Source organism: Myotis myotis, unplaced genomic scaffold (assembly GCF_014108235.1).
Source record: "Myotis myotis isolate mMyoMyo1 unplaced genomic scaffold, mMyoMyo1.p scaffold_m19_p_1, whole genome shotgun sequence".
NCBI lineage: Eukaryota > Metazoa > Chordata > Mammalia > Chiroptera > Vespertilionidae > Myotis > Myotis myotis.
The window spans coordinates 28,037,179-28,181,357 of record NW_023416313.1 but is presented as its reverse complement, the minus strand read 5'-3'; the positions used below and the strand labels follow the sequence as shown (position 1 = coordinate 28,181,357).

At 38.9% G+C, this 144,179-nt stretch overlaps 3 protein-coding genes across 24 annotated transcripts; 2 read left to right on the top strand and 1 right to left on the bottom strand.

The window, feature by feature from the left end:
- The first annotated feature begins 25,703 nt into the window (after positions 1 to 25,703).
- GNPDA2 (glucosamine-6-phosphate deaminase 2) lies at positions 25,704 to 51,355 on the top strand. 10 transcript variants are annotated; one of them, XM_036332832.1, is made up of 9 exons: positions 25,738 to 25,849; positions 26,731 to 26,798; positions 27,417 to 27,470; positions 29,411 to 29,569; positions 32,961 to 33,062; positions 34,533 to 34,715; positions 42,189 to 42,373; positions 43,687 to 43,861; positions 50,922 to 51,355. In XM_036332832.1, the coding sequence occupies exons 4-9, from the start codon at positions 29,446 to 29,448 to the stop codon at positions 51,011 to 51,013; spliced, it is 861 nt and encodes a 286-aa protein (XP_036188725.1). In that variant the 5' UTR covers positions 25,738 to 25,849; positions 26,731 to 26,798; positions 27,417 to 27,470; positions 29,411 to 29,445; the 3' UTR covers positions 51,014 to 51,355. The 10 variants fall into 10 exon arrangements, with proteins under 10 accessions (XP_036188665.1, XP_036188656.1, XP_036188725.1 ...); XM_036332802.1 differs by having other exon boundaries at positions 25,763 to 25,861; XM_036332782.1 differs by lacking the exons at positions 26,731 to 26,798; positions 50,922 to 51,355 and adding an exon at positions 50,474 to 50,815 and having other exon boundaries at positions 25,746 to 25,861.
- A 4,226-nt stretch (positions 51,356 to 55,581) lies between these two features.
- Positions 55,582 to 77,752, bottom strand: GUF1 (GUF1 homolog, GTPase). 6 transcript variants are annotated; one of them, XM_036332634.1, is made up of 17 exons: positions 77,537 to 77,752; positions 74,797 to 74,908; positions 74,500 to 74,648; positions 74,153 to 74,233; positions 72,705 to 72,782; positions 72,408 to 72,491; positions 69,091 to 69,155; positions 66,881 to 67,084; positions 65,168 to 65,307; positions 63,935 to 64,058; positions 63,043 to 63,175; positions 62,056 to 62,199; positions 60,819 to 60,952; positions 59,630 to 59,731; positions 58,655 to 58,774; positions 56,574 to 56,610; positions 55,584 to 55,758 (listed from the first exon to the last, which is right to left on the bottom strand). In XM_036332634.1, exons 1-17 carry the CDS (start codon positions 77,720 to 77,722, stop codon positions 55,621 to 55,623), a joined length of 2,031 nt encoding a protein of 676 aa, XP_036188527.1. In that variant the 5' UTR covers positions 77,723 to 77,752; the 3' UTR covers positions 55,584 to 55,620. The 6 variants fall into 6 exon arrangements, 4 of the variants coding, with proteins under 4 accessions (XP_036188543.1, XP_036188527.1, XP_036188547.1 ...); XM_036332654.1 differs by lacking the exon at positions 77,537 to 77,752 and adding an exon at positions 76,835 to 77,362; XR_004971578.1 differs by having other exon boundaries at positions 55,657 to 55,758; positions 58,655 to 58,802.
- Positions 77,753 to 77,847: 95 nt separating this feature from the next.
- Positions 77,848 to 109,445, top strand: YIPF7 (Yip1 domain family member 7). Of its 8 annotated transcripts, none has more exons than XM_036332719.1 (6): positions 77,848 to 77,978; positions 87,176 to 87,292; positions 95,049 to 95,209; positions 100,701 to 100,927; positions 106,251 to 106,432; positions 108,964 to 109,445. In XM_036332719.1, the coding sequence occupies exons 2-6, from the start codon at positions 87,177 to 87,179 to the stop codon at positions 109,124 to 109,126; spliced, it is 849 nt and encodes a 282-aa protein (XP_036188612.1). In that variant the 5' UTR covers positions 77,848 to 77,978; position 87,176; the 3' UTR covers positions 109,127 to 109,445. The 8 variants fall into 8 exon arrangements, with proteins under 8 accessions (XP_036188612.1, XP_036188588.1, XP_036188569.1 ...); XM_036332676.1 differs by having other exon boundaries at positions 77,956 to 78,307; XM_036332708.1 differs by having other exon boundaries at positions 77,958 to 78,192.
- The last annotated feature ends 34,734 nt before the right edge of the window (positions 109,446 to 144,179 follow it).

Sequence of the window (144,179 nt, the reverse complement as noted above, 5' to 3'; positions counted from 1 at the left end):
GGCCGGATCCGGCCCGTTTGAAATGAATAACACTAAAAAAAAAAAAAAAGACCGTACCCTTTTATGTAATGATGTTTACTTTGAATTTATATTAGTTCACACAAACACTCCATCCATGCTTTTGTTCCGGCCCTCCGGTCCAGTTTAAGAGCCCATTGTGGCCCTCGGGTCAAAAAGTTTGCCCACCCCTGGCATGTACCTGGGTTGCGGGCACATCCCTAGTGGGGGGTGTGCAGGAGGCAGTTGATCGGTGTTTTTCTCTCATCGATGTTTCTAAATCTCTATCCCTCTCCCTTCCTCTCTGTGAAAAATTAATAAAATATTTTTAAAAAGAAAAGAAATTTAAAATACTGTTGCTAAAGACAGAAACAGCAACAATCTTAAAAATGAAGGGTAAAAGGTTCATTTGAGAATGAATTATTTTTGGCCAAAAAGTTGGGGGGAAAATCCAACAACTCCTGAATAAGGATTCCTCTATCTTTTGGATCAATCAGCACAAATTAAATATTTTTTTAAATTGGCATTGATAAAATATGAATTCACTAAGCAAAAGTGACCAAAGGCATGCTAACCTTCCCTAAATCATTATAAACTTTCTGGATGTCAGTTCCCCCATTGTGCTTCATATCACCACAAAAGAAAGATTTCTATACCCTAGACCAGTGATGGCGAACCTTTAGAGCTCGGCGTGTCAGCATTTTGAAAATCCCTAACTTAACTCGTGTCACATATAGGAATTTTTTGTTATTTGCAACCATAGTAAAACAAAGACATATTTTTGATATTTATTTTATATATTTAAATGCCATTTAACAAAGAAAAATCAACCAAAAAAATGAGTTCGCGTGTCACCTCTGACACACGTGTCATAGGTTCGCCATCACTGCCCTAGCCAGTTTGGCTCAGTGGATAGAGTGTCAGCCTGTAGGCTGGAGTGTCTTGGGTTCGATTCCGGTCAAGGGCACATGCCCGGATTGCAGGCTCAATTCCCAGTAAGGGTTGTGCAAGAGGCAGCCAATCAGTGATTCTCTCTCATCACTGATGTTTCTATCTCTCTTTCCCTCTCCCTTCCTCTATGAAATCAATACAATTATATTTTTAAAAAAGAAAGACTTCTATTATAGCCATTTCATTCTGCTGTCATAAAATGTTAGGTACAACAACAACAAATAGTTCTTCTGTTGTTGTTGTCTTGTTATTTGTCTACCATCGCAATGAAAGAGTAAAAATGATTTCATCATCTGTAAACATTAAAATCTGACAGATACTGACAAGCAACCTTAGAAAGGACCAGAGGAACTACTGAAATCATGGAGTCTTCCCCCTACATTTTACAAAAAGAAAAGCTGGGAGGAAGAACCTGGATTAGTCCCCAGGCAGTGAATGAGAGGGGCAGAGTGGAACCTTGAGCTCCTTCCTGAGTTCGGGGTGAGCCTCAGCCATTTCCCTGCAGGCCCATCTTTCTCTGGGCCTTGCAATGCAGCCAGCCCATAACTGCCTCAAATTGGCAAAGCATTTGCTAAGTCTCCAAAAATAAATACATGGCTATTTTGGACATAATTACTATTTCGTTATCTCTGAATAAATTTCTAGAAAAATCATTGGCTCTGTGGAATCATTTCATTTTCCAAGGATGGTATTTCCGTCACTAGGAACCCCTGTCTAAATTTAGACTTTTTCTGCATCAGTGTTTCTTTAAACTGTAAGCCACGCACAGCAAATTATCTGGTTACATCACCTCACCTTTAAGTTACTGCTTTTTCAAAATATAGATAAATCCTGACCCCTAGTGGCCAAGCATGTTAGTATCTGCAAACTGAATAATTGAAATAAAGATGCTGGTCAGGACAGTGTTTTGACAAATAGTAGAATGTTTGTGTCCAGTAGACACACCTTTACTAAAATAAAAACAAAAGAGACTGAAAGGTTTTCTCCTGCATATCCACGAACTATGTCTAATGAAAAGTGGAAAGTTACTGTCTAATGTTGTTCTAGTAAATACTGTTGTTTACATAGGCTGAAGCTATATATACTCAGAATTCTTAAATATGATAACACGTGTAATTTCCTTCTCAGTGAATCATAACTAAATATAAAAATTTAGTGTCTTTTCACACTCTGATTGATGTTATAAAACAGCTCTATTTTTAAAACTTATAGAGCTACAAAAATTAGTTCTCCCTAGAGCACTCACTAAAATAATTTCATGATTCATATTTTCACATTTCTGTATAAAACATATGGTGGACTTGCTTATGACATACAGCCAAGCCACCGCTAAATTGGACTGCATGATCTTAATTTAGCCCAAGCTTCTGTCTTCTAAGAAGTCATTTTGTAAGAGTTCTTACTGTCTCATTATTTCTATCACAGCAATAAAACTTCATTTCCTTTTCAGATCCCTTTTCAACAGAATATATATCCATTCAATCTGTGTGTGTGTGTGTGTGTGTGTGTGTGTGTGCATGCATCCAAGTGCATAATTTACAAATAAGTAGGATCTTCTGTATTCTATGAAAATTTATTTGATCATTGCTAAGATTTAAAATATACATTTAAAAATACACATTAACACATAGTCTACCAGAAAATCACATTGTGCATGTGGTCAACAAGTATAAACTCTCATTAGAGGGACTGAGGTACCAAAATACTCTGGAATGGAAATCTTGGTAATATAAACATAAACTAATTTAGAGAAAAGCAAAGAGGAAGCTACGGTATCAATTAAAGCTGAATAATTAAAATTATTGCTGTGATGTGGTTAAGACACAGGAAAACTAATTCTGACTTTGACAGTAGTTCGTTTACTCTGTTTAGTTCAACTCGTCAACTGTCCAAATTATTTTGTTAACATGGAAGGGACAGTTTATGTGCACATAAAGATATATTTACTAATTAATAATAATTCCATTTTGTAAAATCTGTCAATGTGCTACTTGGGGGTTTTACTTGGATTCCTGTTTCTGATTAAATGGCTTATTCATTGAACTAATCATCATCAGGGTCACTTAGTTTCCCTGGGAAGTTAGCGTAACAAAAGGGTGGATAAAATACATTAACAGATGATTTAATATATTCAGAATAAATTATCCTACTTTTGGTGCTGTAATTCCCCTACAGGACCAATCCGCAATAAACAAGCCATTGAATTTTATAATTGGAAAATAGAACCAGAATATACAAATATATTGCCCTTTCATTTAATCTGAGATCATAAACTCTTATAAACTATACAACTATATATGTACTATACCACTCCATACTTTTGAAGTATATACATTAAATGCTTGTTAAGGTGACATTATATTGACTATAACTTTTATTTAGGAACATTCTATGCTCAGCAATAACTAGAATCCATATTAACTAAACTGGAGGCCATAAAACATTTTTCCACATGATCAGTGAAGGAATAATGATCATGTTTATATAATTCCTATTAAGTAGGCAACAAAACATGAATAGCATGAATAGCAAAGATGATAATAGTAGCAACAGCAGCTTACATTCATTGAGCACTGCCTGTGTGCTAGCCATTGTTCTAACGTCTTTATATTAATTATCTTGGTTAATACAATCCTATGTGGTAAATATGAAAAAAATATGCTTAGCAAGATTAAGGTATTAGGTGATAAACATTATAAATTGAATGTTTCAAAGATGTGATATGGTAGAGTTCATGAGTCCAAGGCACATAGATGGTAAGTGACAGAAATTATGTGCCCCAAATCAGATAGGTAATAAATGATAAAGGTTAGTTATTCCAGGTTCGATGAATGGTAAGTAGTGGGGATTACGTATTCAAAGTTACCTCAGTGGCCACTGGTAAAGGTTAGGCATTCAAGGTCAGATGGGTGATGGGTGGTAGAGACTGTAAATACAAGACCACAAAGCTGATAACTGATAGTGTCTCTCTGTTCTCCATCCTCTCATTAGTACACTGGGTGCTCTGGTTTGGGTGATTGTGAAGAACACTGCTAATTACCTAAAATCGATTTCTCTTTTGATGCATAGTAACAGTGATAAATGACATGACTGCCTGACAGGGATTTTATCTCCCAGTGCCCTGTGGACAGGTGTGGCTTGGTGACTGAGTTCTCACCAATGGAATGTCATCAGAAGTGACACTACCTTCAGCCCTGGCCTATAAACCCTTGTATTAAACTCCTATATTCAAGTTCTCTTCTCACAAATCAGGATCAGGACATGCCTGAACCTGGCTTCTCTCAACTGGCCCTAGGGAATCACCCGGAATCAAAGTGGAAGGACACTGGTTTCTAAAGGAGTGCCTGGAACAGAGATGTATGCCAGCCTGGAATGCTCACCTCAGGCTGTAACATAAGAAAAAAATAAACTTTATTTTCTTTAAACCATTAAACTATTATAAGTTCTCACTGTTACAGCAATCAAGCCTTTAATTAAAGCAGTAAACATTCAGATGTCTTAAATTCTGAAATTCTAAATTTCAGTTGTAAAAATGAAAAGATTATAAGTTTATGCCCAGAAATTTAAAGTCAAAGAGAAGAATTATGGTTTAATAAAACTAGCATCTCTAGAGCCAGACTTCTTGCACTAATATGATTATAATGTACATCATTACTGATATTTACTTCCCTGAATTCTAATTGCTTTGTCTTTCTTTATATCGTGGCATTACTAAATATAACCTTTATATCCCCTATCATATTTCCTTAGACTTTTAATCCATACCATGTTAAGTGAAGACTGTAATAAAGAGATCATGCTATTTTGTTAAGGATAAGAAATTGTGGCAGATCAATTCTCTAGCATTTGAAAAACTTCATGCTCAGAAGCCGAGACTAAACTGAAAGATATTTTTTTCCTGTAACACCAATCACCTGAATTTTAATGACTATAAAAGAGGGCAAAACATTGTGAGAATAAATCAATTCATTCTTCACCAGAATAACAGCTTCCAGTAACTATAATAAGGAATGTACATTATGAGAAAATATGTATGATGTTTTCTTGTTGAAATAGTTGTGTGGAAATTATTTAGTTTTGGCAAGACAGAAGCAAATCTCCCAGCATGTTCCACATTATATAATAGTAGTCATTCCATGCCGGGAGCCGGTCCATGCTTGCTGTTTCAAGGGACCTGGCATATATGGCATACTGTTCTTAATATGTTTGCTCACCTTCTTGGCACTATGTGTTTTAACCAAGCTCTCTGAGAAAGGTTGTTTCCCCAGGTAGGGATTTTACCCTGAAGTTAGGGAGGGAATAAAACCCCTCAACTAAGTGCCAGGTGGGTAATTAATCACTTTAACTATGAACAATCATGCTTAAGCTACATAATCTTTACTCCCTGGAATGGAGATAAGAAACGCCCTAACCTTTGTAATAGAGATTGATAGGATTGAATCAACTGGTATAAATACAGATGTAACAAGACAGCAAGACACAGAACTTAGAACACAGAACTTAGAAGAGAGAACGAAGAAGACAGAACCAGGAGGCACAGAACCTCCACAGAACGTTCTCTAGAGACAGAAGAACTTCGCTGGAGAGAACATGGCAAAAGATCCTGGACAGAACCTGGCTGGAGAACCTAGAGACAGAACCTGGCTACAGAACCTGGATAGAACATGGCAAGAGAACCTGACTAGAACCTGGTGACTGAACCTGACTGGAGAACCTAGCGAGAGAACATGGACACAGAACCTGGCTGGAGATCCTAAGCAGAACCTCTCTGGAGATCCAGACCAGAACTTGGCTGGAGATCCTGGCTAGGCTGCTGATCAACTGAACACTGTCTCCGTGTCCTTCCTTCTTCGCCGACTCCGTCTACGCCTTTGGGAACCCCTGGACCTGCTGGGGTTGGACCCCGGCAATTCCATCATCAAATCTACAAGTGTTTTAAAGAATCCATTAAGTGCTCCTGTGGGTCCGAGTGTCACAAAATATGTAAGGCACATAGAACAAAGCTGGAGGACTCACACTTCCTGTTTACAAAACGTAATACAATGCTACTGTCATGAAAACAATGTGGTGCTGGCTGTAAAGACAGACATGGCGGCCAATGAAACAAATAAGAGCCCAGAGACAAAGCCTTTCAAATGTAGTCAAGTGATTTTCAACAAGGGGGCCAAGACCATTCAATGTGGAAAGGGTAGTCTTCACAACAAATGTTCTGGGGAAAATGGATATCCACATGCAAAATAATAAGGCGGAACCCTTACTTTTACTTAACACCATATAAAAAAATTAACTCAAGATGGACCTAAGCATAAGACCTCAAAATATAAAACTCTTATAAGAAAATATCGGGCAAAGATTTATCGCATTAGATTTGGCAATGATTTCTCAGAAATAACCCCAAAGGCACGGGCAACAAAAGAAAAAGATAGACAAATTGGACTTCATAACATATTTAAATTTTGTGTACATCAAAAGACATTATCATCAACAGAGTAAAAAAGAATCCCACAAAATAGGAGAAAGTATTTGTAAATCAGATATCCAATAAGGGATTGATATTCAGAATAGATAGAGATCTAAAACTCAACCATAAAAAAACCAACAATATGTTTCGAAAATGGACAATGAACTTCAAAAGATGCTTCTCTAATGATATACAAAAGGCCAATAAGCACAAAAAAATATGCTCACTATCACTAAACACTAGGTAAATGCAAATCAAAATTACAATGCAATTGCACCTCATACATAACACAATAAGATACCACTTCATATCCATTAGAATAGCTACTATAAAAGAAAGAAACCCAGAAAATGACAAGTGTTGGTGAGAATGGAAAAATTAGAACTCTTGTGCACTACTGGTGGGAATGTAAAATGGTATAGCCATTGTGGAAAACAGTATGGCAGTCTCAAAAAAATGTTAAAAATATAATTATTATATAATCCAGCAATTCTACTTCTGGGTTTCTAAACAAGAGAATTGAAAGCAGAGTCTCAATAGATAGTTGTATAGTCATGTTCATAGCAGCATTATTCACAATAGCTAAAACATGTAAGCAACCCAAGTGTCCACTGACAGGTGAATGGATAAGCAAAATGTATTATATGCATAAAATGGAATCTGATTGAGCCTTGAAAAGAAATTATGACATATGCTACAACATGGATGAACCATGAAGACATTAAGCTAAGTCAAATAAGCCAACCAAAAAAAGATAAATTTGGTATGATTCCATTTACATTAGGTACTTATAGTGTCAAAATCATAGACAGCAAAGAGAATGATGGTTCCCAGGTGCTGGTAAAGTAACTATGGGAGTTAGTATATGATTGATGTAGAGTTCCATCTTTCTTCATTGAAGTCTTATATGATGTTCAGTTTCAAACAATGATTCTACTGAAGTATTTTTTATAATCATTGGAGATCTCAATCTTAAGTCAATAAATGTATAAAGAATCTACTTCATGTAGTATTTCTCATTCCAACATTCCTGGAACTATGTCCTGTAGCATATATGATCATACACATTCCAGTCCTCCATCAAGTACTAAGAACATTAAGCTTCTGAGAAGAGAAATATTAACAATCCTATATAATAAAAGCTTAAAATGCTAAGTGTCTGGTCATCCAGTCAGCTGTTCAACCAATCAAAGCGTAATATGCTAATGACATGCTAAGGCCACTCAACCACTTGCTAGACATGCACTGGCCACCAGGGGGCAGACAGTCGACTGGTTGACCAGTCGCTATGATGGGCACTGACCACCAGGGGGCAGACGCTCCTATCAGTAGGTTAGCTTGTTGCTGGTGTCCAACCTATCAGGGCTGAGCGAGATGGGCCAGACACACCCTGGAGCCCTCCCGCAGTCCTTCTCTGGTTGATCAACCTCCCGCATCCCTCCCTGGCCTCAATTGTGCACTGGCCTGGCCTGGCCTGCACCCTCTCACTCTGGGACCCCTTAGGGGATGTGAGAGAGCCAGTTTCAGCCCAACGGCGGATCAACCCATCACTATGACGCACTGACCACCAGTACTGACACCAACATGCACTGACACCAACACAGGAGCTGCCTCCTGGTGGTCAGTGCACTCCCACCGGGGGGAACACCACTCAGCCTGAAGCCGGCTCATGGCTGGCGAGCACATCAGTGGTGGAGGAAGCCTCTCCCACCTCCACGGCAGCGCAAAGGATGTCCAATGGGGGGGAGGGGGCCTAAGCCATCAGTTGGACATCCCCCGAGGGATCCCAGACTGCGAGAGGGTGCAGGCCGGGCTGAGAGACAACTCCCCCCATCCCAAGTGCATGAATTTTGTGCAGTGGGCCCCTAGTAATATATAACATAAAGTCAAAGCACAGTATATGTGATTTAAAATTTACCACACTGTCAAAAATCCCAATTTTTAAATTGTCCTTGTGTTCATTCATAGTAAATAAGAGTTGGGAACCCTTCTATTCTGTCCAAATTAGGCAATTTCTAAATGTCTTTAGAAAGGTCATGCTCCTGGACTTCAACTTCTTACTAGGGTTTTAATTATATACCACTTTTCAAGATTTTCAAGGTCTATAGTGTTTCCCATTTATGCCCCACTCCCACCCGCTTGCCTGCATTCAGCCCCATCCATGGGCTCCTTGACTGCAATTATCTACATCACTTGTGGCTTAGCAAGTGGGAGAAGCACTCTTCTTCTCAAGTACTTCCTCTGCATCTTTATAATGTCCTAGGTTCATAGTCAACATTTATGATATAATGTACAGCATGGCAACTATAATTAAATACTATGTTATATATTTGAAAGTTATTAAGAGATAAATTTAAAAAGTTCTCACCCCCCCCAAAAAAAACAATTTTTAACAATGTGAGGTGATAGATATGTTAACTAGCTTTAATATGGCAATCATTTTGCTATATATATACATATAATAAATCGGTATAGCCTATACCTTAAACTTGTATAATGTTATATATCAATTTAAGTCAATAAAGCTGGGGAAAATTTTTAAATAAAAACTGAAAGTTTTTGTCTTATCCTCTATTTCCTAAGGACACATGAATTCATTGTTGTTGTTTTTCAAAATGGAGTTGCCAAGAATAAGAAATGGGGAATGAGATTAGAGCTCCCCTCTGCTTCATGTAATGGGCTATAGACTTCCACGGAATGTATCATTTGAAGAAAAAGTTCTGTAAATTTTTAAAAGGTTGAAAATTACTGTTTACTTATTTTTGTATTCCCTGCTGTTCCAAACACAATCCCTCTTCACTGGTGGTGGGTAGTAACATATATATGAGCTAAAATTAGTATGATGAATAAAATTGTCCTCTACCTGCCAGGAGGTAACAATAAAGGGTTATCAAGAAGCATATATTCAATCAGTTGGCACATATTATTATTTTTTAATTGTTGACACTATTACAGATGTCTCCCACTTCTCCCCCCTTTTCCTACCTCTTCACAACCCCCAATCTCCATTCCCCTGGCCTTCACCACACTGTTGTCTGTGTCCCGGGGCTATGCATACATGTCCTTTGGCTAATCTCTTTGCCATATTATAATAATAGCAAAATCATTTGCTAAAAAATTAAAAGTACAAGTCACTTTTTATAAAAGGTAATTGGTAGCAATAGATTCAACCTAGATAAAATAGCCACACAACAGCATGATTAGAACTTCCTAAAATGATCAGAATGTCTTAAGTAGCAAACTGAGATGTGAGCAATATTAAATTATAGTGTACATTCGCCCCCGCACTCCTCATCTAAGCAAACATCCATAGCTATTCCATCTTAGACCTCTATCTTTGCTTTCCCCACTATGCTAGGCAAAATAACATACCCCTCAGGACTGTGCAACGTCATATTACATGACAAGAGTTACAGTTGCAGACTGAATGAGGGTTATTAATGAGTTGAAATTGATATAAGAAAATTATCCTGGATTATTGTGATGGGCTCAATGTAAACATAGTGTCCCTTGAATGTAGAAGAGGAAAACAGAAGAGTCAGAACTAGAGAGATGGCATCATGAGAAAGCCGGTTTTGAAGACTGAAGGGGCCATGAGCTAAGGAATCCAGAAATTTTCTAGAATCTGGAAAAGGCAAGAAAAAGGATTCTCCTCAGAACCTCCAGCAAGGAATGCAGCCCTGCCAACACCTTGATTTTGGCCCAATGTGACCCATTTCAGACTTCTGACTCCAAATGTAAAATAATGAAGTTGTGTTGTTTTAAACTATTTAGTTTGCGGTAATTTTTTTTACAGCAGCAATAGGAAACTAAATTGTTCCAACCTTCCTCAGATGCCCAGAAACTGTTCCTTATCAACTATCTTTCCCATCTCAGTCACCTGTCATTACTCCCAAACTATCTGTATTTGTAAGATGATAATTATAATTTGATAAGATAGTGATGTTTTCTATAAATTGCTTTGTCAAAACAATTACTAGGAAAGATATTACCAAAGACTTAATGAATATTTAAGTCATGATTATACAGCTATTTTAATTAATGTCATTCAGACACCAATTTAGAAGCAAAATATATTTTTAAATCCTCAAATAGCACATCATTATTTTTATGAGGTTTTTGAGAAGACAAAGTTGCTGTTTATGTTGAGTTGATCTCTTCTTTAAAAACAGACTATTTAAGAAAAGTCGGCATTGTCTGTTTGATCTTCCAATGTATGTTAAGTGAAACAGAGAATGTGGAGAGTAAAGGTGATCCTCACTTCTAACACAATTTCACCAACATATTAAGTGTGTTGAAATGCCTCCAAAGGTCAAACACAAGTGGGACTTAAGAACTCAAATTAATATACACAGGTAGATAGTTTCTGTTTCAAAAATACTTTCATTTCAGTACCTGATAGAAAATGTGAGACTTTTATCTAAACAACAAAAACAGAAATCATCACCAGATAAGATATGGCAATGTATTGTGAATCCCTCTAACTCTTGTTTTTTTGTTTTGTTTTGTTTTGCTTTGTTTTGTTGTATGATTTTATGAACATACTCCCTATGTGGGTTAGTTCTGAGGGTAAAATGAAATAAGGCATTTAAAGCAACTTTTAACCAGCCAAATCACTTTTTTTCTCAGTTCCTATAGGCCAAACAGCAACTTAGGCACACAAACAGGAATTAGAAAACAACTCACAATTAAGTACAATATAAGACACAGAATGCTGTGAGAATCCATGGCTGGCACAAACTGGAAGGGGTGTGGAGAGGTATCTCAGTCCCTAAGGAATCAGAATGCCTACTGTGTGCAAGCACTACTACATACTAAGCGATTAACACAGGTTATATCATTTAACCCTCACAATCATCTGGTGAGGTAGTGCTGTTATTTTTCTCTCTTTATTGATGAAAAAGACAAGGCTTAGGTTAACGAACTTTTCTAAGGCTTGAGGAAATTAAAGCATAAAGCCAAAATTCATTCACTTTCTCATCCATGTAATAAATCATTATTTAGCACCAACTGTGTATGAGACAGATCCAGATGCTGGAGTGACAGTACTGAAGACAGCAGATAAAAATACCTACCTTCATGAAACTTATTTTCTGGAGAGGAAACAGAAAATAAATAAGATTTAAAAGTTTAGATCTGGCTGGTGTGGCTCAGTTGGTTGGAGCATCATCTCCTGCACCAAAGGTTGTGGGTATTCCCGGCTTAGGGCATATACCTAGCTTGGGGCTTCCATTCCAACCAATTAATGTTTCTCTCTTGCATTGGTCTCTCTCTCTCTCTCTTCCCCCTCTCTAAATCAAATGAAGCATATCCTTGGGTGAGGATTCTTTAAAAATCCATTAAAAGTTTTTATTTGTTTGTTTGTTTGTTTGTTTGTTTGTTTGTTTGTTTTATATGGAGATAGTGATGGGTGCCCACAAAAATAAACAAACATGTTGGGATTTGAAACCAAGATGGCGACATAGGTAAGCACCGGAGATTTCTGCCTCGCTCAACCACTTCAAAAATACAACTAAAAGACAGAACGGACATCACCCAGAACCACAGGAAGGCTGGCTGAGTGGAAATTCTACAACTAAAAGGAAAGAGAAAAGCATACCGAGACTCAGAGGAGGTGCCCTGTGGAAGTAAAATACTAAGGTGCGGAAGTGCATGCGGAGAGGGCTGGCGGCTGAGGTCAGGATTGTCTTTTTCAATCAGGAGGAAGTCTCAGGCTCTGAGCTCCAGTTCCGGGCGAGTCTCTGGGGACCCAGACTCATACGGGAGAAACGGGACTGTCTGGCATCAGTCAGAACTTGAGGGCAGCTTTCTCTCATAGGCACACTCAGCGATTGCAGGGGGCAGGAGCCTCTGAGGACAGGACTGAGAGCAGCCATACTGCTCGCTCTGCCCACCCTGTTGATCCCCTTGGGCTCCACCCTGCCCAAGCCTTGCACGGAGGCTTTTGCATATGAAAGGCCTGGCCCTTTGTAATCTGAAAATTACTTAACAAACTGCAGCTGCCCCAAGGCCCCAGGGCAACTTGCATTGCTTTACAGCTGGCTTCTGCTGGGTAGCCTCAGGCAGAGGCTAGATTAGCACCTCCTTAGAGATCCAAGAGCCAGTATACCTAGTGGTCAGAGTGGGACCATCCAATTACAACTCCGCAGATCCATAAGGGACACACTCAGGGGGCAGACTCAGTGAGCACCAAAGCCCCACTGAAGCAAGTCTTGCCCCATAAGGGTTTCTTCAGCACAGAAGTTCTCCCACCGTAAACACAGCTGATTCTCACAGCCAATTGGCCTGGAAGTCAAATCCTCCCAGTGTTACCTACAACAATCAAGGCTTAACTACAACAAGACTGTGCACAAAGCCCACAAGGGGGTGCACCAAGAGTGTCTACCTCAGATAATTGGGGAGGCTGAGCCACTGGGCCCTATAGGACACCTAGCACACAAAGCCACTCTATCAACACAGCGAAGCATAGAAAAATGCTGAGACAAAGAAACAGGACACAAATGACAGAAATGGAGGAAAGCAAACTACTGGGTATAGAGTTCAAAACCACAGTTTTGAGGTTTTTCAAGAACTTTCTAGAAACCGCCAATAAACTTAATGAGACCCTCAAGAAATCTAGTGAGACCCTTGATGTTATGATAAAGGACCAACTAGAAATTAAGCATACACTGACTGAAATAAAGAATATTATACAGACTCCCAACAGCAGACCAGAGGATTGCAAGAATCAAGTCAAAGATTTGAAACATGAAAAGCAAAAAACACCCAACCGGAAAAGCAAAATGAAAAAAGAATCCGAAAATACGAAGATAGTGTAAGGAGCCTCTGGGACAGCTTCAAGTGTACCAACATTCGAATTATAGGGGTGCCAGAAGAAGAGAGAGAGCAAGATATTGAAAACCTATTTGAAGAAATAATGACAGAAAACTTCCCCTACCTGGTGAAAGAAATAGACTTACAAGTCCAGGAAGCGCAGAGAACCCCAAACAAAAGGAATCCAAAGAGGACCACACCAAGACACGTCATAATTAAAATGCCAAGAGCAAAAGACAAAGAGAGAATCTTAAAAGCAGCAAGAGAAAGAAACTCAGTTACCTACAAGGGAGTACCCATACAACTGTCAGCTGATTTCTCAACAGAAACTTTGCAGGCCAGAAGGGAGTGGCAAGAAATATTCAAAGTGATGAATGCCAAGAACCTACAACCAAGATTACTTTATCCAGCAAAGCTATCATTCAGAATTGAAGGTCAGATAAAGAGCTTCACAGATAAGGAAAAGCTAAAGGAGTTCATCACCCCACCCCCAAACCAGTATTACATGAAATGCTGAAAGGTATCCTTTAAGAAGAGGAAGAAGAAGAAAAAGGTAAAGATACAAATTATGAACAACAAATACGCATCTATCAACAAGTGAATCTAAAAATCAAGTGAATAAATAATCTGATGAACAGAATGAAGTGATTATAATAGAATCAGGGACACAGAAAGGAAATGGACTGACTGTTCTTGGGGGGGGAAAGGTGTGTGGGGGATGTGGGAAGAGACTGGACAATAATCGTGCACCTATGGATGAGGACAGTGGATGGGAAGTGAAGGCGGAGGGGAGGTGGGAACTGGGAGGAGGGGAGTTATGGGGGGAAAAAAGAGGAACAAATGTAATAATCTGAACAATAAAGATTTAATTAAAAAAAAAACAAAAAAAAAATAAACAAACATGTAAAACATGACAGGAAAATAAAAAGGGGGGTGGGGAGGGAAAGGGGCGGAGATTGAAATTTTAAATAAGGTGGTCAGGGAAGTCCTCATGTGGACCATGTTATGTTTGACATCCAAGTCTATTTGTCCACTAGGCAGTGAGTATATGAGAGAAGGTAACATTTGAGTAATTGCGTAAAGGGAGTGAGGGAGTTTTGATGTGTAGATATTAATGGAGAAAGCACTGAAGAGAGAATACATAGCGAGTAGAAAGATCCTGAGATGGGAGGTTGGTATGGCGAAAGCAAAGTGAAAGAAGGAAAGAAGAAGATACATCTGGATAGCAACAATGGAAGGGAAAATTCTTTTTTTTTTTTTTTTTTTTAATATATTTTATTGATTTTTTACAGAGAGGAAGAGAGAGAGATAGAGAGTCAGAAACATCGATGAGAGAGAAACATCGATCAGCTGCCCCCCACACATCCCCCACTGGGGAAGTGCCCACAACCCAGGTACATGCCCTTGACCGGAATCGAACCCGGGACCCCTCAGTCCGCAAGCCGACGCTCCATCCACTGAGCCAAACCGGTTTCGGCAAGGAAGGGAAAATTCTTATGGGACTTTGTAGATCACAGTCAGGTCTTTGGCATTTGCTTCTGAAAAGAAAATGGGTTTTTGATCCTAGGAGGACATGTTTAAACATAATCACTTTGGCTGATGCGCTGAGAACAATCTAAAAAGAGGTAGGTAGCTTGGAGAGTGGTTAGCCCTGGCCAGTGTTCCCAGTGGTTAGAGCAACCACCTGCACACTGAGGGGTCCGGGTTCAATTCCTGGTCAAGGGCATGTACCTGGGTTCCAGGTTTGATCCCCAGACCCAGTCTAGGTATGTGTGGGAGGCAGCTGATCGGTGAGTCTCTCACAACCTACGTTTCTCTCTCTTTCCCACTCCCTCCCTTCCACTCTCTCTAAAAATAAATAAATAAATGGAGGGAGGGAGGAAGCCCTCTTGTGAGGATTCACAAAAGAAAAAGGAGAGAGAAAATGGTTAGAACACGTCTCCAATAACCCAAGCGGAAGAAGGTAGCGCCTTGTTCAAGTGTGGTAACAGTGGAGGAGAGGCAATTTGTCAGATTGTCAATATATTTAAAAGTAGAGCAATAGGATTTGCAGATGCAATGAATGTGTTGCATAAGAGGAAGAGAGCCCTCAAAATGACAACAAGTTTTGTAGCCTGAGCAACCAGAATGGCAAACTACCATTCATCTTTGGGAAGAAGAGATTTGGACATGATAAATTTGGTATTCTCGTTAGACATTTAAGTGTACTGTCACATAGAAAGCTGGATATATTAGATTGGAGGCTAGGAGAAAGAGCCTGGACTGGAGATATGGATCTAGAAAACATTAACACATAAATTTAATTCCAGATCTGTTTTATTTCCAAACCCAGCTCCTATTAGGAGCAATTCTCCATTGTATTTCTACATGTCTTAGATGAGCTTTTCAGATATGTAAACATTCTTGGAAAGCACAGTGCTTCCATCCAGGTTGAAGGGCAGATGTGTTTCCTGACCAAGATCTTAAAGGTAAGGTCTCCCCTAGCTTGCAGCACACAGCCCCTTTAGTGGGATTAGTTTCCTTAGCTCAGTGAGGCTCAGCTGTGACACAAACCAGGCGTGTGCAATGCTCACCAGGACTCATCCCCATTAGATGAGGAGAGAGCCAGGGGAAGCACTGCAACGATGAAGTTTATGCTGCCGGATGTCCCATGAGCAATAACTCATCTAAATCCATTCATGCTCATTGTTTCCTTACTGACCAAAGTCATGGCAATGTGAAAAGTCCATCTAGCAGTTGAAGGAGTAGCTGCTGCATAGGGACTGTTTGACCACTTGAGAATAAGCACTATGTAAGAGAAACCACTGACAATTTTGTAGCATGGAAAGAGGCATGATCTAACTTGAAGTTTGAAACTAAAACTTCTCTAGTACCAGAGAGAACATTGGACTGAAGAAGTGGGAGGAGAAGCAGATAAACCAGTTAGGCTGTTGTTGAAATAACCCACGCAAGAAAAGCCTAGCCAAGGGTATTAACTAGGGGACTGAAAGAAGGGGACCTATTCAAGAGACGCTAAAATCAATCGGCCTTCAAGTATCTTTACCACTGTATGTGAGAGTCGTTTCAACAGTAAGTAAGAGAATAAATTGGGGTCATTTTCTTACATAAGAAGAATGGAGTTTGGCATAGTTGCTGCATCCCTGCCAGAACTCTGTGTTGACTTCCCCATGCACTTGTTCTCTTTTTCATGGTCCCCGGCAGCTGCCTTGAGTATCATATCTGCAAGCAGCAAAGCCCAAAGAGGAAGGAAAGGAAAAAAGCCCATTGCACAGGCATCTCTTCCTTTTTAATCAGAGCAGAAGATCTTTCCCAGAACCCTTTAAATACGTTCCCCTCGGGCCCCATCAACCAGAATTGCCCGTGTCTCAAATGCAAGGAAACTGAGAAAATGAAATCTGGCCCTTTCAGCCTCTATCATGGGAAATAAGTTCCAAAAGTGGTGAAGAAAGGTTGGGGTTGGCTGTTGGAAGAGACTAACCAAATTCTGATTAGATGTGGAGGCTGGGAAAGAAGAAAAAGTCAAAATAACTACTTAGACACCCAGCTTAGGCCATTGACAGGATAGTAATGCCATTCACTGAACTAAGTGAGAGGAACAGGTTTGGGTTAGAGAATGATAAAATATAATTTTTAATCCTCACCTGAGGATATGTTTATTAATTTGAGAGAGAGAGAGAAACATCAATCGGTTGCCTTCCATACAATACCCCGACCGGGGATTGAACCCACAATCTTTTGGTGTACTGAAGGACACTTCAACCAACTGAGTCACCAGGCAAGAGCAATGATAAAATCCTTTAAAATATATTTAAGCCCTAGCTAGTTTGGCTCAGTGGATAGAGCGTAGGCCTGTGGACTGAGGGGTCTCGGGTTTGATTCTGGTCAAGGGCACATGCCCGGGTTGTGGGCTCAATCCCCAGTGAGGGGGAGCGTGCCCTCTTATCATTGATATTTCTCTCTCTCTCTTTCTCTTCCTCTCTGAAATCAATAAAAATATACTTTAATATATATATATAAAGTATATATGTTTGTGTGTGTGTGTATATATATATATATATTTCTAGTTGGAAAGCCCAGAGCTCAGTTTTATTGGTGTCTACAGCTTAAGATTGAGAGCTAAACTAAAATTGTAAGTTTGGGACAATATAACTAAATTCACACAGTAAAACAGTTTGTCCAGAGACTATTTGTAAAGTTATTAGAGAAGAGCCAAAAAGGAAATCTTGGGAAGAGAAGCCCATTGAGAAAATAAAAAGGAAAGTCCATAAAAGTGGCAAAGAAAGCAGGAGAGAGCAATAGTTTAAGGTAGAAGAGAGATCAATGGTACTAAGTGCTTCCCAGAGACCAGTTAAGGAGAAGATTTAGAAGGGAATTGCCTATCAGTTTTAGCAACAAATATATCATGGTGACCATTGCCCAGGGAGAAACATACTATATACAGAGGTAGTTATAGAGAAATAAAAATTTTTGGTTATTTGTTATTATTTTTTAATGAGCAATCTGAGACCATGGGAGAGAGTTGGAAGACAGGGACATAAGAATGATCTGTAACAGCTACACAATTGTAATATCCAATTGTCAGGAAATGTGTATGCCTTGGATCTTTGTAGAATCGCCTATCAAGAGTCTAGGATGGTCAACAGAGCTCCCTCCTCCAATTCCAACCCTTGCTTATTCTTGCTATTTTATAGTCTGAAGACACATTTTCTTTATCAAGGCTAATTTTCTTATACTAATTTGCTACAGTTCACCACTCAAAAATGGAGAAGAAAGAGATTTAAGAAATGTTATCCAAGTAAAAGCACAATTCCCACAGCAGTGACCTGAGACAGAGTGCCAGTTCCTGTGGGAAATTTTCAATTAAGGAAAAAAAAAATCCCAAAATTGTACATCACTCTATTTTGTGTTTTACTTTTAAAATTCTATGATAAATCCTTTAAAAAGTACAAATAAAAGTAAATGCTAAGTTTTATATTATAGGAAGTTTCAGTTTAATGGTTTTTTTAATGATCTTTACTGTCTGTTACTGCTAAACTCTAGTCTAGAAGGTCAGTCAGAGTAACCTGCTATCCATAAAGAACAATTGGTACAAACAAAACCTAGTTTATAAGAAAAAGCAGTACGAGCATCACAGCCTGTCCTAAATCAGGCTCAACCATGCCCTCTAGTGTATAAGTGTAGTGTAGCAGGTTCCATTTTATATTGAAACAAATGGAACACTGAACACCCAGCATGTGCCAGGCTCTATGCCCGGAGCTGAGGATACAACTGTAGACAAAACCTAAAAGGTCCCCATGTCCATTATTTAGAACCTACTTTAATTATTATTTATAGAAATAAACTTCTATTTCAAAACCTCTGTACTGTTTAACTATCTGCCCCAGTTTCCCTATTCCACTTGTCCTGGCTGACTTACTAGCCTGTCTCAAAACTATCAAAATCAGCATTTTTAGAATTCTAGAGTTTGAGTAAAGACTTTCAGAAACCTGGGGTGGGGGGAGATTCATGAAAGTTGACTGACTATCATTAAGAATAGTCAGTCAGTCAGTTTTGTATTTTAATTTGGCCTAGTCTATTCTCTGCTCCCAGATCAAAAGTAGCCCCGTCTGGGGTATGGGAAACAAAACCAGGCTGGGAGCACCTTCAAACCCTCCTTCCCAGATCATAGCCATTACTTAACCTCTCCACTTAAGACAAAAGAAAGAACCTCTGGCGAAGCCTTTGAAAGGCTTGTCTTTATTTTGTTCCCCTCAGAACTCGCACATAGTGCTAAAGCCACACCCAGGGGGAAATGGCATTTGTCAAAAACTTGACAAGCAGATATTTCGTTGCTTCTGGCTGAAAGACCATGACCATGAGCAAGAAAAACCTTACCTGTTGGAGGTGCAGGAAGGGAACGGCACCAAGTGTTAGTCTGGTGGGGTCAGCCTGGACTTGGGTTTGTTGTAGGCAGGTGGACAGACAGGAGCAGAGGAAGGGCGATGGGCCATGTACAGAAGGTGGCCAGGGTGGAATACCCCAACACCTGGTAATGAGAAAGAACTGGTAGAGCAGATATTGGAGGTATTCAATTCAAGACCTTGCCCCTAGGACCTCTCTCCACCCTAGAATGCCCCAGGTCATGGGGGTGGGATGCTCCTGACCTTTTCTCCTCTGGCATGTGGTTAGTCATGTGGCAGACCCCCGCCTGTAGAGAACGAGGAGGGAGGAGGGGGACTGGAGGAAAGCCCATCTAACTGGCTTGCAAGAACAGAAGCCGACAGGACAGGCCCTGATAGGTCAGTTTCAAGAAGAAAGTGGTTAACTCCCCTCCAAGGGTTAAAAGGAATCCTAGCCCACTCCCCAGGGCAGCTCTTTGAGCCACCCACTTGAAATTTCTGGAGTGTACTTTCTCTTTGCTTGCTCAAATAAATTTTCTTTAGTGAGTTTGAGTAATTGCTCTGAATTCTTTCCTTAGCCAGAACCCAAGTACCAAGGTTGCTGAACCCAGGTTTGGTCTGACCCCACCAGTCAGACAGACACCTGGTGCAATTCCTACCACCTACAACAGGTTTAGCAACCTCAGTACTTTCATTCTAGCTAGGAAAGAATTCAGCCAATACTCAAACTATAAGAGAACAATTATTTATAAAATCACAGAGGTAGAAGAAGTAATTCCTAGAAGAAATGGGCTTAGGAAACAAGTTATAGAGGTAAAGGAAGGGCCCTTGGAGCTTGTGAGTTAGGAATATAATGGTAAAGTGCCTTGGGGCGGGGGGGGGGGAGGATGGCGGGGAAGGCAGATAGAGAGGGGGAAGGGAAAGGCTCAGGCATATGCCCAGGAGGGAGAGCTTGCTGGGTACCTCTTTCCTCAGGCCTTTAAGTGTGGAGATCTTAGGGGGAGGTCCCATGGGGAGATCTCAATAGAATATTCAGCAACTTTCTTTGTGTGTCCTTTCAGGGTTAGGTCTCCACTAATTGATTGAATGATTGGATGGGCCTGGAGCTGAAATACAACTGAGTTCTAAATGTTAAGCCCAGAGAGGAAAGGTCAGGGGGTCCAAACCACATGGCCAGTAATCTTCTAGGGGAGGAAAGGTCACCCTGGGAGCAAGGTCCTACCCTACAATTGTCCTTTGCAAGGTTGTGACCTGCTGTAACTGGCCCATCTTCCTTGCTCTGCTCATATCTAACTGCCTACCACATACCAAATCAGGTTTATCTCAGCAATTCAAGTGTCGAGGTAAGAAACATCCAAACTTGTAAGGATTTTTATGAGTTTATTTGAGCCAAACGGACAACGGTTTCCAGGAAGCAAAATCTCAAGGTATTGAGAAAATGCTCCAGAAAATGGTAGTTACCTTTTATTTTATACATCAGAATCAAAGGGGAAGAGGTAAGGTAAGGGGGTGACATGAAATCCATTGGTGATAGATTAGGGAGATGGGGGAAAGAAAAAGCAGAGTGTGGAAAATCTTTGAGATTGGATACAAATAAAATGAATAGACACATACCTCTTTTACACTGGTGGGTATAGGACAGTTAACAATTAACATTTAGGTCACAGAGATGGTATGGGGAAGAACAAGATAACAATGAGGGGTTCTGTAGTCCCTGCTCGAATGCAGTGGTTGTGTCCTGAGGGATCTGGAAAAGGAGATACTCTGACATTGCAAATAGATCTCAATAGAATATTTAGAAGCTTTTCATGTTCTCTTAGATGCAAAAAGACAACAGACGGGGCCAGTTAAGGTAAAAATGGACCTTTCTTCAGGAAGACACTGACCTAGGACATGACTACTCACCATGACTCCCTTTTAGTTAGGAAGTTTTCATTCAAGACTGTGGTAGGCAGTTAGAGAGACATGAGCAGAACAAGGACAATGGGCCTGAGTCATCAGCGGGGAAAGTATTACCCGGAAACCCCAATGGCTCGGGCTGCCTGTCCCTGTGTCCAATAAGGCAGGATTGAATGATATAAGGTGTTTACTGAGGAGGCCAGCCAAGCAAGAAGACAGGGCGCTTACAAGCATTCAAATCTGGTCTTACAGCAAGGTACAGGGGACAGGATTATAAAGGGAAATGGGTTAGGGTGAGGCTGGAAATGGAATGCAGCTAGATGCAGCCCCCGGAGGTGTGCAGAATTCAGCTGTTGTTCTTGGTCTTCAGGTGATGAGATGTCTTGTCGCATGGTGGGGACAGCCTGACCATGCTTAACAGTTCTGCTTGCTTTCTGGGTACATTGTATATTGTCTGCAGCTGAGTCACCTCCTCAATCACTTCGTTTGGGATCCAAGGGAGTGCAGGTGCACCAGCCTAAGAAATGAAACTCAGAAAAACTTAACCCTCTGTTCACATAAGCATATGTATTCTAGGATTTAAAATTAATATGATTATTTTTCAGATTAAGTCAGGTGCTCCATCTATCAGATTATAAACCCCACTCCCTCCATCAAAAGCGCTGGGTGTCTAGCAAAAGACTCTTGTAGACTGAGATCTCCCCCTCTGCCCCACCCCCCCATGATCTTTCTCCCCTAGCATAGTACTGGTCATATGGTTTAGACCCCCCAGATCTTCCCTCCCTAGAGATAATATTTGGCCTCCGTTGCATTTCAGCTCCAGGCCCAGAAAAGCAGCAAAATCAGACAAAGGACACCAAGGCTGCCCTCAGAATCAGCTGCATTGACTAATGACCCGCTGTTCTCACGCTGACCAATCAATCAGTGGAGACCCAGACCCTGAAAGGACAGACCAGGAAAGCTGCTAAATATTCTATTGAGATCTTCCCATGGGACATCCCCTAAAACCTCCCCCCTTAAAACCCTTAGGACAGAGGACCCAGTGCTCTCTCCCCCCTGGGAGCATGCCAGAGCCATTCCCTTCCCTCCCCATCCCCTCCCTGATCCCTGTCTCCCCTTCCTATCTTATCCCCCCTTCTTAACTCCCCCCACCTCCCAGGCACATTACCATTACTTTCATCACTCACAAAGCTCCTAGGGCCATTCCATTGCCTCTATAACTTGTTTCCTCAGCCCATTTCCTCTACAAATTACTTCTTCCACCTCTGTGATTTTATAAATAAATATTCCCTTATAGTTTGAGTCTTGGCTCTGAATTCTTTTCTAGCCAGAACTCAAGTACCAAGGTTGCTATACCCAGGTCCAGAATGACCCCACCAGCCTACCACAGGGTGTCATTCCTACTGCCTACAACAAAATCCTATGTGGTTACTTTAGGTCTCTGAGTTTGTAAGGCCTGCTGTGCATGCCTCCCCTGAGCTTGTCAGGTTTAGCCCCTTTTTTGTCCACACAAGATATATTTTACATTCGAAAATCAACCACTAATTCACCAACTGGCTGAAATGGAAAACTAAACCAAACTATCCTTTCTCTAGAATGATGCAGAGCAAGAAAAGTGTTTGATAAGTAACATCCATTCTTGATTTTTTTAAAAATACCAAAACTAAAATACATACATACATACATACATAAAAACAAAAATTAAAAAACACCAAAACTATCAGCCATTACTGCATGCCTGCTACCAGGGTGGGGGCAGGGAAAATACAAAATGAGACTACCCATTCTATCTCCTACTTTCTAGTCTCTTATGGAATTCATATAGCATAAGGAGCTGCCTATTGCCTGCAATATAAAGTTTAACTTCTATGCATAGCCTACAGTCTACTTCATTTCATCTTGATCTCTCTTGCCAAATTCAACTTCTGCTAGTTTTTGAAATACATCCTAGTCTTAGTCACATGAGAGTAATTCAAAATTCCACCTGTATAACTTTTGTTTGCCTGCTTACCTTTGGCAAGCTATTTCCTGGGCTTAGAGGGTTCTCTATATTCTATTGTTGGCAAAATCCAGCTTACCCTGATCTCTTCCTCATCTAACTTCAGTCTGTTCTTTATAGGGACACCGGGTGATTTTTGTTTAGCATATGAATCTGGTCATGAAATATCCTGCTAAAACATTTCCTGGCGTACAGAAATTTCATGGGCCATAAATCCCAATGTGCCATTTCTTGTTTTCCTGTAATATGTCTATATAATATACACCTTTGACATAACTTTTTTCCACATATTTTTATTGATTTCAGAAAGGAAGGAACGGGGAGAGATAGAAACATCAACGATGAGAGAAAATCATTAATTGGCTGTCTCCTGAACACCCCTGCCTGGGGACGGAGCCTGAAATCCAGGCATGCGCCTTGACTGGGTATCAAACCATGACCTCCTGGTTCATAGATCGATGCCCAACCACGGAGCAACACCGGCTGGGCAATCTTTGACATAACTTTTACTGAAATCTTTCCCTCAAGTCCCATACTTGTGTTTACTTAATGGTGTAAAGTTTTCTTAGTCATTAAATTCTGTCATTTCTGGGTATCCTGCTCCCCACCTTCAACTCAGGATGGCACCTAAGATGGGGTGGCTACTGGTGTCTATGTTAACAACAACATCTGTTCTGGGGTCATTGTCTTCTTTGACATCGCTGCAATGCATAACTATCTCTTCTTGTGGCTTATGGTCTTAAGCATATATATACCCCCATTGGGATCTGCTAAAGCGTCCTTTGTCCATTGGCTTCCATTTGCATAAGATGTGCCTGAAACACTATTTCAGGCTCTCCTGTCAGTCAACTGCAGCTCTATGTCAACTACTTAGGATCACAGGGTTTGACTGTGACCTGTAGTAAACTACAGGCTTTCATCAGGCATGTTTTCCTGTCACCTACATGGCCACCTCTACTCTATTGCTCCTATGCCACTGTAGGTCTATCCTTGAGTGCTAGCTTGTTAAAACTTCTCTACAAAACCCTTATCTAAAACCTTTGTTCAGGGACCTTTCTATTAGTCATGTCATTCCTTGGTGCTTTATTTGGAGCACATGACACAGGTCCTTCCTATGCTGGGTAATCCCCAAACATAAAGGAACAGCTCAAGTAGAATCTCATGATTGAGACTACTTTGCCATATTAGGATTTACTGGGTGATGTCTTTATCCCCACAAGACTGTTAGCTCACTGTGGGCAAGGGTTGTGTGTCTGTTTAACTCATGTTGATGTCTGGTGAATAATAGGGTCTCAGTAGATATTTATTAAATGGACAAATGAATGACTCAGCTTACATGCCCTTGCCCTTCTCAAAAACAATGTTTCTATTTAATATTAAATATTTTACTCTTGATGGCAGTAACTACTGGCTTTAATCTTGGTACAAACAGAATGATATTTGGGTTGCAAGAGGTGAGAAACACCAACTTAGAGAAAAGGCAGACAGAACATGACATAGCGTAGTCACCGCAGAATTAATAATAGTACTTACAGCAGGGGCAGAACTTTTCTGGTGTCAGAAACTCATGAAGAAGAAATAAACCCAATGAGAAAAAAAATGCATTTCTTAAATATCCCACTATGTTCCAACAATATTCCATGCAAAGCTCTTTTTATTACTTGCAGGACCCCAGAAGATGCCCAATAGATTTCTGTAAGATGACACATTATAGAACTGGGAAGGTTCAAAACTGCTTTTGTAAGGCAACTCAATGCTGTAGTGCTAAGAAATCTTGTCCTCTAATGTCAGTTTATAAGAAGCTTTGCCCTTTGAAGTCTTATCATTGAGAATGGAGCATCGTACTCTTAAAGAGTGTAAGCAAGGGGGGGTGTCATCTGATGCAGAGAAGCTGGATGTACAAGCCAGGTGCAGAACTACAGATCGGGAGTTTGGGGACACTACATTTCACATTTATCCTAACTTCATAGTGTCCAAGGAGACAGGACCTTGAGTCCATGCTGGTGACAGACTGTCATTCCTAACAGAACTCTAAAGTGTTACTTATGGGACATAGGGAAGCCACACAAACCCTCCTTTAGAGTGATCGCTGCTTTCACTTCCTCAGCCCTTCTCCTTCCTGAACAAAGATCTGTGATTCTGTTTCCTTTAACCATATATATATATATATATATATATATATATATATATATATATATATATATACACACACACACACACATTTATTTCAGAGAGGAAGGGAGAGGGAGAGCTAGACTGAAACATCCATGATGAGAGAGAACCACTGATCAGCTGCTTCCTGCGGGCCCCCCCACTGGGGATCCAGCCCACAGCCCAGGCATGAGCTGCCTGGGAATCCAACCCTGACCCCCTGGTTCACAGACCGCGCTCAACCACTGAGCCACACGGCTGGGCTACCCCTTTTTCAGACTCATTCAGCACAAGCCCATAGCCCATGAAAGTCTGGGTTTACTCTTCCTGAGCTGCTCCAAGGTTTCCCATTGTAAACATGTTGCCTTCTGCAGCACTTTACAAACTTAACTTTGATGAGCTGGTTGAGAAAAAGCGCTTGGCTGTCGTTGTGCGGCCAAGTAAACGCCAACCAGCTGCTTGCGGTAAAGAGATGCATTGCCATGCCGTGATGAGCAACAACCAGAGCATGCTTTTGTGTGAGCTTTGCAGCCCGACAGGGACTTCAAAGCAGCTCTCCACCCGCCCGCCCCGGCCCGCGCATGCGCCCCCCGCCGCCCCCGGCGTCCGGTTGTGCATCCGGGTCTCCGGCTCGGGGCAGGGTCGCTCGGAGGCTGCGAGGGGCGGGCCGTTCCGGGGGTGGCGGTGCCGGAAGAGCAGGTGAGTCGGCGGGTGAGTCCGGGGCTGTGGGCCGGGAAGGGGAGTGGGTGGGCTCACCTGGCCGGTCCTGCCCCGCCGGGGGGCTTAGTGCCGATTCGGGGACGTGGCGCCCGGCGGAGTGGGTCCCGGGGGCCTGGAGGAGGGTGGGGGAATGGGGGTGGGGGGAGGGGGGAGGGAGGGAGGCGGGAGGGTGACCGCATCTCGCCGGGCCCCTCCCGGCGCTCTCCCCTGACTCGTGTTAAACACTCGGAAGTCGCCCTCACAGGCTTCTGGCCTCGGCTTCTGCAGCGACGGGGCGCAGCGGCCACCGGGTCGGGGGTCTGCAGCCCTGTCTGCTGCTCGGGGCGCTCTTTGGATCCGGCGCCCGGGCCCGAACTCCTTACCCTCCCTGCCCGCCCCCTAGCCCCGCACTCCTTTCCCCCCTGCCGCGCACCCCCTTCCTCTCGCTGTGGGGATGGGGATCCCTTCGCGGGGCGGGGCGGGGCGGGGCGGTGTCGGGAGCCAGCCCGGAGCGTGGATCCCGGAGTAATTCCCCCGCAGACCCTGCACCCGGGGGAGCCGGCTCCGGTAGGCGTCCCCGTCGGCTCCGAGGCTGAGGGTCGGCCGCCCTTCCCCGAGCCGCGCCGTGCGGAGTGAATCAGCACCCGGCGGGGCCGAGTGGTGCTGGCCGTTTACCGGGTGCTGGCAAGGCCACGGGAGTTTGGGTCTGAGAAATTCTCTAATCTGCATAAATGCTGCAGGAACATGCTGCTGTGCTCTGGGCGAGTGATTCAGTGGGAACTTTGGGGAGTGAATTCTGAGCTCTCCAAAGAGCTTAAAAAACATACCTGCCCCCTCCCCTCCTCCCCCCAAAACACCACCACCACCACCACCAAAAACAGACCTGCCTCGCCTGGACCTGATCTGCGAGACTTGCTTGAACCTCTTTCCAATGCAGGCATCTTGTATGGTGTGTTTTCCCCCCAATTTAACCTAATAGTAAGAATCTCCTGTGATATTTGTAGAAATGCGGATTCCCTGGGACCCCGTTTCTGAAATACTGTCTGGAGAGGGGCCTGCGAATCTATATTTTTAACAAGCAAATGCGATTTACCTCTTACTGTGCCAGAATTCTAGATGTTGGTGATCATAGTAGTTGTTATGCCAGAATTATAAATTGTTTTGGTCCTAAAGACATCTTTCAGGTTCCATCTATTTGTTGTAATGAAATCTACTCCCGTTAAAGAATTTGACTTGTTATGTATGTAAAAGTGTGTGGGTACAGAATTCAGGGCTGCTGCTGAAGTAGTTTCTAAGTATAAAACTAAGTTAAAATCTGGAATTGTGGAAATATACAACTACGAATTAAAATCTGGAAACTGTAGTCATAGTGTAAATGTTGTAAATCTTGACAATACAAAAATAATACATCTTACAGAAATCAGGATGTAAGAAAGTGGAAGAATGTATTTTTCTGTTTAATAATTGTAGGTCAGTCCACATTGTTTAAAATGGAATCATATAGCTTTTAAATGACACTGCTCTTTTAATATTTGTGTAATATTTTTTCTTTACTTTATTCTTTTAGGAATTGAAATTGCTTTTTGTGAAGAAAAAATTTCCCCCAAAGATCAGCAGTTTCGTTAGTTCATTTTGTTTTCTTTTTCTTTTGTTAAATGCAGGAAAAATTTAGTGTTAAGATTTTTATTAAAAATAGTATGTCAAAACCTATATAATCTTATTAAGCAATATTATCCCAATATATTTAATTTAAAAAAATGAAAAAATTATCTCAAATAAAAGTATCTTTAAATACAGTGGAGCCTTGACTTAGGAGTTTAATTTGTTCCGTGACGGAGCTCATAACTCAAATTACTCGTATGTCAAATCACTGTGACTTTCACTGCACCAACTAGCGGTGGGGTATCTGAAGCTGGCTCATAACCCGAATTTTTTGAGCTTGCAACTCAAAGCAAAAAATCGGCCGAGAGATGGCTCATAGCTCAAAAAAACTCGTTAGTCGGGACACTTGTAAGTCAAGACCCCACTGTACTCAAAAAATAGTATGTCTTGTATGATCCCATTATTAAAAATTATTTGTATACATTCTATTTATATGTGTGCATTACATACATATCTAGAATAATGTATACCTAATAATATTAGAATTAAGAGTGGTAGGATTTTGGTTGATTTTTTAAAACTTATTTGTACCTTTCTATATTGATTGAATTTTTTTAAAGTGCAGGTATCATTTCTATAAGAACATTATTTAATAAAGGGAGGTTTGTTTTTTACATTATTTATAGGGAGAATTCTGGATTTTTAGTAAATAATCCAAAAGTTGCTGAGTAACCATCACTACCATTAACTTGCAACCAAGAAATGAGTACTGTACTGCTTTGTTTGCCTTTAGGTTTATGTTGATTTATACAATATCCTTGTAGAGACAGTGAGTGGTGTCTTCATTGTAAATTTGCCTTGGTATGAATTCTGGTTTTGTTACTTAGTAATTGTGTGACCTTAAATTGTGTGAGTGTCTGTCCCAGCCGTGGGCAAACTACGGCCCACAGGCCGAATCCGGCCCATTTGAAATGAATAAAACTAAAAAAAAAAAAAAAGGCCGTACCCTTTTATGTAATGATGTCTACTTTGAATTTATATTAGTTCACACAAACACTCCATCCATGCTTTTGTTCCGGCCCTCCAGTCCAGTTTAAGAACCCATTGTGGCCCTCCAGTCAAAAAGTTTGCCCACCCCTGCCTCATCTAAGACTAGGCATTATATTTATTTTAGCAGATTATTGTAAAGATTAGTATATACCTAGCCCAGTGGTCGGCAAACTCATTAGTCAACAGAGCCAAATATCAACAGTACAACGATTGAAATTTCTTTTGAGAGCCAAATTTTTTAAACTTAAAGTATATAGGTAGGTGCATTGTTATTAACTTAATGAGGATACTCCAAAGGCTTAGGAAGAGCCACACTCAAGGGGCCAAAGAGCCGCATGTGGCTCGCGAGCCGCAGTTTGCCAACCACGAACCTAGCCCATTGCCCAGAAACCAAGGTCTGTTCAAAAGAGAACAGCTATTATTATTATTTTAAAAGTACAGATTGTACTAGTAAATGTACCACAGCATGGATGGACCTGGAGAACATTATACATTATGCTAAATGAAATAAGCCAGTCAAAGAAAGCAAATACCATGTAATTTTATTCATATCTGCAACAATGAACAAACAACTACCAAGCAAAACAGAGACAGACTCATAGAGAGCAAGCAGACAGCTCTCCAGGAAGGGGGTCGGTGTTTGGGGAAGGGGGTGAGCTAAAAAGAGAACTCATGGATGTGGACAACAGTGTGGTGATTCTAGGTGGTCGGAGATAGGGCTGGGCGGGGGTAAGAGTGGTGGAGGTGGAAGAGGGCAGAGAGGGGATTAATGGTTATAGAAAGAAGAAAGTACAGATTGTATTTGTATAATACACGTCTTTCTTAATTAATGTCTTTTTTGAAGTCATCAGTATGTTGCACTTCTATTTAAGTATCGGTAAATTAAAGTGTTCTAAATGGATTTTCTAGGTTTGAACTTGTCCTGGAAGCTGTGCATCACCATAATGAGGCTTGTAATTCTTGATAACTATGACTTGGCTAGTGAATGGGCAGCCAAATACATCTGTAATCGCATCATTCAGTTCAAACCTGGAAAAGACAGATATTTTACTCTGGGTTTACCAACAGGTAATACACCATTTTTCCCTCATTTTAGAAACTTAACGGTTATGAGATTGAAGGGTTTCCTTTACTAAAATATGTTTGACTGAATCTGTGTTTATTTTCTTCCTATTATGTAAATATTATAAAAATTGCATATTGGTATATTTTCATGGCAGGATAAACAAGCATTTGTTACATATTTTATTGGATTTAGTTCTCTGTTAAGGTTTTCTTTAAAAATAACCAAGCAGTGTCATTGATCTTGTGACACTCTATTTGATATTGTAGACTTCCACAGGAGAGAGTATTGGGCTTGGAATCAGAGCTGCTACTTTCTTGTTACTGCAAGGCATTTGTTCTATATCCCTAAGCCTCGGTTTCCTCACCTTATAGAAAGATAAGGATAATAACAACGTACCATCTGTTTCGGGGCTCAATAAGCATGCTTGCGCAAGTCCTTGTATACTGTAAATACTAAATAAATCAAAGTTCCTTAAGTGTGTTTTATTTAGACAGTATATTCTCTTCCTGCCCCCCCCATACATGCCAACTACATAAAAGATACAATCATATTTCCCACTTGCATAATTTCTATGAAAGTTACCCTTTAGCTCACCAAGTTGATTTTTTTTTTTCATTTTACTTTTTGGTTTTTGGTCCAGTGCAGTAGATCTTGATGAGAATGGCAGAGAGAGATCTTCTAAAATTGTACACACCAGTGCTGGTCCCCTCAGCCATTGCAGTTCTGATATGTGAGCCCCAGTGGTATCAGTGTTCATATTGTAAACCTGGGCTACATTCAGGCTAGCTAACTCAATCACTCCGTCTTAATTATGATACAGAAATCAACAGTAATTTAAGTGTGAGGGCCGAAAGGCTTCGGAGTCATAAATGCCAACAGTGCTAAACATATTTTTGTGTATTTAGATACACAACTTGCACTTTATTTTGGGTAGTATACCTGCCTACTAATACATCTGCCCCAGCCCCTGTGTTTTTGAAATTTGAACATACATTTCTGTAATTGCAAGTAAGACGATGTATTGAATTATCCTCCAAGGAAGCATAATTTCTGAAGTATCTCTGCTAATATGTATTTATTGAAGTGATTTTTAGCAAGTTTGATATTTAAGGGCCTGCATGGTGTGGTGTGGGCCTGACCTACTTTCCTGACTTATTTCCACCATTCCCCTACACTGAATCGTGACCGGCAAATTAGTCTGCTCTTAGTTCAAAGAATAGTCTTGAATGTGCTGGCTTTATTTTCACTCATGTTATATAATGAAAACTCTGGAACCAGAGTCTCTTGAATCTCTGGCTTCACCGCCAGGTGATATTTGGCAAATTCTTTAATCATTTTGACCCAATTCTTTCCTCTTCACAATGGGAAAGATAATGCCAACGTCCCAAGGTTGTGAGCTTTGCATGAGTTGATGTATGAAAACACTAGCATTGCATCTAGCACATGGTAGGCATACAAATGTCATCTCTGAAACTCCTCCCCCATCTTTTTTGTTAATTCTCAATTACAACTTACCCCATCTTCCACTGTTGGAATGCTACTCCTTCAAGACTCAGTTGAAATCCATTTTCTCTGATCTTTCCTCCAACAAGCAAGACTATAGTTTTCTCGGCTTTACTACAGTTCTCTGGGTTTCTTATAGGTTATTTATAATATTTTCCTTGTGTTATGGTTATTTTGTACTTGTCTATTCCTTTTTAGTTCTTCTAGGATAGAAATAGTCTTTTTTAAAAAAAAGTTTTTTATTTTTTAGAGAGAGCGGAAGGGAGAGGGATAGAGAGATAGAAACATCGATGAGAGAAACATCATCGATAGGTTGCCTTCTGCATAGCCTCTACTGAGGATTGAACCCGCAATCCAGGCATATGCCTTGACCTGGAATCAAACCAGTGACTTCTTGGTTCATGGGTAGGTGCTCAACCATTGAGCAACACCAGCCGGGTTAGGATAGAAGTAGTCTTAATCTTTGTTTTATCAGAATTATAGTAAGCACTTGCTAAAAGTTATGTTAGTAAATGAGTAAAGCAAATTTTATTTCATCAATATACCCTGTACCATATCTTTCAGCCACTTTGATGAAAACAGAAAATGTATGTTTTTTATTATCACCATTGTGACAACTTCTCACCTTTTTATTTATATAGCCTTAAATTAAGGAGGGATTTCTATAACTATTCCCTTAACAATGAAAGATAGAATATATATGCTTTTAGAAGGAAAAAGAAAAAACATATTCATTCATTTTTTAGTCAGGTTTTATATTAGTAGGCTATAAATCTTTGAGAAGGAATTGTAAAATTTGACCACATAAATTTTAAATTATTAATTGCATTTTAAAACAATATGTATGCTTAACTTTAAGAAAATCGAATAGTCTTCTATTCTCTGAATCTGTATATATCATAGTTATTATTTATAGGCACTTCTATTATTGTCATCTCAACTGAGAGACAGTCTTTTTACTATTCTAGAATGTGTGTGTGTGTGTGTGTGTGTGTGTGTGTGTGTGTGTGTGTGTTATTTTTGCAGAGAGCTCTATCATACATCTGCCTGCCATGTCAGGAATTCTGTGTGCAGGTGTTTTGTTTTGTGATGATGGGAGGACCAAGGTGCTTGCTCTAAGAATGCAGGCAATCTAATCTCCTGGTTAGTAGTTGAGATGACAAACGAGAGCAGATTCAGAAAACAAAGGGAAGCCATCCTCAAGTGGCTAAATTCATTTATCTTTATTGTACCATATCTTACAGGACTATCTCTTAATTTTATAAAACATGTGAAAGAATTACATTTATAAAATAAATCAGGAATTCAGATGAAGTGCCCAAAGCCAAGATCCCATTTCTTAGTCATTTTACATTATACATTTAGTTGATAGATACTGAAGATAATGCATGATAACAAATGAGAAACAAGCTCCAGTTAAAAACTTAATCCTGGCCAGGTTCAGAATCTATTTTGAAAGTAGGGACAATATTTAAATTTATCTTTCATTTTCCTTTTGATTGCAATACTTGGTCAATACTTGATCCATTTATGTATCATTTATGCTACAAATCCTCTCAACTTTTTTCTCCAAAGGTAAATTAAGTTAAAAGATTCAAATGTGCTCTCTAAAAGTTTCTAATCTTGGAATGTACAACATTAATTCCAAATACCTAACGACTCAGGAATAATTTTCTGAACTATAGTTTTCATTGACAGATTTCCAACTTTATCAGCAAATTCTAGTTTAGTAAAATTTCTACCTTGAAAAGACTAATTCAACATATTTTAATTGGGTATATATTTAAAATAATAACTGTTTGCCTGATAAATAAGAAATATAGGGTAAAGTTATTGTAAATATTTAAATTAGATTTTTATGTTAGAAAGTGTATTTTTTATCTATTTTAGGGAGTACACCATTAGGATGTTATAAAAAACTAATAGAATACCACAAGAATGGATTCCTTTCTTTTAAATATGTGAAGACCTTTAACATGGATGAATATGTAGGTAAGCTATATTATTTGTATTATTTGTATATGTCATATATAGTATATATTAAATAAAATGACTATATTTTGAGAATATTTAATATATTATTTGAAATTTTGTTTTTAATATAGTATGAATATATTTCTAGAATATAATGTATAGCCTTGTGATGAGGTTGGGAGTTTATTAAAAAAAAAACTCTATTTTTGCGATAACAGCACAATATGGTAGAAGGAATATGGGACTAGAAATCCGAAGATCTGTATTCATCTTGGGCTTTGCAGTGTACCAGTCTTAAAACTTTGATCTAATCTCTTCATATTTCTCATTCTCTTTTGTATTTTTCCTTAAAGCAGAGTTAAAACCAGTCTTGTGAGGAATAAAGTAATATGTATGTAAAAGTTAGTAAAATAAAGGTTTTCTAAGTATAAGGCTATATTTGTAGTTGTAATGCTTTTATAATTTGTTGATTGTTAACTTGCTTCACTAGAAAGATCTGTGATGCATATAATGCAGGAGCTGCCCCCTGGTGGTCAGTGAGCTCCCTTGGGGAGCACCGCTCAGCCAGAAGCCTGGCTCATGGCTGGTGAGTGCAGCAGCGATGGCTGGAGCCTCTCAGGCCTCTGTGGCAGCACTAAGGACTCCTTGGGGGATGTTCACCTGCCTGCTTAGGTCCACTCCCCGGGGAGCGGGCCTATGCACCGGGCCTCTAGTTTAAATATAATAAAACACTTTATGGTAGCCTAGGTGATAGCCAAAGAACTGTTGTGATTCAATGTACTTTGCAGGCATATAAAAAGAATACAGGAGGAACATGGACCAACATTTTAGTTGTATGGTTAATTAATTTATGTTGATATTAACACATAAATCAATTCCATTAGTTAAAATTTTACATATTTGAGCCCTAGCTGGTTTGGCTCAGTGGATAGAGTGTCAGCCTGCGGACTAAAGGGTCCCAGGTTTGATTCCGGTCAAGAGCACATGCCCAGGTTGCAGGCTCGATCTCCAGTGTGGGCAAGCAGGAGGCAGCCAGTCAGTAATTCTATCTCATTATTAATGTTTCTATCTCTCCCCTTTCCCTTCCTCTCTGAAATCAATAAAAATATATTTTAAAAAATTTACATATTTGAGAAATGGAGTATAATGGCTAAATGCACATGAAGTAGACTTCTGTGTTTGAATTCCAGCCCTTCTGTGAGCTATGTGACTTTAAGAAAGTTATTTAACTTTTCTGTGCTTCTGTTGTTCATCTATAAAATGGGAGTGATAATATTTCCATAGATATACAAATTAATTGATTTAACAAATGTATGTACAGTGCTTAAAATAATGCCTAGCATATTTTCCACATAAAAATGCTTTAAAATTGAATATGGTATAGAAAGATTATGTATTTTAAGTCAAATTTAGAGCTTAATCAGAAAAGTAGATTTTAGATTTATTTCTGAAAATGATTACATTTTTATTTATTAACTTTATATTTAGGACTTCCCAGACAGCATCCTGAAAGCTACCATTCTTACATGTGGAATAACTTTTTTAAGCATATTGATATAGATCCTAATAATGCTCATATCCTTGATGGGAATGCTGCAGATTTACAAGCAGAATGTGATGCATTTGAAGATAAAATAAAAGAAGCTGGAGGAATTGATCTTTTTGTTGGAGGTATGTAAAGCATTTTGTCATTAATCATTTGTTAATATTTCAGTTAGGTGCTATGAATTAAAAAAATAAATCTTACCATTGTGTAGGTGTAAAGAACAACTTTGTCTACAATACACATTTATTCAGCTACTGATTTCTATTTTACTTTATTTTCACCAAAAAATAATCTTAAGTTTGCAATTTGAAGTTGTTTAAATTACATCCTGAGAACTAGGTCCCAATCCCTGCCAAATTCTTCTAATTACCTCTTCAGAATTAACAGCATACTACATCTTACAAAACAAGTGATGTGCTTCTTTTTCTAAATGATATTCTTATCCTATTTCTTTCATTGCAACCCAGTTTTCTTATCAAATTACAGGGTTAAATCTCTAAAAGTTTGCATGTGGAACAGGTGCATTTTAGCATTTCTGTACTAGTAACTTAAATTACTTTATCTCACTAAGAAATCAATTAAGGATGATGTAAGATTTTATTTATCAGCAGCCTTTAGTTAATATGAATTAAGCAGTATAATCTACATATATAAAAGCCTAAGCAGCCGTTCAACCGTTCACATGATGCACACTGATCACCAGGGGGTAGACGCTCAATGCACAGGCTTGGAAATGTGGAACAGACTGGTGAATCTTGGAAAGAAGGGGGGAGGGGGAAGGGCAGGAAGAGATTAACGACAGGTCTTATATGCATACTAGAGGCCCAGTGCACAGATTTGTGCACCAGTGGGGTCCCTCGGCTTGGCCTGTGGGGATTGGGCCGAAACTGGCCCGATGCACAGACTGGTGCACCCATGGGGTCCCTTGGTCTGGCCTGTGCCCTTTTGCAACCCAGGACCCCTTGGGGGATGTCAGACTGCCGGTTTCGGTCCAACCCCCCACCGGGATCATGCACCAGGCCTCAAGTTATCTTAATAAATTACAAAGTGAGTAAATGTTGAATTGATGAAATTCCTCTTGAAATTTATATGTGTGTATATGTTTGTGCATAATTATCATTAAAAATAGGTGGAGGAGTTTCTTCCTTTGTAATGACAACATAGTTTTCTGTCATCAGTATGAGCATGAGACAGCTAATTCATTACCATTAAAATAGTATGTAACATTAGAATATCATTAACTACACTGAACCTAAAATAGTTTTTTGGCAGATTCTTTAGTATTCAACTAAAAATACTAAAGTTCTAAATTAATTAAGTACTCTGGATTTATCTTATAATTAATTTATTAGAAGACTGCTGAAAAGTACACAGATTAGATTTTCAGTGGAGCTGTATGAGGTTAATTTACGGTTGAGGTGGCCAAGTATGGTTGAGGTTGTTAGTTGTCCTTAGGGAAAATTGGGTTTTATAGTCAGAAATAAATTTGCATCCTGTTTTGGCCACTTACATGTATGACCTTGATAAGTTAATTGCAGTTCAGAATAACTAAGTCATTTGTAAATCAGTATTAATATTAACAATTGCATAATTTGTGAGAATTAACTGTTTAAACATGTATAAAATGCCTTGCACAGTGGTTGGTATATAGTTGATATTCCATTAAGTGTTAGTTCAGTCTTTTCTCTCTGAACTGGGGATGCTGAAATAATTGTTCCATAATTTACTAAATTTCCTGCCTTTTTACTGAATTGCCTATAAAGGTATCCAGAAAGATTAAAATTGTCTCTTTTTATGGGATTTTTTAAAATCCTCACCTGAGGTTATTTTTCCATTGGTTTTTAGAGAGAGTGGGGGAGGGAAAGGCAGAGAGAAATATCGGATGTGAGAGAAACACATAGATTGGTTGCCTCTTCCATGTGCCCTGACCAGGGCCCGAGCTGGGGAAGGAGCCTGCAACCGAGTTATATGCCCTTGACCAGAATTGAACCAGGGACCCTTAGGTTCGCAGGCCAACATTTTATCCACTGAGACAAACCTGGTATTTTTATCTCTGCCTAGCAGAACCAATATCAGTTACTTTCTTGTGTAGATAGAATGGCTTTTATTTGAGCAAGAATCCCAAGTTAGACTATTTTGCTTTTCATAGTAGAAAAGTTATCTGTGTGGCCCTAGCCCGTCTGGCTCAGTGGATAGAGCGTTGGCCTGGGGACTGAAGGTTCCCAGGTTTGATTCCAGTCAAGGGCACATGCCCAGGCTGCAGGCTCAATCCCCAGCAGGGGGCGTGCAGGAGGCAGCCAATCAATGATTCTCTTATCATTGATGTTTCTATCTCCCTCTCTCTTCCTCTCTGAAATCAATACAAATATATATTTTTTAAAAAGGTTATCAGTGTGTTAAATTAAATTTGCTAATATTGCCTCAACATTCCTGGAAAACATTTGCACTCCACGTTTGTTCGTGTGTCTCAGTTCTGAGATAATTACTCTTTGTACCTGCCAGTATCGAGACTAAGGCAATAGGCACTTGAGAACGTTTAAGGAGTGCACTCCCCATGTGTTCTTTAGATTTCCTAAAATCCATACCAAATCTCGTAGAATTACTGTAATATAATATACCTGAACTGCTTATCTTAGTTATTGCAAGGAATTTTCACTCATCTACTGTTATAGAAAAAGGCATGTAGTTATTAGAGATTCATTATTTAATGCAGGAAGAATTTCTTTCGTTTTTTTTTTACTTTTTCATTGAGGACTTTTTTTCCTATTCATTGAATTTGCAGAGGATCCAGGTAGCAAATCCCTTAGGGACTCATTGCCAGGAATTTACTGGGGGGAAAAACTGGTAAGATCTCTTTCCAGAAAGCATCTATAGCTTAATATAATATTTAAGGCTGAATCTCCCTTATCAAAGATTTCTAGTACAACTTTCTTCTTTCCCCATAGCTTTGAGTCACTTCTCATTTCCTTTTAGCTCAATTTTTTTGGTGCATTTCCTCACTATAAGCCACCTTAACTATTGAAACAAATGGTGCATAAATTATAATTATTTATCACTGACTTTTACTACTGGAAATAACTTTGCTTTGTTTTTTTAACCAATTTTTATCTTAAGTTTTCTGTAGTAATTCTCCCTCCACAAAAAAATTTAAGAGGATTTTCCTGCCTCTTCCATTAACACAGTGCAACCTTCTGGCCCTTTAAATACAGTTCCTCATGTAGTGACCCAGCCATAAAATTATTTTCGTTGCGACTTCATAACTGTAATGTTGCTACTATTATGAACTGTAATGTAAATATCTGATATGCAGGATGGTCTTAGTCGACCCCTGTGAAAGGGTCGTTCGACCGCCAAAGGGGTCGCGGCCCACAGGTTGAGAACCGCTGCATTAACATCTTCATTTGTAATCATGTGATGATGCAGAGTCTGAGTCTATATTTACCATCCAGAGGACATGCTTACTCTCTGTATAGGGAATGAAGAGTTAGCTTATTGCATTTTCTTTGAACTTTTTACTGTTTGGGATACTCTGTTATTGGATGTGTACTCATGAAAGAATCTCATTTGATTTTTTACCTTTGTTGATCTAGGTTTGTTATCATTGGATTTTCAAGATGAGACTTGGTATCTGGGTCTTACCACTAACCCTTCTTTTGTTCCAGGGTTTGTTTAATAAAAACACTAAGAACTGAGCCAAATGGGATCAAAATACCAGCTTTATTAAAGGTAAAGTTGGATTAGAGATTGCAGGTTGGGTTTGAGGCCAAAATGGGGAGTTGAAGTATTTTAACCCACATTGCTCACTCCTGGGGAATGCAGGAGGAGGTCCCGTTCCCCTTCCTCTGAAGAAAAGAAAAAGGAGGAAATGTACTCTCAGAAGTTCTCATTTTTCATTTGATGACAAAAGTGTTGAGAGAAAAAAATATGGTATATCATGCCATCCCTGACACACTCCAGCAATAAAATACACAAACATGGAATTTTATAAACACACTCCAAAGCCATTATGAACTTGAAAATCATCTTAAGATGATTTGTTTTTAAAAAGAAAAAAAGAAGACAGTGGAGAAAACCTTAACACTTTGGTTACATGATTGATTAGATACTTTAGTTTGCAAGAAACATAATCTACTGGGACCAAAAGTGAATTAATTAAAATGATTCTAGACTGGATAGAAGAGTTGTAAAAAACAACCCAAAGACCCAAGTCTTTGGAAGAACAAGAACCAGGAGCCTCGGATCTCCGAAGCAGGAACTCATCAGCACTCGCCCGCAGTGCTTTCACCAAATGCCTCAGCTCTGCGTGCCTTGTTTCTTCCAGCGTCCCTGGTCCGGTTTCAGATTTTCTGGAGAGAAGGTCCAATTGTTTCAGGTTGGGACATCCACTTATCCCTAGACCATAATCATTCTGCGTAAGAGACATAGAAGTATTATGATTGTTCTAGCCCCTGTTGTGAGGGGAGCAGAGCAGGGTAGAAGGAGGGAGAGACTGAGCATATCAAAGAATAGCAACCATCCGCTCATTTATTCAGCCTCCTGTGTGCCTTGTTCTAAATGGTAAGGATACAGTAATGAAGAAGATAAAGTTTTTACTCTCATGAAGTTTACAATCTACCTTATAGATCTATAGGAGCACAAGAAAGATATACAAGATGGGACAAAAGTAGGTTTACAGTTCTATGTGAAACAGCTTATTCTTGTATTAGTGAATTATTGTATGATTTTCCATACAAATAACTGTAAACCTACTTTTGCTTCACCCTGTACAATCCAGATGGAGGTTTTAGAGATGTTTCATAAAGGTTTTGATAGTTTAGTTTCAATTTAAAAACTGAATAAGAATTAGCTATGGTTTTTAGATTTCATGATTACTTTCAAGAAAGTTTTATAAAGCTTTGTAAAACATTATGAACATTTAAAAAATACAATTTTATATTAGGAAGTTCAATTTCTGATAGTTATTCATGGTCAGTAAAGGAATGTATTGACCCCTTTCCATCATGAACAATTGCTGATCATTTCAGTTTTGCTGTACACATTTGTATGACCCAAACTGTCAGTGAGACCACTAGTGTTGATCTTGGAGGACTTCCTATTTTTCTTGGAACTTTTTATTTTCTTGGTTACATCCTTTCCACTTTATACATATTTAGAGAAATACAAATATTTGGGCAGATGTATACTTAAGAGGTGAAACAGAACAGTTTTACAATCTAGAGAGACATGTGTGTATCTATAATTTAAAACTTGTGTTTACAAGCAGATACGTACTTATTAGTGAAAACAGTCCATACATATTAACCTCATGTAGGTCTGCCTTTATTTCTCCACATTAAAAATTCCTACTTTATGCTTTGGAAGTAGTATCATGTGCTTTCCAAGGTTTTCATTTCTTTTTTCTTCCTTCAAAACCAGGTTACTCTTTGTCATATTTTACTTTGTCAGAATTGTGTGTTAAGAGTCAGTAAAACACTCATATCTATCATTAAGTGTGCAGATTATAAATGTAATGGATATTTTGGCTCAGAGAACTGGTGGGTTTAATTTTTGATTGAGGATGCCAGAAGTCTGACTAGTACATGTAAATGAAAATTGATTTATTATTTCATGGAAATATTCTTGATTTTATAAACAGATATACTTCCAATTTTCTTTAAATAAGGAATGTCATATTTTTACCTAAATTTTAGAGACAGTCATAGAATTAGAGCTGGCAGTAGATCTCCTTGAAACAGTATTTTCAAGTTGTGGTTGTCACCCACTATTAAGTCATGAAAGCAGTATAGTCAGGCACATGTAGTGTTTCCCTGTTGTGTTTTGTGAAAGAAATGGAATGTTATCCAAAGTAGCTTGTATGGCTCCTAGGAAGGGTATTGTTTCATGCAGTTTTTGTTTTAGTTATATTTATGTGTGTATTGTGTATCTGTGTACTAGATTGCAGCATCGGATTATTTCTTACAAGAGGTTACAGTAATAAAAGGTTTGAGGAAAACTGCCCTAGATAATATCTTGTCTGGTCTAGAACTTTTATAAGTGAGGAAATTATACTACAGAGAGGAGAAGGTGGAGTTAATTGCCCCATCTAGACTAGAACCAAACAAGTTAAAGTGTGAGTATAAAGACCACTTGGTTAGGAATCAGAACATTTAGATTTGAATCTTCTCATTAGTTACTAAATTGTTACTTTGGACAGGTCATATATTATCCTTCAGCATTTCCTTTTGAGCTTAAAAAAAGGTAGAGAGATGAGGGAAATAGGTATGCCTAATCTGTCTCACAAAATTATTAAATATAAGTCGTTGAGATTATGCATGTGAAGTACTTTATAAATATTGTTATCTATAATAATAAAAGCATAGTATGCTAATTAGACAGGACAGCCAGACAACCTTCCAGGCGTCATTCCGGACGTCCTTCTGGACCAAGCTGTGGGGGCCGAGGCAGAGGCTTTTAGGGGCGATCAGGCAGGCAGGCAGAGGGGTTAGGAGTGATCAGGGAGGCAGGCGAGCAGTTAGGAGCCAGCGGTCTTGGATTGGGAGAGGGATGTCCGACTGCCGGTTTAGGCCTGATTCAGCAGGGTGATCTTTAGGCCTGATTCAGCAGGGTGATTGGGGCTCCGGTGCTGCCCGCATCCACCACCACCCACCCCCAGTTCCCTGTTCCCCATTGGGTGATCGGGGCCTGTGGGCTGAGGGCAGCTCCTGTGTTGAGCACCTGCCCCGATGGTCAGTGCGTGTCATAGCCAACCGGTCATTCCGCTGTCCAGTCAATTTGCATATTATGCTTTTATATATAGACTAAAGGCCCTGTGCACGAAATTCATGCACTGGGGCGGGGGTTTCCCTCAGCCCAGCCTGCACTCTCTTCAATCTGGGACCCCTCGGGAGATGTCCGACTGCCGGTTTAGGCCCAATTCCAGCAGTTGGACATCCCTCTCACTATCCAGGACTGCTGGCTCCTAACTGCTCACCTGCCTGCCTGCATGATTGCCCCTAACTGCTTCTGCCTGTCAGCCAGATCGCCCCCTAACTGCTCCCCTGCCGGCCTGATTGACACCTAACGGCTCCCCTGCCAGCCCGATCGCCCCCAGCTGCCCTCCCCTGCCAGCCTGATTACCCCCAACTGCCCTCCCCTACAGGCCTGGTTGTCCCCAACTGCACCCCCCCCCTTGCAGGCCTGGCCCCCCCTCCCCCAACTGCCCTCCCTTGCAGGCCTGGTCGCCCCCATCGGCCTTCCCCTGCCGGCCATCTTGTGACAACATGGAGGCAGCCATGTTGTGATGATGTGGGGGCAGCCATCTTTTGATGACGCAAGGGCATGAAGTTCAATTTGCATATAATAGAGGTAACTCTATTATATAGGATACTTAATTTTACTGTTATTGGAATCATGCTAGTTTATTGCTAAGCATATGAAAAAGTTTGAAGTTTTTGAATCAAATACAGGAACAAATATTTTAATGCAGCATTAGAAATTCAGCTATCAAATAAACAAGGTAGGTGTGATTATAACTGTTTCTTGGTCTTAAAGGCTTTTTAATTTTGAGAGCCTTATTTACTTATCTCTATGTGTGTGTCTGTGTGTATTTCTTTTGAAAGGAATTGGTCCAGATGGTCATATTGCTTTCAATGAGCCAGGATCCAGTTTAGTATCAAGGACAAGATTAAAGACCCTAGCAATGGACACCATATTGGCAAATGCTAAATATTTTGATGGAGATTTATCAAAGGTGCCAACTATGGCTCTAACAGTTGGTGTGGGGACAGTGATGGATGCTAGAGAAGTAAGAATTAAATGTTCTTTAATGTTTTTTTCTTTGATATCAATAGATACTGAAGGAATTGTGGTGCTAAATTAGTGATACTTTCTGTCCACATTTTTCATTCTGTCCACATTTTTATTGTTATCTAGCATTCAATAACTTCTGTCAGTCTCATTGCCATATTTGGAATTCAACTAAATTCTTTTTCTTTTTTATTGAATTTATGGGGGTGACACTGGTTAACAAAATTATACAGGTTTCAGGTGCACAATTCTACAACACATCATCTATACACTGTATTGTGTATTCACCACCCCCAGTCCAGTCTCCTTCCATCCCCATTTATCCTCCCTCTACCCTCTTCCATCTTTCCTACCCTCCTTACCCCCTGGCAGTCACTACACTGTTATTCATGCCCATGAGTATTTTTATCTTGTTTGGCTCTATCCCTCCACCCTCCCTACTCAACTCCCTCCCCAGCATCCCCCGGCCCCCAACAGCTGTCAGCCTCTCTTATCTATGAGTTTGTCTGTAACTTGTTTTTTAGTTCATTAGGTTCCACATATGAGTGAAATCACATGGTACTTGTCTTTCTCTGACTTTAAACCTGGTTTTCTTTCAAGACACCTTTAGATAGCACATGTACAGTGAAACAGTCTTCAGGCTTCTTGCTCTAGATTAGTTTTTCAAAGTAATATTTATTGCTTATCTGGACTAGAACAATTTGGTATATCATTCCTGGTTATATCAATTCTTCGTTGACCTGTAATTCTGCTTTTGTAAAACAGCCCTTTTGTTTTCTCCCAGATTTTCTGCACGTCAGCCTTATATGCTCATCAGAATTTAATGTTAATAATCATAGGGCCGAAACTGGTTTGGCTCAGTGGATAGAGCGTCGGCCTGCGGACTGAGAGGTCCCAGGTTCGATTCCGGTCAAGGGCATGTACCTGGGTTGCGGGCATATCCCCAGTGGGAGATGTGCAGGAGGCAGCTGATCGATGATTCTCTCTCATCGATGTTTCTAACTCTCTATCTCTCTCCCTTCCTCTCTGTAAAAAATCAATAAAATATATTTTAAAAAAAAAATAATCATAGGCATTAAGATATATTCAATAATATTTTATAACAAGATGTTATTTTACCAGGAGATATACTTTGTGCTTGCCTGTTACTTTATAGAAGTACCTTGTACTATGAAGAAATATGGAGCTGTTTATTTTTATTTTACCCTCCGAACAATATTGGTGCTAAAGTCTTTGTTTAAAAAGAAAAATAGAGCCTCTCAGTCATGTGGGATATTTTAAGAATTAACAATAATGTTCATGATTTTTCAGGTCATGATCCTCATAACAGGCGCCCACAAGGCATTTGCTCTCTACAAAGCAATAGAGGAAGGAGTCAATCACATGTGGACTGTTTCAGCTTTCCAGCAGCATCCCCAAACTATTTTTGTGTGTGATGAAGATGCTACCTTAGAATTAAGAGTTAAAACTGTGAAATACTTTAAAGGTGAGCATTTACATTTCAAAAGCAGAATGTGAGAATGTTCTGTTGTAGATGACTATTGAAATTTAATGTGATTGTAGAATTACACTGTGGCCTATTAAAAACTGGCATGTGCTGACCCAGTAGCCAGTTCTTCCAAGGAATAGAAATGATATTCAAAGAATATCTCATGTCATGTAATAGTTTTCAGATAGTTTACTATTTTTTTCTATGAAGAGAATCTCTTCAATCTATATTTTCAATAAATAAGATTTTTCTTAAAATCCAAAATTTAATAAAAATGTTACTTTCATATTGAATATACAAAATTAAATCAAACAAAGGAAATATGTGTGCTTTCTGATTTTTATTTATCTGTCTCACCTCCCTCCCCAGGCTATGTTTAGAATCTAATCAGCAAGTAAGATGGGTTGCCCACTATCTCATTTAATTATTAAAATTTCAAACAAATTACTCTTTCATATTAAAGTTATAATGGTTAAGTATTAAACAGTATGGCATAAACTCCACAAGTTAGCAGCAGCTTGATTGCTGAGACTTCTGCATGTGTATTTTCCTCTTGTTTCTTCATGCAGTCTAGTTCAGCATTTCTTAAATCTTACCATACCAGGTTATATTTATAAATGCACATATGCTTGATGTAATAATTATAGAGATTTTCCAGGGAAATTTTGAGTACATTCAGTTTAGAAGCCATTCCCTGCTTTTCCACTCCATATATAAATACACACACATAAAAAAGCTCTATAAATAGATACTCTTTTTTTTTTAATTGATTTCAGAGAGGAAAGAAGAGGGAGAGAGAGAAACATCAATGATAAGCAAGAATCATTGATCAGCTGTCTCCTGTATACCCCCTATTGGGGATAAAGCCCACAACCAGGGCATGTGCCCTGGAGGAGAATCGAACCTGAGACCCTTCAGTCCACAAGCCGACGCTCTATCCACTGAGCCAAAGCAGCTAGGGATAAATAGCTACTCTTTATAAAGCAGCTGTATTATATAGCTGATACAAAAATATTATGTAATTGGTCATACATGTAGGTGAATTATCCATAAAGTATGTAGTATGTGAATATAAACTTTATATTTTTACTCTAGTAACTGTGTTTATTTAACAAGTATTAAAAAATTTATACTGCACCAATCAAACCAGTATTTCATGGATATCAAGGTTAAAGAAGTTACCATATTTTACTGCTTCCTAGACACACTTTTTTCACTTTTATCTCGTCCATAATTGGAATGTATTTAAAATTGGTATCATATCAGTTTATCTAGTAGCATTTTTTTTCTTGGTGGTACATAAAATAATTGTAACAGTCTAATAGTTCAGCATTTCATATTCGTGAAATATAATGAATTAACTTCAAAGTTTTTAAGTCAATTTAAAGGAAACTCATAACTTATAATTCATGTAAATGTCTGAATATGTCAAAAATCTGGAAGGTGGCACAAATAAAAGTTTGGCAAACAGTTAAAATAGTCTAGTTTTTAAAACTAAAGTTTGATCATGTGAACATATTTTTGTAATTTGCACTTATGTGTTGTGAAAGTTTTCCTATTTTACTAAAAATTCTTCAGAAGTATTTCTAACCTATATATATAAAAGACTAATATGAAAATTATCTGCTCGGGAGTTCAACCAGGAAGGAGAGCAGGAGTTTGGTCGCTCACTATGATGTGCGCTGACCACCAGGGGGCGGTGCAGAACATGTTGGGCAACCAGCAGCGGCGGCAGGGCGCTGAGGGAGCCAGGGAAGGAGGAGGTAGGGAGGCCAGGCCTAGGGACCCTACCCTGCACCAATTTCATGCACCAGGCCTCTAGTGGCTGTATAATAGTCAAGTAGACATATCATAATTTACTTAATTATTTCCTAGTGTGGAACACTTAGATTATTTCCAGTCATTTATTTTTTTATCAGGTAAATTATTAGTTTTTTACCAAGCTATACATATATCAAATAAACTGAAAAATTGTTAGCTTCTTAGTAATCCTATATAATAAAAGGCTAATGTGCAAATTATCCCCTTGGGATTTCGACCAATCGGGAGTTCAACCACTCGCTATGATGTGTGCTGACCACCAGAGGGCAGCGCAGAACAACAGAAGGCCCCGGCCGGCAGGTGGGGCAGCCAGGGAAAGAAAGGCCTCGATCGGCCCTGATTGCTGGCCAGGTCTAGGGACCCTACCTGTGCACAAAGTTCATGTACTGGGCCTCTAGTTTGACAAATAAAAGCAGAGAATATCTGTGATGAGTTGTGAATAAGACTGAGCTCTTGCATAGAGTCTTACCATATAGTTCCATGTAATCCTTCAGATTTCATCACAAATGTCAGATTACTTGAAAAAGTTAATAATAGATTATCCACAGATTTTAATGACAGTTTTAAGGAGATTCATTTAACATTGCCATTTTTCTAGTACCAGAAATCCCCAGATAAACCCCTTTACTTGTCTGGTTTTGTTAATTTGGTTATCAGAACGTTTTTACATTTTAGTGAAGTATTTAATAGCCATACCTAGATGACCAGGTGCTATTCTAATCACATTACACTTAATTGATTTATCTCTCACAATTCTGTGAAGTGGGTACTCGTTAAATCACTTACCCAAGTCACACAGCTCATATGTGGGTGAGCTGGGTAACTGAAATCAGACTTATCTGCAGTCTAGGCTTCAGTCCACTGTTACAGTGCCTTAAAGAAGAGTAAGCTCTGGCTATGGTAAGGTCTAAATTATATTGCTTCCAAAAGGGTATAGACATGTGTGAAAGCTAATTTAAAACAGAAGTACATGACTGTATGTATTTAGTTCTTTCAGTTCACTATCCAGATTCTAAGCTTTTCTGAAACATGTTGAAGTGTACAACTGTTGATGAGAAAATTGCTGCCTTGCCTCTTTGAGGACACTCTTATTTCCCCTTGGAGCTGTACATAGCCGAAGAAGTTCAGGACATCAGCTCTGTCAGGATGCCTCCTCAATATGGAGGAAAGTGGAATTGAGATACTTTTCTGGGCTGTATATAGACCTCATCTTACAATAGGTGTTTTGATGTAGGGTAGAATAATTGTTATTCATGAACGTAGACATATAATAACTGTAATTTATATTTGCCTTATCCTCATTGACTTATTGTATCACTTCAATATATACTGGAGGGTATGAATCCTACAGTTATCTCTAATTCTTCAAATTGCATTCACATCACTACCCTTTCTTCTGCCATCACCAGGAATCTTAAAGGGTTTTATTTAGCTCCTGAAGAAAATGTAGATTAATACATTTAAATAGTAAGAATCATCAGTAAAGTTTATTTTAATATATACCTTTTGAAAGATAAAAGTATACCACAGGAAAAAAGTTTAGTGCTTAATTTATTTTTACTTTTTTTTTTTTAATACATTTTATTGATTTTTTACAGAGAGGAAGGGAGAGAGATAGAGAGTTAGAAACATCGATGAGAGAGAAACATCGATCAGCTGCCTCCTGCACATCTCCTACTGGGGATGTGCCCGCAACCCAGGTACATGCCCTTGACCGGAATCGAACCTGGGACCTTTCAGTCCGCAGGCTGACGCTCTATCCACTGAGCCAAACCGGTTTCGGCTATTTTTACTTTTTAAAATAATGTTTTATGTGCTTGAGGTAACGTTTTTAAAACATTATCATGAACTTTTTTTGTTCCATCTTGATTTTACATTTTAAAAAGCTAATTATCACCATCTCACTAAACCTTCAGAATTTTTCTTTTTTATTATTTTTAAAAATATATTTTTATTGATTTCAGAGAGGAAGGGAAGAGAGAAAGCATCAATGATGAGAGCGAGCCATTGATCGGCTGCCTCCGGCACGATCCATACTCGGCATCAAGCCCACAACCCAGGCATTGAACTGGTTCATAGGTTGATGTTCAACCACTGAGCCACGCCAGCTGAGCATATTTTTTAAAAAATATATTTTATTGTATTTTTACAGAGAGGAAGGGAGATAGAGAGTTAGAAACATCAATGAGAGAGAAACATCGATCAGCTGCCTCCTGTACATCCCCTTCTGGGGATGTGCCCACAACCAAGGTACATGCCCCTGACCAAAATAGAACCTGGGACCCTTCAGTCCACAGGCTGACGCTCTATCCACCAAGCTAAACCGGCTAGGGCCTGAGCATATTTCTTATTATTTTTTTTAAAGAGAAGTTTACTGATTTTGATTTTTAGATAGGAAAGGAGAGGGAGAAATATCCATGTAAGAGCATAACATCAATTGTTGGCTGCCTCCTATTTGCCCTCTACTGGAGATTGAGCCCACAACCTAGGCATGTGCCCTGACTGGGAATGGAATCCACAATGTTTTGGTGCACAGAAAGATGCCCAACTGAGCCACACCAGCCAGGGCCTTCATAGACTTTTAAAAATAAATGTTTATTATACTTTTCACTATGTGCAATGACCTTTATAGGCCCAGGACTTAAGGCAGTGAATATTTGGTCCTGGACCTAGTTTCTAGTTGGAAATATGGTAGAAAATCCTATTTTCTAAGAATGAAAACTGCCTTTAAGAACGTGAAGTGGCATGAATATTTTAAGTTGACCTTTAGGCTAAGACCTAATAAACAAAAGGGAGACAGTCATACTTCACTTAAGGAGAAGAGCATTCCAGGCTGAATCAGATATACAAATCTTGCACTAGAACCAAGTTTAGCTTTTCTAGGGTAACAGCAACAAACCTAGGGATGAGTACAGCATAAAAGTGGGAAAGTGAGAGGACATGCGGTCAGATGGGTAAAGACAACAGAATAAAATCTAATTCATTTTGCAAGTGGTCAGAGCAATTGGAGAATTTTTAAATAGGGAAATGGTATAATCCAGTTTCTGTTTTAAAAAGGTTAGGTTGCCTACTGTGCAGAAACTATTATGGAATGGGGTAAATGAGTAAAAGTAGGGACTTGTAAGTAACTGATTTAGATTTGAAGAGTGGCTTCAACTAGGGTAGTAGTGGGGAGATGAACTGTGGTTAATCTATACTAATAAAAGGGTAATATGCTAATTAGACAGGACGTCCTTCCGGACAAAGCCATGGTGGTGGGGTGCCGAGGCAGAGGCGGTTAGGGGCAATCAGGCAGCAGGAGAGGGCAGTTAGGGGCGATCAGGTTGGCAGGGGAGGGCAGTTAGGGGCCATCAGGCCAGTGGAGGGGGGGCAGTTAGGGGCCACCCCCCCTGCACAAATTTCATGCACCAGGCCTCTAGCCTATTATATAAAAGCCCAGTGACCATAACAGTGGAATGACCAGAATGGTCACTATGATGCACACTGACCACCAGGGGGTCGATGCTCAATGCAGGAGCTGCCCCCTGGTGGTCAGTGTGCTCCCACAGTGGGAGCGCTACTCAGCCAGAACCCAGGCTCACAGCTGGCGAGCACAGCAGCCATGGCAGGAGCCTGTCCTGCCTCCATGGCAGCACCAAGGAGTGGCAAGCCCAGCGGTAAGGAGCGAGCAGGCGGCCGGTTAGGAGTGAGGGGTCCCGGATTGCAGGATGGCACAGGCCGGGCTGAGGGACCCTCCCGCCCCCTACATGAATTTTGTGCATTGGGCCTCTAGTTGGGGATCTATTTGGAAAGTACAGACAGCCCCTCACTTTGACTTTACAATGGTGCAAGAAGAGTGATATGCATTCAGGAGAAACTACCTTGAGTTCTGATCTTGTTCTGGGATACTTATACTCAGTAAGATACTCTTGTGATGTAGGGCAGCCAAGTCTGCCATGTGATCATGAGGGTAAAGAACCCATCCTCTGGGGTAGTTTAAGTGCATTTTCAGTTTAAAATATTTTCAACTTATGAGCTTAATGAGGAATAACGTCATCATAAGTCAAGGAGCATATGTAGTACAAACTGGTCTTGCTGCTGAATTTAAAAAGGAAAGAGAAAAACTAGATTGTAGTGGTCTGGCTTTAGCAGCTCATTGAAATATAACACCATATATCGAGACTTGCAAAGAAATGGTTTGGAAGGGAACAAATGGGTCTGGACCTTGTTAAATTTAATCTGCTGATTAGACACTGAAGTAGGCTGTTGAGCAGTTAGCAGTCTGTCATCTTGAGATGAACTAATGAGTTTTCTGTCTTCTCTCCTTTTAAGACTCTTCGCTTCTGGTTTTTCTCCTACTACACGAACACTTCAGTGTTCTTCGCATGTTCCTGTCTTTGCTTATTTCTTAAAAGCAGGTCATCCTCACCGTTTACACTTTAGAGTGCTTTTGCAGCTTTTCGAACAAGGACCATCTACTTACTAACCAATTAGTACCCTGTCTCCCCAACCCAATAATACCATTCCTGAGAAAACTGCATTGAAACCCTTTCCCCAGCCTTTGTTCTTAATTGAGAAATTTAATTCATTTCTTTAACTTCCAAAATATAAAATCTTTAGTTCACTAATTGGGACAATTTTTTTTGTTTCCCCCAAAGATATACAGTATGTGTGTATTAAGACATTAATAACTGGGAGATATTTCCCAAGAAGCTTTAAGAATAATTTACAAACACACCAATTTAAGATGAAATTTAAACCTACTTGGAAATTAGTATTTAATATAGGTTCTCTTCTGTATTATTTTAGTTAACCCTCCTCGGTGTGGCTTGTAATCAACTCCTATTGTAAATATACATGTCAAAACAGTGGAAATTAATTTGCCAGATTAATGGATATACAGTATTCTACTGAGCCCTTCACTGGAGTCTGGCAAAGAAATGAGCAAGGATTGAACTCAAAACTTACATGTAATTACATGTATTAACCAAGTCAGTATTAAAATCTGTCATTTTGTCATACCGAAGCTCTGAACACATGAACTCCTACTTCTGGTTACTCCAAAAGAACTTGTACAAATTCTAGTTCTAGATTCATAAATATTATAAATTGGTATTTAGTAGTTAAAACTAAACATTTTGAAATGTCTCTATTTGTATTTTATATCAGATGGAAACCTATATACTTATAAAATATTTTGTTTTCTAATGTATAGTTCAAAATTTAAAAAATTAGAACTGTGCTTTTTTTCTTTAAGGTTTAATGCATGTGCACAATAAACTTGTGGATCCACTGTACAGTATGAAAGAAGGAACTGAAGGAGATTGGAGCAAAATTCTGCTTGAATGAACAGAACTTCTGTAACATGAATTTGCACCTATGCAATATTATAAAACACGGGAATTTTTGAAGATTGTCACTTTTGAAGTCCAATATCTATGTTAAACATTCCATATTTAGAATGTGTTCATTTTATACTAGGGTTAGAATTAGTTGGGTCATATAATCAGCTATTTATTTGAAGCCACATAGCCGCTCTATAAAACAGCACAGAAATGAAATGACTGTTTAAACATTTAAAAAGTCTTTAAAATTATATTTTTATTGATTTCAGAGAGGAAGGGACAGAGATAAAAACATCAATGATGAGAATCATTGATTGGCTGCCTCCTGCAGGTTCCACACTGGGGATCAAGTCCGAAACCCAGGCATGTGCTCTGACCTGGAATCAAATCATGAATTCCTGGTTCATAGGTCGACACTCAACCACTGAGCCACGCCCGCTAGCCTAAAAAGTCTTTATTTTTTTAATTTTATTGATTTTTCACAGAGAGGGAAAGGGATAGAGTTAGAAACATCGATGAGAGAGAAACATCGATCAGCTGCCTCCTGCACACTCCCCACCGGGGATGTGCCTGCAACCAAGGTACATGCCCCTGACCAGAACCGAACCCGGGACCCTTCAGTCGGCAGGCCTACACTCCATCCACTGAGCCAAACCAGTCAGGGCCTAAAAAGTCTTTTTAAAGGTGAAGATTTTGTACATAAGTACATTCACATGACTCCAGTGGCATTGTTAGATTTTATTTTTTAATCACATGAAGACACAACTATCACTGCAAACCTTTACTTGTGAAATGCTATCTTACATTTTTCTGTGCATTACACAAGCTTTCTGCACGTGGTTGCCTTAGTCATCTTCCTGCAGTAGCATCTGGACATCAAAAGTCCTGCTATATATTGTAGGTACAGAAAATCTAAAGAGAAGACAGTGCCTAAAAGTACATATACGTCCTTCTGGAAAGTATGCATAAGAGCATGATTTTTGTGCACCTTTTTTACAACTGTGCTCTTGTTTTTATTTAATGACTTGGGTTCATGCTTTTAATGTAAGTATTTTAGCAATTATGAGCTTTATACCTACACTGACACACTTAAGGAAATTATTTTAAAGAAAATTTTCTGATTGTTAAACTTCATAAATAATTAGCTTTATTCCTTACATATGTCTAAAAGAATAATATGATATATATATATATGTAATTCTTGTAAACTATTTTAAATTGCCATAAAAACTTGTATCATTAAACTGCAAAGCAAAGAAAAATATTGTTTTCTATCTTTAATTCCAATAAAGCTTATAATAAACAAATGTTATCTAAATTTTATTTCCAGAAGTGAAATTAAACACATGCATCTGAAAGATTCCAACAATTAGTAGTGGCTATTGAGCCTGCCTATTTAACTTTTTGTTACCATCATGCAATTAGGAGATTTACGTTAAAAGACAGTAACTCTGCCTGTAGCAGTGGTTCTCAACCTTCTGGCCCTTTAAATACAGTTCCTCATGTTGTGACCCAACCATAAAATTATTTTCGTTGCTACTTCATAACTGTAATGTTGCTACTGTTATGAATCATAATGTAAATATCTGATATGCAGGATGGTCTTAGGCGACCCCTGTGAAAGGGTCGTTCGACTGCCAAAGGGGTCGCGACCCACAGGTTGAGAACCGCTGGCTTACAGTCTCTTAATCTTGCTCCTTTTCCTCTGAATATTTTGCATGTTATAAGCCCATCCAGTAGAAGCATTACTTGTGTAACCACTTAATCACCTTTGTGATTGACAGGTGTTTACAGTTAAGTTTTCCTAAAAAACTTAAATAGCAAATAAATTAGAAGTTAAATAAAACTGTTAGGATAAAATATACTGCTTTAATTCTATAATGGATTTAAATGAAGCTCTAATAGCCTTAAGTGTTATAAATGGTTAGTAAATGACTACTCCATCAGTATCATCTTCCAGTCACACCTGTTAATTAAGTATTGGTTACTGCAAACTACCCTAACTACCTTAGAAGGTCATGTAGTATCTTAGTTAAAAAGCTACCTGTTTGGGTGCATGGTTCAACAGTTATTACTGTGCTTTCAATGTGTTAGCGGAAACACAGTCTAGATCTTTCCTTTACTGCCTCTGACATTAGGAGGCTAGGTTAGGTCCATGCACTCAAGCTCCTCAGCAAACTGCTTTCTGGCCACTCTAGCTCCTTAACTCAGGGGCTAAGCTGCTGTTAAGGAAAGAACTAAGAAACCTATTGAAGATATTTCCGTAAGAGGTAAAAAAGCACGGTAGCTAAGAATTGTAGATTAGAGAAAGAAAAGGCTATTTCAACTCCAGCGCTGTCAATGACTGATGTCAGACAATGTACAAAGTCGGAATTTCTTCCCCTAAAAAATGGGATGGTAATAGTGTCTGTACCTTGATTGTTGCATAAATTGAATGAGCGAACGCTTAGAGCTCAACACAGTAGCTATCACATATTAAACTCAATAAATGATGGACATTTCAATACTCATAGTTTATAATATTTCAAGGTTTGCAAATTTCTTGAAAATATAAGGTCCTCCTGGGGGATATAGTTAGAAGGTATACAACTTTAAATCATGAAAATCATCTATTTGAGAGTATGGCCAAAGGAGAGAACTGAAATTTATGCTAAAAATTTTGAAAAGTACTTTTTTATACCTTTATTGCTATCAGGAAAACTATTTTTTTAAAGAGTCAGAGGTTAAAGGAAACTGTATCCAAACTGAAAACATACTAATAAAGCATAAATACCAAATAGATATGTGGTGCAGAATATGTGCCCAATAACAACATGTAACTTTTTCCTAATAATAGAACAAAACACTTTTGTTTAAACTGTATTTAAATGCTTTTCTAGTTTCAAATATAGTGCCATTTCCAAAATACTGTTGTCATGTGTCTCATATTTCACCTACTTTATTAGAGCTAGAAAGGAGAGGCGAGATATCTGAGCTAATTTAACTAGGACTAAATCACAAGTTATTTTAACCCTTATATACAATTTTAAGTAAATCCCCACTACCTTAAAATTATCATGTAATAACCATGGTATAAATTGATAGTCTTATCCCTCAAAGATATTTACCTCATCCAATTCAGTCAAGGAAGAGGACAAAATCAATAGCTAAATTACATGTGACTCTTAACCTGGGTTTGAACTGGGTAGGTTCATTTATAAGCAGATTCTTTTCAATTAGCCTGTGCAGTTCAACTGACCCTCCCAGTTAAACGCATTGGAACCTGCATATACAGAGAGCCAATTTAAATTAAGCATGGATTTTTGACTGCAGGTGATCAGTGCCTCTAACCCTTGCATTGTTAAAGGGTCCGACTGTATTTTACCTACAGTAATATAATCTGCCCTCTGGTTTGCTCATTGACTGAGTAAACATGGTAGTCAAGAAACATGCTTTGAAGTAAGATGGCCATTTACCGCCTGTGTGACCTCAAGTAAGTTACTACTAAGCAATAAAGCTCAGTCTCAATTATGAAATCTAGACAATAATTATTAAACTGCCATTAATAACAGCTGCTGCTACCAAACCCCTATGACTTTGCACAACTTCATTTCAATGATCAAAAATAAGACAGCCCTACCCTTATTTTAACTTAGATGTATACAGTGTGGGGCAAAAATAGGTTTACAGTTGTGATTACGTGAAATAGTTTATTGTTATCTATAATAAAAGCATAATATGCTAATTAGACCAGACATCCTTTGGATGACCTTCTGGACAAAGCCAGGGCTGCGAGGGAAGTCTGGGTCCCAGGGGTGCCAGAGGGAAGCGGTTGCCGGCAGCCAGGGGAAGGAAGGCCTACTCTTGCATGAATTTTATGCATCGGGCCTCTAGTTATTTATAATTATGGTATTATTTTCCATAAAAACTGTAAACCTTCTTTTGCCTCACCCTGTACATAAACCATCCAGTGTCAAAAATTTTATCAAAAACTAGAGTACATCTAGATAGTATGTTATGTGACTTTACTTAATAACTGACTCATATATACCACCTGAATTTATACAGCTAACAACAAATTGATACTTTTGGTGATTTTGAAAATATTTCCTCCATGGTCTTGAATTAGATCGATTTTTAAGTATGGGGCCTTATATTCTGGTTTCTCTTCAGATCGCATAAATCTTTCGCCTTTTAAGTATGGGGCCTTCTTAGTGTCAGAAAAAGTGTGCATGAAAACAAAATAGGTACGATTCACTGAGCACTTACTATGTGCCATGCACTCTTGTGAGTATTTCCACCATATTATCTCATTTAACAACCTACAGAGGTAAGTATAGTTTAACCTGATCTTACTAAAGAGTAAACAGACTAAGAGAGGTAAGTAATTTACCTTGCTAGTAAGTGGTGGAACAGAAATTTGAAACCAGACGATATGCCTTCAGAGTCCAAGCTCTTATTAACTTACCAGTACCCTTCAAAGAAAAGCCAAATGGTTATATCTGAAAACCCTAAAAGTAACAAGCAAATTTTATAATTTTCATTCTGTTGTCAACATATTACAAACTTACAAGAAATACTAAAGGACACACAACTTTTAATTAAAAAAAATTCCTTATATTTTCACACCAATTATTTATCAGTTTGTGTCTTCAGAACTTTTATGAAAGCATCTTTAGGAACTTCTATGTTGCCAATCTTCCTCAGTTTTTTCTTTCCTTCTGCTTGTCTCTTTAAAAGCTTCATTTTCCGGGTAATGTCACCACCATACTGAAAAATATTTTAAAAATTGGAAGTCCAGATCACTCCACAGAAAAATAATCATATAATTACATCAATACAACAATACAACATCCTTACAACAACCTTACAATTATTATCCATGAGTCCATGAGGAAGACATCTGTAAAGACACCTCTCTAGTCCTCTTCCTAGCAGACCCCAATTTTACTGCCTTTAGGAATGATTAAGGCTTTATTTATTTTTGGATGGAGATGAAGATCCCCAAGGACACCCAGTACTACATTACCCATGTCAAGGAAGAACTATCAATCTCCTTACTGATTCAAGGCTTGAAATTTTGGATTATTATATATTGCTGTAGCCTAATATAGAAACTTACATAGGCATAAACGTACCAATCCCTATGCAAAGGGTTTAGAAATAGTATTTATCATTTGATTCTCATAATAACTGAGCTAAGAATACTTTTTTAAATAGATGAGGCAGCAAACTTGGCAAAACAATGGAGAGTGGATTTCAATCCCATACTCTTCCCACTATTTAGACATTTTCTTCAAAATCTTTCCTTATAAAATTAGATCAACAAACATGTTATAAAATACTTTCTCAGATAATGTTCTACATAAGGAAATTTTTATAAGATAAAAAATATTTAAGAACACAATCAAAATGAATATGCAATCATAGTAAAGCTGAAATTTACCAATTTTAAAAAACAACTTGGAGATGAAATAAAAGGGTATTTTAAAAACCAACAATGGAAACCAATATATGTATACCCCCTTAATTTTAAACTCAAAGCAGAACTATTATTACAAAGCAGAATACAGGTAGGTACGTACACATTTTGCCAAAACATTTTTCCTATAGGCTTTCACACTGTAAAAGAGAAAATGTTGTATAAGTACATAACTTCATTATACTATTTAAAAGTACTTTATTCTCAAAGTCTCCTCTTTATTAAAGATTTAAATGATCAGGTCAGACCTATGTAAAACTGCCATAAGTAAATAACTAGATAGCTCAAATACTCTTGTTTTAGTTTCATATATTTAAGATAAAATAGAAAATGAATTCAACGTAAGTACCAACATATATTTTATTAAGAATAAAAAAGGTCAAGACTGTGGGTAGCATTGATGAAGCCAAATTCAAGCATGGTATGACCTTAATTATAAGAATTATATAAGGTCATTTCTCACTCAACCTAAAAACACTACCACTTCTACTTTCAAAAAAATTAATTACAAATGGTTATTATTTCATTACTAATTTCACCTAATGTGAGTCAACAGTGACTAGGAATATAAAGAACAATATATTTGTTTACCACATTAGGATGAACTAAATTTTAATATATCCATCCAAGCAGTTACAAACTAATCATTTCTGTAATGTTGCTGAGAATTTTGGAGAGTAAGAAATTGGAAAATAGCTCCATTTTTATGTATTTCATAAAACATAAAAATCTGTATTTTCTTTATTGTCTACCTCAGCATCCTTATGCTTGATAACTATCTAATTTGCACTTTTTAGGATATTCCCAGGTTGTCAACTCCTTTCTATCTAACTTCTAGGTATTCACGAAACATAGAATAACCAACTCTAAAGAAAAATGGTGTTAGAAAACTAAATTCACTGCAAAACTTTGTTTCCAAGACTATCTAAAAATCATGGTTGTATTTCACCACCACTAATACATTAGGTTTGGGTTAAACAAGAATTGAATAGGGATTTCCACGTAAGGAGATAATTCTGATTTCCCAGAATTATTCAATCAAGGGGGGAACAAATAGGGAATCGCTGCACGATATTTTCTGTACTTTTTGTTACTAGCAGAGCAGCTTCTTCAATGCTCTGATTTATACATCATGTACAGTGAAAAAGACCAATTTCCTATACAAATTAGCCTATCTTCCATGTCTCCGGTATCACATGTGAAGTCTGTATTATAGAATGCAAAAGCTTAACATGAGATTAGCATTCCTCTCTCACCTCTCTGATTTACAACCTGTTTAGCTCCGAGGAATGCTTCTAGTAAAAATCATAACTTAGTTTTGTCTTTTGGAAGAATATCTCCAAAACCTTTTTAGTTTCAGTTCTTACTAGTTTATAATCTACTTGAAGGGATAAAACCATAAAACTACCCAGGAAACTCAATAATCATTCAGTAAAATAAGTAAAAATTAAGCAATTCCTCCAACCCATATATATTTTATTAATACATGTGAATAATATCACCCCAAAGTGTTATATAATTAAAAGTAACAATCACTTAAATTAGTGGAATTAAGACATTAATGTTTCTATAAGTACTAATAAAGCTTAGGCCAGTGATTTTCAACCTTTTTCATCTCATGGCACACATAAACTAATCACTAAAATTCTGCAGCACACCAAAAAATGAATTTTTTGCCCATCTCACACACACAAAAAAAGGTTTACTTTTGATTCACTTACACCAGATGGCTATTGTTGTGTTGGCTGTTATCCATTTTTTATTTGACAATCTTAAGGGAAAAGAGGTCAGTGCCCCTGACTAAATAGTTACGTATTACATTTTTTCTTTTGTTTAATATGTTTTTATTGATTTCAGAGAGGAAGGGAGAGGGAGAGAGAGACAGAAATATTAATGATTAGAGAGAATCATTGATCAGCTGCCTCCTACACGCCCCACATTGGGGATGAAGCCTGCAACCCAGGAATGTGCCCGGCCAGGGAATGGAACCTTGACCTCCTGATTCATAGGTCAACGCTCAACCACTGAGCCATGACAGCAAGGCTTCCATGTTTTAAAAAGTCTTGCAGCACTCCGGTTGAAAATCACTGGCTTGGGCCAATGTAAAGTTAAATTTTTCAACATTTCATTTTCTGGGTATATCATTTCTAAAACCCACCAGTAACAAAAATGAATTCAACTCACGTTTCTCTTGCAATGATTTTACTTCCAATAGCAGCTTGGATTGCTATTTCAAACAGCTGCCTAGGAAGAGAATCCTTCAGACGTTCACATATGGCTTTGCCAACAGTTTGTGCCTTGTCTCTGAATCAGAGAAAATTGTTTACTTATACTAAGTAAGAATGTTTAAGTAAAAAAAAAAAAAGAATGTTTAAGTAATGTTCTAGTTCATATGCATAATCAATCAATGTAAAGGTGATTCCTTAAAGAGGTTCAAATGGAAATCATTTATCATAAACACAAATTATCACTTACTCTGTGATTATTGCAAAAATAACATGATTACAGAAAATATAAAAAACATACATGAGAGAATAAAAACCATTCTTAATGCCCTTCCCTTCACCCATACAAAACCACTGTTAAACATATTGGAATGTTTGTGTTAAACATATGCCCTTCTAGTCATTTTTCTACAGATTTGATTTTTACAGTTCAGATTATAGTTTGTTCTACCACTTTACTTAATAGGCATTTTCATGTCACTAAATAGTAATTTACAGTTTAGTCTTAATGACTTAAAGCAGAGATTATATGAGTGCTCCATGATTTATTTTAATCAATCCACTACTTCTTGAACATCTGGGGTATTTCATTTTTCATTGTTATAAATTTCTTAGAAAGAGAAAAACTTTTTATTCTCAATTCTACACCTATCATAAAATTCAAAAAAAATTTCTTTTACTTCATCTTACATGGTAATGGAAACATTTCTTCCCAGGACACTAATCTTTTGGATTATCATAACTCTAGTCTTCTTTTATATTTTAACAATTTGAAAAGAGAAGCGTGGAAAAAGAATGGAAACAAAAACTAGTACAGGGAAATTACTTTTAAATTTACAAAATGTAGCTGTCAAATAGAGCAACCAATAACTAAATAAAAATATGTCAACAGTGGTTACTTTCACATTTCATGATTAGTTTCTATTCTACTTACTTGTGTACAATAGTTACCAGCTCCTCTACAATATTTCCATTCAGTAGAATATCCATTTTTACAAGTTCTGCAGTCTGGTAGCCTGCATCTTCGTAATCAAAACTAACAAGGAAAAATGTTCAAGTAATAGATTACATTCTTTTTCTTTTCAAAACATCTTTTTTTCTACCATACCTCCCCCCAAAGATTTAACTTTCCATCAAAATGTTACCTATACATTCCAGATTAATGAATCTAAATGATCACAGTAAGGAACAAATCTCATCTTTTTTTTTTTACAGTGCCCTGACCAGGGATGGAACCCACAACCTTGGAGTATCCAGATGATACTCCAATCAACTGAGCTACCCAGACAGGGCCAGACTTCATCACCTGTTTACTCTGTGAGATGAGGGTCAAGGCAGGGGAGCATGCTCTAAAGGGGGAAGGAAAAGAAACTAGTAAGCCAGGCTAGGAAAATGAATCACTGAAGGCAAATGTCACCTTCTTTCCAATGTTCCCTCCCAGCAACTGGCTGGCTGTAAACAGTATATATTAATGGATCCTTCTCAGATTCATAAGATTTTCTGTGTAGTTTTCTATTTCCCCTTAACTAAATGCTGTGGCACTGACAGAGAGCCATTAATAAATGAGACTTATAGATTTCAGTTTGAACCTTCACAGGGCTTTTGTGAGGATGAAATGAGTTAATACATGTAAAGCACTTAAACTGTAACTAAAAAGTGTTACAACAGAGTCTATCACATATAAGCACTTAGTGTCAAATATTAATATTAATAATATGGTCAAAGCTTACATGCTAATCAAAACACAGGTTTAACTTATAAAACAGCAGTCTAATGAAAAAACATCTCAATTATGCCTACATGTCTTTCCAAATGGACAAGAACATATATATTTCTATTGTCATAATTTTAAAAGAAGCTGGTACCTACAGCTGCAAATGTTTGGTTTCTAAACCATGACGGTTGCAGGGTGATTGATATTAATACTCTCTAAAACCAGATTATTGCCTAAAGTGTTCCTAAAATCCTTTCTTTCTTCAACAAACATCATTAAGCATTTACTGTACGAAAGATTCCATGTTAAGTGGTAGGCAAAATACGAAGAGTAATAAGATACTCTTGCTGGTCAATATTTAAAACACACACAACTGTTTAAGTACCTGAATTGCCCATTAAATTTTTACCTAGCATATCCAGAAGACAAGGATTTCAAAGAATCATAAAAATCCACCACAATTTCATTCAAAGGTAAGAGATATTTAAGCATAACTCTGTTTTGATCAATAAACACCATATTCTTCTGAACTGCTCTTCGAGCCTAAAAGGGCAGAAAAAAATGTGTTTAATGATCGCCTATTTGAATGATGATTTGAAATACAGACAGATGCCAATTACCAATGAAAATATTTCCTTAATGCTGATGACTGGACAAAATGAAGGAATATTTCTTTAATGCCTCGTAAAAACTTGCAAGCAATATTTATAATATAGAGAATCATTTTGTATTTCAATTATAATATACACCAAAGCTTTTAGTCTTTGTATTTAACAATTTTATCTTTTTTAATCATGCAGTACTTAATTTAACAATAAGTCAAATGTAGCTACAAATGAAGTTCTAATTTCTTATTTTATAAATAAAGAAACCTAGACGAGGGAAATTAAGTGACTGACCAAAGTTATAATATAGTTTGTGATAACAATTAAAATTTCAGTCCACTATTCATCATTTTAGAGTTTTTTCTAATACATGTCAGAGTATTTCAAATAGGTATTTTTTGAGGACCATGATTATATCCAGTTTTTGGTATAAATCATTTATTGCAATGTGGCGAGGACTAAAGCAAAATGGAAAATACCGTCCAATTAAAGGTCTGTCAACTATTACCATTACATTTCAAACTATAATCAATATCAAATACTCAACAAGTCTAAAAGAAATTATACTTTTATCTACTCAGGACAAATAAGCATCAAATTTCTTTTCTTTGGGCTCATTTAAAATAAAAAATGTTTTTAAATCCTCACCTGAGGATATGTTTTTTAACTGATTTTCAGAGAGAAGAAAGAGAGAGGAAGAGACAGCAAGAGAGAGAGAAAAACATCTATCAAGTGCCTCCTGGAGGCACCCCGACCAGGAATCAAACTAGCAACCTGGTATGTGCCCTGACCCAGGATCAAACCCAAAATCTTTTGGTGTATGGGATAATGCTTCAACCAACTGAGCTACTGGACCAGGCTCAAAATGAATTTTAAATTACGTATGTACCTATATCCACATGTATCTAGATAAATATTGATATCTCTATTTATGTATGAAAATTTATTATAAAATTCAATGTGCTCCACAGAGAGAAATCTTTCAAAACTGCTAAAGAGGACAAAAATTTACTTTTATATTAAACTGTATTACATTTATACCTGGCAAAGCATCATTATTTTTCCAGTAAATTCAACTGGTGTTATAATGGTGCCCAAAACAACTGGCTCCAAATATTCTGTTACTTTTGATTTATCAGGGAACTGTGCAGGATTGATTATTGTAATTTCCTTTTCTCTGTATTCCTAAAAATAAAGAAATATCACCAATAATTAAAATGAAATCTGAATAAACAATAACCATGTTTTAATTTAAAGTATGCTAGAATTTATTTTGCTATTGAATTTGTTGGAATTAATAAAAACAATGGAATCCCTAAAGAGTAGAATATTATCTTAATGTGTTTTAGATTTAAAAGTCCTCCAATTGTAATCATTTAATATTATTAAGCTGTATATTCTGGTGATTCACATTTATTAAACACAATTTTATGTACAATTTTAAAAAGTATGATGTAAGAATACATTTTGTTCTACCCCTTCCAAAGCATTATAATCAGTTTCCTCAGTTAAATTTTGTTGGAAAATACTTAAAAGTTGTCAAAGCTAGTATTTCTTTAAAATAAACAGATTGCCCCTTAGATAGAATACAGTATTATCCCTATCATTAACTTAAAATCTAAAATTTCCTACACCAGGTAAGAATGAATGCTTCATTTGTAATAAGATTAATTCATTCTTACACCAGGTAAGAATGAATGCTTCATTTGTAATAAAATTACTTATGACCAAAAATATATTCATCATCTTGCACTGGATTTAGAACAATATTTTCATTCCCAATTCACTAACAGATCAGTATTGATAATGTGGTTATTTTACCAAGTAAAAGATTCCATAAATTATTTCTCACGTAGGTTCTCCATCATTAACCATAAGATAATTTAATTTTTATTACTATTAATCAAGAAATATTTAGTTTTAATAGCTAGTCTGCTAATGGTGTACAAAGTGTCTCTTGCATTCTGCATACACGCATATGCATATACACACATTTAGTTTTCCCTTTTATCCGATTCACAACAGTACCTTTATCAATTTTGCTGATGAAAGAACAGCTTTATATGGAACAGTAGGAGTTGTCAAAATAACAGAAGCATTATATTCTTGCTCTAGTCGCTGGTTGAAAACTTCCATATGCAAAAGTCCAAGAAACCCCAATCTGGGAAGAAAAAAAACAAACTCCAAAATGTTTATGTCTCATAGGCTCTATTTTCTTTGATGAATATATTGTTACTTTGTGGGGAAGGGGTGGTATCATAAGAGTCATTCAAGCGATTCACATCATAATTACATGTTAGTATAATTTCATTAAGTAAGATTCCAGCTTTCCATTGGTATTCTATTTAAAACTAGAGGCCAAGTGCACGAAATTCGTGCATGGGGGGCGGGAGGTAAGAAGGGTCCCTCAGACCTGTACCTTCTCCAATCCGGGACACCTTGGAGGATGTCTGACTGCCAGTTTAGGCCTGCAGGGGTCGGGCCTAAACCGGCAGTCGGACATCCCTCTCGCAATCTGGGACTGCTGATTCCTAACTGCTCACCTGCCTGCCTGCCTGATCACCCCTAACCACTCTGCCTGCCTGTCTGATCAACCCTAACCACCTCTGCCTGCCAGCTTGATTGCCCCAACCGCCCTCCCCTGCCAACCACATCACCCCTAACCGCCTCTGCCTCAGCCCCTGCCACCGTGGCTTTGTCTGGAAGGACGTCTGGTCTAATAAGATGTTACCCTTTTATTAGTATAGATTGCTATAAAACTTACCTATAGAAGATGAATCCACAGCATAAAATAGGCAGATATTGTTTCATTTCACTTTACACTAATATGAGTTTATTTTCAGAAATGTTCCAAAGCAAGAAACCATTTAAACTTTACCTTTCAATAAACATGGAACGGTACAATGTAGTTGAATCTTACCTCCAGCCAGCACCTAGGGCAAGGCTACTATCCCGATGAACTGTCACACTGGAATCATTTAAGGTCAATTTATCTATAGCACTCTTCAGGTTATTATATTCAGACTGATCCACAGGGTACATTCCTGAGGACATAAGAATTTCTAATTATCACATGTGAAAAGCTGCCAAAGGAATAAATATCCAATGCTTCCAAGATCACAATTAGTCAGCTTTTAAATAACTTATATTTCACTCACCAAAATATTTGTTTGCTAAAAAAAACTATAAATGTTAAGTTATACTGACTTTAAAGTATCTTGCAAGTTTCACAGCCTTAATGAATTTATAACTGGATTCATACTTAAAGTGATGTTTTTATGATTTTACAAAAATGTCAGGAAAACTAAAAAGAACCAACCTAGGAAAATACATTGTGCTTATTTCAAGAAACAAAAGTAGAAGTCATTCCACAACCACAAATGAGACTCCATTAACAGATAAAAAACAGGAGGAGAAATGAAAAGTACACTGAATTCTGAATTCTCTATGGCAGATTATCCATTAAAATCAAAGATAAATTTTGCTTTTTTCAACTCACTAACAAAAACTACAAAGTTACTGATTTATCAGATTCTCTTTCATCTGACAACTCAAGTCCTCAACTCTCAAGTCCTTCAAAAGCCAAATGATTGACTTTGCCTGACCATGGGGATCAAAAACGTTCATCATTTGCAATGAGAGGTCCTTAAGGGAGAAAAACAAGGGCTGGATGCAACTTGATGATCTTCAATCAGGTCTTCCTATTTCAAAGATCTGTAATTCCACACAGTCATAAAAGGTAGCAAAGTTATATATATGTGAGTTGACACTATTCTCTGCCATATCTACACTAGTACAATATTAAAGAAAGGCCAGCTAAAGGGAAGGTACCCAGTAATAAACTCATTAGAAAAAGATTTCAAATATAATGACCTGATTTGCTAAGGAAATAAGTAGGAAATTCATATTACTATGCTCTTTCATATATCAGAGAACTTGTTTCTTAAGAAGTCCTAAAAAAATTTAGGAAATTATCTCCTACATAAAGTTTTACTATACATATGAAATTAGCTAATATGTAAATAGCACACACACACAAACCAAAAAGAATATGCTGGAATTAGCTGTTATTTAAAATGAGCATTTCTAGTAAATTTTATTTCAATTGACAGAATAAGTTGACCCTCATCCTTTGACTTTGTGATCTCCTCACCTGCAAATACCATTGGTTTCGCTGATTTAAACCCAGGCAAGGGCTCCACTGGTTGCTTATGTAAATATAATGTATCTCCTATTTGTGCTTCAGTGACATCTTTCATCCCAGCAATCAGATAGCCCACCTGTCCTGCATATCTAAATAAAATTATTATATGGAAATATTTACTCCTTTAATGTTTCAAGTGCATACTCAAATAAGCTCTACCTTCCCAGGAAATGATCACTTTCCAAACAAAACCTCATGAGGAAACTAAGTGCTACATATCAATTCTGAACTCTAAGGATTATCAGCAGAATACTCCATGCCTTACAGTAAACCCCATTACCAACAATAAGCTCAGGGCCTTTTTCATGACTCTGCCTACTTTTGCTTGCATATTAAACACTAGCTAAATATAATGTAAACACCGTGAAACATAACATAAGTTGCAGAAACATAAAAGACTTCTTGTAGTATTAAAACACTATTAGTGTAGTGTTTTACAAATACGCTTTAAAGAAGAAAAAGAAAAAACAAGCAGAAAAAAGTGAACTCGCAACAAATCTGACATCTATTTGATGTTCCTCTTGTAGAAAAAGAGCAAATCCAAAGATTTCAGAGTTTTAGCTTAATTTTGGGGGGTTTGTTTTGTTTTTAAAAAGCAAATCTACATAACACACCGAATTAATGATCAGTATATAATATATATGGTAGAATAGAGAGAGACTTTAGAAATACTTGAGTAAAATTAAGATAAACTATTTTATGACTCTCAAATAAAAATGTAATGAACAAAATGTGCTAGTTTTAGACAAACAACTTTAAACTATCAAGTGAGATCCATATAGTCACGTGGTTCAATATCTTAATTTTTATACAAATAAGGAAACAAAGACCATAGAAAGCTCCAACTAGGTGACCTAGAGTACTGATAGAATTAAATATTTAAAAGCGAACTCAGAATTCAGTTTTTCCAGTGCAACTACCTTGCTAACCCCACATGCAGGAATTCTAGTTAATCAAAGTTCTATCATGAATTCCACACTCAAGAGAAGAATTATGAGATTTTCTTCATTACTTTTATGTTGAAAAATTTAATTATGAAAAATAAAATGTCAAAAGCCCTGGCTGGTGTGGTTCAGTGATTAGAGCATCAGCCAGTGCACTGAAGGGTCTCAGTTTTGATTCCCAGTCAAGGATACATACCTGGGTTTGGGGTTTGCTCCCTGCCCCTGGTCAGGGTGTGCAGCAGGCAACCAATTAATGTGTCTCCCTCACATCAATGTTTGTTTCTCTCTCTCTCTCCCTCTCTCATTTCTCTCTCTCTCCCCCCCTCTCTCTCTTCTACTCTTTCTGAAAAGCAATGGGAAAAATATCCTCAGCTAAGGATTAACAACAACAAAAAGATGCCTGATATGAATATAGATATGGGTGAAGGAACTATGTCTTTCGCTGTCTCAACGAATGCATCAATATAGAATCCTTATCTGCACTGAGTCACAAAATTAGTTATGACTAGTCAAAAGGAATAAAAATATATCAGATTATTATCTTTCACACATGAGATTCCTTTCAAAAGATCATTCACTAGATAGGTGCTTTAGATAACCAGGTTTTGGTTTTTTTTCCGAGTCTTCAAATTGGGATCAATCTAAGTATATTAAGTTGAGAAAGAATGAGATAGACATATAAGTGTATTGTACTTATTTACTAATGTGTATTACTTACAGTTTATGAGTTGGCTGCTCATTAGGATTCAGAACTCCTACTTCATTAACTTCATATGTCTTTTGAGTATGTGCAGATACAATTTTATCTCCTTTTGAAACCACTCCATCAAATAATGCTACATTGGCTATCACACCCCTATACTGGTCAAAGGTTGAGTCAAATACCAAAGCTCTCAGGGGACTGTTGCGATGCACTTTAGGACTATTAAAAATAAGTAAAAAGTAAATACAGACATAGTAAATTAAAATCTTAATAATAAAGTGCCTATTTTTAACTCAAATACTATGCTTACTTTATTCTAGTACTGAAGAAAGGTTAATGACTGACAGCCAACATAAGATCTTTCTATAAAATAAGGTGTAATGTCTACTTTTATATTACCAGGTGTACGGTTAATAATGCAGACTTTGTAATCAAAGAAAACATGATAATTTCAAGAGAAACAGCAAAAGTGCTTTATTCAAAATAATGTCCACCGCTAGCTACACATTTCCCCATCTTTCAGGTAATTTGTGGATACCGTCCCAATAGAACTTTTCTTGTTTTTTGTTTTGTTTTGTTTTGTTTTTAATATATTTTATTGATTTTTTACAGAGAGGAAGGGAGAGGGATAGAGTTAGAAACATCGATGAGAGAGAAGCATCGATCAGCTGCCTCCTGCACACCCACTACTGGGGATGTGCCTGCAACCAAGGTACATGCCCTTGACTGGAATCGAAACCGGGACTCTTCAGTCCTGAGGCCGACTCTCTATCCAGTGAGCCAAATCAACGAGGGCAGAACTTTTCTTGTTTTGAGGCAAACCATGCAGAGACCCAGTTTTCCACTTCTTCGTATGTTGTGAAGTGCTGCTCAAAGTGCGTGTGCCATCGATCCGAACAAGTGGGAATCTGAAGGAGCAAGGTCTAGTTAATACAACAGGTAGGTTAACACTTCCCAGCCAAGATCTTTTAACGTGTCTTTAACTGGTTTTGAAGTGTGTGATGGTGCATAATCATGAAGCAGAATTACTTTGCTGTGTCTTCTGGAACATTCTGGTCATTTCACGATCAAAGAGCGGTTCAAGTTGATTATTTGTTGTCGATATCGATCAGTATTAACAGTTTCACCTGGTTTTAGAAGCTCATAATACACCACACCTTCCTGACCCCACCAAACACAGAGCATTGTCTTCTTTCCGAAGCAATTTGGCCTTGTATCGATGTTGATGGTGGACCATCAACCCATGATTCTGTGCGTTTGGGGTTCTCATCACCAGTCACAATTTAATGCAAAACAGACGTTCTTTAGTGCCGTTGAAGCAACATTTTACTGATGACTTTTTGGTTTTCCATTTGTCTTTCGTTCAGTTGATATGATACCCATTTTCCTCCCTTTAAAATCTTTCCCATTGCTTGTAAATGATCGGAAATTGTTTGCTGAGAAACGTTTAATCTTTCTGTAAGTTGCTTCTGAGTTTGACATGCATCTTCATCCAATAAGGCTTGTAATTGTTGGTCTTCAACCTTTTTCAGTTGACCTGGATGTTCTTTGTCTTTCACATCAAAATCATCACTTTTAAAGCATTTAAACCAGTATCTTGAGATGGAGCATGTTCACCATAAGCTTCCTGAAATATTCAGCAGCACTTTTCTTCAAAATAAAGTAATGTATTATAATTTCCTGCAAATGCTCTTTTTTGGGGGCACGAAATTCAACATTTTTAAGTGTAAAAATATCTATGATGTTAACACCTTCAGCATATTTGACATATGAAGTTTTGAAGCTTGTTGTCAATACAACAAAATAGCATACATATCAAATCCCATATATATATAAACATATGTGTAACTCCATCTATTGAAAAAGATCCACATTATTAACCGGTACACCTAGTAGTTTTAATTTAACCTCAAGTTTTATATAAATGACTGATTTAAAATACTTATAAAACTGATGACATATATTTGTTCAGTATTAAAGCAAAGAACAATAATTGTTAATATATTCAAGTCTCCTTCTTAACAATGATTGCTAAGAACAGATCCCTGTCATCCTTTTTTCTATACTGTATTTGCCTTCTATATGTTACTAAAAATAAATTTAAATATTTATTTTCTTTCACCACAGGAGTATATTTACCACATATACTAAGCTAAAATAACAGATCAAATAGATGGTTTTTGTGGTATTAAAAATAAACAGTACAGAAATAGCAAAAGACTTACGGGGGTATTCTTTCGATGACTGCCTGAAGAACACTTTCAACATTTGTTCCCAGTTTAGCAGAAATCTAAAAATATATGTGTAAAAACACAAACATTTAAAATTTAAACTCTACTTTTTTTCTATCCTGATGACAGAACTTTATGATCACAATAAAGAAAGAATTCTAACACTTATCAATTTGTTTGAAGATCATCGTAGAAGGAAGCACAAATATATAGTACTAGGGGCCCGGTGCACAAAAATTTGTGCATTGGGGGGTCACTCAGCCCAGCCTGTGCCCTCTTGCAGTTTGGGACACCTCGGGGGATGACCACCTGCTGGCTTAGGCCTGCTCCCCAGGGGATTGGGCCTAAGCTGGCAATCAGACATCCCTCTGGCAGCCCTCAGGGGATGTCCACTTGCCAGTGGGGAGCAGGCTTAAGCTGCAGTCGGATATCCTTAGCTCTACTGAGGAGGCAGGAGAGGCTCCCACCACCATCGCTGTACGGGCAGCCGTTAGCTATGCTTGTGGCTGAGCTGAGCTCCCCCATGTGGGAGCACACTGACCACCAGAGGGCAGCTCCTGCATTGAGCATCTGCCCCGATGGTCAGTGTGTATGTCATAGTGACCAGTCATTCCCAGTCTTTCTGCTGTTAGGGTCAGTTTGAATATTACCCTTTTACTATATAGGATAGAAGCCTGGTGCATGGGTGGGGGCTGGCTGGTTTGCCCTGAAGGGTGTCCCGGATCAGGGTGGGGGTCCCGCTGGGGTGCCTGGCCAGCCTGGATGAGGGGCTGATGGCTGTTTGCAGCTGGTCACACCCCCTTTAGGGTGGGGGTCCCCAATGGGGTGCCAGGCCAGTCTGGGTGAGGGGCTGACGGCCGTTTTCAGGCTGGGACTGAAGCTCCCAACTGCTCTTTTCTTTTTATTCTGGGATTTATTTACCTTCTATAATTAAACTTTGTTGCCGTCACTGGAGCTAAGAGCTGGGCTCCTGCTCGCTCCAGCTCTGTGGCCAACGGACTGCTGAAAGCAGGTATCTGGGGTTTGTTTAGCTTCTATAATTGAAACTTTGTTGCTTTCAGAGCTCAGAGCCGGGCTGCGGCAGGCGGGGAACCTTGGCTTCCTCCATCACTGGAGCAAGCAAGCCTCCTGCTCGCTTCAGCTGCGTGGCTGCCGGCCGTCATCTTGGTTGGGTTAATTTGCATATCTCACTGATTAGCCAATGGGAGGCGTAGAGAAGGTACGGTCAATTACAGTGGGGCCTTGACTTACGAGTTTAATTCGTTCTGTGATGGAGCTCGTAACTCAAATTACTCGTATGTCAAATCAAAAGTGAACGAGTGAGACACGTGATGCTGGGCTGATGTTGTGGCGTTCATTGTGACATTTGCTGCACCAACTAGCGGTGGGGTATCTGAAGCTGGCTCGTAACCTGAATTTTAGCTCGCAACTCAAAGCAAAAAATCGGCCGAGAGACGGCTCGTATCTCAAAAAACTCGTTAGTCGGGACACTCGTAAGTCAAGGCCCCACTGTACCATGTTTGTCTATTATTAGATAGGATACTGACAAATGTCCTCTCAGTACACTTAGGTGTTTTTATGACTCTTGGATTAAATTACAAGAGTATTCTGATTATGATGTTGAAAGAGCAGTGGACTTTGACCCATACATACTTCTTTGAGCTTCAAGTTCTTCATCTGATGAATAATCATTCATATTTTGCCTAAGTTTCAAGGTTATTGGTGGCTAGAATAAACACTATATGTGGATGGCATGCAGGTAACTTATAAAGCATATTATTACTATTGTTCTCACACTGAAAAAGCAAAAGACTCAAAATACATGTGCATGAATGACCTTTACCATTATCAGTAATTGGACTGTCTCTGAAATCTTGATTTCAAAATCCATTTCCTGAATACCACCTCCTATCTTCCAAATTTCCTGTACATCAGTTTTGCAACTCAGCAATGAAGACATCTTGGGCTAAATCTGTTTGGGAGCATATACTATGCATCATAGGATGTTTTAACAGCATCCATGAAATCTCATCTATCAACATGATGTCAGCAGCAACCCCACTTCCGCCAACAAAAAACGCCTTCAGACATTGCCAAATGCTTCCTGGGGGGCAAAACTAAACCCTAAAGAGAACCAGTTCTCTAGGTTCTAGTAGGTTTAAATAATCCTTCAAAATCACAACCTCTAATTTATTGAATGGACTACTTTTAAAAATTATCCATTAATCCTCCACTCCCTCATTTCCTAGCTGAGACTCCAAGCTCTATTACTTACAATCACTGTTCAACCACCTTCTATTCTCTATTATAAGCAGATGGTAAAACCCCCACTGTGAATGCATCCAACTATATGCTTTTTCTATGCTTATAAACAAAGTAGCTTAACATAACTGGAGAAAAATGAAGTAAATGGTCTAACTAGTTTCTTGTGAATGTATGACCACAAATGTCACTATGTAGTTAACACTTCCTGGAAGTCCCAGAATGCATACGCTCATAAATTCACATTACCACTCAGTAAAAGTGGAAGCTAAATGTTATAGTGTTGCACTGACATACTTACTACAAAGTACGTAACACTGCAGTTTGGCTGTGGCTATTTAACACCCAAAACAGCATTGAAAAGTACATTTAAAAATTCAAATTTAGCCCTAGCCAGTTTGGCTCAGTGGACAGAGTGTTGGCCTGCGGACTGAAGGGTCCTGGGTTTGATTCCAGTCAAGGGCTCGATCCCCAGTAGGGGGCATGCAGGAGGCAGCTGATCAATGATCTCTCTCATCATCTATGTTTCTATCTCTCTCTCCCTCTCCCTTCCTCTCTGAAATCAATAAAAGTACATAAAAAAAATAAAAATAAAAATTCAAATTTAAAATATAGTATTAACTTTGACATAAATAATATCTATCCTACAATTATTATCATAGCTAGCTCTTTTATATAGAGAAAGAAGTTATTTCTCAATTCCAAGAAAACATACAAATGCCTTAAAATTAGTTTGAACGTGCTCTTCAAAGAAAATATTTCCATAGAGGCAAAATGGGCATATATTAGGTAACTAGATCTGTAATCTTAAGAAAGTGATTAAAATCTTTGAGCCAGTTCTTTCTTTTGTATCACAAGAATTCCTATCTGTCCTAACCATGTAATAAGAATTTTTGGTAAGGATCAAATGAAATATTAGTAAAAAGAACTTGGTAAAACTATAAAAACATGATATAATGATGGGCTATCAAAAACTCTAAAATTTCACCTAGACCAATTATCTCAGATTTTCAAAATTATAACCAACTCTTGAAATAAAGGTATTTTACCTTAATGCATTCATCACTTGGAATATCAAACACCTTTTCAATTTGTTTTACAACCCTTTCAGGATCAGCATTCTTCAAATCTATCTTAAAAAAAAAAAAATTCATTATGTCTTAATTTAATACAAATAAAGTGTATTCTATACTAAATAGCACTATGAGATAGTTAAAAGCAAACTGACCCCACTATGATTTTTCTTTCAAAAGTATTAAAATAATCTAGGCACAGACAATACAAATTTAATAAGCATGGTTTACAAAGTAAAGAAATAAATAACATTTTTGTGTCACTGTAATTACCTTGTTTATAACTGGAATTACCGATAGTTGTGCTTCAAAGGCAAGAAAGAAGTTTGCTACAGTCTGGGCTTGAATACCCTGGAAAAATCAAGACACAGGATTTTTAGCATCTATCACAAACTTATAATTCAAGACCATTCCACATCTTCACCAAAAGCAGAGGTATAAGACAAAATATGGTACCTATACTTCCATGCATCTGGATATTCTCTGTGAAATTCCTTTCAGGTCAGGAAGCATTTATTAAAGGGGACTATGTTAGGCTTGGAGACACAAAGGTGAAACACAGACCCTCAAGTCATCAAAGCCTACTATAGGTACTAGAGGCCTCATGCACCAGTGGGGTCCGGGCCAAAACCTGCTCTCTGACATCCCCCGAGGGGTCCTGGATTGCGAGAGCACGCAGGCCAGGCCAAAGGACCCCACCAGTGCGTGATGGGGGCCAGGGAGGGATGCGGGAGGTTGGCCAGCTGGGTAGAGACCGCAGGAGGGCTCCAGGGCGTGTCCGGCTCATCTCGTCTCGTCTCGCTCAGTCCTGATCGGCCGGACCCCAGCAGCAAGCTAACCTCCCGGTCAGAGCATCTGCCCCCTGGTGGTCCGTGCACATCACAGTGACTGGTTGACAGGTTGACTGTCTGCCTCCTAGTGGTCAGTGCACGTGATAGCAGCTGGTCGACCAGTCGACTGTTTGCCCCCTTGTGGCCAGTGCCCGTCAGAGCGATCGGCTGAGCAGCCTTAGCATATCATTAGCATATCACGCTTTGATTGGTTGACTGGATGACCAGACGCTTAGCATATTAGGCTTTTATTCTATGGGGCAGCTGCGTGATACAGTTTATAAAGTCCAGTAGTTTGTATATAAGGTAGAGATTGACTTTCCTCTGGATTTTGAATGAAAAGTTTATGATAAACAGTATAGCAAAAGCTTATTTTACATAGCATATCATAATTCCTATATGGTCATTTAGTTACTATGTTCATATGGTATGTTTGTAACACAAAAGAAGTTGGTAATGTTATTAGTATGTTTCTTTAAACTTAACACTTCTCATATTATTACCTTAAAATCACCCAAAATGACCTCAAAAGTAAAGATTTATTTTCAACATCTGCTAAAAACTGATATGGAACACTCAGATTAAGAGCTGTTAAAAATTGAGGGGTTTTTTTTGGTAGGATGTAACTGACTTATTTCAACAAAAACTACAATTAGACAATTTCTCTGATCGGCTTAAAAATGTTAAAAGATGAACAAATGAATTTCAAAAAAATACTTTAATGTAATAAACTTCAAATTAACAGGACCAAAACATATGATTTTGGTTAAGTAAAACAATAAATCTTATTTTTTTCAAACACAAAAATTGTATTTCCAAAACCCATTTTAAGGAAAACATCTTGAAACAACCAAACAGTATGTCACATGATATAAAATTAAAGGTACCTACCTCATTTGCATCAACCACTAGTAAAACACCCTGGCAAGCAGACAGTGACCTGGATACTTCATAACTAAAATCAACATGGCCCTGAGAAACAAAACATATTGATACCTCTAAATGTTAGCTACAGTTTTTTAGGGGGAGGGGCATTATGGCAAATCTAATGACTCCACAGTAAACAAAAGGTTACTTCGGTTTAGCCCACGCTTGTGAAACAATTTATACTAACCTACGAACAATGAGAAAACAAAAAACAAAGCTAGGTGTTTAATGTTCAATTTAAAAACTAAACAAGGATTTGTTTGCATTATCAATACAAGACTCACTAACAATGGAGACAAAATTAAACTTACTGGTGTGTCGATGAGATTTAAAAGATACTGTTTTCCTTCACAATTATAGAAAAGAGATGCTGTCTGTGCTTTAACAGTGATTCCTCTTTCTCGTTCCACTTGCAATTTATCAAGAACTTGCTTATTATTCTTTGTTTTATCAATTGTCCCTATAAATAGAAATTCATAATTTTATATGGACTCTTAAAAAGAAACAATACAGTATATAAAATTAAAACAAAATTTAAAAAGCATGGTAAAAGCAACAATCAATTATTCATTGCCATCAATTAACTATATAATATGAAATGAAAATACCTGTTAATTCCAGGAGCCTGTCAGCTAAAGTACTTTTGCCATGATCCACATGTGCAATGATACTGAAATTTCTAATATTTTCAACAGGGAATCTAGACATGTCAACTTTTTCCTGGAAAGGAGGGAGAAATATTAGATTTATGAGTGTAAATTTCATACAATATGAAACAAGTATAGTGATTCAAAGAATATTCTTTTAATATTCTTCTTTGAAAAATTTCACTCATTGCATCTATATTATTTGTATTTTTTATTCCCCTAACAATAAAGTCACATATAAACTCATATTATAAGCAATGAATTATGACTTATTAAACATGTTTTACTATCAAAGGTGACTATGCAACTAAATAAAAGTTCTTAATAGTTATTCCACCACTTAGAGCAGTGGTTCTCAACCTTTGGCTGCACATTAGAATCACCTGGGAATCTTTTTAAAATCCTTATTTCTGGGCCTCATCCTCCGGAAATTCTGTGTCTTTGTTATGGGGCGGGGCCACAACATTAGGAACAAAGAAACAGAATTTCCGGAGGATGAGGCCCAGAAATCAGGATTTTGAAAAGATTCCCAGGTGATTCTAATGTGCAGCCCAGGTTGAGAACCACTGACTTAGAGGGTCAAGGAGAAACTGAATTTATTTTCATAGGTGGAGAACACAAGACATCTAGAACTTATGAACTGCTAAGAACACAGAGTCTAACAAACTTCTTTGAGGCCAAAAAAAAAAAAGTTATAGAAAAGCTGGGGGGGGGGGGGGATAAAAACCAAATCCTTTGCCTGCATCACACATTTAATTACCAATTAGGTCTATTTAAAAATCTGTGCTCCTAATAGAATCTTCAAAAGTTTAATTTAGATACAATTTTGTTACTCAGCAACTTCCCTGAAGAGGGAGAAAGGTCACATCAGCAAAAAGAACTCCTATTTATTATCTTAAAATTCAAAACTATTTTAAAATACAACTCCCGACTTTCAGTTCGCACATCTTCTTAAATTTTTACCAGGACTCATTACAAACTGCTGAACAAATTGGTATCCAAGTAAAATATGTCAGTTTATTTTATAATCAGCTCCCCCAAAAGTGCCATGAAATTACAATGAAATACAACGTTCTTATGAGCTTTAAGTTTCCTTGTTATGAATGCTCCAAGAAAAGAGAATAACGGTGCAACTATGCCTGCAATAAATTCTGCAAAAAAAAAAAAAAAAAAAACTACACCGGATCTGTTTGCCCTGTATGATCCCTTCCCCGCCGTTCAAGAGACACACCAGTAAGTTTAATATTAATTTTGTCTCCATTGTTGGCGAGTCTTGTACTGATAAGGCAAACAAATCCTCGTTTAGTTTTTAAACTGAACATTAAATACCTTTTTTCCCCTCATTGTTCTTAGGTTGGTGTAAATTGTTCCACAAGCGTGGGCTAAACAGAAGTAACCTTGTGACTGTTTAGATTTGCCAGGATGCCCCGCCCTCGCCATATTTAAGGACTTTCAACTGCGGCACAAATTCCTTTTAAATTCCAGTCATGCCCTGACCGGTGTGGCTCAGTGGATAGCGCGTTGGCCTGCGGACTCAAGGGTCCCAGGTTCGATTCCGGTCAAGGGCGTGTACCTGGGTTGCCGGCACATCCCCAGTAGGAGATGTGCAGGAGGCAGCTGATCGATGTTTCTCTCTCATCCATGTTTCTAACTCTCTGTCCCTCTCCCTTCCTCTCTGTAAAAAATCAATAAAATATATTTTCAAAACAATAAATAAAATAAATTCCACAGTCATTTTAGAAATGGGGAAAACTGGCTAATGTTAAGTCTTATTTTTTTTTCCCCAGTTACTCATAACTTGCAATCACTTCACTTTCCCGTCTGAACGCTCTCTCTCCACGGTTACCGGACAGCGTCGTTTTTCAGATTCTTCTCCCCCCGCCCCCCCCCCCCCCCCATCTCCAACCACAAGGACAGAGCCCGAGGGACACAGCTTCGCTCCGGCTGCGGTAAAACACAAGGACACCGCCGAAGCCAGGGCATGCCTCGCACTGCTTACATTCTAGGCATCGGACTACAAATTCTCTGCCTTCCCTCGCGCGGTCCTCACAAACGGGCATTCCACGTTTTTTATTCGTGTCTCAGGTCGTCGATGCAGCAGCAGCCACAGGAGGGTCTAGGGGCTCGCCCAGGTCGCAGGGCTAATGCACGTCAAGGAAACTGAGAGCCCCCTGGCTGACAGTGGTTCTCAACCTTCTGGCCCTTTAAACACAGCTCCTCAGGTTGTGACCCAATCATCAAATTATTTTCGTTGCTACTTCATGACTGTAATGTTGCTACTGTGATGAATCGTAATGTGAATATCTGATGTGCAGGATGGTCTTAGGCGACCCCTGTGAAAGGGTCGTTCGACCGCCAAAGGGGTCGCGACCCACAGGTTGAGAACCGCTGCCTGAGCTTCCTCGGCAGGATTTTAGGAGGAAAGTAAGAGATGCCAAGCGTCTAGCTCACCGCCTCCCATACACTGAGCTACCGGCATCATCAAGGAGGCAACACGGGAAGTGACTGGTCCAAGGTCACCGGCGAGAGGCCGGGAGCTGAGCAACCACAGCAGCGCTCGCGCCAGCTCCGCCTCCTTCGCGGGGTCGCCACCCGCGTGGACAGGCCGTCAGTCCTAGGAAGCCCTTCCCGCCTCCAAACCCTCGGGAAGCTCCCTCCCGGTTTCCCACACGGAGCTGGCCAGAACCGAGGCGGCGGTCACCTTGCGCGCGGCAGAGCTGCAGAGCCTGTCCAGAGCCCAGGAGTCGCCAGCGGCCCCGCCGGTCCGCGCGCCCGGAGGCCAAGGCAGCGCCCGACCCGGAGCCCAGGTGAACCACGCCGCGAGCGCGCGTCCGCGCCACCAGCCCCGACCCGCCAGGATCCGCATCCCCCCGGGCGACGCAGGCATCAGGGGAAGGTCCCGAGGCGCGTTAGGAACATCGCCAGCCGCTCGGTTTCCTCCAAGACGCCGCGTTAGGGGCGGCGAACAGGATCCAAACAGACTTTCGGAAACCAAGGGGACCAGGTGCCTGAGCAGCACCGCCCAACTGGTGTATCCGCCGGAACTCCGTAGACTGAGCGCCGCGCGCCGACGTCCGCACGTCGGACGACGTCACGACGCTAGCGTGCCTCTGCGCGAGGGCGCCGGGGCGCCAGGACGTCCGGTGAGGGGAAGCTCTCCAGATCAGTTCTCACTATGTTCTCAGCGTAGCGTTCGGATTTAGCTTTCTACCCCGTAGCAAAATAATATTGTAATTGTTTTTAAAATATGGAAGTCTATGTTGTCAGTGACATCGCTAATATCTTAGCGCTTCTGAAAGGAAACCGGCGGTAAAATGACTGCAGTGTGTCCTAGGAAAGTTTGGGCCGGAAGTGAAGGTGGGGAAAGTTACCCTCTGAGTACCCTGCTGTCTCCATCGTCTTTCAGTTCCCACTTCAACACAAGTTTGTCTGGCAGAGGGCAGAGCTGGGCTACGGAAGGCGGAGGGGAAGTGTAAGTAAGAGGGAATGAGGCCTGCATGCCGACTCCAGCGTCTGTCTCCCACCAGCGCCCGTGGGATTTTCTGCGAGACCTGGGGTTCGGTGCCCAGGGCGGAGACAGAAGCTGTGGGACGTCCCGTCGGCCCGTTGTGTTGTTTCTCGTCGGTTCCTGGAACTGCTCCAAGTCGTGACTGTACAGTACTCACTAGTAATTGCTACTGGCACCTTTGTTAGAGAATGAACTTCCGAAAGCTGACTTTTAGAAATACTTTTTAATGGTCATTGGTGTTTTAGAGAGAGCGTAAGGGAGCGGGATAAATACAAACACTGGAGAGAGAGAAACATCAGTGGGTTGCTTCCTGCATGGCTCCCCCTGGGGATGGAGCCCACGGCCCAAGCATGTGCCCAAGCATGTGCCGTGACCCCGAATCACCCCAGTGACCGCCTGGTTCGCGGGTCCCCGCTCAACCATGAGCCACACCGGCCAGGGCGAACTCTACCCTCTTTTAATGTCAACTTCCTGCTCGTGTGTTTTTTTCTAATCCATTGTCTTCTCGTTTCACCTGTCTTCTGACTCTGAATTTGACTTCGAAGGTATGTGTGCATATTGTGAGGGAAACTTAGGTTAAGGAGATCCAATACATAACTCCATTTAAAGGGCACTCATGATACCTTGTGGTCCTACAAAAGGAAAGGGGTGTCCTAGTTGGTTTGGCTCAGTGGATAGAGCTCTGTGGACGGAAAGGTCCCAGGTTCCATTCTGGTCCAAGGGCACATGCCCGGGTTGTGGGCTTGACCTCCGGTAGGGGGCATGCAGGAGGCGGCTGATCAATGATTCTCCCTCATCACGGATGTTTCTATCTCCTCCCTTCCTCTCTGAAATCAATAAAAATATATTTTAAAAAAGACACACACAAAAGGGAAGGGATGAAAATGGGCACCACTCAACCTCTCCAAGTTGTGGGCGCCCACTGCCTGGAGGACCTCACAAACACCGCAGATAAAGCCTCAGCAACAGGGAGAGCACAGGATAAACGTGTAAACTACAGTAGTAAGGCGTGATGTTTTTGTTCTCATTGCATAAGAATAAGTGCTAATAGTAGTTCTCCTATTCGTTTCCATGCTCCACTGTGTCATGCTGCACATCTTTCCCATCAGGCCAGTGAGTGGTTGTGTGGCGCATGAAGAGCTCTGTTTCCTCAGTATACATTGTCACTGGGTGCCTCTTGTCTCTGACTCTAGGAAGGGCAGCGTTGGGGGGAGCGACAGTTCTCAGGATGCACAGAGCCGTCATTAGCAGGAACCTTCAGCCAGCCCCTTCCCCATGTCTTCTTTCACCATCCCCCTTTCCATTAGGATTGACTTTCTCTAAATATGTGAGAACACAGGAGCAGGTGGCAGGGTTATTCCACTGATACTTGTAAGAGCAGCATCCTTACAGCAGAGGGGCAGCTGTTCTCTCTTCTATTTAGTGTAAAACTTAACTCTCCAGAGGTCTTAAATCTCACTACTTCTTTTCATATAAGCGAGCTATTCTGCATAAAGGAAAGAATATGATGGTCAAAAATCATTTCCTCACTATAGACTCATTCGTTTTATCATAGGAATTTGCCCAGATTCTGGCAGTAGGTTAATTCCAAGGATTAGTTTTTCAGATTGTGGATTGATTTATCTTATAAACCCCCATACGTGTTTTTCTAGTAATTGTCAGGCAAATTTCTAGCCTAGTGCCATTTTAAACTCGATACCCAATAATTTGTTTTAAAAAGAAAATGAAATTGCCCAGCTGGTGTGGCTCAGTGTTTGTGTCGACCTATGAACCAGGAGGTCACAGTTCAGTTCCTGGTCAGGGCACATGCCTGATCCCCAGTAGGGGCAGTTTAGGAGGCAGCTAATCAATGATTCTCTCTCATCATTGATGTCTCTCTCTCAGATCAATAAAAATATATTTTAAAAAATTATTTTGTTACTCTGTCCACTACTTTCCCTAGTCATGCTTGTAAATGAAAATGTAAATACTACAGAGTAGAGAGTTACCCTTAAAAGGGCTCCTCTATATCAAGCCAATGTTTGAGTAAATGTCCCATTAAGTTAAAACTCAAAGCTTTAAGTAGTTAGTGAGATTATAGTGCCAAAAGAAGGTGGGAATACTGTCTTATTAAATAGAATTTCTATATTGACAACTGGTCATTGTTTTCCAAACTGCTGTAACTACTTTCATGCACTGAATATAATAAAATATTCAAGTTAAATTTGGCATGCCTTGGGAAAAAACTTCATAATGGCATAATTGCAAAGGTATAATTATGGCAGAGCATTGGGAAGAATTTCACCTTTCATTGCTAAAAGTAATAAAGCCAATATATAATTTCATCTATATTAACTGGTATCTATGGGAGTTTGGTCAAAATAATAAGTGGTACCTTGGCAATAAAGTCCATGCTTAGCCTATTATTTTTTTATTAAAAAGTAAGAGATGAATGCTGAAGAAGTATGTCTCATCACAATCTGTTTACAGGACACGGCATTTGCAAAAGATCCTCCCCCCCCTTCTTTTGGTAAGATGATTTTTCATATAGATTTATGTAATATCAAAATAGAGTTCACTAAAATATATTTATGTGTAAATAATGGGTGAATAAGGACTCACACTTAATAATACAACTTTGTTTTCACCTAGAAGCATAATCAAAATAGATAACACTATTTTGAGCACTTACTACTTGCCCCCGCTAGGTTAATTGCTCCTGTTGCAAAATCCTGTCTAATTCTCATATTTTATACACATATATACACAGGCATAAGATATATATTGATTAATAATTTGGATATATAATGAAACGTGGAAAAATAAAATTCAGTTGATGAGATAAAGATAAAATAACTAGTCCCTAGGATATAAAGTTTATTCTTGTTTATAAATGAGGGAACTAAAGATACATGTGGTTAGATAAATTGTGGAGGAATTTATATAACTTCTTGGAAAGATTTTCTATAGAAGTTAGTGATATGAGTCTGCTAAATGTATATAAATTGAATTTATTACATTTAAAAATGATTATTATAACAATATGGTTACTAACAATGTACAACTCAACTACTGCTCATATAGACTTTCATAACTTTAAGGAAAATTGTGTTTTTACTAACATTCAGTAATGACCAAGCTAAAAACTTGAAATCATAATTTGTTATATTCCATTTTTTTCTAAGACAAAAGTGAAAGCTAGCAAATTAGAAGTCAAAGATAATTATGATAGCATTAATGATGGAAACCCTGTAATTTTATTTTTTTTCTTGCCATAGAACACAGTAAGCTCTTTAAAATTCATGCCTTAAAACAAAATTTTATACCCATTTTCATGTGACTGTAACATTCAGGGCTGCAGTTTCAGGTTCGTGAAATAGAAGCAGCATAGTCTTTAAAGGTCAGATGATTGGGAACAAATCTTATGTAGTATTAACAAAGGATTATGTAGAGAATACAGGCAATCTAAACACTGGTAAAAAGCCATTTCTCTGTTGGCAGAGGTAGAAAATGATGACGTTTTTCTCTTGGTTCATTGGCAGCTTTGTTCAGCTGAAAATATGTTTTGTAGTTTGTGAATAAATATTATTTGTGTTTCCAAACAGGTATATTCTCTTTTAAAGTATATTTTTTTATTGATTTCAAAGAGGAAGGGAGAGGGAGAGGGAGATGGAAACATCAAAGATGAAAGAGAATCATTGATCGGCTGCCTCCTGCATGCCCCACACTGGGGATCAAGCCCGCAACCTGAGCATGTGCCCTTGCCCAGAATTGAACCCGGGACCTTTCAGTCTGCAGGCCGATGCTCTATCCACTGAGCAAAACCAGGGCCAAACAGGTGCATTCTTAACACCAGTGTTTTGGACAGCCATAGGTAGTCTTTTGGAAGAAACAGTCTGCATAATGAAAGGAAACTGAGCTGAATGAGATAATTATTATTCCAAACTGGGTTCTGTCACATACTAGATGTGTGACTTTGCACAAGTCACTTAGCCACTCTGAGCCTCTAGTTTCATATCAAAAGACTGCAGTAATGAAAGTAATAATCTTATATGATTCTTAGATTGATACATGCCAATAGAATATGGGGTCCTGAGTATGCAAAATTAAAAATAGTGTTCATTCATTCATCCATCTAACCCAGGGGTGGGCAAACTTTTTGACTCGAGGGCCACAATGGGTTCTTAAACTGGACCGGAGGGCTGGAACAAAAGCATGGATGGAGTGTTTGTGTGAATTAATATAAATTCAAAGTAAACATCGTTACATAAAAGGGTACGGTTTTTTTTTTTTTTTTAGTTTTATTCATTTCAAACTGGCCGGATCCAGCCCGCGGGCCGTAGTTTGCCCACGGCTGCTCTAACCATTCATCCTTTAATACATATATGTGTGTATTGTTGTCAGACAAAGGGCAAATTGCTTCAGATGTAGCTGTTGGTCAGCTCACAATCTCTTCATTACTTTACAGGTCACCAAAGAGATCTAAGAAATTACAAATGGAGATTATTTTCCTTATCCCTACTGCATTTAGCTTTCCTAAATGTTGTTTTTTTTAAAAAAATATATATTTTATTGATTTTTTTTTTACAGAGAGGAAGGGAGAGGAATAAAGAGTTAGAAACATCGATGAGAGAGAAACATCAATCAGCTACCTCCTGCAACACCCCCCACTGGGGATGTGCCCGCAACCAAGGCACATGCCCTTGACCGGAATCGAACCCGGGACCCTTCAGTCCACAGGCTGACGCTCTATCCACTGAGCCAAACCGGTGCTGGCCTAAGTGTTGTTTATATAAATTGAATAGTTCAGATTTGGATAAAATTGACAATATATATATGTTTAGATAGTTGCTAAGTTCATCATGTTAAGATTATCTACATTAATAAAAGACAAACACGCAAGTTGACCGTACCTTCGCTACACCTTAAGCCAAGCCCACCAGCCAATCAGAGCGAGTAAATGCAAATTAACCCAACCAAAATGGCGGCTGGCAGCCACAGAGCTGGAGCAAGCAGGAGGCTTGGTTGCCCCAATGATGGAGGAAGCCAAACTTCCAGGCCAGCTGCTGCCTCCTCTCAAGGCAACAAAGTTTCAATTATAGAAGGCAAATAAACCCCAGAAACCTGCTTCCAGCCGCCATGGCCATGGAGCTGGAGCAAATAAAAAAAAAAAAAAAAGAAAGGCTGGGAGCTTCAGTCGCCGGGGTCTTGCTCAGTCTGAAAACAGCTATCAGTCCCTCACCTAGGCTGGCCAGGCACCCCAGCAGGGACCCCTACCCTGAAGGGGCTGTGGCCAGCCTGAAAACAGCCATCAGCTCCTCACCCAGGCTGGCCAAACCCCCATGGTGTGAGGGTCCCCACTGGGGGGGCTTGACCAGCCTGAAAACAGCCATCAGCCCCTCACCCAGGCTGGCCAGGCACCCCAGCGGGACTCCTACCCTGATCTAGGACACCCTTCAGGGCAAACCAGCTGGCCCCCACCCGTGCACCAGGCCTCTATCCTATATAATAAAAGGGTAATATGCAAATTGACCCTAATAGCAGAACCACTGGGAATGACTGGTCACTATGACACACACTGACCACCAGGGGGCAGATGCTCAATGCAGGAGCTGCCCCCTGGTGGTCAGTGCGCTCCCACAGGGGGAGCTCTGCTCAGCCACAGGCCAGGCTAATGGCTGCCAGCACAGCGGTAGTGTCGGGAGCCTCTCCTGCCTCCTCAGTAGCAATAAGGATGTCTGACTGCAGCTTAGGTCTGCTCCCTGCTGGCAAATGGACATCCCCCGAGGGGTCCCAGACTGCAAAAGGGCATAGGCTGGGCTGAAGGACCCCCCCAAGTGCACAAATTTTTGTGCACCGGGCCTCTAGTCCTATATAATAAAAGGGTAATATGCAAATTGACCCTAAGGGCAGAACAACTGGTCGCTATGGTGTGCACTGACCACCAGGGGTCAGACACTCAATGCCAGAGCTGCCCCCCTGGTGGTCAGTGTGCTCCCACAGGGGGAGTTCCACTCAGCCACAAGCTGGCTGATGGCTGCAAGCACAGCGGCAGTGGCGGGAGCCTCTCCTGCCTCCATGGCAGTGCTAAGGCTGTCTGACTGTGGCTTAGGCCCGCTCCCACTGGGCCTAAGCCAGGGGTGGGCAAACTTTTTGACTCAAGGGCCACAATGGGTTCTTAAACTGGACCGGAAGGCTGGAACAAAAGCATGGATGGAGTCTTTGTGTAAACTAATATAAATTCAAAGTAAACATCATTACATAAAAGGGTACGGTCTTTTTTTTTTTTTTTAGTTTTATTCATTTCAAACGGGCCAGATCCAGCCCGCGGGCCGTAGTTTGCACACAGCTGGCCTAAGCCCTCAGTCAGATATCCCCTAAGAGCTACTGGGCTGCCAGAGGAATGTCTGACTGCCAGCTTAAGCCCGTTCCCACAGGGAATAGGTCTAAGCAGGCAGGTGGACATCCCCCGAAGGCTCCCAAGCTGCCAGAGGGCACAGGTGGGCTGAGGGCCCCCCCCCCTCCAGTGCACGAATTTTCATGCACTAGGCCTCTAGTGTATATATATTTTATCATTTTTTTTATTTTCAATTAGAGTTGCCATATATAATTATATTAGTTTCAGATGTACACCCCAGTGATTAGATATTACATAACTTACTAAGTGATCATCCTGATAAATCTCACACCCATCAGACACCTTACTTAATTATTAGAATATTATTGATTATATTCCCTATGCTACACTCTTCATCCCAATGGCTATTCTGTAACAAACAATTTGTACTTCTCAATTCCTTCACTTTTTTTTACCCATATATTGATTTGTACTGCATATTATTAGGAAATTTTGTCTAGGTTTATTCTTATAGGCAGTAAAGCTCAAGGGTTTTCCTCTTTCCTTCCATTGTTTGCCTCAAATAAATGATCTTAAGTCAGAGTTCCATTTCTTTGTGGGATGTGCCCACAAGGAAACGGAATCTACCATTTCACTTCATCAAATTGTGTTTCTTCGCCTTTCACTGTGTTTGTAAACTTTAACAAGTGTAATAAGATACTGTGTTTGGCTTTTGTCAAGCATCTGTTCAGTGTCAGAGTCAAATTTAGAAACATATATATAGCCAGCAGGTCATCTTTTCACAAGCTGATCTGTTATAAATTTCTCTAGCAGAGCAACATTTGTTGGAGGATTTTTGACATAAAATAATATAAAGGTATGTATCTGATCCTTCTAAAAAACCTTGGCATTTAAACAAAATATAAAGCTGGATTATGTAAGGACTTTATTGCCAATAGTCATATTACATAAAGCTTTGCATGTTATGAAAACTTACGTGTATTCTCCAGTGAAATTACTCTCTATGCTTTATAATAGCATTTTAATGGACTGAGAAAGTTATGCTATTAAATTTTAAATTCTTTAAATTATAAGTTGTTAAAATATTTAACATCCTCTGAGTCCTGATTTTAGCTTACATAATTTATAGCTACTTTTATGCTCAATATTAATGAAAAAATCTTGATTTATTAAATCAGGTATATGAATCTGCACCTAATTTTACAGAGCTTTCTGTACTTGTACTGAAGTGAGAAAATTTTATATATTTGACAATTGTGCTTGAGTATTTCTGATTAATGAGGCTCTTAGAGCTAGGGCTGTTTATGAGATGCATTTGAAATGTATTGCAAGTATTATTCCACAAATTACTATAACTATATAGATTACTCCTAGTGATTTTAAAATTTACTATTTTGAAATAAAAAGTTTTTCAAAGCAAAGCAAAGATTAAAATGTTGAATTGACTGACCACATCTGTCCAACTGAAAAGATTCTCTACTCCATTCTCTAATTTTCATCTAAAGAGCCACTACTGCTTTGCTCTTGCTTTCTTCCTCTACCTTTTCCTCCTCTCCAATCTTTCTTCTTCCCACTGATATGCCTATTTGTTAGGTCTGAATCAATCATATACTCCCTTCACTCTCCAAAGTGAGTAGAAACTATGTAGAGAGTTTATAGGAAGACAGACTGTTTTCTTAGCAGAACTGAGCCTTTCCCCTCTGACTCAGCCAGAAGGGAGCGGAGAGGCTGTTAGCACAGGAAAAAATAAAAATGAAATGGTATTATTATTATTATTATCAGCCATTTGCTTTTCAACTTTGCAACAATAACATATATATGCCTAAATGTAAAACTTTTAAATGTAAATTATTACTTTTAAGTAATAATTGAAATAAGGAACTGACATTGTTTAAAAGAAAACCTTTAGATGTGTACCAAGTCTTAGGCTTTTTCTCTTAAACTGCTGAGAAGAAGGTATTTGTGGCAAAATGTTAGCTTCTTCAGATCAATTAACGTCAATTTAGGCAAAGTCATAGTCCTGGTGAATGAAAACTTCAGAAAAGTTCATTGCAGATACATGTTTTGTAAATGACGTTTTAGAACACATTTCCATATCCTTCCCCCAATACTCAATCTGCCCCATGCAAAGAATATAGTGTTCTCTGGTAAGAACCCATTTGTCATCACATGTCAGTCTTTATAGTATCCCAAAAGATGTTTTTTGTTTTTGTGTGTTTTTTTAAAATATATTTTATTGATTTTTTTACAGAGAGGAAAGGAGAGAGATAGAGAGTTAGAAACATCGATGTGAGAGATACACCGATCAGCTGCCTCCTGCACACTCCCCACTGGGGATGTGCCCGCAACCCAGGTACATGCCCTTGACCGGAATCGAACCTGGGACCCTTCAGTCCGCAGGCCGACGCTCTATCCACTGAGCCAAACCGGTTTCGGCCCAAAAGATGTTTTATTGACTTGTAAACTTTGCGGTAAAAAATATTCTTATTTTTCAGGATGTCAAACTTGGGACAATTTGACTCTGATTTTTACCAATCTAATTATACCATTGAGAATCAGGAGCAGAGTTGTAATGACTCCAATGCCTATGGAAATCTTTATGGATCCGGAGAGTAAGTACCTTATTTTGAAAAAATATTTTCTCATTTTAGAAGTAATAATATTATGGCAGGTAGGGAGGTTTCCTTGGAGGAAGCAAAAGCATGTCTTTGTAAAATGCCCAAGAAGAAAGTGAGGAAAGGGCAGAGAAATGAATTCAGTTCTCCAAGAATCCCCATGATCACCTCAGACCCATTTATAGCTGAATGGCTTGACTCTCTTTTCAAAATAGAACTTAATAAGGAGCCTGAATCTAGGGACTGTATTTTCTGTAACACTGCTTGAAAAACATATTTTATTCAATTTAATTAATGTTTATTAGGTGCCTGCTGTGTGTCAGGAATAAAAAAAAGGGGGGGGCACTATAAACTCAAAGATAAAAGAGAAATTCATAATCTCTTACCTCACAACATTTAAGAATTGAAGTTGTGGAGGTGCTGTTGTAATATGCTGTTATAACACAGTGTGAAAATTCCTAAACGGAACCAAGATAAACATATTTCAGAATGTGTTAGTAATTTGAGTTGACAGTTCAACTTGAGTTGAAATAAATAAAAGTGATTAAAAATTTAGTATTTATCCTTTACCAGTGCCCAAAATGAGGATTTAGAGTGAGAAGAATTTGCTTCAAGTTCTGGCTCTTGCATTTGTTCTTTGTGACCTTGGGAAAGACTTGACTTCCCTGATTGGTGTCTTAACTGAGAAATGAGGACATTAATAAGAGGACATTAATAATACCCACTTCATGGAATTATCATGAAGAATATTTGTGATAATGTGTAGGAAAGTAGACATTTAAGTAAAACCACTATAAAAATGTTATTTACTGCCCTGACTGGTTTGGCTCAGTGGATAGAGCATCGGTCTGCGGACTGAGGGGTCCCAGGTTCGATTCTGGTCAGGGGTATGTGTCTTGGTTGTGGGCACATCCCCAGTGGGAGGTGTGCAGGAGGCAGCTGATTGATGTTTCTCTCTCATCGATGTTTCTAACTCTCCTTCTCCCTTCCTCTCTGTAAAAAATCAATAAAATATATATATTTTTAAAAATGTTATTCACTTATGCAATTATTAGAGGACTGGTGCACGGATTCATGCACTGGTGCGGTCCCTCGGCATGACCTGTGGGAATTGGGCCGAAACTGGCAGTCCAATGCCACCTGCCACTCCTGCCTGCTGCTCCCGCTCATCCCGGCCCGGCCCCGCTGCGCCTGCTGTAGGCTTCTGCCCATTCAGTCCCGATCAGGAGAGGCTTGCATCTGGCGCCTGTCAGCTGAGCAGCACTCCTACTGTGGGAGCGCACTGACCACCAGGGGGCAGCTCCTGCATTAAGCATCTGCCCCCTGGTGGTCAGTGCGTGTCATAGAGACTTAGGCTTTTCTGTATATAGATGGGTGAAGCCCTGGTCAGGTGATTTAGTTGGTTGGAGCATCTCCTGTACACTAAAAGGTTGCAGGTTCTATTCTTGGTCGGGGTGTGCACCAGAAACTGACCGATGTTTCTCTCTCACATCAATATTTCTCTCTCTCTCTCTCTCTCTCTCTCTCTCTCTCTCTCTCTCTCTTCTCTCTCTCTCTTCTCTCTCTCTCTCTATGACTCTCTCTCTCTTTCCCTTCCTCCATCCCTCCCTTCCTTTCTCTAAAAACCAATGAAAACATATCCTCAGGTGAGGGTTAAAAAAAATGAGTGAAAAGGACAAGGTCATGCCGGATTGGCTCAGTCACCGTAGAATCCAACAACAGAAAAATAACTTCATATTGTTCCTTGGATTTATACCTTGGAAGGTCAAGAAAAATAAAAATAAAAATGTGTTTCAGGCAGAGCAGTTTGAGCATTGAGGTATTACAGGATAGTAACTCAAAATATATAATCCACACAGATATCTAAAAATTTTCAGCTCTGTCCTGTTGTTTTATTGAAAGGAACCAGTCACCTTGAATTTCTGTTTCTTTTCTCCCTTCTCTGCTCCGTTTGGGCTAAGCACCTGGGGAGCACCTGCAATGTATATTTTCAGGCTAAACTATCCTGCAATGTCTAATAGGGGGGCGGTAAAGCTTTCCCCTTTAAGCAGGGACTCATGAGCACAGCTTTCTCCCACACCTCACCCAGCCCAGTTTCTTTCTCCGTTTGATTTTACATATCACTGTTGCCCAGAAATCAAGATGACCAAGAGATGGAAGTTAATATAACCAAATGAGGAAAACTCTTGATTATATTATATCAGGTTGATGGCCTTGCCTGCTTATTAGCATTTAAACCCAAGTCCTTATTTGGAGGCGGTAACATTTAAATTCTAACCCACACTGCATGTCTCAGGAATTAGAAAAGGCCATTCTAGCTGTGGTAGTTTTATGGGTACATAAAACATGGACACGGGCCAGCGAATTACTAGTGCACATCAAACAAACTCCAGAGATTTGACCTTTTATTCATTCAGTGAATAGTTCAATTAAAATACTCCCCAAGTCAAAATAATATGTTGATTATCCTGGCAAAAGATATAGGAATCCAGAGGGTAGTTACAATGTTATAATCAATCTATCACTCTGTCTCTGTCCTCTCCCAATCCCTCCTCCCCAGTAAATGGGAGCTTCCTTTAAAAGGCTTGTTCAGCTCAATGGCATGTTAATTGAAAGCTGGTTGAGTGTACTTACTAAAACAATGAAGATATTTGTATTTCAAAACAACTTCTCTTATTTTAGAATGAACAAGAAGGAGCGTTCTCATTTTAAAATTTCTGTCCAGTCCTTTGGGTAGGCATCATTTCCAATCACTGCTAGGCTATATTTTCCCACTCTATGTATCCAGTTTTTGAAATGGGAAAACTGTTCAAATTATTAAGAGAAAGAAATAGATATTTCTGCAGAAAGGTGACAACTGGAAAACTCCCTTTGAATGTGGACAGCATATTTGGTAGGACATTAACAGACCAGTACTGAGTCATCATTTCATTGGAACCCCCAGGTCTGATCATTCTCTGGTGTTTAAACATAGCTAACGGCATGTCAGTGGCACATGGCTACTGTGCGCTCGCTGGACTAGCCAGGATTTGGGAATGTTACATAGGCTAACTACCCTAGCTACACTTTCCTAAACCACTCTACCCTCGAACTGATCCTATATGCCTGATTTGCCTGGCTCAATGGGAGACTTACATAGATAAAATGTTCCTGGAGGTTCTGACTACATTCTTTTAGCCAACAGTGTAGATATGTCATATTGTTGTCTCACGCTGTTGGTGGTATTGCAAATTCTGAAACCTTTGTCGCCTCAGGTGAAATACACATACACCGAATGTGATTCTAAGTGTGGAGATAGACTTACAATGAATGGGACTTATTTGATGGTACATTTTTTACCATCTGATTACACTCTGACTCTCCATCTGACCCTGGGAGTGAGCGCACCACCTATATCTCCCCAGGAACGGACTGACAAAGGAAAGCAGCTCAGTGAAAAGCTTCATGATGGAAGTCCAGACCTATAGTTTTAGAAAACAAAGCCTCCAATAAAATATGTAGTTAGTGATTTCATGATGGGGCGCAGGGAACTGAGTGCAATAAACCAGTCTGCAACCACAGAAATCATAACTGAGTCTTCGAACGATGACCTTCTATACTTGCATCAGACGATGAATATTGAGTCTTGTTGATTCAGAAAGAAGTCAAAAACTTCCCCCAGCAAGAGACTGTGCCTTATCTTAACACAGCATTACGTAAGTGAAGACCAGCCTCTGGAGGTTCGTCGAAACATTATGGTATGGGGAATGAAAGGGGGAATATTGACGAATTGGTGTGCGTACCCAGGTTTTTTATGTAGATCAGGTGTGTGGTCATTGCTTTATGACTCAGACACAGAAATCCTGACATGAGTAGAGTGGAGGTTCTTCTGGAAGGAAAACACGGAATGGCTGGGATGTTGTCCAAGTCACTTTAGATATTCCAGGGAAACCAACATGGGAAAAAGCTAAAGGTGATCATCACAGAAGAGATTCAAACTCTTAGCCTCCTAATCGCATTGTTTTCTTTGAGAAAGTGACTAACTGGAAAGGTAACTATTACAGATACAGATGCGCTGCCAGGGTGCGTGAAAGATGTTTAGAATTCTTTAGTGTAAGTATCAGGAAAAAAAGAGCAGACAAATACTTAGCTAATGCTTATTGATCACGTTTTGTGTGCCCAACACCATTCTAAGTGCTTTACTTATTTTTGCTAATTTAATTCGCCACAACTGTGAGTTATCTTATCCTCATTTTACAGATGAGAGACTGAGGCACAGAATGTGAGGTAATTTGCATCCTATATAATAAAAGCCTAATGTGCTAAGTGTCCGGTCATCTGTACAACCAATCAAAGCATAATATGGCTAATGATATGTTAAGGCTGCTATGATGTCCTGACCACCAGCGGTCAGACAGTTGACCAGTCGACCAGTCGACCGGTCACTATGACATGCACTGACCACCAGGGGGCAGACGCTTCAACCAATAGGTTAGCTTGCTACTGGGGTTTGGCCGATTGGGATTGAGCGAGATGTGCTGGACACATCCTGGAACCCTCCCATAGTCCCTCCCAGCTGGCCAACCTCTCACGTCCCTCCCAAGTCCCAATCGTGCACCAGTGGGGTCCCTCGGCCTGGCCTGAGCCCTCTTGCAATCTGGGACCCCTCGAGGAATGTCGGAGAGCTGGTTTCATCCCGACCTCCAGTAGATTATAAAATTGGGATTTGAACCCAGCAGACTGACTTCAGTGGCTGAATTGGCTAACTACTCTACTTGGCTCAGGACAAATCTACCGTTGGACTCTCATTACAGGCAGAAATGTAACTCCACAGAGTCAGGAAGCAAAAGAAGGGAAATCTGACCAAGAATGTTGCCAGTTCTAAAGAAGAATTTTGTAATCACTTCACAGTTGCTTGAAGTGGTGGGTATATCAATCTGACTCATGCAATTGCCTTTAATAGGCTACTAATTCATAGACTTCACAGAGCAATTAGTAGCGTCCAGTCCATTCGTCCTGATTTTTTTTTTTATAGAAGGATACTGTAGGCTTGAAAGACATCACTGAAAATATAAGAGAATGTCATTGGCATAGTCATTCAAAATTGGAACCACCTAGTAAAAAAGGATAACACTAGAAGACATGGGATTAAGTGTTGATTCAAGATGTATGGTTAAAATTATGGTTCAGAGTCATTTGTCAGTGAAAGGCCTAAAACAAGAGAATTGGGTATTTGCAGGGTTTTTCTGGGTTGGAGTGTGGATTAATAATGTGATTATTTTGGTACTGCTTAGGTTTTCTTCACGGAGATATGGTATTAATTGCTATAGTCAAAGTTATAAGATAAAAAGAGAAACCTTAATTTAGAAAATGATCATGGTAATTTTTAAAGATAAAGAATTTTGAGGTTCCTTTTATAGGAAAAATTGAAAAATTTTATTTTCTAAATAATGGTGGAGGGATTTTAATATTATCCCTCCATTATAACAAGGCCAATAGAGGCTAAGCTCCTGTTGAACATGTTTTGTTGGATGAAGTAGCAGAGAGGAATAGAGAGAGGAAAAAGAAAAGGAGAGGACCTGGCTGGTACTGGACAATTTTTTTCCCCTATAAAAATGTGTTTTGCTCTTGTCAGGGGTGGGGGTGTGTCCAACACTGAATCCCCTCATTCATAGAGATTGCTTTGCCCGGAGTAATTGTGGAAGTTATGTTTCCTTAACTGTTCTCTTTCTGGTTATTAGCACCTGGGCATGAGTTTTGGTGAGGCCAGGACAATATGTCAATGAAATAGTCTTTAGACACTAGTCCATTCAATCATCTCTATTTGCCCCTTTTATTCTTCTAGAACTGGTTACATTTAAAAAAAAAAATACGTATCTAGGGAAAGCTTTATCAACCAAAAGCCATTCAGTTTCGTATATATAATCCATTTCTACCAGCACTTTTGATAGTGGGCCTACTTTGTTTAACAAGAAAGATTAGAGCCTAGTCAGCGTGGCTCAGTGATTGAGCATTGACCTATGAGCCAGGAGGTCATGATTCGGTTCCCAGTCAGGACACATGGAGGAGGCATGCAGGGGGCAGCCAGTCAATGATTCAAATCAATGATTCTCATCATTGATGTCTCTCTCTCTCTCTCTCTCTCTGTCTCTGTCTCTCTCTTCCTCCCTCTTTGAAATCAATACAAATATTTTCTTTTTTTTAAAAGAAAGATTAGAAATATGCCACATGATTACAGGAACAATAACAGTAATCAGCATATGGTTTGGAACAGCGATTTTCAACCCTTTTATCTCTGTCACACATAATCTAATTGCTAAAGTTCTGCAGCACACAAACATATATGTTTTGCCGATCTGAGAAAAAAAAAAAGGTATAATTTTGACTCATTCACACCAGATGGCTATTGTGTTGGCTGTTGTCATTTTTTAAATTTGACAGTATAAGGGGAAAAAAGGTTAGTGCCCCTGACTACACAGTCAGGTATTGCATTTTTAAAAAATTCTTGCAGCACAGCAGCCAGTTGAAAATTGTTGCTGTGGGTGATTCAAGAAGTATTATACCAGGTCCCTGCCCTTAATGAGCTTGTGGTGAGTTAGTGAATGATTAAATGTATATATTTTTCTATTTTATAGCTTTCTTTTTCAAAAGAGGTTATCTTCTCTTTCAGGCTTACTCATATAAGGGAGGATGAGTATGTTATTCTTAGACTTCATATTAAGATGAATGTTGGAAGGAAAGTATAAAAAGCCATTTTGTAAGTATTTTAACATAAAGAGATCCCAGAGAGCTACAAAGTGTAGAATCCTGGGCTGTATTTTTAGCTTAGTGTAGCCTATGATATTATGATCAGATAAACTTAACACATGTTAATAAGGACAATTTATATTTCTTCCCCTCCCTTCAAAAAAAAAACCCCACAATTAAAAATCACCAAATAATGTCACACACTCTTTCTTCCTTTTTCTAGCTTTCACAAAAAATTATTTACTAAGATTGTTGTTTTCCAGCTTCCTGACACAAATGATGAAATAAAAAAAACAAGCAAAAGCATGGTCAAGGAAGTGTCATGTTTGACAAGAAACATCTTTGGACAAACTAAATTGCATACTTCAAAAGAGGGACGCTACTGAATACTTTTAGTTAGGTGCTCACAGGTCATTTGATTGGCAATAATTGTCTGGGAATGGCCAGAGCTAGAAAGTCTATTTCTTTATGGACAGCAGTCAGTTTATACATTTGTTTTTTTTCCTATGAATTGGCTATACTGTTAAAATTGTGATTTACACTTGCTGCCTCCACACATTTATAAAGACGTTCATGTTTGGTGATTGCCATGAATATCAGTGAAAGAGGCAGAGTGCTCAGCCAGCGTCAGTTCAGAGACAGACACCTGCTGCGTTCTGTGATTCTGGGCAAGTCATTCAGTCTCCAGGAACCTCTATTTCTCTTTCTGCAAAATGGGACTAAAATGACAGATTTCACCTTACTAAGTCTAATTACATGGGAAAATGTGAGAAAAAGTGACAGCATGTTGTACATAATCAATCAATATTAGTTGGTATGGATCAGTCTCCTAGAAGCCTTTTCATGACCAGTGACTTCACTTTTTTTGATTGAAGTTCAACTCTAAGCAAGTTATTTCTTTCATGCTTAAATATTCATAAAACCTGGGATAATTCATGAAAGAGAAATTGTAGTTTCCTTCATTTCCTTGATTTGTCATGATATCCCTTTCTTAGATGCATAAATACCAGTGTTTTCCTTTCTCTAGACAGCAAGCCAGTGAGCAGCCTCAGCTTGCCTTTGTCCCACCGGAGATGCTCATGTCATCAGGTTACACTGGACAATATTTTCAGCCAGCATCCAACCCGGATTATTATTCACAGTCTCCTTACGCTGACAGTTTTGATGAAGAGCCTCCTTTGCTAGAAGATAAGTTAAGGAAGTGCTGTTAATGTGTGTACAGCTCGAGAATAATAGCAATAATGAGCACGTACGTGTGCTGTCAGCATGATGCATACAGTGTTTTGTGTGTGACTGTTCCACGTGTAAACAAATCTGCCTCTTCAAGACACTTAACCCAGTGGAAGTCTGCCGCATGTTTGTGTGGGGGGAATCGGAAGGAGGTATGTGCTATTGCTGCAGTTATCACAGGTGCCTTCACTGTTTCTTAAATTTGAACTCCCTGGCAATGTCTACACAACAGTGAAGACATCATTTCGAAAAGTGGTTATATCAGAGTAACCACCCTCCCCACCCCACTTAATGAAACTGCGTCCCTTCCCACTTTACACAGATCAGAAAAAATTTCTTGATTATTTTTTCTCTTTGTGATTACCCCCATCAAATGTATAGTATGTTATAAGAAAGAGCACTTATTATAATTTTTCATTTTGAATCTAGGGAATTTCTAAGCATTGCTCTAATATGTTCTTCATGTTGAGTGACTTTGTGAAAGTCTCAAGCTTCATCTATAAAAGATATGAAAAGGCCTTAGGCACAATTTCTATGATAAGGTGATGAATGACATTTGTCAGCTTTTTTAGAGTGTACATTAAGACAACCTATAAAATTATGAATCTATAATAAAATATCCCCTGCACAAAAACATGTTATTTGAAACTGTGCTTGTTTATAGCTTACGTGCTTTGTTGTCTAAAAGGCTTGTTTGGTTTTGTGTAAGAATGACAACTTTGGCTATTTGGTAATATACAATCAATATGTTAACAAATACACCTTGAAGGCTAATAGTCAATTTAAGTATATCAGACCAGAAAAATTACTGTGGCATTTGGTATTTGCAAAATAGTCTAATGTTTGTGTTTCAAAGGCCAATGACACAATTTGCATAAAAAATAAATATATTAGTTCATTTTTATAGCACTTATACTTTACTACCACTAGATGACAGTAAAACAATAATTTTGCATTAAAATTTCACAGCAATTTTTCTACCTTATTTTGTATAAGGTGTAATATTAGATTATCTACAATTAATAATACTTATAATCTCATTTGCATACTTTGTAATACATTTGAAAGCAAAATATAAGGTGGGGCAAAAATAGATTTACAGTTGTTTGTATGGAAAAAATACCATCCTATCTAATAAAAGAGAAACATGGTAATTAGCGTACGACCGCTATCCTTCCCATTGGCTAATCAGGGCGATATACAAATTAACTGCCAGCCAAGATGGCGGCCGGCAGCAAGGCAGCTGGAAGCAAACATGAGGCTTGCTTGCTTCAGTGATGGAGGACTCCAATGTTCCCTGCCCAGCCTCTGAGCTGCAACTCTAAGCAACTATGTTACAAATATAGAAGCTAAACAAAACCCCAGAAACCTGTTTTAGTCGCTGAGCTTCAGCCAGCAGGATCGCAACATTGTTTCAAATACAGAAGGTAAACAAAGGCCAGAAACCTGCTTTCAGCAGCGGAGGCCTAAGAGCTGGAGCCAAGCCTCAAGCTAAAGCTGGCCCAGAATTAAAAAAAAAAGAAAAAAGGAGCAGTTGGGAGCTTCAGTCACCCTCCAGCCTGAAAACAGCCCTCAGCCCCTCACCCAGACTGGCCAGGCACCCCAGTGGGGACCCCCACCCTGAAGGGTGTGTGACCAGCTGCAAACAGCCATCATCCCCTCATCCAGGCTGGCCAGGTACCCCAGTGGGCACCCCCACCCTGATCCAGGACACCCTTCAGGGCAAACCAGCTGGCACCCACCCGTGCACCAGGCCTCTATCCTATATAGTAAAAGGGTAATATGCCTCCCAGCACCGGGATCAGCAGAGCCATGAGGCCTCCCAGCACCAGGATGAGCGTGACAGGGAGCAGCGCCCAAACCCCCTGATCGCCCTGCGGCTCTGTGTGTGACAGGGGGCGGGGCCACAACCTCCCTATCCGCCCTGCTCTGTTCGTGACAGGGGAAAGCGCCCCAACCCCCTGATCATCCCTGCTCTGTGCCTGATAGGGGGGAGCTCCCCAACCCCCTGATTGCCCTGCGGTTCTGTGTGTGACAGGCTGTGGCCCCCCAACCCCCCCATGGGCCCTGCTCTGTGTGTGACAAGATGCGCCCCCCCCCCCCATGGTTCCTGCTCTGTGTGTGAAGGGGTAGAGCCATAACCTCCCCATCAGCCCTGCCCTGAGTGTGACAGGGTGTGGCGCCCCAACCCCCTGATCCGCCCTGCTCTGTGCGTGACAGGGGGGAGCTCCCCAACCCCCTGATCGACCCTGCTCTGTGCATGACAGGGGGTGGCGCCGCAACCTGCCCATCAACCCTGCCTTGAGTGTGACAGGGGGCAGTGCCCCAACCCCCCAATCAGCCCTACCCTGAGCGTGACTGAGGGTGGCATCGTAACCTCCCAATCCGCCCTGCTCTGTGCATGACAGGGGCGGCGCCCCAACTCCCCAATCAGCCCTGCTCTGTGCATGACAAGGGGCTGCGCCCCAACTCCCCAATCAGCCCTGCTCTGAGCCTGACCAGGGGCTGCACCTAGGGATTGGGCCTGCCCTCTGCCACCTGGGAGCAGGCCTAAGCCAGCAGGGCGTTATCTCCCAGACTTCAAGAGGGCACAGGCCGGGCTGAGGGACCCCTCCTTCCCCCCGAGTGCACAAATTTTTGTGCACCGGGCCTCTAGTAATTAATAAATAACAATAACATGAAACATGTTTTATGTTTCATGTTTCATGTACTCACAACTGTAAATCTACTTTTGTCACACCCTGTATTTTGGCAATGTATTTTGGTAGAAAATACATAAAATCTTTTTTCTTATGAAAATATTTAGTTTGTCTTAGGTTCATTTACTGTTTTATGACTCAATGTTGAAACATATATAGAAGTTAATTATTCCATTAAATAAATGATTGAAATCAGTAATTATGTCTCATGAGGCTTTGATTTTCTTTGGGAATAATTATTATGCATTTTCAGAAAAAAAGATGTGTTTAATTAAAGGCCACTTTATTTTGGCAAACACTGAAAACATTGTTAGCATAAATGTCTAAATTGAAAATGAAGTTTGAAAGCAACATAAATTTTAGGTGAAATTAATTCACCTACTGTATTTCTCAATTTTTTAAAGCATTCTCTTTTAAAAATTACATTAGACATTCTGACCCAGCAGTTTTCAACCTTTTCTTTTTTATCTTATGGCACACTAATTACTAAAATTCTGTGGCACACCAAAACTATATATAATATAATTAATATAATATAATATAATATAAATAATATAATATTCTGCAGATATGACAAAAAATAGGCATGATTTTAATTCATTCACACCAGACAACTATTGTTGTGTTGGCTTTTGAAATTTTTTATTTGACAATTTAAGGGAAAAGAGGTCAGTGCTCTGACAAAATAATCAGGTATTGCCTATTTTAAAAATTATTGCGGCACACTGGTTGAAAATCGATATTCTAACCTCATTTTAAGCTTGGACAACTGCTTATATTCTCCAAAGTGTATGTTCATTAAGAAATAATAGCCAAAACCGGTTTGGCTCAGTGGATAGAGCGTCAGCCTGCTGACTGAAAGGTCCCAGGTTCGATTCCGGTCAAGGGCATGTACCTGGGTTGCCGGCACATCCCCAGTAGGAGATGTGCAGGAGGCGGCTGATCGATGTTTCTCTCTCATCGATGTTTCTAACTCTCTATCTCTCTCCCTTCCTCTCTGTAAAAAATCAATAAAATATATTTTTAAAAAAAGAAATAATAAATCCACTGTGAAAATAAAAAGAATGCAGCATAAATGTTATAATGTAGATTATTTGCCCACAATTACTTTAACCAACCAGATTTTTTTTTTATTTTCAAGCTCGGGATAGTAGTCATCAATCTGAATGTGAAATGAGTGAGAGATATGCTTTCCATCCTAGTTCATACCAACTGCTACCTGACTGTCTGAAAAATGTCAAGGTCCCTGTTAAAGCAAGGCTTCTTTGGGTCATGGCCATTATTAAAGCCCACCTGGCCTTCTCTGTATAGAAATGTCAGCTTTGCAAGGTGTTCAGGTGGTATGAGCCACTGCAAAAGTTGAACTATGTATACTCTGTATACTCTATATCTTTGGTCAAAGAGAGTTACTAAATTCTAGGAAGGGAAGTTGAATGCCACATACAAATGATTTAGGGAGATGATCCTTCACATGGGAGAATTGTGCTCAATTAAAAAAAATACAACCATTATCATATTGAATGCCATTGATTTGATAAAAAGCATGGATTCTGTGGTTGTTTATTTTTGTGGGATGGGTTGTACCCTTATACCAACCACTTCCTACCTGTCCCACAGCCTCTGGCAACCACTTTTCTACTCTGTTTCTATAAGTTTGACTATTTTTTAAAATAAATTTTAGATTCAACATATAATTGATATCATGCAGTATTTGTCTTTCTTGACTTGTTTCACCTCACATAATGCCCTCAAGTTCTATCCATGTTATTGCAAATGGCAGGATATTTTATTCCACCACTCACAAAAGGGAACAGTTAACTTGTCTCAAGAATTTAATCTCGCCCTAGCTGGTTTGGCTCAGTGGATAGAACATTGGCCTGCAGACTGAAGAGTCCCAGGTTCGATTCCCGTCAAGGGCACATGCCCAGGATGCGGGTTCCATCCCCAGTAGGGGGTGTGCAGGAGGCAGCCGATCAATGATTCTCTCTCATCACTGATGTTTCTATCTCTCTCTTTCCTTCTCCCTTCCTCTCTGAAGTCAATAAAAACACATTTTAAAAAAGAATTTAATCTCTACACAGACTCAACTGCACAGAGCATTTAGCGTGTAAAAATATGCGTGCACATCATGATTCCGTTTACTTGCCGAAAAGGCCATCCCCTTTCTTCTCTGTGGCATTTCAGGCAGGCAGCATTCTCCTCTCAGAGGACGTCCCAGACCTGGGACAAATATCTCTAGTTTAAATAGTTCTTCTAGGGAAAAATTATACTATGTTTGATATTTCCAAAGTGTTAGCAATGGAAATTGCAAGGAAAGGATATGTCTAAATGGGCAATAGGATGGGACTCTGGGTCTACCGCTACATTTTAGTTTTTACTGTAGAATGTTCATTTCTCAATTTTCATCTAGATTTTAAGCTTGTATTGGCTACTCAGGGATACTTTTTCTTATGGAAGAAAATTGTCTACAATATTTCTCTTAGCTTATTGTTTGCAAATAAAAATATAATTTTATTTATTTATGCTTTAAATTTTTACTTGGAGTTTTAGATTACGAAGTTACAACAATCAGATTAAAATTCTAAGCAAGTGAATCAAATATAGTAACTTTAATAAAAGAATATTACTGATGTTTATTTTTCTAATATTTGATGTTTATATTTGATGTTCTATATTCTGAGGTTTATATTTCTAATATAAATACTTTTATATATTTATATTACCTTCCCCCCCACTTTTTTTTTTTGCAGAACTTGGAATTAATTTTGATCACATATGGCAAAAAACCTTGACAGTGTTAAACCCACTGAAGCCAGCAGATGGCAGCATTATGAATGAAACCGACCTGGCTGGGCCCATCCTGTTCTGTGTGGCGCTGGGAGCCACCCTGCTTCTGGTAAAGGACAGCAGCACCAGATTTAAACGTGTGTCCTTTCCAATGCGATTTTTGCAGAGTGCTTTGGAAACACAGAAGGCAGTATGTCACTTTATACAGGGAAAATTGTTTAATTTGTGGCTACATTTTTTGGGGGTGAGATAGAAACATGTTTCATAGAACTATAGTGACAAAATAGAAACTGCCATCATGCATTACAACCGATAAAAAAAAATAGAAATTTAAATAAAATTTTAAAGATAAAAATCACCAAATCTATATTTTTTATAAAACAGCTAATCATTTAGGTCTTTATTGTTATTAAGAAAAAAAATGTCAATCTGGAATAGTTGAAGGAGCACATGAACTTGGGAAATATAAGGCTTAAATTTTATTTCTTGCTTTTTTGTGAAATTTTTATTGTGACACGGGACAAATCCTTTGTCTTTGTTCATCATTTTCTTGGTTGGGTTGTATCTCTATGGTATTTCTAGTATTTCTATGAAGTCTGAGATGAGTCTTCCTCTCTGAAATCAATATTTTTATTTCAGAGAGGAAGGGAGAGGGAGAGAGAGATAGAAACATCAATGATGAGAGAGAATCATTGATTGGCTGCCTCCTGCACGGCTCCTACTAGGGATCAGCCCAGGCATGTGCCCTTGACTGGAATCACACCCAGGACCCTTCAGTCTGGAGGCTGATGCTCTATCCACTGAGCCAAACCGATAAGGGCAGTTTTATGCTTTTTATGATGACATTTTCCCCCCTGACTTTCACCATTTCCCTTGTGTATGTGCCTCTTTCATTCTTTATATCTGGGAGTAATAATATCAAAATAGGCCAAAAAAAATTTTAAGTCACATATTTCCACCTAAGTTAAGTTTAGATAGCATTCTAGCCTATCATTTGGAAAACATGTTTCATTTTTTAAAAAAAGAAAACCTTAGAAAAGGTTTATTATTTTATACCAAAAAGAGAATGATAATACATTAAAAACAGAGGATGGCCGCAGGTGGGTGGCTCAGTTGGTTGGAGCGTCCTCCGGGTCAGGGTATGTGCAGGAGATAACTGATCGATGTTACCCTCACATCAGTGTTTCCCTTTCTCTCTTTCTTTCAAATCAATAATCATATGCTCAGGTGGGTAGTAATAAAAAACACAACACAGGATGAAAAATATGGTCAAGTTAGCCTGAAAAAATATGGCTTTATTAAAGCATAAAGTGATAAACTTTGCAGGAGAAATAATACAGGAAATTAAAAATTCTAGGCCTTGTTTACTTTCCTTTCTTACAGCTACTTCCCATAATTGTTTTTCTGCACTGTAGTTACAATTTTTAAAAGTAGCTGTAAAGTGTTATTTGCAATTAAATAAATTTTTACTTTTAATTTATTAACTACTTAATACCAGTATCAAAACACTGATAGAAGTCTAGTTTCTGCATAATAATGTGATCAGTTATCATAGTTTATTTATCTAGTACAATAGTATTTAGTGATAGCATCTATTTCTTCCTTTGAACCTCAGCAAATACAAATACTCTATAAATCAAATACTATATCAACTGGAGTTTTAATTTAGTCTCTAACCTCCCTTCTGTCTCTGTCACAGTAATTTGATAATCTTAGATTAAATGCTGCTAAGTAAGACCGTGTCAATTAATCAAGTAGTCAGAAACAATCAATTTAATATATTAACTCATCTTTCTTTTTTCAAGTAATATAACAGCTGTGTGTTGTTGTTTCTCTGTAGAAATGCTACCAGCACCATCTTTTAAAGGAAATTATTAATTCCATTAAGATCTTTTTAGGGTGTACAATGTTATTTGGAGTTATTTGAGTATACTCTCTTTTTTCTTAAATAGTACAAAGCTATATAGACAAAGAAATCAATTGGAAGTAAGAAAATTGAATCTACCCCGAACTTTTCCTCTAGGTGTGATCTTGAATCTTTTGTTTCCTGTTTCTTGAACTTTATTTTTTCATTTTGAGGACAAAAGAAGATTTATTAAAAGTGGTACTTAAGTTCTGTTCAGTTCTGAAATGTTAGGGAATATTTGAAAATGGATATTTTCTGAAACTTTTTAGGAGAACATTATCATTTCAATTTTAACATTAGAATGTGGTTACTTAGGAATTGATTCTGACACATGTAGAGCAATAAGGACAAAACAAACAAAGTGGATATTAGTGAAGTCAGATTTAACTCAGAATTCATTTGAAGCTAAGTTAACCTGACTCTGGATATATCCAATTAAAATGTAAAGGATGAGCCTTTGCCTGGTAGCTCAGTTGGTTAGAATGGCATTGTCCTGATACGCCAAGGTTGTGGGTTTGATCCCTGGTCAGGGCACATACAAGAAGCAACCAATGAGTGCATAAATAAGTGGAACAACAAATTGGTATCTCTCTCTCTCTCTCTCTCTCTCTCTCTCTCTCTCTCTCTCAAAAAAAAAAAAAAAATCAATAAAGATGTAAAAGATGATTTTATGGGCTGCTATATATATATATATGTACCAGAAAAAGCAAAAGTAAATCCAGAACCAATATCCAAATCTATTCATTGTCCCTGGAGGTATAAGATTCACAGTCACATACTCATCATTTTTCTGATTTATGTTGATATAAGGCACAATACCTTTTAGTGGACTTTCTTCATGCTGAAGGAGGCAAACTAAAAAGAACAGCTTCAAACACAACACAAATTTAGTTTTACTTGTTATTTCTCTCAAAACTATTTTCCCCCCCAACACAATAAACATGAGTGATTTAAAGCTATGGGTTTTTGTTTTTTTTTGATAGATCTAAGAGTGTGATCTGAAAAAGAATATGCATGGTCAATATAACAGTACTAGAGGCCTGGTGCACAAAATTTGCCCGGCCTGTGCATTCTTGCAATCCCAGACCCCTCAGGGGATATCCCTGGGATTGGGCCTAAACTGGCAGTTGGACATCCCTCTCACAATCCAAGACCGCTCCTAATTGCTCGCCTGACTGCTCACTCCTAACTGCTGGCCCCTAATCACTCTGCCTGCCTGATTGCCCCTAACTGCTTGCCTGTCTGCCTGCCTGATTGCCCCTAACTGCTCACCTGCCTGCCTGATCGCCCCTAATCGCTCACCTGCCTGCCTGCCTGCTCAGTGCGTTTCATACCAACCCGTCGTTCTGCCATTCAGTCAATTTGCATATTACCCTTTTATTATATAGGACAATCACATGAATAAGTATTTCAAATACAGATTTAGTATGAAGATGGTAGTGCAGGAAGGATCCTGAAAATTTTGAGGTTAAAAAGAAATGGAACTCTTTTTCTTTTCTTTTTTTAAATTATAAATACTTCATGAGTATGACATTATAATTTGGCATCTGTATACACTACAAAGTGATCTCCCCCTAAAGGTTGGTTACTATCGATCAACATACAATTAACACCTTTTACCCCTTTAGTCCACTCCTAACCCTCTTCTTCTCTGCTCTCTGGTAACAAAGGATCTGGGATCTGTTCTCTGTAGGTAATTTAAAAAATAGAAAGAAAGAAAAAGAAAAAAAGGAACATTTATTTTCCATTTCAACCACAAGCCCTTGTTACAATTCAAAACAAATTAAAAAATGGCAGTGGCCCCTGCCAAGTGGAATTGTACTTTAAATTGAATAAAATAACAAGAGAGCAAGATGAAAAGAAATGTCAATAACTGATATGGAAAGGGACAATTTTGCTACCAAATTAGTTTAATTTATCATTTATTTTCCCCACCCTAATCACAAAACTTCTTGGGCCCAGGAAATTCAGACTATGTGTCCTTTGGGTATAGAGAAGTTGCTTTTCACCATTACAGCTATCATTACCTCTATCATTACCTCAGAATTATCACATTCAGTTAAAATATTAAATAAAATATTAAATAGTGATTTGAAAGTGTCACTATTTTCCAAGTTGAGCAAACACACCCAGTGGTGCAGTGCATAAATGATGTGTGTGTTTTTTAGCATGCCCATTAGCATCCATAACATTATTTCACAAAATAATACAAAAGAATTCCAAAAGAATACAAAAGATATTCAATGAGAACTTACTCTGGCTAATGCAAGAGAGAATTCTGCCAGTGTAACCCAGGGACATTTTTGTGAAAGAGCTTAGTGACCAGCCTCCATAACTACAGAAGAAGAAGAGTTGAAAATAGCTGGAAAATTTTGATCATTAAAATGGTCATAACATTCTCCAATATCCTTCATTAATAAATGTTTCTTTGTTCTGTAAGACATAAGGACTTCACAAATAACAGCTATGGAGAAGAAAAAAAAAAAAAGACAGCTGAAAAACTTCTGAATCAACTTACCAGACCTTTGTTGTTTTTTAATAATTCCCATGAGAACCAAAGTCAATTGATCCAACCTTTATCTCGAATTTCTAGTCAGTTTAATGTAAATGTAAAAACTAAAATCATTCTCGACTGGAGCGTTGGCATCCTCAGGTAGCCAACATTAAAATACCCTCTGTTCAACTAACAGTAGATTGTACTTACCCCAGATGAGTTAATGGAGATAGACCCTAGTGCTTTGTGAGTGGCGGCTATTTTTATAAGTCCTCAGAAGCTCAGTGGTATATCCTGAACACCATTGAATTCCCTTAACAATACCTCTTTTATGAGTAGTTTATACAAATCAACTTTTCATCAAGTATGTTCGGTTAAACTGGCACTAGGCATTATGAAAACAAAATTTTCTATGGTAAGTTTGGCATATGCTGGGTAATAAAAGGTTAAATAAGTTCCAGTATTAAAGCTCCTGTAGTTAAGAACCTAAATTTTAGAGCCAGACTACCTGGGATCAAAGCCAACTTCAACCAATTAGCATTATTTTATTTTGGGGAGTTACTTAAACTTTCTGCCCCCCAATTTCCTGTGTAAAATTGATAAAATAATGCTACCTATCTCATAGGATGGTCGTGTAGATTAAATAAGTTATAGAAATGCTTAGAATAGGCCCTAACATAGCAAATCCTATGGGTCTTTGCTTATATTACTAATATGCCTTGTAAATAACCAAGACTAAATCAGAATTTTTTTCATTAATTGATTCATTTATTTAATTATTTAACAAATATGGGGAGAAAATATATTCTTACTTATGCTCTAATAGGCAATCTGTGATAAAAAAAAAAACCCTAAAAATATTTCACCTTCTCTGTAGCATGCTTGTGCCATCCCAAGTATAGTCAGGGGTGTTTGTTTTCAGGACCTGAATTCATAATATAGTCAGTGTTTTACCCAGAACTCCCAGTCTCCTGATAATTGTAAGCACTACAAAGATATGCAACAGCGCTGAGCTGATTGATTCTAAAATGCTCTCTGATTTATTGACACCCTGATTTTTCTCTGGATGCTTTCTGTGTATTCATTCAAACTGTTTTCTTCTCCCTGTTTCAGGCAGGGAAAGTTCAGTTTGGTTACATATATGGCATGAGTGGCATCGGCTGCCTGGGGATTTACGCCTTACTAAACTTGATGAGCTCTTCCGGGGTGTCCTATGGCTGCGTGGCGAGTGTGCTGGGTTACTGCCTGCTCCCCATGGTCATCCTGTCCGGCAGCGCCGTCTTCTTTTCACTGCAGTAAGTGTCCTCGCTCACTGATAGACCCCACCTGCACAGTCACTGCGAAGGCGTGCCACACCAGTGCAACGCTGACCTCTTCCCAGGCATTTTGGTAGTGGAGTTGGGGACTCGATGACTATTAAAAGCTACAGGCACGCCCAGCCATGCTGGCTCAGATGTTGAGTGTTGACCCATGAACCAGGAGGTCATGGTTCCATTCCCGGTCAGGGCACATGCTCCAGTTGCAGGCTTGATCCCCAGTGTGGGGCATGCAGGAGGCAGCTGACCAATGATTCTCTCTCATTATTGATGTTTGTATCTTTCCCTCTCCTTTCCTTTCTGAAATCAATAAAAATATATATTTTAAAAAGCTACAGGCAAAAAAAAAAAAAAAAAGCTACAGGCAGATTCAGGGAAGTAGGTCAGTTTTGGCTAAGGTGCTATTTCTATAGCAGTGATTTAAAAAATAGATTACACCAAGTAATCTTTAAAACTGGCACTCTGTGAGTTGCCACATTCTTCACTATGAGCTATTGTCATGGGTAATGGAAGATCTTTAAAAAATTCACTTGTTTGATTGTGGAAGAGTAAGTGCCTGGTGAACCGCTGACAAATCGCCCTCAGCTCCCAGGCAGTCTGTCTTCTAGGTGGGAGGCAACTGTTCTCTCTCAGCTGGGCTCCGTGTGGTGCAGAATTCCCAGAAACCCTGATGAGGATATTAATGCTAGAGAGTTTTATGGCTTATGTGCTCAGTCAAGAATTTTTTTTCTTTATTACTTCCTGAGCAGTTAGTATTTGCAATTCAAAACCATTAGTAAGAATGCAGCAGCTAAGTTTCTGTCAGGCACTCTCCCGGGACAGCTGCATGTCACAACCACTTTGATTGGGGAGACCAAGTAATTACACCGTCCTTTGTCACTTGTTATGCTCTAAGCCCAAGTAGAAATAAACATTTGCCATCAGTGCTCATGATTCCACATTGTAATGAGACATAATTTGCTGGGAGCCGGTCCATGCTTGCTGTTTCAAGGGACCTGGCATCTATGGCATACTGTTCTTAATATGTTTGCTCACCTTCTTGGCACTATGTGTTTTAACCAAGGTCTCTGAGAAAGGTTGTTTCCCCAGGTAGGGATTTTCCCCTGAAGTTAGGGAGGGAATAAAACCTCTTAACTAAGTGCCAGGCGGGTAATTAATCACTTTAACTATGAACAATCATGCTTAAGCTACATAATCTTTACTCCCTGGAATGGAGATAAGAAACGCCCTAACCTTTGTAATAGAGATTGATAGGATTGAATCAACTGGTATAAATACAGATGTAACAAGACAGAACTTAGAAGACAGAACCTACACAGAACCTAGAGACAGAAGAACTTCGCTGGAGAGAACATGGCAAAAGATCCTGGACAGAAACTGGCAACAGAACCTAGAGAGAGAACCTGGCTGAAGAACCTAGAGACAGAACCTGGCTACAGAACCTGGGTAGAACATGGCAAGAGAACCTGACTAGAACCTGGTGACTGAACCTGGCTGGAGAACCTGGAGAACCTGGCTGGAGAACCTAGCAAGAGAACATGGACACAGAACTTTGCTGGAGATCCAGACCAGAACTTGGCTGGAGATCCTGGTTAGAGATCCTGGCTAGGCTGCTGATCAACTGAATGCTGTCTCCGTATCCTTCCTTCTTCGCCGACTCCGTCTACACCTTTGGGAACCCCTGGACCTGCTGGGGTTGAACCCCGGCAATAATTTGTATTTTTTTTTTGTTGGAGGATCCACATTTTAGGTTATTAGCCCTACATTGGATAGGATATTATATAAAGAACTGACCAATACCAAAGATAGACATTTTAGAAAAGCATTTAATCTTTTTATTTAGATATAATCGAGATATATAAAAAGCTAAGTGACTGCCCGACTGTCTGACCAGCCGGTACCAATGATGTGCACTGATCACCAGGGGGCAGATGCTCAACGCAGGAGCCACCAAGTTGTGGTGACTTGGCAGCGGTGGTTCTCGGGCAATGAACCTTGAAACCAGAGAGGAGGGAGCCTGATTCCTTGTGGAGCTGTGCAATTCCACCTTTGGCTGTGGGTTATGTTGTTCCGAGGGCACTGTCGGTCCTGAATCTGGTTTACTACACACTTGCGTTTGCATTCCACACCCTGTTTGACAGCAACTTTGCAGAGTGCCCTCTCGCACTCTGGGCGGGACCCCTTGCGGGATGTTGGAGAACCAGTTTCAGCCCGATCCCCACAGGCTGTCCGAGTGACCCCACCTGCCAGAGGGACCTTGCTGCTCACCCAGCTCTTCTAGCTGTGGTGGCAGGGGAGGTTGGCTCCAGGGCATGCCCGGCCATTTCACCCAGTCCCGCCCAGTCCCGCCCCGCTGGCCAAGGCCTTTAAGTTCATATGGTTCCTCACCCTCATTTTACAAATGAGAAAGTAGTTATAAATATTGCACCAAAGACATTTCAAAGGCAGCTCTGATTCAGTAACCTCTTTCTCCTTATGTAAGGTAACCATCTCTTTTGTCTTTGCTACAGGGGCATGATCGGTACTGTGTTGGCACTGGTCATCATTGTCTGGTGTAGTCTCTCAGCTTCCAAAATCTTCATTTCCGCCTTGGACATGGAAGGACAACAGCTTCTCGTTGCCTACCCGTGTGCCTTACTTTATGGACTTTTTGCCCTCTTAACAGTTTTCTGAAGAGTATTTGAGATGGCATTACAAGATTCTGTTTATTTGCTGTTCAGATTATTCTGGAAATGTATTAGCTTTCAAATTTGGTAATATGTTTTATTGCTATTAAGAGACTAATAAGCAGAAAAACAAAAAAGCACTTATGGATGATGCTCTAATAGCATGCTTGGTTTGAATGATGTTCTGCGTCTCAGCTTGATGCATTAAAACACTTAAACATACTTTAAAATAAAAGGGATAAAGTTGTTGTACTGATGGACCCTGCTTTTCTCAATAGATGCATTTCTGAGAAATTGTAAGTAAATAAAATCACATGCTGACTGGATAGTTAGCCTTCTGAGATTATTTCATCAGGGCTCAAGTTGTGTGCCTATGGTTAGAGAAACATTGTCCAGCCCCTTTGGAGAATTGTAAGGGTGGGTTATGTAGGGTTTCATTTACCTGAGGTTCAAATAGCTCCAGTCTTTCAGTTCAGTTACTTTAGCAACTTCTTTGGTCTCATCTGGACAATGCATTAACTCACCATATTTTCAAACCCTCACTTCCTTCTTACTTGGTTTAGATGCCATGGTTCATTGCTATAATTTCCCTCCTGCGTATATCCTCAGTAACCTTTCTGTTTGCTCCCTAGAGGAAATTCCACTTGTTTCACTTTAATTATATCACTGTATCTTAAATGGCTCCTCAGTATGTTCTTTTGTTATCTTTTAAATTTTTTTATTAACTGATTTTAGAGAGAGAGAGAAGACAAGAAAGAGAGAGAGAAAGATCGATTTGTTGTTCCACTTATCTATGTATTCATTGGTTGCTTCTTGTATGTGCCCTGACCAGGGATTGAACCCACAACCTTGGCATATTGGGATGACACTCTAGCCAGCTGGGCTACCCAGCCAGGGCGTTGGTACTACCTTTTGACTCATACTACTTACCCTACTAAAATTGCTTTCACACTTCCTGAGATGATTATGTTACACAATTTCTCCACTCCTCGAATCTCTAAAGTTTCTCATTTCTCTCTGTTAGTTGATGAAACTTCTTTTTATTTCAGTGAAAGCTAGAAACATCCAGAATAAAATGCTTCATAGTCTCATCACCAGATCTACCAATCTGCATGCATCTTTATCACACACACACACACACACACACACACACACACACACACACACACACACACACACACACTTTGCATTCATTCTCGTCCATCTCTTCTCTCCGTAGCTAGCCCTGCCACTTGCATAGCCTTTACTTTCCTTTTGACCTATCAAAACTCATATCAGCATATAAGCATGGTTCAATGTCTCCTATCTGAAAATAAAAATCCTTTGATTTAACATCATTCTCCAGTTATAGCCCATTTCTCTGTTGCAAAAAATATTGAAAGAGTTGTCTATTATCTCTACCTTCACTTTGTTACTATCCATTCCTTTTATTCTATTCCAGTCCAGATTTCATCACTCTATTCACTAAGACCACCTTTGTCAAACCAACAACAACCTCCACAATGGTTTAAACCCAGTGGTCAATTCTTAGTCATCATTTTATTTGAACTCACAGGTATTTGATTACCTCTAATTTCCTTCAGCCCTGTGCTGTACTTACTTCTCCATAGACTTCTGGAGCATCACACATTCTTGTTTTATTTTTTGTTTTTTCCCTACCTCACCGGTGGCTTCTTCTCAGTCTCTTTGGTTGGCCTTTCTTCTTCTCAACATCAAATCTCTTCTTGATCTATAGTCACTTGCCAGATACACTCATTTCATTGCATAGCTTTAAAATCTAATGGCTCCCAAATTCCCATCTCCCATCTAACACTCTCTCCTAAGCTCTTAACATATGTATAATATTCTCACACATAGCATATCTGAAACCAATAAGGGGGATAGATAGTAAATCAGTGGGGGAGGGGAAATAGATAGTAAACAAAGTAAATAATAATTAAGGCAATTACAGAACTATGAAAAGAATGCTGAAGTAGGGATGAGTAGAAAAGAAGGCAAAACAGTAGTAAATGTTAGACTTCTGTAGTTTATAATCCATTAATGGATCCGTTAATGAAATAGTGAGGTTTTTTTTAAAGTTTTTGCTTTCTATTTGACTGAGATTATCTTACTGACTCATTGTTTAAGGAAGATGAAGCAAGAATTTTGTTTATTGTAGTGATTCTCCATAATATCACCATATTTCTTAGAGATATATTTATATTATGGACTTAAAACTTTTACCTTTTAGAAAGTGGTTTTACTAAAAAAAAGTTATAGGTAAAATTTGCTCTAAATTCAGAATATAAATTGAGACTTTCTATGCAAAAAATGTTTGACTTTTTTTACTTTAAAAATTATAGCATCTGTATAAAAAGCCACTAAACAAAATACCAAATATTTCCTAAGAGTAATAAGAATAAATTCTATTTAAAAGCTACTAATGGCAGAATTATGAATTATCTAAGAATTAATGTAAAAATAAATATAAATGATCTCTATGAAAAGAATTATAAAATATTAGGTCACTTTTTAATACTACAATATGTAAATAGCTATATTATATACCAGGATGATAAAAATAGACTTTGTAAAAGAATATTCCCCCAAATAAATGTATAGATTTAATATAATTCCAATTAAAAATTTATGACTATTTTTCTCAGACATTGGAAAAGTAATTTTAAGGTTAATCTGAAAAAATAAGACAATATGAACTGAAAAATTGGAAACAATCTAAAACTATTATAATAGGCAGTGAGTTAAAATCAATTATTGTTAATCTATGACTTAATACTAGGTAACTATATGAAAATATTTAGAAGACATAATGAGAAATTTCATGTATTAAATTTTCCTAATTTTGATATTTACTGAGGACTCATTATGCATTGATCTAGATGCTTTATATTATCAACTCACTTAAACCTCACAAGAACTCTTTGAAGTGCTCCTATCTGCACCTTCATTTTATAGATGAGACCCAGCATTATTCAGCCAATAACCAGGATTTGAGTCCAAGAAGCTTCATTCCTGAGTCCATAACCACAGCATAACACTATTACAGAACAAAAAAAAATCCCATTACATCGTCATGGCTGTCAGCATGTCTACTATTCATTCTACTCAGATTTATCCTTTCCCCTTGACCTTGGCCAATACTAAACAAAGCCAAAGAGCTTTACCTGTCAGGGAAAAATAATACAATAAAAGACCATAGAAGAATCTAGAATTACTGGGGGACTAAAGTGATACTTGCATCACTCCTGGTTATCTTTCTGAACTCTCGTTGAAATAAGCTATGCGTATTCAGATCTAGTAAGAATTTGGATAGAAAGATCTCTCCAAATGTAGGCCACCTTCCCCCATTCCCAGTGTGTATGCATTATTTGGGTTTCTATGAAATGGAAGTATTTTTCTTTTTAAATAAATGATAACATTTATGGTCAGTAGGGTATGTTACAGAGCAAATGATAAAGTGAAAGGAAGCACATTTAGGGCATACAACTAGAAATATGTCTTTTTGGTTTTGTAGATCCTAGAAAACTTTTTCACTTTCCCTTGTGCTCAAATGCTTTCTACTTCTATTATCTGAGAATGTAACATTTTTCTAGTTTTCTATCTTTACTGGTTGGATAAAAGTTACAGGGTATGCGCTAAGGGTAAATGGCATATTTGGAGTCAAGAGGTGGCCTTCATTTCTACAGGAATGATTGGGGACATGTGCTGAAAATAAAAGTCCTGAATTACTCAGACTCAAGTGCCCCAGTTCACAACAGTTTAACTAGGGCAGTGGCCTTTGCAACATTTGATGACAGATGCTTTTCTACTCTGCTCTGGCTCCCTGTGAAGAATACCAACTGTAAAATCACACTGACAATCTCCTGTCCCCCCCCCCCCCCCTCTTTTTCAGAGCACTTTAGGTTCTATTCTGTTTCTTAGTGATGCAATCAAAGATTTATAGCTTTGGAAATCAGTTTTCATTTTTGAGTAGAAGTCTAAAATGATTTTAAATGGGTGTTCTGGGAACTAATTTCCATGTGTGGATGGAGGGAAGGGATCTCACACCACCAACAAACAATTCATGGACAGTAGCAGGGTATGTAAGAATTAACTCATTTCAGACACAACCTACCCAGCAGTAGCACCAGATTCCACAGGTTAGCTGTCCGACAACACTGTTCACCCACTCCCAACCCAGGTTACTGCCTGTACTTCTGAACTTGGCAGACTGGCTATAAGTTGGAGGTTCCCACAACCCCTCTTTGAGTTTGCTTAATTTGCTAGAGTAGCTCACAGAACTCAGAGAAACAATTTACTTATTGGATTAACCAGTTTATTTTTAAAAGGCACACTAAAAACTACAGATAAATATTCAGATGGAAGAGTTGTATAGGGCTAAGCGTGGGGAAAGGGCTCAGCACTTCCATGCTCCCCCCATGTGTTCACCAACCTGGAAGCCCTCTGAACCGCCTCCTTTGGACTTGTATGGAAGCTTTATTACACAGGCCTGATTAATTAAGAAACTGGGCATTTGGCAACTGGCTCAATCTCCAGCCCCTCTTCCCCCTGGAGGTGGTGGGGAGAAGTAGGACTGAAAGTTCCAACCTTCTAATCACATGGTTGGCTTTCCAGACAACCAGCTGCCTTCCTTAGGTGTGCTCCAAAGGTCACCTTATTAACATAACAAAAGGCATATTTTTAAAAAAAAAATTTATTGATTTTTTATAGAGAGTAAGGGAAAGGGATAGAGACTTAGAAACATCGATGAGAGAGAAACATTGATCAGCTGCCTCCTGCACACTCCCTACTGGGGATGTGCCTGCAACCAAGGTACATACCCTTGACCGGAATCGAACCCGGGACCCTTCAGTCCGCAGGCCAACGCTCTATCCACTGAGCAAAACCAGTCAGGGCACAAAAGGCATCTTTATTGCTCTCAACACTTAAGAAATTTCAAGGGTTTTAGGAGAGCTGTGACAGAAATGAGAACTAAGACCAAATACACATTATAAATCATAAAATCATAGGTTTTTAAAAATTATTGTTGTATAAAGCCAACCAGTCTATGTCACAGAGAATCCATGATGCTGGTGACAAAATACATAATTTGAGGGGAAAATACCTAACTTTTTTAATGAAGGTAATATTCATGGGCTTTTACTCTGCTGGTTAGCCACATAAGTGGTGAAAATGTGTACAAGGACTTTGATGTAGAAGAAAGGAAGGAAGGACATTCTAGATTCTAGTCCTGGCTCTGCAGGTAAACAGCTTAATGACTTTGAGACTAGTGTGTTCCTTTCTGAGTCTCATTTTCTTTACATAGAAAATGAAGTGAATGATACAGAGTTTGCAAGGTCCTTATGAGGACTAAATAAGATGCTGAATATAAATAACCTAGCCCAGTGCCTGGAATGTAATGATTACTCAAAAAATGGAAACATAACCACAGCTGTAATAGGTCCCCTGGGAAGATATTATAAGAAATAATATTTGCTTTTCCATTGCATCATGAATACAATGATGGGTAAAGGAAGATGACTTTGATATACATAGTGAAAAACAATTGTTTTGGCATAGTGACGCAAGTTGTGAATGGGGTCATGTCAGGCCAGCTAAAGTTTTTTTTTAAGTAATACTAAAATTAGCACAACTTTATGAATTTGAAAGAAGGGTCTTTGTTGAAGTTTTATTATTTGGCTACCGAGCATCTGAACGTCCTTATATCTATTCTCCATCTCCCCCCCCCCCCCCCAAAAAAAAAACACAAAACAGGCAGTTAAACCCTCTCTCTGATTCCTGGCAGCTATGGCATGTGAACTAGGATCAGCCAATTCGATCCTCTTGTTTAGTACCTGGAATCCAGAGAAAATGATAAAACAAAAGGGCACTGGGAAATACTCATGGAAGCAGAAGAGGAGATTCAGACAACAGGAGTGGCTATGCATATGTAGCCGACGTTGTACCTGCTACCTGGACTTTTCCTCTAAGACCTATGTTCTCTGGCCTCTTGCATCATGCCTTTTATCAAGCTTGGTCTTTTTAACTTAAGGTTGATTCTTTGAACTATCCTATATATTTTTTTATAAGTACAATTTTCTTTTAATAGTCAAATTCTGGTTTTTGTTTGTTTGTTTTTTCAATCAAGAACTCCCAAGGTATTAGTAAACCAATGACCATTTCCTTAATTTGGTATCACCAAATTTTGGGAGTACTAATTAGGTTTCATAATATAGAAGGTTTAAATAAGTGTATGCTCTTTAGACTATTGGGTAAGACATAACCATTGTACTGTATGTAGTTCTCACAGAACACCAAGCACCTAAACTCTGGCTATAGAGGTACTATCACACAAAACCACACACGCGCGCGCGCACACACACACACACACACACACACGCACACACACACACACACAACTGTAGTTGGGGGAGAGGATTTGATAACTAAATTATAATTTCCAGACTCTGGGGATGAATTGAGAACATGGGTTTTATCTGTCCCACCATCAAACCTGAGACTGTATTTGATGCTGTATATTGTGGGGCGATCCATGCAAGAATCAAAGCAGCATGTGGGGAGGACCATGTGAAATATTTCCTAGAGATGGAAGCCAGGGCTGGGGAGGGAGTGATGAACTCCAGCCAGAGGAAGAGCACGCAGAGTGAAAAGTCCCCAGGACCTCAGTCACTGCCTGAAAGCACTGAGGTGAGATCACCACTAACGAGGCATTGCCTCTTGAAATGTAGAAACTAGGGAATTCATCCTTATTTAATAGAAAGTGCAGGCCTTGTAGGTAAATGACCATTCTGAACCACCCTAGAGGGGTCATTGATGGAACGAAAGGGTGAGAGAAGCCGGTACAGGTACAGCAAGGTTGTGCTGGGGCCAAGCATAGTGGAGGAACGTTTATGGATTCTCTCGAGATTGTTTTTAGAGGCCCAAAATGCTCTTTAGTGTTTCTATGTTTGCTATTCTTTATTTGCACACAGAGGTTGGTGCAATGAGTCCAAAAAATATGTAGAATATGCAAGGATATTTTTACTCCTAGCATTATCTTTGTGAACACTGGCTAGCATTTATTTTATGTATTTTTGGGTATGATCCTGGGCTTGTCTTTCTGCAATGAATCAGAGGCTGGTGTAATATTTTGTTTGCTAAAACCTAAACCCTATTTATCTGCCCTGAGTCATGAGTGACTTTAAGAAATAATGCTTAATTAAAACAATAAATCAGAAACAGAAACTACTTCTTAATGAATGGTATGCACTCAGGTTTACTTGTTGCTCTTAGAAATACCATTTCCAGGAAGGTGTCCCAAGTTAAATTCCCTCAGCACAAACTCTTTTCAATAAACCTTTCACCATGTAGAAATGTTGATTATATATAAAATCCTTTAATAGCCATTAGTATTTACTTAACATTATATTTTCATAGATTATGATATAAAAACTAGAGGCCCGGTGCACGAATTTATGCACGGGTAAGGTCTGGCTAGCCCGCCCTAAAGGGGGCCATCAGGCTGGGCTGGCCGAGGGAGGGGCCACAGGTAGTTGGCCAGCGGCCCCACCCCCTGGTCGAACTCCCGTTTGAACTGGTGGAACTCCTAGTCGAGGGGACAATTTGCATATTAGCCTTTTCTTATATAGGATTAGAGGCTGGCTGCACAAAATCTGTGCATGGGTAGGGTCTCTAGGCCTGGTTGGCAATCAGGGTTGATCTGTGGGTCAACTGTGGGGGTGATTGGGGGACCCCTGCTGGCACCTGCCTTGGCCAAGCTGGCACCACCCGCTAGCCGGCCCCCCCACCCCCACTGCTGCTGTTTGCCTCCCTCTGTGGGGCCACCAGCAGGGCGATAGGGGGGCCTCCTGATGGCACCCACCTTGGCTGGCCTGGGGCCTGTGGGCTAGGGACAGCTCCTGCATTGAGCATCTGCCCCCTGGTGGTCAGTGTGCATCATAGCAACTGGTTGTTCTACTGGTAGTTCTGCTGTTCAGTCAATTTGCATATTAGGCTTTTATTATATAGGATAATGAGAACTCCTATTTACTAATCTTTGCTCTCAGTCATAGCTTAAACTAATGCTGAGGAAATTTATTTTAACTTGAGCACAATGAACTGATCAGAACACTTCCCAATTGTCATCAGAAGCATCCTGGGCCGTACACGCAGCTTCATAGAGCTTCAAGACTAGTGGCCGTTCAGTTGTGAAAGACTTTTCTCCAACATGTGACTTAAACTGCCAGTGCCAGGCCTTCCCCACAGCTCAGTGTGTGGCCAATGGGTATGGGCCAATGGAGTTTTTTTTTTTTTCAAACTTTTCCTCTGTCTTTCTACTTTTTTTTCTTCCTTGGTAAGAGGAGATAACAATCATTATATATGTATACAATAGACCTGAAGGAAGTAGCTAAAAAAACTATTATATAGTGGGCACCTCCTACATTTCAGTGTTTCATACAGAATGTTTCATTTTACCATCAGAAAAAGCAGTGAGACATGCTCATGGAAAATATAAGCTAAAGGAGAACCCTACCCTTTCTATGTGCTCCTGTGGAGGGAGTCCTGTGTCTGTCTACCCCTGTTGCAGGTATTAGAAAATCCTATTTATTTGTCTACACCTTCAGTGGAGTAAAGTGTCTTGAGGATACTGATTATGTTAATTTTCTAGGGCTACCCTAACAAAGTTCCACAGACTAGGTGTCTTAAAAAGCAGAAATGTATCTTCTCACAGTTCTGGAGGCTAGAAGTCCAAGATCTGAGAACTGAAATCTTGAAACAGTACTGACAACAAGTTGGTTCCTTCTGAGAGCTCTCATTGGTTTTCATGTGGCTGCCTTCTCCCTGTGTCCTCGAAAGTTCTTTCCTTGTCTGTGTTATTTTTTAAAAAAATTAATCTTTATTGTTGAGATTATTACAGAGGTCCCTCTTTTTCCCCCCCATACCTCCCCTCCACCCGGTTCCCACCCTGCCCCAGGCCCTTGCCACCCTATTGTCTGTGTCCATAGGTAATGCATACATGATTATGAGATCTTTGTATAATCTCTTCCTGCACCCCCATACCCTCTTCCCTCTGAGAATTGTCAGTCTGTTCCATTTCCATGCCCCTGATTCTATTCCATTCACCAGTTAATTCTGTTCATCAGATTTTTTATTCGATTTTTAGATTCAATTATTGATAGATATGCATTTGTTGACACTTTGTTGTTCATATTTTTTATCTTTACCTTTTTCTTCCTCTTCTTAAAGAATACCCTTCAGCATTTCATGTAATATTGGTTTGGTGGTGATGAACTCTAGCTTTTTCTTGTCTATGAAGCTCTTTATCTGACTTTCAGTTCTAAATGATAGTTTTTCTGGGTAGAGTAATCTTGGTTGTAGGTTCTTGCTACTCATCATTTTGAATATTTCTTTCCACTCCCTTCTGGCCTGCACAGTTTCTGTTGCGAAATCAGCTGACAGTCATATGGGCACTTCCTTGCAGGGAACTAACTGATTTTCTCTTGATGCTTTTAAGATTCTCTCTTTGTCTTTTGCCCTTGGCATTTTAATTATGATGTGTCTTGGTGTGGTCCTCTTTGGATTCCTTTTGTTTGGGGTTCTCTGAGCTTCCTGGACCTGTAAATCTATTTCTTTCACCAGGTATGGGAAGTTTTCTGTCATAATTTCTTCAAATAGGTTTTCAATATCTTGCTCTCTCTTTCTTCTTCTGGCACCCCCATAATTTGGATGTTGGTACGCTTGAAGTTTTCCCAGAGGCTCCTTCATATTTTGGGATTTTTTTTTGTGTGTGTGTTTTTTTCTTCTGGTTGGGATTTTTTGCTTCCTCATATTTCAAATCATTGATTTGATTCTCGGGATCCTCTAGTCTACTGTTGAATCCCTGTATATTATTCTTTATTTCATTTAGTGTATGCTTAATTTCTGACAGGTCCTTTTTCATTTTTTTTGGCATTCTCACTAAGATCCTTGAAAGTCTCACTAAGTCCCTTGGAGGTTTCTAGAAGATTTTTGAATAGCCTTGTAACTGTGGTTTTGAACTCTATATCCAGTAGTTTGCTTTCTTCCTTTTCTTTCATTTGTGGCATGTTTCTTTGTCTCTGCATTTTGGCTTCTTCCCTGTGTTTGTTTCTATGTGTTGAGTAGAGTGGCTAAGTCTCCTTCAGTTGATAGAGTGGCCTTGTGTAGTAGGTGCACCCCTTTGTCGGCTGTGTGCACAGTCTTTTTGTAATTGAGCTTTGATTGGTGTCACTGGGAGGAATTGACCTCCAGGCCAGTTGGCTGTGGGGATCAGCTGCGACTACAGTGGAGAGCTGCTGTGCAGGATACACCCTTATGGAGCAGGACTTGCTTCAGTGGGGCTTTGGTGGTCACTGAGTCTGTCCCTTGAGTGTGTTGCTTATGGATGTGAAGAGTTGTAATCTGATATGGTCTCACACTGACTCTGGGTACACTGGCTCTTGCATCTCCAAGGAGATGCAAAGTCAGCCACTGCCTGGGGCCACCCAGCAGGAGTTACAGAGAGATCTGCAGATTCCTTCTCTTTGTATTGGGTTTGGAAGTGCCCAGACGAGGCCCAGCTTTGAAGCAAGGCATGCAGGTGCTGGTGCTGGGTCTTGGGCCTTTTATTGATAGGTTTGGGGCTCCCTGACCCAGCTGCAGCTCCTTTGACAGGTTTTAGCCTGAGAAAGGGCAGGCCATTCATATGCAAAAGCCATTACCCACAGCTTGGGTGAGGTTGTAAATTGGGTGAGGCAGGATCTCAGGAAATCACCAGGGCGGAGCAAACAGAAATGGCTGCCAGTCATCCCTGCAACCAGGGAAGGCCCAGCATAGGAACAATGACTGCTGCAAGCACCTCCATCAGCTAGAAAGCTTCCCCTGAGTTCCTGTCCTGATGACAGACAGTCCAGTTTCCCCTCATATTTGTCTGGGTCCTCCAGATCCTCACCTGGCACTGGAGCTCAGAAGAACTGGGAACTTGTATGGTCAGTTCATGGTGCCAGCCTTTTAAGAGCAACAGCTGGGTCTCCAGCTGCCTCTGTGTCACTGAGCCCCAATTGGCACTGGTTTTTACAGCCCGTAGTTCTTATTGCCCATAGGGACTTCTTTCCCCAGCTCTGGGACCCTGGGCTGGGCATCTGGTGTCAGGCTGGGACCCCTTGCTCCTCCGGTGGCCTCTGCAGAGATGATCTCCCTCCTGATTAAAGGAGCAGCACCCGTGGGTGCTGGACCGGTCTGTTCTGCACTTCTGCACCTCCTACCAGTCTCAGTGTGCTTTCTTCTTTACTTCTCTTGTTGTAGTATTTCCATTAAGCTAGCTTTACAGCAGTTCTGGATGGTGGTTGTTCTGTATTTTAGTTGTAATTTTGATGTGGTTGTGGAAGGCAGCGAGTACAGGCATTTGCCTACGCCATCATCTTGGTTCTCCCTGGTCTGGGTTCTTTATTTCCTAATCTCCTCTTCTTATAAGAACACCAGTCACATTGGATGAATGCCCTCCCATATGACCTCATCTTGGCTTAAATACCTCTTTAAGGGTCTTCTCTCCAAATACAGTCATATTTTGAAGTACTGGGGTTTAGGACCTCAATATATAATCATTTTTTATGTTCACCACAAAGTTAGCGCTTCTTTCTATCATGCCATTTGTCTATCCAAATAATTTTCTAATCTCTTCCTCAATCTGCTAAGAATGACTATTATTTCCACCTCCTTAATTCACTCCCACACTGCTGCCCCCTTGTGTGGGATCTATCAGAAAATATGGCTGCTGCCAACTCCTTCCCTGCCCATACACACGTGCTATATCCCCCTTCTTGAATCTGGGCCTCTTGTGACTGGTTTGACCAGTATAATACAGCACTCTGCCAGGTCTGAGCCCAGCCTTCAAGAGGAATGCCCACTTCTGCTGCCTGGCTCTTGAAGCCTTGAGCCAATTGCGAGGAGTTCAAGTTCCTCTGTGGAATAAGACCCTACAGGAAGGAGCATTGAAGTGCTAGAAATGTTAGTGAGGAAGACATCTTGGGCAAATCGCTTTTACCTTGAGCATATGTTGATGAAAACTCTAACTAAAAGTATTGCATTTTCCTTGACACCATTCTTTGAATCATAACAACCTCTGTGCTTATTCCAGTTCACTAAAGCCCCTGCCCCTATTGTGCCACCTGGGATGGATAGGTTACCATTATCTTAGAGAATTCCTTTACACTAGCCCAGTACATTGAGTAGGCAGTGAGTGCAGTCCTGTCTTCTGTCCTTACCCAAGAGGTCAGCTGTCTCTGTCCAAAGGGAACTAAAGCCTCTAAACAATTTAATAAAATTAATGCATTTTATAGGATGAACTCTTGCACTTTTAACATAAAACCAATTCCATATAATTTTAAATCTATTCACTGAATCAACCATCCACAGAGTGGTTCTCAAATATTCTTGAACCTGAAATGCCTATTAAGGTACAATTGGCACTGTCAACATTCCTTGCACAATTTTAATGAGAAAAAAAATTGAAAGCACACCTCTCCGTACGGCTAGGCATTAATCACTGTAATGATAGCAGGGAAGTAAATTAACGAATACTATAACCTCTTACCCTTCAGAAGCTAAGTAATCATAAAGGTACCACAGGAAAATTGGTTACATCTGAACCAATTTTTGTAAGGTGTGATGATAATTAAAAATGTTAAAAATCAAAGAGGGTTTTTTTTTTTAAGTTAAAAACTTGGAGGCAGTACTGCCATTCTCATCTTTCCCCCACCGTCACATCCTAGAGCAGTGGTTCTCAACCTTCCTAATGCCGCGACCCTTTAATACGGTTCCTCATGCTGTGGTGACCCCCAAACATAAAATTATTTTCGTTGCTACTTCATAACTGTAATTTTGCTACTGTTATGAATCGTAATGTAAATATCTGATATGCAGGATGTGTTTTCATTGTTACAAATTGAACATAATTAAAGCATAGTAATTAATCACAAAAACAATATATAATTATATATGTGCTTTCCGATGGTCTTAGGCGACCCCTGTGAAAGGGTCGTTCGACCCCCAAAGGGGTTGCAACCCACAGGTTGAGAACCGCTGTCCTAGATGCTGCTCAGGCCATGCCTACACTCTCTTTCTTGCCACCCCCTCCTCCAGGGAACCCTTTGCATCCACTGAGAACTTAGGGCATTTATTGTGTCCTGCTCTATTTTTATATTTATTTATTGATTTGAGAGAGAAAGAGAAACATCAATTTGTTGCTCCACCTATTCATGCACTTATTGATTTATCCTTATACTAGAGGCCCGGTGCACGAAATTCATGCACTGGAGGTGGGGGTGTCCCTTAGCCCAACCTGCACCCTCTCCAGGGACCCCTCAGGACATCCCTCTCACAATCTGGGACTGCTGGCTCCTAACCACTTGCCTGCCTGCCTGCCTGCCTAATCGCCCCTAACCGTCTCTGCCTGCCTGCCTGATTGCCCCTAACCTCTTGCCTGCCTGCCTGATTGTCCCTAACCGCCTCTGCCTCAGCCCTGCCATGGTGGCTTCATCCGGAATGATGTCCGGAAGGTCATTTGGCTGTCCAGTCTAATTAGCATATTACACTTTTATTATTATAGATAGAGCATGTATCTACATTTTTTAAATAATCATTTGAACTATTTCTGACTATCTCACCCTCCCATTCCTCTCAGTCACTCTTAATTTTCATTGTTTTCCAGTAGTCACCCATTCCAATTCTACACCTTTCCAGTTTTGCTTCCATATTTTAGTTTACATTGAGTCTAGCTAGCTAAAACATATTTTCTTCTTCATTTCCATATTCTGTCTAATATATTGGGCTGGTTTGTTTATTGATGACTCTAAATCATTTTTCTTTTGGAATCATTTTTTTTCTTTTGTGTGTTCCTTTGTATCACGTGAGCTAGAAACCTAAGAATTATATTTACCAAAATTCCACCCTCAGAATTCCTGGTAAGATTCCAATAGGTCTCTCAAGATGTAGATGGCTAAAAAGAAGCAGAAAACATTATTCCTCCTAAGCAGAAGTGGACAAACATGGGTTTTGGGAGAAGACAAATGCCTTCTGGGTATTCTCCTACCTTTCATTCAATTTGATGTTACAAGCAGCTGATATTATCATTAGCCCTTTCCCAAAAATTTCTAGATCTTTCAGGTTGGACCACAGGCAAAAGGCTTTGTCAACTAGGCCTCCTAGGGGAAGCTACCCTCCCTCCTCACAGCAGATTTGTTGCTCAGTCAGACATTGATATTCTCTAAAGCAGCGGTTCTCAACCTGTGGGTCGCAACCCCTTTGGGGGGCCAAACGACCCTTTCACAGGGGTCGCCTAAGACCATCGGAAAACACATATATAATTACATATTGTTTTTGTGATTAATCACTGTGCTTTAATTATGTTCAATTTGTAACAATGAAATTGGGGGTCACTACAACACGAGGAACTGTATTAAAGGGTCGGGGCACTAGGAAGGTTGAGAACCACTGCTCTAGAGGCAATGAAGTCAAGGAGACAGGTTTTTTGGGACTAGCTTATACACATATCTAAGGTGACCTAACCAGGGGGATTTGGGAGTGTCCACACTTTTCAGGTACTTCCTTGTCCGGGACCTTACTAGGGGCCTTGCCTAAGGCACTTTATCTACTTTGACCTTTCCACCGCTAGCTCAGCCCCAAGTCCCCCCCATCAGCTCATGGATCCATAATGATGTCCTCCTCATGGTGATATGATCCCAGCCCTCTGCAAGGCATCCACCTGTCCCTGCCCTGTGCTCTGCTATGGGGGAAATTTGGAACACTGGGAAGCCAATGTCTCCTTTTGTCCCTTACTTGCACTGTCACAGAAAGCCGTAAAGGCTTGACTGTTATTTTCAGTTGGGCTTGCTGCCCTGATTCACCAGATTGCATCTGATTCCTGATCCCTGCCCTGGGTTCTAACTGCCTGTGTTCGATGCCCCTTCCCACATCAAACATCTAGAGTTCTTTTGTTCTGACAGAACCTTTCTGATACATACATGTGCCCAGTGTTTCTTCTTTTTCTTTTACTTCCCAGGAAGAAATATTACACTTCCTGCTCAAGGTTAATTCATTTCCTCAGTCATTTATTCACTCATGCATTTAGGCATATTTATTAAGCATCTGGTACTGTGTTATTATCACCGGCACTGTGTTAATTCCTGAGACTGTAAGATGAAGACTTGGTCCATGCCCTGAAGGAGTGCATTGTCTTATCCCTGAGATTCAAAGAGGCAAATGATTACAATTCATAAGTAATCATAGGGCATAAGGCTAGGGCCATAAACCCATAAGAATGGTGTCCTTGTAAGAAGAGGAAAAGACACCAAAGTTCTCTCTCTCTCTCTCTCTCTCTCTCTCTTTTTCTCTCTCTCTCTCTCTCTCTCTCTCTCTCTCTCTCTCTCTCTCTCTCCTCCCTCCATATATGCACAGAGAAAAGACCATGTGAGGACACAGCAAGAAGACACATCTTCAAGCAAAGGAGAGCTTTTTCACCAGAAACCAACTACTATTCTGGTACTTTAATCTTGGACTTCTAGCCTCCAGAACTGCGAGTAAATAAATTTCTGTTATATTTTGTTAGGGCAACTTGAGCAGACTTAAACAAACCTGACGGATGAGAGATAATGGCTATGTGCAAAGTAGGGAGACAAGCATTTCCAGAGAGAGGAAATAGTGGACACAGAGTCCAGGATGCTAAGAAGAGCCAGATATCCTGGGCAAATTTAAGAACTGTCTGCCAGGGATCTATAGGCCCATTGGGAATATTTCTGATATACCTTCAGGAATGAGTCCAAGATGACAGGATCACTAATTATGGAAATAACAAATGGATTTTGTGTCTGGTGGATCTGAGGTCCAATTCTAAGGAGTAAAGTGTGATTGAGATGGGGTAAGAAACCAAAGTTCTACATGCTGGTAGTGACTGAGGCACTGATAACCAATGACTACATTCAACTTTTTCATGTTACAGACGTGAAATCAAAACACAGGGATATGAAGAGTATTAACAGGGATTAAACAGACACATCACACCAGCATACTTATGAATCTCAGTCTCCTGTATATCCCTTTCAAGTACTTTCATTTAATCTGAACCAAATTACCCTTCCCAAATTCATGTCTCATAATTGGGCTATAGCACCAAACCTGGATATCTAGAAAAATGGTCGCCATGGTATCTGAATAATTCTGTGGAAAACTGAAACTACAATCTAAAAGCATTCACTATTGTCCTGGCCAGTGTGATTCGATCCAGGGGCCCTGGCTGGGGTGCATTCAGGAGGCAACCAATTGATGTCTCTCTCACATCAAAGTTTCTCTCTCTCTCTCTCTCCCTCTCTACTCATCTATTCCTCCCTACCTCCCTTCCATTTTCTCTGAAAAAAAAAAAATCAATGGAAAATATATCCTTGGATGAGGATTAATAAAAACATTAACTGTTAATGCTCTTGTTTCCTCTATATACTTAGTAGTATTGACCAAGCACTATTTGAAGGTTCAGGGTCTACATAGGTTGCTTATTGTACTGTAATCTCAAAAAAATCTCACTTTTATAATTGTAGTAAGAACAGTAACAATGTTTATTTATTGGGTATTTATAATATGTCTAACAGGCAGCTAGATGTTTCATAAAACATATTTAATTTATGCAGTAGATATTTTTAGTACCAGCAGATAAAGAAAATGGGAATACCTGGAAAAGATGCTCAAGGTTATCCAGCTAAGAAAATGCAGGAACTGAAAATGAAGTAATTTGCTGGTGAAAGTTTAACAACCAAGGAAGCTTGAGTCTGCAGCATTTGAGGATTTCGGTAGCATTAATACACTCACAATGATTTCAAACTGTAAATGTGATGCCACTGACCTGCTAACAGCTGCACAGCAGCAAACCATTACACAGTTGACCCGAGAACAACATGGATTTGAACTCCACAGGTCCTCTTATACTTGGATTTTTTCAATAAATACAGCTGACCCTTCCATGGATTTCAACCAACCATGGTTGGAAAAAAAGTATTTTTTCATTCCTAACCATAGTTTTGCAGCCATGGATTCTCAACTACCTATAGAAAATACTGATTCCTTTTTTTAAAAAAATTAAATGTATTGTGGTGACATCTATAACAATAAAAGCATAATATGCTAATTAGACCAGACAGCTGAACAACCTTTCAGACATTATTCCAAACGTCCTTCTGGATGAAGCTGCCGTGGTGGGGGCTCAGGCAGAGGTGGTTAGGGGCAATCAGGCAGGCAGGTGAACAGTTAGGGGCGATCAGGCAGGCAGGTAGGCAAGCAATTAGGAGCCAGCAGTTCTGGATTGTGAAAGGGTGCAGGCCGGGCTGAGGGACTACCCCCCCCCCCATGCACTGGGCCTCTAGTTAGTTAATCTATACTAATAAAAGGATAATATGCTAATTAGACAAGACATCTTCCAGACACCCTTCTGGACAAAGCCATGGTGGCAGGGGCCGAAGCAGAGGCGGTTAGGGGCAATCAGGCCGGCAGGGGAGCAGTTAGGGGTGATCAGGCAGGCAGGGGAGCAGTTAGGGGGTGATCAGGCTGGCAGAGGAGCAGTTAGGGGCGATCAGGCTGGCAGAGGAGCAGTTAGGGGGTGATCAGGCCAGCAGGGGAACAGTTAGGGGCATCAGGCCGGCAGGCAGAGGCAGTTAGGGGCAATCAGGCAGGCAGGCAGGCAGGTGAGTGGTTAGGAGCCAGAGGTCCTGGATTGTGAGAAGCATGTCTGGGATCAGGCCTAAACTGGCAGTCAGACATCCCCCAAGTGGTCCCGGATTGGAGAGGGTGCAGGCCGGGCTGAGGGACCCCCTCCCCCATTCACAAATTTCATGCACCGGGCCTCTAGTAAGGTTATAAAGGTTTCAAATATACATTTCTATGATACATGATTTGTATATTGCATTGTGTGCCCACCACCCAAAGTCAAATCATCTTTCTTCATCATATATTTGACCCCCTTTACCATTTACTGCCCTTCTACCTTCTTTCCTTTGGTAACCAACATACTATTGCCTGTATCTATAAGCTTCTTTTAAAAAAAATATTTTTTCATTTATTGCTTTTGGTTTTATATCCCACAGATGAGTGAAATCACATGATTCTTAACTGTATATTTCACTTAACATGATATTCTCAAGGTCTTCCATTTGTCACAAATAGCAATATTTAATCTTTTTTTTTTTAAATGGCTGAGTAGTAAAAATGATTTCAATCTACAGATAAAAAAAAAATACTGTTTTTGATCAGTGGATGGTTGAATCCTGAAAGTGAAGGACCCACTGTAGTTGTTTTCAGAGAGTCAAGAGTCATAGCAGACTGTGGATTTTCAACTGTTTGGGGGTTGGCACTACTAATCACCCTGCTTTTTCAAGGACCAAGTGTATGGCACTTCCACCATAACCATTGTTCTCACAAGCCTGGGGGAGCCAGTTCCAGCACCACTGTATAATGGGAGTGTGACTCCTGAGTTTGTACATGTAAAACCTAGGCTATCTTTTCTCTTTTTACCACTGGGCTTTGAAACGGGTATAATGAGTGTAACTTGCCAGGTGTATGATTTACAAGGATTTTGCTTTTTTGATGTTCCATCTCTTCAACTTCACAGCCAAAGATAAGTTTCTTTTTACTTGACCGTCAAAGATTGTATTCAGTTGGAAAGATATTGACTTCTGTTTTCAACGTCCATGTCTTCAGAGGGTAGATTGGGAAATGGACTGGCCAGTTTCTATAACCATATTGTGAGAAACATATAGGATCTGGGACACTAATTTTTAGAGAGGATGTAGGTAAAACTGATACTTATTTATGCAACGCTTATTCCCAACCTTTCCCTGCACAGAGAGCAGAAATTTTGTTCTGGCTTTATGTCCAAGCTTCCCCATGTGCTTTGGTAAATCCTTATGGTTCTAGACCAATGATCAGGTCCCATAAACTTTGGCAATGATGGATTTTAGTTTAGGCATGTTACCTAAATAAGGCCAAGGAGATATGAAGTGATACCTGAAACCTGGGAAATGTTTCTGAGTTCTTAAACAGAACAGTCACTTTCCTTGCCTCCCTTCCATTGGCATAAAAATATCTGATGCCAGGAGCCATAGAATTATTACAAAAATGAAATAAGCTGACTAGCTGTTTGTAACAAAGTAGGAAGATAGCAAAAACTTGGATTGCTACTGATGACTTGGAGCTGCTAAATTAATAACCCCATTGTTTCCCTTCCTCAGTTCTTACATTGTGAACTAATAAAATCCCCTTATTTGTTACTTAAGTGGGTTTTTTGTTTCTTCTATCCTCACATCTAGCCCTGTACTGCTATCTTTTTATCTCCTTTTTGTTTGTTTGTTTAGTTTCTCTTTTCTCTGCATATCTTTTTTTGGTTATATCCTGTCTTATTTAAATTTTATAATGAGATTAGAGGCCCGATGCACAAAATTCGTGCAAGGGGCTCAGTCCTTGCAGCCCTGGCTTTGTGCAAGAGTAGGCCTTCCTTCCCCTTGCTGCTGGCACTGGCTTTCTTCTGGCACCCAGGACCCGGGCTTCCCTCCTCTGGCCGCCAGCAGACACCCGGGACCCGGGCTGGCTTCCCTCTGGCCTAGGCTTTGTCAGGAAGGACGTCCGGAAGACGTTCGGTCTAATTAGCATATTATCCTTTTATTATTATAGAAGATACGCTGGCTGAAATATGACCACAGATTTGAGAGACTTTGAGTGATCGCTGGCAAAAAGGAAAGCAAACATTTTCTGCCCCTCAAAACCTGAAGACATTGATGCAATCCTTTGAAACAAATTATTCTTAATTTAAAAAAAGGTAAATATTTTTCATATTCTTATGGAGATTTATCTGTGTGGGTGTGTGATAACTGGGTGCTCACTAAGAGATAAGAGCTGAGATGCAGAGAAGAACAGGAGGGACCTGGGACCTGAACTTCACCTCAGTCTGAAGGCGAGAGTGTAAAATAATTGGTCTGACAAGACAGCTTGCTCATAGAACAGTCATATTCTCTGACTTTTTAGGCTGTCACGATGCTTCGAAACACCACGAACTGTTAAGGTGTTTCTCTTTCATGCAGAACCTCCGCCTATATCCCTGAGTTTGCAAGCTGATCGTTGATGGAACCTTCTGAAGCCCAAATGAGAGCTGCAGTGTCTGCATCGACCAGCAGGCCTTTTAGGCGGTGCATTTCCTGTGTTGATGACCCTGTTGGCAGGTATCCCTGCCTTTGAATTATGAATAGCACTTAGATGAGAAGTTGCTTGCTTATTTGTAAGCTGTATTATAAATCTAGGATTCGCCTTGGTCATGGAGTGGTGTCCATTGAGAATGACAGAGTGCTCTCTGCACCATGTGGAGTTAGTATCAATGGTGCCCCTTTGCCAAAGGATGCTCTTCGGGCTATTGATACCAGATAGTGCTGATTAGATTTGTACTTTCAATAGTTCACATAGTCACCAAAGTGTTAGTTCTGGATGAAGTAGAGGTGGTAGCAAGGCCTAATAGCATATATTTAGACCTTATAACTACAAAGATTAAAATGGTTTTGTTTATTGGTTGGTTTTTTGGTTTGGTGCTTTTTATTCTGGCTGTTTGAGGATAGATTGTGAGACTGTTAGCATACAAAGTTTAGGACATAGGTCAATTGATATTAAACTCAAGTATGCCCCAAAGCTGTTATTTTAAATACACATTCTGCTCAAATTCCAGAAGGGAGACCATATTCAGTTTAATCTTGTTTTACAATCTAGCTTTATCTTCAATATGATTCTGTCCTCTTTGTTAGAAGAACGTGTTTGTGTGAATTAGCAGTGTAACCTGACAAAATCATGCTTATTTTCAGAAAAAGAGCATTCTTTTGACTTTCAAAGCCAAGTATATATTAGTTTACTCCCCAAGACTGATGCATTAGGTAGACTTCTGCAGATGTTCTCATTAGGATCTTTTAGTTGAAGGAAACAGAAACTCACTCAAGTTTTATGGTAGGGAAACATTTAGGGCAATGAGAGAGACAGAGATAAAATATGCTTCCACGAATGGGAACCGTAGTACAGCTGATCATCCTACAAATGGAACGTGATCCAAGGCAGCACTGATACTTTCTGCAGCAGAAGTTCATGAATTCTCAGGAGCTTGACAGCAGTGCTATGTCTTTGTATTGACTTTTGTATTATTTCAGCTACTCTGTCTTCTCACTCTGCTATCTCAAAACTTCAGCTTGTGTGACTCTTTATGACCCTATCTCTAAACACTTCTTGGTACCATCTCATCCTCATGGCTTCTCTCTCTTCTTCTTAACAGCTATCACTCACAGGGTTAATTGCTTAATTTTTCTTGCTATCTGAGAGATAACATTTTTGAGATCTAGAATCTTATAGGGTTTTTATATTAGGATGCTTGTTTTTCTCCTATTGATTTATAAACACTTTAGTATATCAGTATTAACCCTTCATGTTTAAAAATAGCTTTCCCAGTTTATCATTTGCTTTTTAATTTTAATCAATGTTAAAATTTTATTTGTCAAATCATTCCATCACTTCTCGCTAGATTTTGCTTTTGCTAATAGGCTCAGAAAGGTCTCCTCCTTTGCAACATTTTGTAATTATTTCTCAATCAGTGTTTTTACATAGTGGTCTATGGACCACCTGAGCAGAACCACCTGGGTTTGTTTACTTAAAGTGTGGAATCCTGGTGCTCTGCCCTAGACTTACTAGATTTGATTACAAGGTTAGACCCAAATAATTAGTACTTTTTAAATCAAGAAAAGGGGTCGATCATTTTGCATATTACAATTTGACATAGTTGACATATTTTTCTAGTACTTTATTAAGACTACAAATTCGTTTTAAATAATTATCAGAGGAGATTATTGTTTGAAAAAGTCTTTCAAAACAGAATTATATAAAAATAAATGTGAAAGTTATGTTCCAATTCCTCTTGGGGGTTAAAAACTATTATTAATAAGTTTGTTTTGAATTCTTCAGGACATGTTTTCTATTACAGTGAAATTTTGATCATGTCTTATGAATTGGGACTATATGATCTTAGAGACCAAGAATTGCTTTGTAAATGTATATAATATTTTTTTATTTTTACAGAGAACTAATAAAAAATTAAAATGAGTTATTTTGTGCAGGTTATGGGTTCTTCCAGTAAAAACTCAGATTATGCGTCATGCTATGTTCTAAAGCTAATAAGGATATTTAGATATACTTGTATAAAGATTTTAGTGCCACTTGCTTTATATTATTCAAAAATTCCAAAGGAAATATTAAAAATTATTTATTGTAACATGAGTTGAATGTAGTAGTGAAGCTATTCATATTTTGTTTACTGTCATGTAACCAAGTTCTTTGCAAATTGTTGTAGAATATAAAAAAACACTTTTAAAAATTCTGGTCTTGTGCAGTTTGATAAAATTTTCAAAAGACATTGAACGTCCTCAGAAGTGACAGTTTTATATTGAGTGCAAAAATAAATGTTAATCTTAGATGACAGTTTGTCTTTTATCATGGCTTCCTACATATTATTGAACTTGATTTTGAAGATGATCTGGCTGGCTTACTCTATTAGTTGACCAGGAAGGAATTTATAGTCATTATGTATACAGCAATGCAATATTTAAAAAAAAAATTTAATGTAGGCTTTGCATTTAACCCATCTTATATAATAAAACCCTAAGATGCAAATCGAGCAAATGGTGGAACGACTGGTGAAACGACCAGTTGCTATGATGCACACTGACCACCAGGGGGAAGACTCTCAACGTAGGAGCTGCCCTTGGTCGTCAGTGCGCTCCCACAGGGGGAGCACTGCTCAGCCAGAGCTGGGCTTATGTCTGGTGAGTGCAGTGGTGGTGGTGGGAGCCTCTCCCGCCTCTGCAGAAGTGCTAAGGAGCAGCAAGCAGTCAGGCGGTAAGGAGTGAGGGGTCCCAGACTTTGAGAGGGATGTCAGACATCCCCCAAGGGGTCCCAGACTGTGAGAGGGTGCAGGCCAGGCTGAGGGAACCCACTTCCACACCCCCCCGCCCCTCCCCCTCATGCACGGATTTCATGCACCGGGCCTGTAGTTTGGTATACTAGTATTTTAATTATACTACTTTATTTGAACACTGTGATATTGATTTCCAAGTGAAGTATTATTAAGCCATTGAAATACTTCCTTCTGAAAATTTAGCTTGACTTAACCTCTCTATGGTAGAATACATGGACTTTTTAGCCCATGACCTTTCTATTTACTGAGACTATGGAATTTATGTAAAAGAACTCATGACTATTGTTCTATGCCAAATTTTAATCTGCTTATAAGTCTGGTTGTGTGACCTCAGGCTCATTCTTTAGACTCTTCTCTTCTGTACTTGTTCCCAAGGCAGTGATCTCACCCAGTCTCAGAGCTTTAGATTCAGCTCTATGCTAATGACTCTCTCATTTTCCTGGCAATTAAGGGCTGGGAAAGCAATGCTATATCCCCCTGGGTTGAGTGAAGGGACCCCAAGGAGAACCCTCCCTGAGAGTATTGCTGAAGAGGCAGAAACTTTCCATGGGAGTTTCTAAATCAAAAGCATCGTGGGAGTTTTTGCCATCCTGTGGGAAGAACTGACAGAGAATGAAACCAACACAGGGAAATGCATTGGGTTATGGATGGATTTTTGATTGATTCATTGAGTACATAAGCCCGAACCAGCTTACTCCTGATGTAACCTTTCTATTCATGCAAGCCAAAATGTACTTTTATTTGCTTATCATTTTTAATAAGTTCTCAATTCTTTGAAAATGAATCAATGACACAGAAAATACATAAGTAATATCAAATGGCAAAAAAATTCAAATATTATTTCGGTGGTAAAACTTATGCAAAGAAAAACAAAAATGTAATTCTCTTTGAGAAAAACAGAATTATGAGTGTTGTTATTTAATGACTTGTTTTAATCCTCAAACTTTCTATAAGGATCTATTATGTTTATAGTTAGAAAGTCTGTAAGTCTAATTTTAGAAAAACTAGCTTTTCCATATTATGGACATTGTTATTTCCCCAGCATGATTACTGACAAATATTTTTGTGCTTGAGGTTTTGCTTGAGATTTCAATCTAGTAGACTTATTTTTATTGGATGCACAATTTTGAGTTTATTTAAAAAATTAACGTGGCCAATAGCTTTATCCCAATTCAGAAAGATTTTTGTTTCCTCTTTTCATTGAGTGCTTTTTTAAGCATATGAGTCTCACCTCTAAAATTTTAAATATTCTCTACCTTCAGTTGTCTATGAGTGATCTCTCTACTTGTTTGAGGCGTTCTAGTGCATATATTTTTCTATGTCTCATTGCTTTTCAGAATGTAACATCATTAATGTATTTACTTCTAACTGTTGTAAGTGCCTTAAAAGCAGTATCTTGTGAGTAGCCCTAAGTACCTGTGATGGAAGGGGCAGTAATTGCTATAAGTGCTGCTATGACTGTCTCTGTAAAACACTGGATTTTTAAGCCTCTGTGTTTTGAAAATATTTGCAGAAGACCCAACCATGATGTGCACTGGCTTTTATTTTAGCTGCTACCTATAATTTATTCAAAATTATATTAAATAATATCTAAACTCTGGATAATTTTTTTATCTAAACTAGTAGCCCTGCGCTCGAATCTGTGCACGAGTAGCTCGCTGCCACTTGCCTCAGCTGGCCGCCCCTCCCACCGCTGCTGGTAGCTCTCTGCTGCTCATAGCTTGCTGCCCTGCCCTCGTGTAGCTCTCCGCCCACTGCCCCGCCCTCCTGTGCCTCTTCTTGCTCTTAGCTCGCTGACCGGCCCTCCTGTAGCTCTCTGCCGCTTGGAGATTATTCGTGACATTACGGTGTCCCGGCTAATTTGCATATTCCTCTATTATTATATTAGATAGAAAGAAACTATGATTTATTATAAATGAGTTTTGTCCACTATGTAAGTACTGGAAATTGCAGTGTGTTAGTAGCTAATGTATAACTGTTCATGAGCATTAATAAATATGAGGCATTTGAATGTTAAAGGCCATGTAAGCATATACTTTTTTCTAGTATTGGTAGAAAAGTTTTATTTAGCTTAGAAGTTATTTTTTAAACATTTTAGTATTCTTCCAAATACCAGAGCGGTCTTCTGCAATAAGAAGAGAAACTATTGTTGGGAATTCTCAAACAGAGGCTCAGGAATATTTGGCAGAGGCTGGATTGGAAGAGAATAGCATATGAAAATTTTGCCAATCTACCTATCTGTATGAGGGTTATGAGAGCAGAGTTGACAAGTTTCTACATTAAAGCCAGCATGGGTCAATTACAGAAGAGAATGAGAATTCTCTGAGACTTCTATAGAAGCTCTTTAGAAGGCATTAATTAGCCTGACATGAACCAGTTTAAGAACAGAAGAAGGTTAGTGGGTTGGTTGGGGGAGGGGAGGGGAGGTAAAAATAGTAGAAACAGATCTGGACCAGGCCTGGGACAGAGACATTCCCATGGGGCTCCTCCTAACAGGGTTTCACTACATCTTAGAGCAGAAGGACTGATGATCATTCCTATTAAAACCATGTACTAGTCGTGCTGCTTTTATATTCTGTTATCATTGTCACCCTTAAGACCACATAGTTTACTCATAGCATATGTTCAGTTCTTGTCAACTGTTTTGCCCATATTAAAGGAGCTTCAGGGATTGCTAAAAACTGAACAGGAAGAACTTAAATTCCATTCAATTTAGTAAAGCAAATATTCTTAAGGGCCTGGTAAATGTCAGGCACATGGCTCAGTGAGAAAAGAGAATAAGACATCACTTCTCACCTGGAGGCCCCGGACAGCATAATACAGTACTATACATAGCATGGAAATGGAATGATAGAAGGTCACTTGTCTAGCCTTTAGTGCTGCAGGGGACAAGGGGTGATGCCAGAACTGAACGTCGAAGAGCAAAAGTGTGTTATGGAAATGGTGACAACAGCCATGGTTGGGACTGGAGAAAGGTGGAGGGTGAAGGAATATTCTAGAATCAGAGAATGAGATTAGTAGAGGGATATCAAGATCCTGCTACTGTTAGTGAACAGGTCACATAAGCAACGTGGCTTCTGTGACTTTTAATTTTTAAAGATGAGGAATATTTATTCATCTTGATTCAAGTCTCCGTTAATTGTTAATATTAGAAGTTTTGCTTTTTTAAAGGCATAGTTCTTACCCATTGGAAGCCTGGGTTTAATGTAATATTAATGGTTTCAATGATTTTTGTCCTATAATCACCTAAAGTTTGAAATTTCTGATTAATGAGTTTTTCTTGATTTTCTTGAAGTGTGTGTGTACATTTTTTTTTTGTTTTGTATATTTTTATATCAAAGTGTGTGTGTTTTAAAATCTTACTGCCTCTTCTATTTCCTCTAAGTAAAAACTTTGGTTAGATTTTGGAAAAAGATACATTTGCAAAAGGGAGATATTAGAAGCTTAACAAATACAAGTAGCTCCTACTTTTCAAAAGTCCGTGTTATGACATGTCATTTAAACGGAAGACCCACATTAATACCTGCTTTCACTAACTGAAAGGGATGCAAAGAGGATTTTCGCTTTTATAGAAAAAGGCAAAAAGCAATTACACTCAGCATCTCAGCATCTCAGCACCAAGCCACCGTATCTTTGAACTGGGTCTGTGAGCCCCTGAGCTTTATCTAGATTTATTTTGTGCATCCATTTGCACGATGTGTCCTAAGGTTTCAGAAAAGCCAAGAGCTCACAGGGTGTTATGCTTAGTGTAAGACTAGATGTCATTGTTTGGGTCATGGTGAAAGAGATAAAGATATTATGCACGCATTGAATTTTGGGTCTGGAAACACTCACATTTTTTTCCTTATAAATTATTGCTACTGCTTCTTTTTACATCATTTTGGCTTACAAAAGGTTTCAAAGGAATGCTCTACTTTCGGATAGTGAGGGTAATTTGTAAACCAATTGCTTAATAATTATAAATGTTTACTTATTTTTAATATAATTATGCGCCTTCAAAAATGTATAAATATACTCTCAGTACCATATAATGTATTTGCAAAAACAAGTGGAAATCATTATAACAGACATAGTGAAAGAGGAAAAAAAGGAACGGGAATCAAGTTCTATAATTTGGGCATTTTTGTAAAGCTAGTGAGCCAGAAAAGTCAAAAAATATTATATACTTCTGAGTTTGCCCAAAGCAACAAATCTCTCAATCCCAGTTTGTTTTCCTAGACTCTGTTGTGCCCTTTTTCTCAGCTCTCTTCTTGTAGCCAGTACTTGGGGAACAGAACCTTAGATGTTTTAGAATTTAAAAGCTTCCTGTGGGTTTCTTTGCAGATAAAATACTTTTCTCCATGGCACTTAAATGTTAGAATCTATCAAAATGTTAGCTACTGTTTTTATTTCTAAACATTTTTCTAAATGCCCCAGGTTCTATTTTCTGAAAAACTGTAATTTAATTATTTTGGTGCTATAAGGTTCTCTTTTTATTAGCATTGGTCTGTGATTCTTGTAATTCTTTGGAAGTACATTGAATTTAATTACAAATACATAAGAAACTTTTCTTGTGTGTATAATATATGTCATCTGGACTTTCTGTCTTCAGTGGATGAAGGTTTATGCTAAATGATTCCAGATAAAGTGCCTGGATCTATTTCATCTCTTTGTTCTTTCTGTCTGCAAATATACAGACAAAAGTTAGTTTGTATATTTTTATAGTTTGCAACCTTTAAGATCAGATTTCTTCTCTTCCTAAGCCACTTAACATAACTTCATTGCTTCATTTATCTTTGCAACGATAGCCAAAATCTCTGAGTGTTTTATTTCCTTACTTTATATGGATTGGGAAGCTTTCAGGGACAATAGGTAGCTTTGTTGACTCTATTGCCTAAATTATAATAGTTCTCCCATTGCCTCTCTTGTGGACTAGCCATCATTGTGTGCAAATGGAGAATGTAAGTGTATTTACTTCAAAAGAATAAGATTGTTGTAAATATTTTATTATTAGAGTGTTTCTTCTTAATTTTATATGGTTGCTTTACTCTTCTAGAATTATTTAACTTTGTGTTTTACAAAAACTAAAGACTCTGGCACAGAATTATTTTTTTAACCAAAGCATTACAACTAAACTACTCACCTTACATTGCATTGTTCCCTCTCCTCTTTAAGGGAAAATTCAGACCAACATTGAATGAAAATATTATGTTGTTAGGATCTGGAGATTATTTCTGATAATAAATTTTTAATGGTTTTTATTTTAAAAGAAAGGAAGTTAAATAAAATTTTGATTTGTAAGAGTTGACAGAAGAAGAGGTCAGAGACAAGGGAACAGGAAGGGTGAGGAATGGGGACCATGCAATAAGGTGTTAAACTGGGAGATTCAGGGGGCTCTTGAGCCAGAACAAGGAGGATGGTTCTATACACATGGCCATAAAAATGCTGGCATCTCTATTCCCAGAGAAGAACTAAAGAGGGATAATATTCTCCTATCAATTGTTCACTTCACGTACCCAGAAGTGGTGTTGCTCGAGAGCCAGATCTGGCACCAACGATTGGAGCAACCTGTCTGGGCAGCTGTTGATCATATTATTGATGTGTATTGCCCTGACTATTCCTTAGTATTTCCTCCAGCCTTATTATTTCATTTCTTGAATGACACCAGTATCCTACTATTGATGGAAGTTCTCCAAAATGAAAACTTTTGGGATGCCTTATTTCTACATCGCAGGGATTTCAGTTGCAGATCTCGTTGTCACCGTATCCTTATTTCCAAGCTTAATGTACTGGACAGAGCAAGTTTTTAATAGATACTTGAATTTGTAGAGGGAAATTAGACTCAACCATCTGATGTAGGTGTGACATGTTAATATGAGGAGGAATGGAATGATGGTGGCTATATTTGGGGACAGCCTACCACAGGGGATGAATGATAAATAAAATTGTTTAAACAACTAATTTTGCCAGTAATTTGTCAATTTATCCTTTTAACAAGTATTTATTGTAGACCTAAAGTGATAGAATATAGCCTTTTAAACTTTATAACAGGAAAAAAAAAGAATAAAAAGCCAAATTCCATCACTCAGAAATATTCATTCATCATTTGGTATCTCTTTTTCTTGTTGTATATATAAATATGTTCATATTATTTATATACTTATATAATTTCACATCGATGTACTCACATAAGCATGCTACTTTATAACCTTCTTTAAGTAAATGATTTATTGTAGGACATATTTCTATGTCAAGAAATCTATAGCAATGTTATACAATCGGTGTTTGATGGACCTTGTGGTTTCATGGATAAGTTAGCACTTGCAGTAGGAAATAAATTATATTAATTTGTTTTCAAACATATTATAAATTTAAATTCTAAGATTATGATTTTCATAGAAACCTTATTATGTTGTTAATAAAAATTAATGTTCTCCAGGGTTGTGCATATACATAATGATTTGTTGGTCACTTGTTTCAGCTTATGTTACATTGAGTCTAGATACTGAAGAAAATATTTTCATAGCATTTGCATATTAATGTTTACATTTATTAAGTTTGCAAGCTTTATTTCAGTTGTATTAAAACAGATCAGTGGGTCAAAAGTTGTTCATTGATGGGTAAAAGAAGTGATGAAAATAGCAACAACAAAACTACAATTTAGAATAACATAGTTTATATTATATTCCTATTGTTGTTTTTAAACTTGGTCAGGTCTCTTTAGAGTTACTGGGAGTGGACTTGGACAAGAGAGTGGGAAGACTCAGAGGAATTGTTTAGAGGGCACAGTGTAAGAAATTGACACTTTAGAGGTGGTTCAGTTTCTGGTGATGCAAAGGTCTGGTGAAGTCAAGAGAAAGGTCATTGGGTCTAGGAGTGTGTTGATTAGCATTGAAAATAGTTATGAAGAGGAACATTCTGGGGCAGGAGCTGAAGTTCAATTGCTTTAAACAGTTCCTCCAGAACAATGTTAAACAATATTGAGGATAAGGAAAGTAACTGTTTTATTCCTAACTGTAATAGACATGCTCCGACATGTCACCCTTAAACATGGTGCCAACTGTTGGTTTGAAATATGCCTTTTAACAAACTATTTGAGAAAATAAATTATTTCTATTTTAAAAAATAAGGCTCTTTTGACATTTATCTATAAGTTCACATGTTTGTTCTCTTAGATATTTTTATATCCATTAATATTTGAAATATATTCTCTCAGTATCACTTACTATTTTTTTCTGTCTTACTTTCACTAGTTGCTTGACTCCAATAATTTTTTGATCTTATAAACCATGAATGAAGTCACCATTCTATGCTCCTCATCCTTCTTGTGCCATCAATATCTTCTTTAGCCCTAGCTGGTTTGGCGCAGTGGATCATGCGTTGGCCTATGGACTGAAGGGACCTGGGTTCAATTCTGGTCAAGGGCATGTACCTCTGTTGCAGGCTCCTCCCAGGCCCAGGCCCTGGTCAGGGCTTGTGTAGGTGGCAACCATTTGATTTGTTTCTCTGACATCAATGTTTCCCTCTGCCTTTCCCTTTCTCTTCCACTCTCTCTAAAACTCAATGGAAAAATACCCTTGGGTGAGGATTAACAATAACAAAAATAATATATCTTCTTTAAATTCCATTGACAATCATGGAATTTACGTGCACAATAATGATTACATGTAACATCCTTGATCTTTCTCTATCACACCAGTCTGGCAAAACACCAACCCAGTTTAAAGCAGATCTCCATATACACATGCAACAATATTGGTATTAACAAAATAAAGTTGAGAGAAAAATGCTAGTCTTGGAAAACTAGGCAAAAGCAAACAATTACTGAAGAATTTATTCATTAACAACAGCAACAACAACAAAAAGGAGAATTATAGTCACAAAACATAAGATTCTGGTTACCTAGTTGAAGGTGAGTAGGTGAAGAAATGAGCTAGGGAAGAGCACATTATTGGTGATGTCCTAGTTCTTAATTTGAATGATGGCTTCATAAGTTTTTATTTATTATTTTGAATTATAATTTACATATATCTTACATATTTACATACATAAAGACAAAAGAAATAATATGTGCAGATATAGATTTTAGAAAGCTTCGTAAGTCCTTTATAAGAGTAGTGGGATTCATTCCATAGACTATTTAGAATGAGTGTTTTAAGAATGGGGGTAAAATGATAATATGTGTGTCTTTAAAACTCAGTACATATTACTCTGTTAGTAATTTGGAAAATAAATTACAAAGGGTCAGAATGGATGCAGAGAGACTAAATTTGTTGGTGTAGTGCAAGGGAAATCTAGTTTTACAGGGGAAATCTAGTCTTCCAGAGAAAATCCTTTGACTGACTTATCAGTTATTTAAAACTTTTGTTTCATTTCAATTTACTCATTAGCTTAAAGAAGTGTCTTTTACATCACCAGAACACAGAAAAAGTATTCATGGGGCCAGGGAAGGACTCCTTGCTATTATTGATTTCCAGTGATCAAAGCTGGGTAAAAATAATACACAGAGGGAATTATATTTTTAAATTCTACAATTTTCTATAAGCCCATAAATGTTTAACTAATTTAATTCTATTCTCTCTTATTTATTAATTAAACTTTCTAAGGTTATAAGTTTTCTCATAAGCTCAATGTTAGCCACACACAGCAAATGTGTTTTAATATTCTTCTTATATTCATTTTTTAAATAATTTCAAAGTAAGGTTTACATTCTTTTTGATTCCACTATTATTGAAAGCACATTTTAAGTGTTTGTATTTTGGTTATTTATATATATTTTTAATTTGTAGATTAATTGCACTATAATCAGAGAACATAATTTGCATTCCACTTTGGAGAATTAATTGACATTTTCTTTGTGGGTAGATGTTTGAAATTTTTTAGAAACAATTTAAAAAATTATATTCTTTATGTGATATAATCTTTTCTTTTTGTAGAGCTATTCAAACCAACTGTTATTCATTTTCTGCTTCTATTTTTTATTGAACAGTTTTTAAAATATTTTAATTGCAAAGTAATTAAGTAATTTTACCCACTTCAATTACTAGATTTCCTTTATTTAGCTTAAAAATATATATATTTCCACCATAAGACCGGAACACTTCCAGGAGAGACACGATAGCTTACTTATCTTTTAATCCCCAGTGCTATCAAGCCTGGAAGACACTAGAGTGAAGATATTTAAATACTTGGGGAATGGCAATATCCTGTGGCTAAAATTACATAGAATGTAAGACAGTGGCCTCTGGAGTTTACACTCTGAGGACATAAGCCACAAAGCCTGTTTGCTAGGTGGTTAATTGATTTCTTACAGGTAGTACCAGCCAACAGGGCATAAACATCTTGTGTCAGTATTTCCTTTCCAGAACTCTCCTTTTAAATGATGAAAAACATTCTATTTCATAAAAATAATTGTATAGATTTATAGTAAACTCACTGTGAGTAAATTCCTAATCAAACGTTCCAATTTTCTGGCCTCTAAGGTAGAAGAAAGATGTTCTATTTCAGCAAATTTAAAATCAGGATCTATACCAAATCCAATCTATTTTTATCTATAGCATAAAGTGTTCTTTCGGCAATTGTTTAAAACAGTTTTATATTTTGCCACCATTGTAATCATTATTCAATACTAGAGGCCCAGTGCACAAAATTCGTGCATGGGGGGTCCCCTCAGCCCAGCCTGCACCCTCTCCAATCCGGGACCCCTTGGCGGATGTCTGACTGCCGGTTTAGGCCCGATCCTGAGGACAGTCGGACATCCGGCTGTCCGACATCCTTCTCACAATCCTGGACCGCTGGCTCCTAATCGCTCACCTGCCTGCCTGCCTGGTCGCCCCTAACTGCCCCCTGGGGTATCTTTGTGAGCCCACCCACGGTCCCGGGCATCAGCACCTGAGGCTGTGGCCCAGGAGAGGGAGAAAAGCCGCCCACCCCATGGCTGCGGCTTGCCTGGGCGAAGTCAGACCAGGTCTTGGGTCCCTGCGGCCGGCCAGAGGGAGGGAATCCTGGGTCCTGGGTGTGGGGCCAAGGCAGAGGCAGTTAGAGGAAATCAGGCTGGCAGGGGAGCAGTTAGGGGTGATCAGGCAGACAGGCAGAGGTGGTTAGGGGCAACCAGGCAGGCATAGGTGGTTAGGGGTGATCAGGCAGGCAGGCAGGTGAGTGGTTAGGAGCCAGTGGTCCCGGATTGTGAGAGGCAGTTGGACATCCCTCAAGGGATCCCAGATTGGAGAGGGTACAGGCCGGGCTGAGGGACCCCCCCTCCCCCGTGCATGAATTTCGTGCACCCGGCCTCTAGGATTTAAGATAAAACTCAAGTCCTTAAAAAGTCAGTGAGTAGGGTATTAAACAAATGAGAAGAGTTACAGTAATGATTTTAGGAGCATATGAAGGAATATCTTAAGGAAATAATATTCTCCTATGCAACTAGAAGAATATGGCTAACAGCGCTGAAAAGGAGAACAGTGAGGCTATGAGCATCCATCCTTCACTGTCTTTCTGCTGGACTTAGAATACTTCCCTTTACCCCTCAGTGTCAAATAATTTAACAATTCCCCAAAGAAGCACATAGGATATCCCTCCACCATGATTGTATTTATTCTGTCTTTCCAGTTTCATCTTGATAAAGACACTGTTGCCATCATTCTAAACATGATGGCTTTGCAGAACATAAGGTATGATCCCTTTTTAAATAGAATGCTTGCCAATCATCCTTAACTACTTTCTCTTGAGGTACTTTGTCTTTTAGGCAGGGTTATCAAGAATAAGCTCAGCTCCTTCCTTGAAGGTGCCAGATCTTATATATTACCTCATTACTCCTTGCCCTGTTCTCACTCAGCTCAGGATATTTTGCCCTGTTTTTTATTTAAAAAGAAATTAGACAATTGAAATACATTCTGAGTAAGGAAACAGCCTTCAAAATACCTACTCTATTTAAATAATATCAAAACAACGTAGAAGAGACTTAAAGAAGTCACCTTCCTCAGCTCTTATCCCACGTTGATCATATGTCAAACAGTTGCAATCTGATACCCACTTTTCTTGTTATTGTTTTTAAATAGCCTCCAATCTTTCTTGATATTGTTTGGTGTTAATCATGCTTGTGTACAAAATTTTCCACACATCCATTTACCCATTCCTTCATTATTGATTTCTGGTTTTATTGTATGTATTCAGAAAGTGCTGTTTTTAGCAATTCTACTTTATGGGTCTTACCTATGCTTTCTTTGTGATCTAATATAAGATTGATCTCTGTGAATGTGGGGGTTTTTTTGTGTGTTTTTTTTTGAGATGGAAGTGTGCTCTTTATTATTAGAGTGTAAATTTCAATATACATTTATAAAATCTACTTTATTGGTTATTGTTGTCCATATCTTTTATTATTTTTAGTCCACTTGGTCTGTCTTGCTGAATGATTTAAGCTCATTCTTATTTGTTGATATGAGTGACATTTTTTAACTGAACTCTTCATATCATTTCACATCATAAACTTCTCTATATATTATGTTTTCTGAATTTATCTACTGGAAGTTTTGTGTTTTTGTTCCAGTGGTTACCTTTATACCTATACTTTATACCTTTTAATGTTCTTTACCACATTTTCATATATGACCAATTACTATCTGGGTTGTTGATATTCAGTGTTAATTTGTATTGACACCCACCTATTGTTTATACAATAATCAATGAATTTATTCAGTTTTCCTTTTTCCCTTTCTACCTCTTTCCATTTTTAAAATTGAATTATTTCCTTTCAAAACATCCATCCAGCAGGCATGGATTAGTGGTTGAGTGTCAACCTATGAACCAGGAGGTCAAGGTTTGATTCCCAGATAAGGCATAAGCTTGGGTTGTGGGCTCAATGCCCAGTGTGGGCATGCAGGCCAGTGTGGGGTGCACAGAAGACAGCTGATCAATGATTCTCTAACATCATTGATCTCTCTCTCTTCTCTGAAATCAATAAAAAATATATAAAACAGATAACATTTATATATTATTCTATTAATTTTGTCTCTAGCCTTTGATTTTATCTTAGATATCTAATTAAATATGTAGTTTCTTCACAACAATTCCCTTTGGCAAA

What these genes read in the sequence shown, in the direction of transcription:
- GNPDA2 (XM_036332763.1), top strand. Translation starts at nt 25,732, where the DNA reads ATGCGCCCCCCGCCGCCCCCGGCGTCCGGTTGTGCATCCGGGTCTCCG. An exon ending in AATTGATCTTTTTGTTGGAG is followed by an intron (nt 34,716 to 42,188) that starts GTATGTAAAGCA and finishes TTCTTTTGAAAG; the next exon opens with GAATTGGTCCAGATGGTCAT. An exon ending in CAGTGATGGATGCTAGAGAA is followed by an intron (nt 42,374 to 43,686) that starts GTAAGAATTAAA and finishes ATGATTTTTCAG; the next exon opens with GTCATGATCCTCATAACAGG.
- GUF1 (XM_036332634.1), bottom strand. Translation starts at nt 77,722, where the DNA reads ATGCCTGCGTCGCCCGGGGGGATGCGGATCCTGGCGGGTCGGGGCTGG. An exon ending in CAGGCTCCTGGAATTAACAG is followed by an intron (nt 74,649 to 74,796) that starts GTATTTTCATTT and finishes TTCTATTTATAG; the next exon opens with GGACAATTGATAAAACAAAG. An exon ending in TAGTGGTTGATGCAAATGAG is followed by an intron (nt 72,783 to 74,152) that starts GTAGGTACCTTT and finishes TGATTTTTCCAG; the next exon opens with GGTATTCAAGCCCAGACTGT.
- YIPF7 (XM_036332676.1), top strand. Translation starts at nt 78,150, where the DNA reads ATGACTGCAGTGTGTCCTAGGAAAGTTTGGGCCGGAAGTGAAGGTGGG. An exon ending in ACGGAAGGCGGAGGGGAAGT is followed by an intron (nt 78,308 to 87,175) that starts GTAAGTAAGAGG and finishes CTTATTTTTCAG; the next exon opens with GATGTCAAACTTGGGACAAT. An exon ending in AATCTTTATGGATCCGGAGA is followed by an intron (nt 87,293 to 95,048) that starts GTAAGTACCTTA and finishes TCCTTTCTCTAG; the next exon opens with ACAGCAAGCCAGTGAGCAGC.